General features: G+C 36.9%; 2 protein-coding genes and 1 long non-coding RNA gene across 9 annotated transcripts; 2 read left to right on the top strand and 1 right to left on the bottom strand.

The window, feature by feature from the left end:
• The first annotated feature begins 69451 nt into the window (after positions 1 to 69451).
• s100p (S100 calcium binding protein P) lies at positions 69452 to 120624 on the top strand. Of its 4 annotated transcripts, none has more exons than XM_087273300.1 (7): positions 69452 to 69617; positions 70900 to 70958; positions 103236 to 103355; positions 106936 to 107106; positions 113424 to 113616; positions 117808 to 118088; positions 118175 to 120624. In XM_087273300.1, the coding sequence occupies exons 3-7, from the start codon at positions 103303 to 103305 to the stop codon at positions 118257 to 118259; spliced, it is 783 nt and encodes a 260-aa protein (XP_087129426.1). In that variant the 5' UTR covers positions 69452 to 69617; positions 70900 to 70958; positions 103236 to 103302; the 3' UTR covers positions 118260 to 120624. The 4 variants fall into 4 exon arrangements, with proteins under 4 accessions (XP_087129426.1, XP_087129423.1, XP_087129427.1 ...); XM_087273297.1 differs by having other exon boundaries at positions 106933 to 107106; XM_087273301.1 differs by lacking the exon at positions 70900 to 70958.
• LOC141376539 (uncharacterized) lies at positions 79414 to 131905 on the bottom strand. Of its 2 annotated transcripts, XR_015502360.1 has the most exons (4): positions 130671 to 130928; positions 128168 to 128335; positions 83081 to 83198; positions 79414 to 81410 (listed from the first exon to the last, which is right to left on the bottom strand). It is a non-coding gene; the product is annotated as an uncharacterized LOC141376539 (long non-coding RNA). The 2 variants fall into 2 exon arrangements; XR_015502359.1 differs by lacking the exons at positions 79414 to 81410; positions 83081 to 83198 and adding an exon at positions 121884 to 123829 and having other exon boundaries at positions 130671 to 131905.
• Positions 131087 to 140825, top strand: LOC137496637 (uncharacterized). 3 transcript variants are annotated; one of them, XM_087273247.1, is made up of 9 exons: positions 131087 to 132315; positions 134210 to 134356; positions 135299 to 136221; positions 136324 to 137068; positions 137432 to 137526; positions 137655 to 137705; positions 138730 to 139222; positions 140138 to 140246; positions 140541 to 140825. In XM_087273247.1, exons 1-8 carry the CDS (start codon positions 132096 to 132098, stop codon positions 140242 to 140244), a joined length of 2781 nt encoding a protein of 926 aa, XP_087129373.1. In that variant the 5' UTR covers positions 131087 to 132095; the 3' UTR covers positions 140245 to 140246; positions 140541 to 140825. The 3 variants fall into 3 exon arrangements, with proteins under 3 accessions (XP_087129373.1, XP_087129372.1, XP_087129374.1); XM_087273248.1 differs by having other exon boundaries at positions 131816 to 132315; positions 135299 to 135588; positions 135641 to 137068; XM_087273246.1 differs by having other exon boundaries at positions 135299 to 137068.
• The last annotated feature ends 3354 nt before the right edge of the window (positions 140826 to 144179 follow it).

Genomic DNA, 144179 nt, shown 5'->3' with positions numbered 1-144179 from the left:
GATCATGAAAGTAACACTCAAACTGCAACTCATGTAAACACCTTAGTCATATTATCCTCTTAATTAGATTAAAACAAATAATTTGATTACTGATGTCCATGTAAACGTAGTCAGTGTAAACGGAGCCTTATAAGTAGGGAAATGTCTGATGAAGGTGCAGTATCAACAGATATTAAGCAGACAGTCTACTAATACTTAAACGGACCATCAAAATTAAGTGTTAGCGCAGAAAATATTCTGAGGGCAGTCAAAATCAGAAGAAATAAACAAAATGCTGGCAGTGGCTGGCAACTTAAAAAAAAATGTTAGCAGAGAAAGAGTTAAATCATCAGCTACAGACATCTGTTAATTAACTGATATTTTTATTCAGTTTGTGTGAAGTTGTATTGGATAAATCTGTGTGAGGCTCATAGTGGGGGATGCAAAAATAGAAGACTTGATAACCAAATATCAAATATAGGTCTTATTTACATAGACCAGCAACTTATAGATTTCATAGAAGCAAAAAAAAAAAAAGACTTTTGGCTGCTTTTTTTATACAAGTTAATAAAAGTGAATAGAATTCTAATAGAATTCTAGAGTAGAAACAATTTTTAAGGTTTTTGGGTGGACAACTAAATTGTTTTATGTTCAATCCCCTTAAATTTGCAAAGATGATTACGTTAATTTAATCAATTTGTGTTGGGACAACATGAAGGAATTGTGTGGAACCCATAGACTGTAAAAGATATGGACGTAGTATCCGTGACGTCACCCATAAGTTTCTGAAGAGTGCAAATGAAGCTACAAGTGAGGATGGCCAACCGACGCCATTTTGTTTGCGCGACATCTCTCCAAACGGGGGTAACCAAATAAGGGCAAAGAGGTGGAGTGTGAGTGGAGCTACAGAAGCCTGCTAACATTTTGCTTAGACAGGCTTTTCTTTGGGACAAATGCTTAATACTTCATTACCTTCAACTCGTTTGTGTTCTGACCTCATGTGCTTGGTTGCATATTATGGCAATAAGGTGTTTGATCCTTTAAAAACACTGTTGTAATAGGTTGAGCCACTAAACATTGTTCTTAAATTCTCAAATTACTTCCAAACACCTCATTTATTGGTGCACGTGCATCGTAAAAATCACCAGTGCCCCAGTAAATGCTTTGAGATACGATTTACTTTTATATGCAAGTGTATTTATCAAGAGAGGTACTCCCAGAATAAAGATGTTATGCTCTATGTGCAACCAAACCAACACTAATGAAAGCAATGTAGCTTAATCAAAAAGCAAACTGAGCATGTGCTTAGAAAATAACCCTTACCCGTGTGTCCCACGCACCGCTCCTGCTTGACGCTGACGCACAGCTCTGCTCCTGGTCCAGTTGTGAACATGCACGCCAAAAAAAAAAAAGCCGTGCCGCTCATGTGTTGTGAAACTGGCGTAACAGTCTTTTTTGTAAAGGTGTCGGCATGCAGTGAGTTTTGCAAGTCGACAAAACAAAGTTTAAATAATATGATGGTGATCTTATTTAGACTAAGCATGGCTCCTTCTCTGATATGAAGCAGGAAGGAGGGATGAAGTCAGCAAGGTTAGCCTTAATGAACCTAATTCTCGGCCATGAGTCAGGTCCTGGACAACACACTACAGATAACTCTAAAAAACTTTTTTTTTTTTGTATTCTATTGAATTGCCTATAGAATTTCATTCTAATAAAATTAATATTCATGCTAAAGATTTCTTAAATGATCTTAGCATCACTCCAGTTGTGTCTTTAGAATGTTTTCCAGTTACATTTAAGAATTTAAGATTAACTTCTGTTATTTATTTAGAATAATAATTGCATAATAACACTAGTATTGTTATTTAATTATAATTATATATATATATATATATATATATATATATATATATATATATATATATATATATATATATATATATATATATATATATATATATTTTTTTTTGGAGTGGGTGTTGTGCCTTTATGTCTAGCAATGCCCCTTGTGTTAGTAAATGCAAGACTATTTAGGAAAACCAAATACATTTATGGTATAACAATTTAATTTAACTCGCCTGGGAAATGGAGGCCACGTGAATGGTTTGTGAGCACAATTAAGTGCACATAGCAACCTATATGTCAGATAATTGCAATAAATAATTCCAAAAAGCAAGTGACTGTGTAAAGCCACATAAATCAAGACAAAAATACGATGTATATGCTGAGCTCAGCAGCTTATCAGCCGGAATCAGCTGAGGTGAAGTGACGGCAACCAGCGAGACCTGGCTGTCACTCAAGTGGCCACGCTTTATAATTATGCAGACTTAATATAGCTTAATATAAACAAAACGGATGAGTCATAAAAAAAAATCACCCCACTCACATTTGTCATGAAGGGAAACATTAGCTATATGAAACAAAAATGTTCTTTGTACCACGCTGTAAACATTTTTTCCTGCTGTAAATTTGGCAATTTTAAATCTGCTCTATTATGGAGCCAGGACTAGCAGAATTTTGATGAATTGCAGTTTCAGTTACTTCTGCATTTGCTTCACGAGGGAGAGCAGGAGGTTGCCACTTGGTGGAACCCAGCATTTTTTACAGTGTAGAGTATAATTTTAAATCCTGTGACAAACTAAAAACAATTGTATGGAACTCTAGATCAGTGATTTAATAGATATATAAATAGATAAATTAACTACATAACATATTCTATAACCACTTTTTATAAAGTCTCTTAAATAATTCACTTGTCTGACACAATTCACGTCGTGTTTTTGAACAAACATGAGCATATTTGATTAATTATGATTTAACTGATTGTCAGCCTAAGCAGAAACATGTTAAAAACTCAGATGGACCAAAGGGGAAATTCTTTGTGCCAAAGAACATGCAGACAGGGAACTAATTATTCTGACTATGCATTCAATAGCGATCTGCTTTGAAACCCAAATATGCAAGCTGGAAAATCTGAATAGACATGTTCTGGAAATAGAGCCAAACCTTGTTCTTTCTGCTGACTGAAATACATTCTTGTGTGTCTTTGGTAATAAAGCGTCTGACAAAAAAGAGAGAAAGAAATGTGTAAACAGAGGGCTCGTTGTTCAATCCAGAAACCCCCTCCCCACCCTCCCCCCTTTGGATTGGGTTGTAGAGTTTGTGTTTATGTGAATTTAGTTAGTAATTGTGTGTCTGTAGGTGGGTGGGTACAGTGTTTGTATAATGACAGTTTCAAAGATGGATCCCAAAACAAATATAAGCATGAGAAACTCCGATAATGAATCTTCCCCAAATATGACATGGAAAAAAATCTGTAATGATGGGGATTTACACTGTGCGGGAGAGCTTTGTAGCTGATGTGGCACCATTAATCTCAGAAACAGACAGCTCAAGTATGACAAATACAGGCTCATCTATTGAGCTAAAGCTTTCATTTCCTTGCAAATGTATTATTATGCATGTCTTACAAGTCATATTTTTGTTGAATACATTTTTTCTTGAATACATATTTCTGGAATTTGTCTTTTTGTTAAGAAAAAAGTTAAGAATGTTTTTTTTTATTGTAAAGGGAAGAAAAAGAATGTTCTTTAAAGTGCAGAATGTAGGTTTGACACCCAGTGGTTGAACTAGGTATTGCTCTCCTAGATCAAAACACATTTTCACTCGCCTCATCCTATGATGAGTACACGCAAACCAAGTTGCCAGATTGTGCCTGACTATCAAGCTTAAAGGCTGATTTGAACTGTTTTCAAACTTAAAGCAACGGCACGAAATAATTTCCATTCTAAAAGGAGTTTTTCTCCTAACCAACACCTGAAATTTCTATTCTAGAAATGGCTTCTATTTTGCACAGGTGAACAGCGATTACCTCAGGTACACCTCATGTGCCCTATTCAGTGTTAAATGCTAATAATGTGAGTTTGAATGCCATTTTAATAGATGTTTATCGCCATACTAATGAAAGCAGCAGCAGATAGTTCTTCTCAGATCCTAAAAATAAAATAAACCGTCTGAAATTGAACTTTAGAACTGTGACTCAGTGCAAGCCAACACATATTAGTGATTCAACATCTACATTTAATAATGTTAAAGAGGTTTAATGTGCATTAATTAGATTATGAACCTTACCATTTTGTTGGAGTGCAGTAAGTGCACTATTCTGTGCTTCTAAAAGACTGTATTTAAATTTCTGCTGGGTTTTGTCCGGTGCAAACTGCCCAAATGCTTGTTACGGCAAATCCAGGAAGACTTGTATGTCACGTCATCCATAATAATTATCTCATCAGTTTATAATGACCGAGCATGCTACATATAAACCCATCTAATCAATGGCTGTACTCAGATGACGTTGCAGAGTAGGGGTGTCAAAATTAATGGTTTCTTTGGTGCACCGCGATGCAGACGCGGACAATTCGGTATCGGTTCAGTAATAATCATAACCGGTTATTATGTACTGACGTCATTTATCTATAATGCTCTCTGTCGCGAGGGAGGTGAGCGCGAGTATTTACAACACTCAGCCAACTCAGGGCCGGCTTATGGCATAGGCACCATAGGCAAATTCTAAGGGCGCTGTATATCCAGGAGGGCGCCAGAAATGAGCGCGGTTCAGTTGGTTTTGTTTTCGATATTCTTGACACACATTCAGTTACAGACGGCAATAACTCAAAAACCTCTCACCCTAAAAAGATCTAAAGTGTGTTTCCTACAAAAAGACAAAGCTGGTTATGTTTCACAGCTGTCTTTCTTTTATTTCGCTCCACACTACGAGGACTGCTCCGTTTAAGCCCTCGCATATATGTGTTTAGCCGGGATAGCTCGCGCTGAGAGGAGCTCTCAGCAAGGGGCCATCAGAAAAGTTCTTATTTTTTTTGTTTTTCTGCTCCTCTCTTCGCGAGCTCTCCCTGTTGCGAGGGCTTAAGTGTGTGTGTGTGCGTGTGTATGTGTGTGTGCGTGTGTGTGTTTGTTTCTTTGGTGCTGTCTATGTTTGTGTTTGAATGAGAGACAGTGTGGTGCTGTGTCTCTGTGTGTTTATACAGACAGCTTGTTATAGCCTCTCCTTTAAAATATAACACTGTATTTGGAATGCATCGTCAATGCACAGTGATGCACCGAAATATCGAATTGAACCGAATCGAAGGCATGATAATCGTAACCGAACCGTGAGACCAGTATAGGTTCACACCTCTATTGCAGAGGTTTACCTCCATCCTCTCCACCACCACCAGGTTGGCCTCGTCTCCACTTAGGGGTTGGCTTCGCCCTGCCTTCATCTTCAGGCAGAATTTGCCAGCTCATCCAGAGTTCTGCACCATAGACAGGGATTACACAAAAGAACTTTATAAAAGGACAGTAACAAACTTACAATTTACAATAAATGTTAATGTTTATCTGCCCCCTAAATTGTTTCTAGTATAACTCTAAATCTGAATCATTTTCGGGCTGCTACTGCCCACCGGAGGTCACATTTTCAGTCTTGGGCACATGCTTTGAGATTCTTTTTGACTGAATGAAACAAATACGATGTTTTGCTTGAAGGTAACCCGGGTGCTGTAATATAATTGGATAAAGGGGCAGTGGGTGGGTTAAAAAAAACAAAAAAAAACAAAGACAGTCATTCTGGCATGTAACTCACACTTTCAAAGCAAAATATTTTTCTTCAGCATTGTTTTCAGATGAACAAGAATCTTCACATAACATGTTTCTTAAATATCTGCTTTAGAATAGTCAAAAACATACTTACATAACACTTACATACAGCACCTTTAATTAAAACATTGGAATATGGAATCTTGAAATAATATTTTAAATAATTATAACTCTTTTCTAGATGTTTATTGTATTGGGCTATTTCTAATATTGTAAGCATTACAACGTAGCACAAGCTAAATTTATATTACATTTTACCAGGGATCTGTGAAATTACAGCAGAGCAGTGTTCGATAATGTAAATAATGACCAGTCATGATAATGCATGAGGTTTTGCTGAATTCAAAGGTCAGTAAAAAAAAAAAAAAAAAAAAAAGAGAACAAAAAAAAGAAGGATGGAGTGCAATTGAATGCAAGTGTGCTTCATCTTAAGAGAGGCTCTTCAAAATGCCTTTTAAAGAAAAAATAGTGATAAAGAACATTCCTCTTAAGCCAGTCTTATCAAAATAATGTGTACCTTTATTACTGTTATTGTTATGGTAATCTTAAGGCAGGGCAAAAGACTGCATTTAAAGTGTTTTTCATTGACTTCAGCAAGGTTTTTCTTTCTTTCCTTTGTTTTACAATAACACCTCACATCTCATCGTGTCTGAAACATGTCAGAGATCTGTTTCTTTACAATCATCCTTTCCAAGACTGTATTTTTGTCTGATTGGTTTGATGGCCAAGTCTCATATTGGTCTGCCCTCTTACAGTGTGTATTGGAACAAATGACCATTTCTGAATAGTGGATTTGTTTATAATGCAAAAAAAAAAAAAAAAAAAACAGAGGCTCAACAAAATCGACCAAACTTTTTCAGACCACAGCTACAAATATACTGTAATGTTCAGGGTCAAAGTGATGTTTGTAGGCAGCCAATTAAAAAAATTAGAAATCGATCATGTAGATTCGGTGCACACCTACATAGGTTTGTGCATGACTGGAAATTTGATCTTTCCAACTTTGCAGATTTATTAAATAGAAAAGTGCACTTTGAGAAATAATTTGTAAAATTCTGAAGAATTTTCAAAAATTGCACAATTTTTGTTTTAGTTCCATATCATACCTTAATATTGTCGGTGACCATGCTTAATCCTTCTATGTCTACAGTGTACCTCTTCCAAGCTCAAAATATCTCAAACTGGTTTCTTAAACATGGCATTAAGTTTCTTATACTGATCTCAATCCAGTAGACTGTCGACTTATGGAATGGTATTTATCTTTAATAATGATGTTTTGAATTAATTAGTTTAGAAGTTTCCATGACTCAAAGTGTTTTTACGTCAGTAACGTCGCTTTTGTTTTGGGTCATTTTCATCCTAGGAAACCATGCTGTTTACTCTGATGGCCAAATGCTCAATTTTACTCTGATCAGATCAGAAAAGATTCTTCCAGCTGGCTTCAAAATCTCTAACTACGATTAATTAATTTATTTTATTCCTGTAGCCTAAAGTGTTTTATCTGTCAGCGGCTATTCTTTGCAACTTCACCGTAAAACTGTCACTGGTGCTGGTGGTGAAGCAACCAGGCAACAGATGTTGTATGTCTCTCCAGTGTCTGTTACTGAAGCTTGTGCTGTAGAGTGGTTATTTTTTTCTCATGGACTTCCACTCTTTTTGGCTATGCCAGCAATTGTTTAAATGTGTCAAATTACAATGAGATCTCAGTAGGAGTAAAGTGTGTAAAGTCAAGTCACCTTTATTACAATGCACTTGATCTTGCTTTAGATGAGTGGTCGTCAACCCATTGGTTGTGATCAACTGCAATCAAATCTTTATTACTCTACTGGATCTGTAGATTTAAAAAACAAGTACAAGAAGTACATCATGATTAATGTATCTCTCTTTATTTTTCTTGTTCTAATTGCTGTTTTATGGTCATTATGGACAATATTTGTTAACAGTAATACATGACATCCCCCACTGTGAGACACAAGCCTGCAATGTAACAAGTCAGAATGGTGGATGTTCCAATAAGTCAAACACATTTAAAATTTCCACCGAGAACAAGTAGAGGAATTAGTTTGTACCATTCTGAAAGATAAATGTGTTAACATTGAATAGTGAATGATCAATCAAGGATCAGAATCACCCAGAATGTGCTTTTCAGGTTTTACCACACTGCCTTTTTGGTTTCACTTTTTGTCTGCGCTTTTTCATGTAACCAATGAATCAGCAATGAGCAAAAGATTTTTTTTCCAGCACTCAACATGTTGGGTGCTTTTCCAAGTGTCATTTAGGTGCATATTTTCCTGTTCCTCTCTTTTCTGGCTACACTATTAGTTTTGAAAATCTAATGAGTAATCCACTGTTAGAGCTAAAACATAATTTTGTGTGTAGGCCTTGCATATTGTGTTGTGCTCCACCCTGCTCTCTTTCTCTTTCTCTCTCTCTTTCTCTCTCTTTCTCTCTCCTCATCCCCGGCTCTCAGGTTAATTAGCTCCCAGCTGCTAATCATTGTGAACCTGCTTGAGTCAGAGTGGTTTGGCTATAAATACTGATTTCTGAAGCTAGTGAGCTGAGGAACACTTCTCCCCAGCTTTTAAGTGCAACAGTTAGCGTTTGTGATATTGCTTACTTATTGTTGTGTTGTGTTGTGTTGTGTTGTGTTGTGTTGTGTTGTGTTGTGTTGTGTTGTGTGGTGATATTGTTCACAAGTGTTGGCAGTAGTTGAATTTTTGAAATAGTTGGATTAATCTTTAATGCCAAATTAACTTTATATTGCCTTTATTTCTATTTATTATTTTTGTGTACTTCCAAGTGTGCCTAAAGGGTGAGTGCCTTATTTTATTTTGTTTATGGTTGAGAGATTAAGCTCAGGGAAAGTTGTTGTTGATTTTCATCTTTGATTTTGCATTAGGTAAGCTAGTCCTCTAAACTTTAGTAAGCTGCTTTCTGTTTGTTGTTTGCCAACAGTCAGACAGTTGCAGTTCGTTCAGAACGCTGCGGCCAGGATTCTGACTAGAACCAGGAAATCAGAGCACATCACACCTGTCCACTGGTCTTTACACTGGCTCTCAGTTACATTCAGAATAGAGTTTAAAGTATTATTACTGGTCTATAAATCACTAAATGGCCTAGGACCTCAATACATTACAGATATGCTGACTGAATACAAACCTAATAGATCACTCAGATCTTTAGGATCATATAAACTAGAAATTCCAAGAGTTCAGTCAAAGCAGGGTGAATCAGCTTTCAGCAACTACGCCCCTCGCTTCTGGAATCAGCTTCCAGAAATGATTAGATGTGCTCCAACATTAGGCACGTTCAAATCAAGACTGAAAACACATCTGTTTAACTGTGTCTTTACTGAATGAGCTCAGTGCTGCGTCCGACAAATCCGACTATTGTTTTTCTTTTCTTTTTCATTATCTTATAACCTATTTTAACACATTTTTATCTATTGTTTATTCTTATTTTTATAATTCATATTTTTGTTTTTATTTATTTTATTACACTTGTCTTTTTTTATTCCTGTTTATGTAAAGCACTTTGAATTGCCACTGTGTATGAAATGTGCTATATAAATAAACTTGTCTTGCAATGCCTTGCCTTTTAGGCTATACTCACTCTGATTTGACCTCTAGTTTTTGCAAAAATTCCATATTTTTATTAAATAAATTCTTAAAAATATTTTTTCTAAACTTTGTGTTGACTCTTTACTCTGGGGCTGAGGATTGAAGTGTGTTCTCCATGTTTCTTTTTTTTTTTTTTTTTTTTTTAGTTCTAATTCAATATTATTTACCAAATTTTTTATTTTTTTTTGTTAAACCTTTTCAGCAAAAAAAAAAAAAAAAAGACCTAGACTTTAATAAGGTCGTGTACAAATTACAATACCCTGATTTATCACACAATGCCATATTTACCAACCTCAAACAACAACAAGAAAAAATGCAACTGTGGCAAGGAATCTAAACTCCACCAACTGACAGAGTAAGAAGACAAAACCCTTGGTCAGGCTCAGTTGGGTTATCTTCAAGTTCTCTTTTGGCCAAACAAATGAAGAGGCAGAGCTGCAGTCTAGACAGAAGTGGATGATTTGCAGGCATGCAGACTATAGGGATCTGTGTCGAAGAGTCATCCTTAATAAGGACTAATCCTGTGGGCCTGTCTTTGTGATGTCCTTTCTGACTGTGGTGTGGGGCTGTGTTGGTTTTTTTCTCATTGCAGGTCAATAATTTGGGCTGGATGTTTATGTGGTTCGAGCACAGATACTGTACAAAAGGAGACATTCAAATGGTAGGGAATGAATTTAGCATCAACAAGTATGATTCAATTCTGCTATGTGTCAATCGTTCAGGCTGCTTTTGATATTGTATTAGTGTGTGCGGATAATTTTTAGCACACCTTAGGCTACTTCTCAATAATATAATAGTACAAATTGAGCATTGTTTAACTCCATATCTGTCAAGATCACCAGCGGACTATCACTATGGACTACAAATCTGCCATTGTTGGACTACATTTTCATACATGCACTTTGCTCACACACACACACTTATTTTGACTGATTACACTCGCACCATCGGAGGATTGTCAGAGACTGATTACACACACTATTTAAGCAGCACACACCCTCTTTCCCATTGCCGAGTCTTGTTTACGTAAGTGACATTACAACGTGTTTTCCTTGTCTTGTTTTTCGGTGTTTTGGCCCAAGTCTAGTTTGTCTTTGTCCCTGTTTGCCCCATTCCTTCCGACTTCTCGCTTGTGTTTATGCTATGATTCTGGACTGCCTTTATACATCTATTTGCACCCGTATTGATCATTGTTTGCCTGACACTCTTAATAAACCTGTATGTGGATCCAAACCCAGTTGTCTCTGTCACTCCCTGTGTTACAATATCCTTCCTGAGTATTGTTGGTGACCAGGAATGGCCAAAAGTACATAGAAATGCATTTTAAAATAAAATACCAAGTACCTAAATTTTAAGTGTATATAAATAAAAAAATTAATGTATCAATGTAAAATACTGCATTTTTGTATTTTGAAAATACTATAAAATACTTTTACAAGGGAGCATGACATTTCTTTGCAAATCTTCTATCGATAGGCTTATTGGATCAATCCCTTCATCATTAAACTGGCTTAGTGATGTAAACAATATTTGACAGCAACAGTGTTTCTCTGAGCATGTTTAAGTCAGCTTCTCTGTCAACTCATTCGCTTTTAGTATTTTAGTATAGATTTTGTACAGATTTCAAACTGAAAGTATTGTCTTGAGGATGATCGCTATGATCACTGTAAAAATCATTCAATGCAGATAATGAGTTGGAATGTAGTACTATATCTCTTCATTGTGAAAATTGGCACCATCTCTTAAGTCTTATATTGCAACATTTTTGCAATTAGTATTTTCAAAACTCAATGTGAAATCACGATTTCTGAAAACTTCTAAAATCTCTCTTAATCATTTCTATTTTTTTTTGTAAATTGTACTCTTCAATATACAATATTAAACAAACTGTACCATACATAAATATACAACAAGACATGTACAATACTATTATAGATGTGATTACACTGTTATTAACAATATAGTTACAATGCTATTACATAGTAACTATAATCTACAGACATAGCTACATCCAAAATAGGTTTGTAATTACATATTACATGTGTGCTGTGTATATGTATGTAACTATAACAAACAAATACTGTACATTAAATATTCAAAAACAACTTTACAGGACTGTGAAAGATGTAATTACAATGTTATAACAACATTATTACAATGTTATTACACAGCAATAATAATGTAATGGCAATGTAATTACCTCCAAAAAAAAGTTTGTAATTACATATATACTGCGTGTATTTATATATAAATACACACTGTACATGAATTATACAAAGAAACATTTAAGTTTATAAATATAATCTTGGATGTAACAACAATATATTTAAAGTGCATTTACAATGTAATGGCATATGTAATCACGATTAAAGTATGTAATTGTGTATTACATGTGCACTATGTATATGTATATAACTATAGCACACAAAAACTATACATTAAATATACAAAAACACATTTGCAATACTATAATTAATGTAAGAACAATGTTATAACAATGTAATTACACTGTTATTACATAGGAATTGTAATTTAATTATATTTTAATTACATTGTAATGTAATTGTATTGTAATTATATATGGACTGTGTATATTTAGGTATAAATACACAGTACATGAACTATTTAAAGAAACATTTACGTTTATAAATATTATCTTAGATGTAACAACTATATATTTACAATGTAATTGCATGTAATATGTAATCGAGATTAAAGTTTGTAATTGCGTATTACATGTATACATGTGTATATATATATAATTATAACACACAAATGAAATAAACAAAAACACATTTACATTACTATAGTAGATGTAATCACAATGTTATAACAATGAATAAATAGTACATTGTATGTGCATAGTACAATATTATAGCGATGCAATCGCAATGTTATTACATAGTATTTATAATGCAATGACAATATATTACATCTAAAATAAGTGTAATTACAATGTTATAATAATGTTAATACAATGTTAAAACAATGACAACGTAATTACATCCAAAACAATGTACTTAAATGGATAATAAGGGTAATAATAATGGGTAAATATAGCAATGTATTTACAATATGTTCAAACAATGTATTTTTGTTTTAACATTATAATTGCAATGTGAACACTGTGTAAAAATGTGATTACAACATGGTATGAAAATGTAATAACAATGACAATATAAGTACATCCAAAATAAAAAAGGTTGTAATTACAATGTTATAATAATGTAATTATAATGTTGTAACAATGTAGTTACAATGTCAACAATGTAATTACAACGTGTTATAACAATATAACAACAATGTTACAACAATGACAGTGCAATTACATCCAAAATAAAAAGGTGGTGATTACAATGTTATAACAATGTAATTACATTGTTACAACAATATATACAATGTTGTAACATTGTAACTACAATTTCAACAATGTAATTATATATATATTAAATATATATATATGTGTGTGTGTGTGTGTGTGTGTGTGTGTGTGTGTGTGTGTGTGTGTGTGTGTGTATGTTATAACAATATAATAAATAACAATAACATCCAACAAATTACATCCAAAATAAAAGATGGTAATTACAATGTTAAAACAATGTATTTACAATGTTATAACAATGACAGTGCACTTGCATCCAAAATAAAAGGGGGTAATAACAATGTATTATAACAATGTATTTACAGTCTTTTAACAATGACAACGTAATATAAAATAAAAGGTTATAATTTAAAATGTTAACAATGCAATACTATGTTATAACAATGCAATTACAGTGGTATAATAATATAATTACAGTGTAATAACAACGACAGCATACTTATATCAAAATAAAAGGTTGCAATTGCAATGTTTTAACAATGTAAATACAATGTAAAAACTATGTAAATACAGCGTGTTAAAACAATGTAATACCAATGTAAAAACAATGTTACGTTAACAATGTATTTGCAATGTCAACATTATATTCAAAACGTGTTATAACAATGTAATTACAATGTTTTATCAATGACAACGTAATTACATGAAAAAGGTTGAAATAACAATGTTTTAACTTTGTAATTACAAAGTTAAAACAGTGTAATTTCAACATGTTATAACAATGTAATTACACCTTTATAACAATAACAATGTAATTACGTTAAAAATAAAAGTTGTAATTACAATGTTATAACAATATAAATACAATGTAGAAACAATGTTAATACTGACTGTAATTAAATCCAAAGTAAAAAGTTGTAACAATGCATATGCAACATAAAAAGGTTGTAATTACAATGTTTTATATTAATGTTTAAACAATGTTAGAATGATTACAGTGTAATTACATCCAAATAAAGGTTATAAGCAATGTAATTACAATGTGTTATAACAACATAATAACAATGACAGCATACTTGTATCAAAAAGAAAGGTTGAGGTTACAATGTTTTAACAATGTAATTGCAATGTCATAACAATGTATTTACAATGTGTTATAACAATTTAATTTCAATGTTACAACAATGACAACGTAACTACGAAAAAAAATATAAGATTGAAATTACAATACTTTAACAATGTAATTACAATGTTAAAACAATGTAATTACAATGTGTCATAACACTGGTAGTGTAATTGTATTCAAAAGATTGTAGTTACAATTTATAACAATTTATTTACATTATTATAACAATGTAAATACAATGTAAGAATGTAATTACATTGTGTAAAAACAATGTAGTTACAATGTGATTTAAAATGACAATGTAATTACATCCAAAATAAAAGTTTGTAAGTACAATGTTATAACAATTACATTTATATGTAATTGTGTTGCCATTGTTATAACACTGCTATTAGAATGTTATACGATTTTTTTACATTGTTATAACATTTTAATACATTGTTATCACAACCTTTTGTTTTGAATGTAATTACACTGTCATTGTTATAAAATTGTAATATCACATTGTAATTACATTGTTATGACATTGTAATTACAACCTTTTGTTTTGGATTTAAGTATGTTGTCATTGTTATTACATTGTTATAACGCATTGTACTTACATTGTCATGACATTTTAATTACATTGCTTTAAGATTGTAATTACAAACTTTTATTTTGGATGTCATTTTGTCAAGTTACATTGTTACAATACATTGTAATTGCAATGTTTTTGCACATTTTTATAACATTGTACTCACATTGTAATTACAACGTTTTATTGTGGCGGTATTGTGAAGTTAAACAGCCTACCGAAAGTTTTAGCTAAGGTGGGACTTTTTTATTTCCTTATGACATAATAATTATGCATTTTATGCTGTGTTTAATTATGTATATTAATTATACACAGGAAGAAATTTTTCCGGATTAGGTATTTATTTGCTTTATACATAATAGCTGTATGCTGATCTGTCTTAAAGCATCACTAAATTGTGCAGCCATTTTCCTGCACTCCTCCCAAGATACCTGTCTGCAAGACTACATTTCTAAGTGTCCTTTGTAAGTTTATTCTTTAAATAATTTCTGTGGATACCGAATGAGAGGATGATCACTTGCGCCAAAAGCTGTTGTGATGCGACTGTTTAAAACATGTGCATGCTCCCTTTTTCGTGCGTGAAATTGTAAATGGAAATGCAACTATAGCCACAGTGGCTGGTCAGGTCCTGATGATGATTATTATTTTTTTTATCATCAATATTGTTTTTATAATCATTACAGTGAAATAATTCATTAAATATGATGGGGCGAGGCGATCTTGTGTCGCGGACTCTTTGCAACAGAGGCAAGAACTGTAACACTGCGGCTCATTTGTTTTCTGCAGCAGTGTGGAAGAGCCTCCACTCTTTCTGTAACAAGATACAAGTCGTTCATCTACTAACTTAATCTTACTTATCAAACAAAAGATTGATTCACTAGCTTTTCTTAATTGTATTACAGTAGTAGAATATATATATATATATATATATATATATATATATATATATATATATATGTGTGTAATTATTATTATTATTTTTTTTTTTTGACAATGGTGTTCGATGAATAAATACTGATACAGATTATATAACCCAGCTCTAGCTCTTCTGTAGTTACATTGTGTACTAAGATCAACAGAATATGACAAGTTATTTTCTAGGACAATATCTCTGAGAACTATACTCTCATTCCGGTGTAATATTCAAGGAGCTTTGCTGCTGTACCATGGCTGTAGCAGTGGCAATGTTATTAAACAGTCTGATAATCGCCTTATATTACCAACTTTGGAAGAAACCTAGCTGAAGGACTGTTTTCAAAAAAGTGGTGCGTTCCTTTAAGCATCAGTTCTTCCCCATGCAGTAATTTCGCTTGTAATATATGCAATATGTTAAAATAAATCCAGGTAATTCCTGATTGCTTCTGGCCTTTAGACATCAGAAATCCTGATTAACACTCTGAACAGGTCCTCTGTGCCTGAGAGATGTCCAGACGGTTTTATTTTGAGCCCCAGGCACCAAAAATGATAAGCATCTATGGGAGTCATCGAGGGCTTATGTGCTTTAAAATGGTAGGTGGCTAATGACTATTTTAAGACATTGATGCACAGGGGGCTTTCAGCATCTGCAAGGTGAAGAAAGAACATTACCATATTAAACATGTAAAATATGACTCCTGAGGAGTGCAGCCCGGCTTAACCGTCAGGGAAAATGAAAGGTGCAGTCAGAGGAATGAATAAGAAGTCTGCCCAAACCAGCCAATGCTCCAATTATTTACTACCTCTTAAACTGTTCAGTGCAGTTGCCCTCATTTTTATGGACTAAATGTGTTTTCAGGAAACACATCTTACAGAAACATCTATTTATCATTACTAAAACCTATGAACAGCAATCCATAGATGAGACAGAGACTGAGCATAATATACTCTTAAAAACATATTACAGTTGAAGGCAAAATTATGCAACATAGGCTCATTCTGACAACGTAGCCTCATATACATTTCCGGAGATTGCGAATTATGTAGTCAGAAGTACGTATGGCTGCATTTCCTCTTTAAAATAAATGCTACGAGGCGGTGTGGTGTTCATTTTCACAATAAACAATTGACCGCTTACCTCTGACTGGAGTTTCTTCTGCTTTTGCCAGTTTGTCCATTGGCTCATCATGTACGTGGGTGGATTTGTGATGTGGAGCGGAGTTGATCGCGATGACGGGGTTTGAGTCTGGTAAAGAACGGTTCCAGAAAGTAGGCAAGGCAAAAACAAGAGCCAAAAGAAAAAATAAATAAAGTAAATATCAGGGTGAGGATGTGGTAAAATCTGAAAACGGTGGTAAAAATTAAACTGCCGCAAGGGCTTCTATTTTTCTGGATTGCTTTTCAAAACAATGTCGAATGGGTTTAGGGAAGTGGGTGGGTGGGTCAATCAGTGCTTTTGAAAACACTGTTGGTTGGGTTTAGGGAAGGAGGAAGGTGGGTCAGTCGATCGGTCTGTAGGTCAGCGAGTTAACAGCGCCCTTTGGTAGAGAAGAGCAGACACAAATCACATTCACAACATAATTTTGAGATCTTAATAAGCGTACACAGCGGCCTCTGGTTGATTCGTGATAATAAAAACAGCAACAAAAAAAAAAGTAACTCCTGGGACATAGTTGGCGCTCTCCAGAGTTGTACATAGGGGTTTGTATTCAGAATGAGCCTGGGTTGAAATTATTAGTATAGGAATTTCTGTTTATTTTTTCAAATATTCCCTATGCAGCACATTAATTTTAAATAATAATTCTAAAAACAGATTTCTAATAACCAGTTTCCTTTGCCATGTTATTATAATTATTTTTCAAGCTACTAGTATTCAGCTTAAAGTACAATTTTATGCAATATTTCACAACTTTTTTTATTAAATAAATGCTGATAATTGTAAAATGCTATAAAATGGTGAAAAAAAACATGCCAACTCCAAATAATGATAATGAAAAAGATCGAATTTCTCTAACACGTTTTAGCCTATTAGAATTTTTTAATACTGTAGTTTTTATAATAACAACAACAATAATAATAATAATAATAACAAAAATAATAATCATTATAATAATAATAATAATAGGAGTAATTTTAAATGTTTATAAAGTAATTGTAAATAATGATAATGATCTAATGGAATTACAATATACAATATGGCTGGTCAAACAAACTGTGGTTGTTTTAAATTGTTTTAAAATTATAGTTCACTCAATAATCCACATGCAAACAATATGAACACAGACTTTCATTGTCAGCAATGAAGCCCAAGGGCTTCCGGTGAACTGTCTTTCCATTACAAAATTGTCACATTTAAGATCTGATTTCTTTAAAAATCAGATATCTTCACTGCCTGTTAGATATACGATATGAAGTGGGTCTCAGATCGGAGAACAACCACTGCATTAAATTTACTTTCCCCCCACCATGTCTTTAAAATATGACAGTTTATTTTACCCCTGTATTTTCAATGGAATTTCTGCGCTAGCCTGTTGCTACTGACAGCATAGGTGGTTACAATGGTCTTTCATCTCGTTTTACGCTTGAAAAATTAAATGAATGGCTTAGTCTATTAAACTGAATGTATTGTAATTACATTACAACATCAATGCTGTCAAAGGAACCTTGTGAAATAGAAAATAGTCACGTGACGCTGGCTGTGCATAGAGCCCACTATGTGTATGTAAGTCTTCTAAGTACATCTAGGTAAAAATGCTAAAAATAAATAAATCATTTCTATCCTAAATAATATGGAACATCTCTACCAACTTCAAAAAAGCAAGACAGCAAAAAAAAAAAAAAAAAAAAAAAGCCCTCTGATTTGAAAAGCAACATTGAATAAAGCCATCATAATCTCCCCAGTGTCAAGTTCAAGTATTTTTGTCCCTAAAGAGCTTTCTGTGGACACCACGGGGTTATTCAATATCCTTTCTTTCTCTCTCTCCCAATTATAATCCAGCCCAAGGCTCTGCTAAAACAATCAAGCCAAGGATGAGGCTTTAGCCAAACATTGAGGAGAGCAGCGTTCTCCCTCTGTTCTGTGTTAATAGCGATTCAGTGAAAGCTGAACAGCTCCTCCAACCCGCATTACTGCAGCACACGCTTCATTGAAAGCCACAATGGTTTGGCTGACTGTGGCCTTTTTCCATCCTTGTTAAATCTTTTATAAAAATCAGCCTCCTTGTTTTTGCCAAATATGAAGCCAGACTCCTAATGCAAAGCTTGGACTGAAAGAGATGGACTCTTAGACAGTAATGGGTGCTGAGTGTCATTCCCACAAATATTCATTTAGTTAGTAGGTGTGTGAAAAATAAGGGACAGAGGACTCCACTGGGACCTGTTATTCTGACAGAAACTCTTATTCAAGCTCCAAAAACAACTAGAAAGGGCCAGCAGATGTTATTGCATAGCACATTAGAATGCTCTTCAGGTTTCAAACATTCTTTAGGAACTATATAATGTGACGTTATATAATTGACAATGAGTTCTTTCCTTGAGACATACAGACATATTATTATAACCACCTTCTGTTTAACATTTTAAAACTTTTAATTTAAAGAAACAGTCAGTCTCGTGTGCTGTTTTGTTTTCAATGGAACACAATAGTCAAGATTTTACAGAACAAAGTCTATTTTTAATGAATAACTGCCAAGATTTCAGCCTGATTTCACAGTAAGCCCTATGAAAAGTGTATAAAAACCACTCAACATGTCATAAAGAATCAAATAATTGTCATTGCCAGTGGTGTTTTCTCTGCTGGTGATTACTTCCGGTGTTTTGTCTATTTGTCCTATAGTACTTTGTCAGATTGTCCTATCTCCCATTGAAAAAGTATTTGATAACACAATATGCTAACCAACAGATTTTGCTACAAGTGTAAATTTTAATGTGGATTAGTGTTATATGAAGCTGTAATATCGCCCTAACCTCCCTAATCCAGGGGTTCTCAATCCTGGTTCTGGAAGTCCGATGCTTTAGTTACAACCCTAATCAGACACACCTGGGCTAGCTAATTATCTAGGCTTTCTAGAATCATCCTAACAGGTATGTTGAGGCAAGATGGAAATTAAATCTGCGGGACACCAGACCTAATCCCCAACCCTAACTTTAGAACCATTCAAATACAGTGTTAGTAGCTTGATGTAAGGGCTAGGATAAAATATCGGGACACCGGTAATACTGAACTATAACTCCCAGAACTCATTACTCTCATCAACATCTGCCACAGCTGACAATAATCTGGACACACACACACACACACACACACACGCACGCACACACACACACAGCCGAAACATCTTCACTGTTTACATGGGCTATATACAGTTGAAGTCAGAATGTTTAGCCCCCCTTTGTTTGTTTGTTTGTTTGTTTGTTTGTTTGTTTGTTTGTTTGTTTGTTTGTTTGTTTGTTTGTTTTTTTAATATTTCCTAAATTATGTTTAAGCAAAGAAATTTCCTGAAAATGTCTGATAATATTTTTTTTTCTTCTGGAGAAATTATTTGTTTTATTTCGGCTAAAACAAAAGCAGTTTTAAATTTTTTAAACACTATTCTAGGGTCAGAATTATTAGCCTATATTAATTATTAGCTATGTATATATATATATATATATATATATATATATATATATATATATATATATATATATATATATATATATATATATAGGTAGTCTACAGAACAAACAATCATTATACAATAACTTGCCTAATTACCCTAACCTGCCTAAATAACCTAATTAACCTAGTTGAGCCTTTAAATGTCACTTTAAACACTAACTTAAGTTACTTAATATAATACAGTAGAAAAACTCAGAAAGAAAAAGTAATAATTCAAACTAGACTACCATATACTGATATCAATCATTGTCTCAAATATACTTCATAACCAAACTATCATTACAGGGTCATTTTAATTGCATTATTTGTTGACATGATGCTGATCAAATGCAGATGCTTTCCTTACTTTTGATTTTTCAACTATGACATTTCATATACATGGGGACAAAAAGCGTCACTTCCTCTCCGCTCGCTGCCATATTTGTGTCCAATATGGTCACACTCATAACCACTGCACATTTAAATGAGACTAAATTAAATCAGTAATTTGCTAAAGAATAAACAAATACTGGTTATGATACTTCTGGTGAAACCTCAAAACTCAAACTTCCTTTTCTGTACATTTAATCACACCTCAGGCAACGAACGGACATACAGCCTAAAATGTAAATCTAATTTGTTCACAATCCACTCCAAACAGCATCAAAGCTCTCAATTACAGTGAAAACTATCACTACTACACATCGGGACGTGTTTATAATTCTAAATGTATTTGAAGATGAAGTGTACCTAATCACAGAAAGTGATCTCAATTAACATGACATCCACGATATTTATTTGTGTCACAAACATACATGGCAGATTGCACATGGCGCTTGCGTGTTTCTTATACACAGACCCATGAGGGAGATCTCACTCTTAAACGTCAAATGCATCACTCTTGTGATGTCAAAGGGAACCTATGGATATAAAACCTGCATGTATATATTTACAATATTTTTCTGCTGCTACAATGTATTTTTTTTACCTTTATAGACATAATTATTATGAACTATCATAAGGACTTTAAGCTGAATAGGTACAGTAAATTAAATCTTGACAAGAATAGCATGTCAAGAATAAAAAAGAAAATCACAGTTTGATTGTTTAGGTAATTATCTCTGTAAAACGTACTCCTCAGCAGTTGGATTTTTAATATATGTTTTGAACTTGATTGTGCAACCTGATCCCAGATATTGAAGAGGAAATGAATGCATGCTTTTGTGTCTGAGAATTTCAGATATGAACCACTGCTGGTTTTTGTGGTCAGAACTGTTTGTTAGATGCATGTTTGTTGTATAGACAGACTGACAGACAAACGGACAGACATACAGATAGATAGACACATGATAGATAGATAGATAGATAGACAGACAGACAGACAGACAGACAGACAGACAGACAGACAGACAGACAGACAGACAGACAGACAGACAGACAGACAGACAGATAGATAGATAGATAGATAGATAGATAGATAGATAGATAGATAGACACATGATAGATAGTTAAATAGATAGACAGACAGTCAGACGGTCAGACAGACAGACAGACAGACAGACAGACAGACGATAGATAGATAGATAGATAGATAGATAGATAGATAGATAGATAGATAGATAGATAGATAGATAGATAGATAGATAGATAGATAGATAGATAGATAGATGGATGGATGGATGGATGGATGGATGGATGGATGGATGGATGGATGGATGGATGGATGGATGGATAGATGGATAGATAGATAGACACATGATAGATAGACAGACAGACAGACAGACAGACAGACAGACAGACAGACAGATAGATAGATAGATAGATAGATAGATAGATAGATAGATAGATAGATAGATAGATAGATAGATAGATAGATAGATAGATAGATAGATAGACACATGATAGATAGTTAAATAGACAGACAGACAGACAGACAGATAGATAGATAGATAGATAGATAGATAGATAGACAGACAGACAGACAGACAGACAGACAGACAGACAGACAGACAGACAGACAGACAGACAGATAGATAGATATACAGATAGATAGATAGATAGACAGATAGATAGACAGACAGACAGACAGACAGACAGACAGACAGACAGACAGACAGATAGATAGATAGATAGATAGATAGATAGATAGATAGATAGATAGATAGATAGATAGATAGATAGATAGATAGATAGATAGATAGATAGATAGACGATAGATAGATAGATACTTTTCAGCCTGCAACCCCCAAAATGACAATGCCAGTGACTCGCAACCCCCAGTATCCTCTGAGGTGGTTATAAATACAGAAACCTTGCATGCAGTGGCAAACACACACCAATAGACCCACGTCTATTCTTCGTAAATTTTTTTTAATGTATGTCAGCGCTGTAAATAGGCCAGAAATTTTAACCTGGTATTATAAAATCAATCTGCTGCATCTGACACTATTGCTGTAATTACCCCAGGGGTTGCAATCCAACACAGCAATTTCTCCTGCACACTTATGCACAGATGTGCATAAGTAATCCTTTTATATGTCTGACATGGCTTAAACACAGTGAATAATGTTTGATCAAACAAAAGAATAGTGAAATATGAAAACAATGACCGATCCCTGTGGCTTGCACAGCACCTCAGTTGGAATACAACCATCAGTTAGAATACAATAACTTTTGCATAGATTATAGTAGAGACATTTTTCTTTTTTTCCTATGATTACAGACATGTGCAGAAACCACCAAAATTAATTACAGCACACTAGACCACACAGAACCTAAAAGGTACACTTTCAAATTTGAGTTTATAAAAAAAAAAAACAGAAAGCGCCTCTTTTTTTTTAGGTGTTTATTATAACACAGACAGCATATACAGATATATTTTTTAACACTTTCAATAGTGTTTTTTGAAAATCCAAAGGGTTTTCTTTAAAATTATACTAAATTTTTGCATGTACACCTCTGGATGTGGATTTGGGAAGCTTTTAAATTTGGGCAGGCGAAATCCAGGCGGAAATCCCAAAATAGCAGCAGAGCTTAACTGGTTAATAAAAATAAAGATTTTTGGAAATCACCAGGCGACCCCCCCTTCATTGTCCCGCGACCCCTCGGGGGGTCCCGACCCCCACTTTCAGGACCCCTGGACTAAAACACATCCATAATATTATAAAGAGCATATTTCAAATAAAGGTTTTTCAGAACTTTGTATCCATCAAAAAATCCTGAAAATATGTATCACAACTTCCACAAAAAGTCAGCCTTGGTGCACATCTATTTCCTCGATTAACGCTTTAAAATATATTCAAACCTTTGAAGGATTTTAATATGATTGAATAATACATTCTCTGAAAACCAGGCCTATTATACGAGTTTTTTTTTTCTAGGAACGAGACTCATTTAAAATAAAAGCGTGTGTGTTTGCTAGATAGTTTGGTAGTAAATAAATCGCTGGAAAACTAACAGAAACTGACTCTTCACATCCTGTTACCTCATTAAAACTTAAATTCCTTCTTGCGGTTCAATAACCTTTGGCCAAAAAGGATGTTTCATTGAATTACATCAGCCACACCTCTTGATTTCCAGCCAAACGGGTTATTGATAGTTCTGCAGGGGAGTGAGATGGATGCTTGAGAGGTGCGGAGAGCACAGGGTGAGTCCAGTTCAGTGTTTGAACATCACGCACACACACACGGAGAATCTTAGAAATTGTACTGAGACAACCTACAGAGAGCAGGGAGGAAATTTGTCTCCTGATAAAAGAGTTTTTCAGGAAAGCACTGACACACTTTTTACTCGCACTCACAGTCCACACCTGTCTGCTGGTGGCCATTCGTTTCTCAGCCCTCTCTCAAGTTCGACCCCTGACAGGTTGTAGTCGCTCACCTAATGATTAACCAATCCTAGGATGTCTTTCCAACCTCAGAACCTGCTGACTTGCAATTGAGGTGTTCACAAGATGTCATGACAAGCCCAACACTATTCCACGATAAAGACAAATCACACTAGATTAACCAGCACATGTTTGTAGCAGGCAATAACATACAGTATTTAGGTGGTGAACAAACATTGTGATGTCATACAATCCATTGGGTAATATCATATTTATTTCATGTCATCTCATATACACAGTTATACAACAGTTCTGTCTGGTTCTTGAATCTGATTAGCTGATAGCTGTGCGATATTTTCCAGTGACAACACACAAAGGCCTGTTCACCCTTCACATTTGTGTATTACTTCGCCCATATACAGTCAGCAACGAGCAGAGAGACACTACAGTTGGACAAATATTACTGCTGTTAGACAACAAAAATGTACTTTTGGGTCTTTTTTAGTCGAAAATTTTGCTTGGATTGCAACTATGCAGTTTATTTATAAGAATTGCGACTATTTTAAAATATGTACAATTTCTGAGAGAGCTCGTTGACCGCCATTAGCCTGCCATAGAGTAGACTAAAGACGGTTGATGTTTTCTATCCTCAAGATTGTGACAAAACCGCATAATAAGCCCTTACACTTACTGTAGAAGATTATAACAGTCTGATTTTTAACAGCTGTTGATCAGATCATTATTAAACTGGCAAGCAGACCTGCCAATGCTCCCGTTTTTCCCGTATTTCAGACCAATCTCCTGCAACCACCCTATTTTTTATTTCTTCCAGACAACAACCCCCACCCCCAGTCTCCCGGATTTTCAGAGGCATGTTGGCAGGTATACTGGTAAGTGATATTATAAGTCGATCTCTCTCTTTTGTATGTCGTAGTGCTGTACTTGTATATGTACTTATTACTCCATCAATAGCTAGTGTGTGGTGATTATCCTGTGGCTGCTGCAGCATCATCCCAAGTGGATGCTGCACACTGGTGGTGGTGTGGAGAGAAAAAAAAAAACTTGTGATTGTAAAGCGCTTTGAGTGTATGGTCATATCTGATAAAAATTTGCTATATAAATGCACACATTACATTACATTACATAATTCCGAGCTATACCACTGCTTGTAGAGACCACGTTCATAACTGTTTTAACAACATGCTTTGGCTAATCTGTGTATATATCTGCCTTAAAATTTTACAAAAGGAGTAACTCACATAAGTGGGGTCCTCATCATTACTAATTATTTTAATAACCATGTAATAAGATCTCAGTACAGTCCCACATTACGCTTACATTTAGTACAATACCAAAGAATAGAATTTAGTAACCACATAACAACACTCTAACAACCACAAGGAATTCTGTAAAAGTTGCTTCCAGAAAATCCATCCATGACAATACTAATCCTTAAATGAGCCGTCTGAGATGCACATTAGGTCTCTTGAGTGCTGAAAGATCAACCTTTGAGCGATGACATTTTCCTCTGGGTTCTGTCAGCTTTATTAAGACAGGAATAACTATGTCTTAATATTAGCTTACAATCGACAGTGACATGTTTACTGATCTGAGCACTGCAGTTGCTACAATCACCAAATGATAATGAATATTTATATCTCTGCACCGCATGGCATCAGGATATTGCCTCAATGGCTGCCACCTCCCTCTCGTATTTCATTACATGTGAGAAAATGCTGCAGCTTCAGATAAATGCAAGACATATAATGAGGCAAGAGAGAAGCGGTGGAGATCTAAAATTAGCTAGAGAGAATAATCAAATTATTATTGTACCTCCTATGTTTATAGACTACAATAGATGGAAGAGACATTTTTAAAAGCACAAATCAACTGAAAATGAGAACTAAATATTATGATTTATTAATTACCCTCATTATATTAATTAGCCTCATTTTTGGTAGTCAATTTATCAATCTATCTGCATTAGGGACTCTACCCTACTTTGATGCATTAAAAAGGATCATGAGATGCAAAAACGAACACAAAAGTCATATAGGGTCTCAGTGTGCGTTAATAAGAGCATAATTTTAATTTCTGGATGAAGTATTATGTAAACATGAGGTATCTTTTCTGACTATTATTTAATTTATTTGTTAATTATATTCATGTACAAAAACTATTTTATTAAAACTTTAGATGTTAGCGGAGTGTCCAAAGCACAAGCACAAGGGGAGGAAAATGGGAGAAACAAGGAGAAAAGCAGGAGCTCAGTTGCTTTTGTATATATTGCACACAATATTTACTTACTTTTTATTGATTGATTGATTGATTGATTGATTGATTGATTGATTGATTGATTGATTGATTGATTGATTGATTGATTGATTGATTGATTGGTTGGTTGGTTGGTTGGTTGATGTTTCACTCAAAATGGGGCATTTAAAGAGCCACTTTTATGGGTTTTAAAAAATGACGTTCCTGTCATGGTTTGGGAAGGATGAGGGAGCGAGGACTCAAATGCAACATAAGATGATTTATTATTAAATAAATAAAAACAAAAAGGTCAACAAAAACCACCTTGAGGGGGAAAAACATAACTATAACAAAAAACTTGGTGAAAGGTTTAGTGAGGGGTTAAAAACATTAAAAACAACCTTAAAACATCTACGATAATTGTAGAAAAAAGGAGACTACTTTGTGGATTCTGCGTTACTTTTAAAAACATAACTCCCGCGATTAACAGGGGACCACTGCAATAAATGAACTAAGGTTAAAGGCAAAACTTAAAAGACACAATTTAAAGAATAGACCAAAAACAAAGGTAAAACTTTAGTTCAGGTCACAATTCACGCTATTAACTATTGGCTCATTGCCTGCCTATTATTAAGAAATTAAATGTTCATCAGTAGTTATAAAGTATGATCTAATTCTACATCTCTAATTCTACCCAAAACCTAAACCGTCAACTTTATCAAATGAAATGAGTGTAGTTAACTCAAAATGTACTGGAAGTCAATTCTACTGATTTGTTAAGAGTTTTGAACTCAGTGTTGTTAAATACTCAGTTAATTAATAACCTCAATAATTCAACCTAAATGGAGTAACTTCACAGTACTCATATAGATTTGTTTTTTTTACCTTAAATGCTTTGTAGCAATCGGTTTCCTCAAACAGTTTGAGTTGCCTTAACTTAGGGCCTACTCACACTATGCCATCCGTACCGTGCCCAGGCCCGTTTCCCGGATCGTTTGAGAAGTGTGAGTGCGCTGAATCGCGCTCAAGCACGGTTCACTTGGCCGGCCCTGGCCCGGTTGGAAGAGGTGTGCCTGAGCGCGGTACACTTGGGCTTTGGCGCGGTACGCTTGTGTGTGAGTGCAAAACGCGCCAAAGCCCGAAACCGAAAGCGAGACGTGACTTTTAAGGGGCTGTTTCATATGGATTTATTAATCATTCTTACTGTTCAGTGAACGCAAACTGCCGTAGTTTATTAAAGACGCAAACTCCTCACAGCACGCTAGCTGCGCGCCTTCAGCAGACCTCCTCATTCCTGCAGCATGAGAGCTTAATGATTGTTTATGAGCGCCAAAAGTGGCGGATCTGTTCGGCGAAATATCTGACTGCGTGTCCCCGCATCCCTAAGGACTGTTTGGCGAAATATATATTCAAATTATGAATATATAATATAGTCATAATTATAATTCGACTAGTCAGAATGACAATTAGAGATATCTGCAATTACAATTGTACTAGTACGAAATCAGATTGGAGATATCTGCAAATATATTATGACTAGTCATATTCCTCTATTGACTTCCATTGAAAAATATTTGCAGATATCTCTAACTGAGTTTTGACTCGTCAAAAATCCAATTCAAGATATCTACAACTGTAATTCGACTATTAGTAAATTAATTAGAGATCTTCAAATATATTTGTAAATATCTCTAAATATGATGAATTAAAGATATCTCCAAATGTATTATGACTAGTAAAAACTCAGAGATATCTCTAATTACAATTGTGACTAATCAAAACTCATTTAGAGATATCTGCAAATATTTTTCAATGGCAGTCAAGTCGGTTTCCTCAGATGGTTTGAGTTACCTTAAATTTTTGGGTTTTACACTGTAGTTTATTAAGCTAGTAGTTAATACTGTGAATTGTGACCTAAACTAAAGTGTTACTAAAACAAACAAACAAAGAAACAAACAAAAGAACAGTATTGATTACAACAACATTCATCACACTTTTACATTACTATTACAGATTGCAATCGTATTTTGCAAAGATGTCGCCACTGTCACCTGTGTTTCCCCAATTGCATATTAAAGGCTGATTTATACTTCTGCGCCAAGCACACGCATATACGGTGCAGCCTGCGTGCTGACGCATAGCCCTAAGCTGTGGGCATCGGCATTGCTGACGTGCACCTCTCAAAAAATGTAACTACACGTCGCAATGAGACGTAACACAAGCTCTGTGATTAGTCGGCTTGGTAGCGCTGACGAGTCTGGGTGGGACAGAGAGCCGCGCAAGCCAGATGGAGCGATCGTTTAAAAGTGTGGAGTCCCGTGAAGAGCTCCGGATGGAAAGTTTTGTTTTGTGTTTACCTTATGGTTAAAGTTGTTGCACGTCCGCCGGTTCCTGACTCAAAATGAGTGAGTTTGAGTCACTTGTACATTCAGGAAGCGTTCAGAAAAAAAAAACACCAGCGAAAAACTCGACACAGAGGAATAATAACGCATACTGCCAACTAGCGTTTCGGAAGTGTTATTGCAGACCAACAGAAACAGCTTGCAGAAGTATAAATACACAGCTACGCGCATTGCATGCGCCGTGGGTCACGCCGATCACTTGATACAGAAGTATAAACCAGGCTTAACATTGCATGTGTGTGAAACGAAGCACCTGTAGACCAACATCCAAATGTCACATGTAAAATTTCTATCTGTTCAACCGGGTGACGAGCTGGCACATGCCCAGATATTCATTAGTTACTTTTATCCCGCTATAAAGCCCTCAGGGACAGAGACGGGGGACAGAAGCGTGGAGTGTCTGGGAGTCTGCATGCATGCACGGAGGCAGTTCTGATATAATTGCACATGGCAGATCCAGGGCATTTTCCTGCTATCATAAAAGAGCTCTGAGTGATATTGATCCTGCTGGGTTCTTTTTATTCTGCTCTCTCTCTCTCTCGGTTACTGAGGCGTGCAGAGCACCAGGCACCATGGGAACTGCAGAACGGAAACACGGCTGACTGTCCTTGCTGGTGTTTGGGCTGGTATCATTACAGTTTCGGTCACAGAGACAGGCCATGACTCATGGAATATTTGTCTGTTCTCTGTGTGAAGAGCGCTTGGCTGTTTTGCTGCACAACCTTTAACATAATGGCTTTTAGATAATTAAATATGTCTAGCTGGGGGTAAAAATCCAGAATTATATGTTGTAAATAAAGCAGACATTTCCAGCTGAACTTTTCAGTAGAAAAGTAATGTGCTGCTATTTTATCCACAGTGACTTGTGTGCCAAATGATGACAAAACTAGGGCTGGGAGTAATGAAATATGTAACAATGTTACGTAATAAATAAATAAATGTAAGCAACTATATTTGATTACATTTTAAATCAAAGTACAGTCACAGAAATGTACCTAATTTGTAACAACAGTAAACAATGTTTTTGTTATAAGGTCTGGTTTTGTGGTGGTTGTGCTTTAAAATCAAATTAATATAATCTTAATTCAAGTGATGAAAGATTTTAAAGTTCTAACAGTAAACAGAGCTACTGTAAGGTCACACCAGCTTGGTATAAATGCTTGAAAATTACTTAGTTGAAAATATCCATTAGAAACTTTAAAGCAATGAAAAAGTATTCAGATGTAATCAGTTACTTTACTTTTGTAATACTGCTAGTCCTTCACCACCCAACCCGTTCCGAGCTGGTATCAAACCGGCGACCTATCGCATGGGAGTCGGTTGCTCTAACAAGGAGGCTAAAGACCACGGCCTCTAGAGTTTGTTGCTAGAGCACCTTTAGAGGTCAGAGGAGTGAGGTTTACCTGCACAGTACTCACTAGCTGGCCTCCGTTACACTTTTATAAAGGAATTGAAAAGGTACACTATTTACAACATGTTAAATAGAGTCATGTGTAATCTGTAATCTATTACATTTCCAAAGTAACCTCCCCAAAAGAACAATGAATCACATCCCATGCTTAAAGCCAGGCACAAATTATGGGTCAAGAATTTATCTGAATTTCACCTAAAAACCTACTATGAAAGTAATGAGCTATCACTATAAGAATTATTACTATATCCTAGTATATGCAACCATTTATAATTTTCTGAAAACTTTTTACCACAATGCATGTATCATTGGGAAATAAAAATAATTACTCATTTTAATAAGGCTTAAAATTAGAATTGTGTTTTTTTTTTAAAATTGTTTTTGATTCACTCCCCAGCCCACATCCTCACTGATTTAAGCATTTTATGATTTTTCCAGCCCAGAATAGTCTCGTCTTTGGTGGAAACACATTGAATAGTTTCCAAATAGCTTTTTGCGTTGGTGGAAAAAAGGTATCTGTTTCATCTCAGGTCCACATAAGTCATCAGTCACCACTGCTTAAGTCTGTCTGCTAATTACTATTATGCAATCAGATCATTCCAGCTTCACAAGACCATTATTAACGCTATGAATATCTTAGCAAAACCATTCCCGGGATTTAACATTCATCGCACGTAGACTGCTGAGATTCCTTATAGAGTTTGGCTTGCGTCAAAACTATTGATCCATCTGAGTCAGGACCTGTCCCGAAACGTTTGAGACTTTACTACCCGTCTGACCATCCGTATTTGTCCAATCGAACTGATGGCATTTGGTCGCAGTTCAGCATGAAGAGTTGTTCATCTCTGGGGACGGACAAAGGAGAGCTGTAGTAGGGGAAACCGAATGAGTTATTCTGTGCCTCTCTAACTCTTCCCTCACTTCCTCCAGGGCTACTGTCAATTACGCAGACATTTAATCACCCCTCTGCTCCATGGACGTGTCCTTACATTACACTCGTTGCTGGCTGGCAATGTCAGCTATAAATAACCCACCACAGGGTGCTAAGGGCCATAACAGCACAGCTCACTGCCTCTGCGCTTTTAGAAAGGCCGAGTTGTGCTGGAAATTGAGAACACAAGTGAAACACACTATTGCTGTCGTCGCTTCTGATTCCTGTCAGCCAATCTGAAGAGCAGAAGAGTTGCTTTTGAAATGTTTCTATTAGATGTTGGTGTACAAGATGTAAACAATGACTACATTTACATGGTCATCAGTAGTCGATTTATTTGCCTTAATCTAATTAAGTTAATAATAAGATTAAGGCGTTTACATGAGTTAAATGTTGCTTTCATGATCCCGTTTTACATGTTTTAGCACATAAATAGATTGACGTCATTGCGTCATCGCGCTATCCGCATTTCCTCCGAAGTTTCATGTAATTTCATTATTAATTTGACTACTTTAACTGCAGTTTGGCACTTTCACTTTCATTCAGGCGTGCCCCCCGTGACAAACGAGATATTGGATGCAGCTATGAACTGCTGGAAGAGTTGTTTTAATGGAAGTTCATACCGCATGCTGAATGGAAGGAAAATTCACGAGGCAGGTGTCTTTGGTCTGCACTGACTCGGTAGGTGCAAAGAGTGTCAAACAGCCGCGCGCGTGTGGAATATCCTAAGAGAAGCTCTCTTAGACGGGCGCTCTCGGCGACAAGCAGTGGATGTAGATGGTTCGGCGGCGGGGGGTTAGGGGAGGGGGGGTCTTACATCCCCGCCGATAGATGACTCAGCCCATCGTATTCGACTGTACCCCTGTGAATTCCTGGGTTAATCCACTGAAGGTGTTGCCAAACAGGCCAGCCTGGGATATGGGGGAGTCAAAAAAATTTACTTTGTTGACTTGTAACAAGCCATGGTTGGAACCACCCCATTGCATCTGGGCCATCGCCCGTGCATGGTCCCTAACATGAAGGGTGGAAGCAGCCTGGCCAACTGCTATGTGGGCTCTGGCTCTGAGGGAGGCAGATAACTAACAATCCTTGGACAGGAAATGAAGCTGACTCCAGCATAAAGAGGCACCACGCGGGCCTGCCATGACACTCTCAATCTGGAGAATCGACTCCTACTCTCTGGCTGCACCACCATAAAGGGTGGTGAGGGCGGAGGTGCACGCAGATCAGGCAGAGAAAGGTACCCTCCAAGAATGTGTGAGCCCACTGTGGACATCCAGGAAGAAAGGGATGGGATGCTAGAAGGTCTTGCCTTCTTAGTCCTGCACATACCTATCTAGTAGGTCCGGCTGCAGGGCTGGGGGATAAACCATCTCCAGGCCCGTGGTCAAAGCAGCCCGGGAAAGCATGGTTATCATGTCTGTTTCTAGATCCGCTGCTGTTTCTAGAATGCTTCTCTCACTCGAGGCTTGGATGGAGCGCGTGGAGGAGCAAGAGGTCCACAAGCCTGAGGGCGGCAGATTTACTCCCACTGTAACCCTCAGATCTGCCCGAGTGCCCACAGTGTAGCTCGGGACAACTGGGGTGGGTGGCCCTTCAATTGATCTTCACTCCGCAACAGGCATGCCATCGTAGTAACATGCTGGACCCCCAGACAAGAAACGCAGTGCTCTTGCACATCATCCAGGGACAGGGAATCAATGCATCCAGAAATACAAAGTAGTAGCGACGTCTTGAAAAAGAGGCGCTGCACGACCGTGTTACTCTTTTAGGAAATTCGCAACAATACAAACCGTTCTGAAGGACCGGATCCAAAGACCCCCAGGCAAGGGAGAAACCCAGCTCCACCGTCTGCCGCTGTATGTCACACAGTCTGGACCGGGAGACCGCTCTCGTTCACTCTCTCTGTAGTACAGCTGGAGGAACCCTCATTGACTCTCTTAGAAGCTTCGTGAATGACTCTAAAGCGTAAAAGGATGCTCAACTCTGCATGCGCTGTGTTTATATTGCCAAATTGATTGCAACGAGCATCAGCTGGGCAAGCTGAAGCTGCCAACTCATTGGCATTTCATTGGCCCGTTTACATACTCTTTCAGATGATTGGCTTTCTGAACGAAATCCCCATAGTGATAGTTTTTCCACATAGCATTGAAGTTCGCCTGCCGAAGGTGAACTGTAACACATATATTGTTTGCTATATGGAATGCAAAATCCTTGAATCTTATTATCTCAAAAGCATTTAGAACACAAACAAAACCTTAAACATCCAAGGCGTCGATTTTACAAAAAATAGGATGAAGCACATATTTCCAATCAGCTTGGGTTGGTTAATATGGTCATGTGGTCCGACTGTCATTTTAATATAGACCGAAACCTCTAGGGAATGTTTCTAGCACCTTGCTGAATCTGCAAAGAAATAAGTTAGCTCTGAAGAAACAAAGGCGGTCCGGCCCCTTGGGGCTGATTTCAGCACTAAAATTAGCATTTAGCTTAAAAATAAACAAAAATCACGTGCAATGCACCAAAGCGTCTACTGCAAACATGCTTGTTTTAAAGTCCTGCACGCTAAATGTGATCTATAGCAGCCTGACATCCGCTGTGTTGCCTAAATTAGAACAAATAAATTCTATTTTACCTTCGATATATTTCACAGTAAGCAGTGCACGAGGACACCAGAGACCGCAGAGATTCCGCTGATGTCGGTACAAACACCAGCTGCTCTTCAGAAAAAGAATATCTCTCCAAGATATAGAACTTTATAATACAAAAATGTGTATACTGGAGATGCAATCTAGGTCTAGGGCACAGCACTTTTTATATCTCAACATGTGCAATGGATTCTGGGAACGTGGCCAGATGACTTTCTGCGGCTAACCTAGCAGAATCTTTTATACAAGAGCCAAAATAACAAGCAGCTCTCACAATGCAGCTCCTGTGTTTGGGTGTGTTTGCTCAGAGCGGGGACAATTTCTTCCACTCGGATAAGTAAAAGGGCAGGATAAACCTACTACAAAACATTAAATTGGTGGGTGGAATATGCACAATGTGGTGATCGTAACAACAGTCATGTCTGCCTTTCAGTGTGTGTGTGTGTGTTTTGTGGCTAAACATTTCTGAGGTTTTGGCCATGGCTAAAGGAAGAGGTTGACCACATTTTGTACTGCAAGGTTTCCCCGCCTATCCATTTGACTCCTTTAAAGGAAACATGCATGCTGCCCAAACCACGAAGTGATATATAAGCCATTAGCCAGTGCAGTCCAAAGAAAACATCAGCGTTGTAATTTACAGCTACATTAAATAAGCACCAGCTTCATCTTCGAGATACGTATTGTGTGTTTACACAGCTGACAGATTCAAATGAGATTCACGTGAGACTTTTAAATGAACCCAAGCCAAGTGCCTTTTGTTTTAATCAAATATTATTGCAGTTCACAATACCCGCATAATGCTATATACTATAGTAATTTATAGTAAATACTTTTTGAGACTTCTAAATGAATTCAAGCCAAGTGCTCTTCATTTTAATCAAATGTTATTGCAGTTCAAAATACCCACATAAAAAAAATACTTTAGTAACGTATACTGAATACTGTAGTGTTTTTTAAACCATCCCAGCAGGCACAGGACATCAACAGGACATCAACATGACATCAGATTAACGTTGTACCCTAATGTGAGGGGATGTTGCATATTGTTTGGAAATGAAAATCGCAACCCAGGCTCGTTCCGAAAACTAAGCCCCGCGGACGTTTCTGGAGACCACGATTTAAGTGGCTGGGGGTACGTATGGCCGCATTTCATTTTTTTCAAGCGAACGCTGCGGGGCTCTTCTTCGCGCTCGCCGGCTGACGGCTCACCTCCGTGTGGAGGGCTTTCCCGCCGCAACCAATTTGTCCACTTAGCTTATAGTGTTATGTCGGCAGAGCGGAGGCCCAGAGGAGGAGGAGCCGGCCGCGGTGACGAAGACCGCGTTAGAGTCCGGGGAAGATCGGTTCCAGAAATGAAAACGGAATCCAAAAAATAAAAGCAAACGAGTTCGAATGCGAACAAATGCGGCAAAACTCGAAATGCTGTCAAAATCAGACGAGGGCTTTTGCTTTTTTTTATTTCTGGATGGCTATTGTAAATCATCGTTTGGGACAGACGGTCGCTTGACAGCGGCCTCCGGTGGCTTTTCGCTTGACAACTGCACGGGTGCAAATGGCGCACGCTCCAGATTCACAAAAACTGCACAAATACATTCCTCCCGGGATATATTTCGCGGCCTCCAGAAACGTCTGCGGGGCTACTTTCCACAATGAGCCTGGGTTGGAAAATCGGGTTGACGTCAGAACCCAACGTCAAGCTGACGTCAATGTCCAATGTCCAACCTTAAATCAACTAAATATTAATGTCTAGTGATGTTACACCTTAACGTTGTGTGGACATTACCAATATGACGTCTATCAGACGTTGGATTTTGGTAACCATACCTGACAAATAGATGTCAGAATTTGACGTCAATATAACGTTGGTTTAAGATGTTGGTGCTTTGTTGGATTTTGGTCGTTTTCCAATACAAACTAAAATCAAGCATTTAACATTGTTATTGGACGTCAAAATAACATTGCCCTTATATGCTGGCTAGACAATAAAATTTGGTCACCTGACATCACAACCTAAATCTAACCTAATATTAACGTCTTATGATGTTTTGTGCCTGCTGGCCCTTTGACCTTATTCTTCAATGATGAAGTGTGGCTGTTTTTTGTGATTGTTTAAAAACTTCTGATTCAGTCGCCTATGGGAGAATTGACTAGTAATAATAAAAGGCAGACAATGGTCAAACCGCTTGCCTACAAACAAGTGTGCTTTTGAATACATACAAAGAAGAATAATACTAAGAAAATATCAGTTTACAACATAAAGCAACATAGCAAGTTGTTTTTAACGTCTAAAAATCTATAGAAGTAAATAAGACCAGAAGTATGAACATTTATTATGTACAGTTGAAGTCAGAATTATTAGCCCCCCTGAATTATTAGCCCCCTGTTTACTTATTATACTAATTCTGAAACCAAACCGTTACTTATAAGCAGAATTTAAAATACTCCCTCGCGGGCTGGATGAGTATTTAGCGGGTGCAGGCTGTAGTTTGCCCACCTCTGTTCTAGAAGTACGTGTATTTGAAATGTACAATAAAACGTACACTAAGTATAATGCATTTATGATGTACACCGTGCCCTCTAGTGTATTTGTCATATGAAATGTGCAGTAAAACCTATATGAAGCATTATACACACATTGTTACATTTCAAAAAATGTAGGCTGATGCACATGAAAAATGTACCACATGAAAAAATTACTTTGCTAACATAAGGTACTGTATATCCAGCCTAATCTAATGAGAAAACTTTTTTTACGTATTTTACGTTTTGCCAGTTTAGTGGGTTCAGTTGTACGAAATTGTATGATTTTTCAAGAGTTCACACTTAGCTGATGATTGATAAAAAAGCTAGTTCGTCGTGCTGTCCTGGGAGAGAGCCCTGAGCTTATAAGATCCTCGAGCCCTGGGCTCCTTCCCGTTGCAAGGCGAGAGGGGAGTTTGAGCTCAGGTAGATCTCGATGACTCCCCCTCTTGCTTGTTGTAGCTAAGTGTCAGATATGGATGCTGAAAGGTGTACTCAGAGTTTAGCTAAAGTATTTGGATTGATTGTTTAGAGTGCTTGTTTTTGAACTGTGGGAGGAAACCGGAGGACCCCGGGAAAACCCACGCGACCACGGGGAGAACGAGCAAACGCCACACAGAAATGCCGTCTGGTTTGGAAAGGAATTAAACTAGGGGCATTCTTGCTGTGAGGCAACAGCACTAATCGCTGGCCACCGTGACGCCCATTTGAAAGGAGGGAAAGTAGGGTTGGGTGGGAGGGTTTCTTCAAGACAAAGATATTGAGATGAGAAAAGTCTGGTTATTTATAGTGAGTTAAGGGTCGTCTAATAGGATAATCAGTCATCAGCTAAAGTCGGAACAGCTGTGAACAATTATAAGCACGTGATCCTCTCGAAATTTGTTTATAAATAAACTTCACTAAATAAGAGGCGTGGCACCTAACCCCACCCCTAAACCCAACCGTCATTGGGGAATGAGCAAATAGTACTAAATTTTACAAATTAGATCGTACGAATTCATACGAATTAGCCACTAAATCAAAAATCACGAATTGCCGTGAAATTGTGTTGGTATATCTGTAGTGTTTTTAAACCGCTAAGGCCAGGAATGAATATGTTGTGTAATTATTGTTGCTATGGTAATACATCAACAATAGCAATATAAACAAATTATCCAATACTGTACTGTTTTGGCAACTATTTATATTCTACCACAATACACCACAGTTCACTGTAGGTAAAAATAAAATATACTACAGTATTTATGAGTTTTTTACAGTATGCTGTAGTATTCACAAAAAAAATGTTTTAGTTATATACAGTATAATGCACTTTACAACAGTGTGGTTCAAAAACACTAGTATTTACTAAAAATTACTGTTGTATTTGGGTAGAGGTTTGAATTTTTTGGGATGGTTTAAATACAAATCAGAATGGGATGAATTAACAGCAAAGTGATGGTGCATGGTGGACTTATTTGCTAACTCAGCTTTCATTGGCTGTCGGTGGCATTACACACCCCGTGTGTTGTGCTTTCCTGACAAGTGTTTCTCCATTCATTAATGCTAATGAGGAGCGACATGGAGATTAACATGACAGCCCCAGGGCTTTGGCTGAGAACCAAAGTCTTAACCCCAGAACCAACACCCTTAATCCAGGGGTCCAGAGAGACTCCCCAGCATGTACTGAATCATGGAATCTGTGTTTAATCAAAGTGCTTTTTTAAGAGTGCCTGTACGGCGACCATTTTGGGATCACCCCAAGGCAGCTATTTCCAGTCATGCAAGTACAGCTCTTGTCTGCTTGAATTAGGAAGGTTTGAAATACACACACTCAAAACTGTAACTGTTGTGCTTGTATTATTCAGTCCTCTTTGTTTTGCTGTACCAATATCTAAATGTTATTAAATTAACATATATTAACTTCAGAAGCAAAATGACAAGGTAAGTTGGAAAATTGTGTCAAAAATCAATACAGTTTGATTGTATTGTATTCTTCCTGGAATACAATTAATCAGCTACACTAGTTGATTAACATTTAACAACACTTTTATATCATAAAATAACATTTGTTGATATTAATAATTACATTAAATTTGACTACATCAGGCACTACATTCAACCCACATCACTTTAATTAATTTTTGGGGGGAATCTCCTCATCCACCACCAGTGTGCAGCATCAACCTAAATGACGTGATGACAGCAATATTGGAGTTTAGGAGGCCATGATGGACAGAGGCCAGTGGGCAAATTTGGCCAGGATGCCGGGGTTAAACCCCTACTCTTTTTTTTAAAGAACCTTCTAGGATTTTTAATGACCACAGAGAGTCAGGACCTTGGTTTAACATCTCATCGAAAAAAGGCACTCACAAAGCAGTATAGAGTCCCCATCAATATAATGGGGCATTAGGACCCACACAGACCTCAGATTGAGTTGAAGAGAACTAGTTGGGTCAGTTGGCATTTCTGTGTGGAGTTTGCATGTTCTCTCCATGTTTGTGTGGGTTTTCAGGTGCTCCGGTTCCCCCACAAGTCCAAAAACATGTGGAGGTGAACTGGGTAAGCCAAATTGTCTGTAGTGTATGTGTGTAAATGATAGTGAATGGGGGTTTCCCAGTGATGGGTATCATTAGAAGCTACCGGCCATGCAGTCATGCATTAGTAACTTTGGTAAACATTTAGGCAATGTTAACATTTGTACACAAAACTTTCCCAAAATATTCTCAGTTTTTATCAAATAGTTTATCAAATAGTCAATTTTGCTTAATACTTAACTTTTAGCCTTTGTAATTTAGTGAGATTTATTAATTCAATGAATGAAAATCTGTGTAGTCCAACACTGAGAAAAAAATAATCTAGACCTGAAGATTCCAATGATTATAGTACCCTTATTCCTTAGCTCAGTGGTTGGGCATACCACCATACCCAGCCTGATCTCACGAGAAAACGTAAGTATTTTACGTTTTGGCAATTTAGTGGCTTATTCGTTCAGTTCAGTCGTAAGAAAATGTACGATTTTAAAAAGAAGGCTTCTCACCTAACCCCACCCCTAAACCCAACTGTCATTGGGGGATACGCAAATCGTACTAAAATGTATGAATTAGATCATACGAATTTGTACGAATTAGCCACTAAATGAAAAAGTTACGAATTGCCGTGAGATTGTGTTGCCATACCCCTAGCAAATTCTGACTTAAAGTTACCTTTAGTCAACCAGCAAGTTTTTTTTTCTTTTTCTTTTCTTTACACAAAAGATAATAAGATGATAAAACATTTCTCAGCTTTTATTTAGTTTTAAACAAAAACTTTGTCAGAATTTGCCAGGGGTATGAATAATTCTGAGCTTGACTGTATTTTTTTGACAACTAGAACTACACTGTTCTGATTCAAGGTCATTTCTCTTAGTATTCAGAAAAAAGGGAGCATATGTTCAACAAGAAGTCATGCTACTTATAGAAGCCTAAAGATCTTTATTATCCACACACTTCTCATTTCAAGAAATGTCTGTGTCCTGGAAATGGAAAAACTGGGTTAAGACAAGACAGTGGAATAAGCATGCCAGACCTATATGTGGCGCACTAAACAAACACAGAGCTGCGAGAAACATTATGAAGAAGGCAGTGAGCTTGTAATAAAGTCCTTCCTCTTCATGGTGCAGAGTATAGACACACTGTAAACACAAGACGATGATGGAAAATGCATGTCCTCCATTGTTGTTTACCAGTTGCGATGCAGGGTTCTTCCTTCTTAACCTGGACATGTCATATATTGATGTTGCTGTTTCCAAAATATGTGGTGTTTTTTATATATATGATTATGTGTGATTTTTTTGAGATTCTCAAGCAACACACATGAATGCATACACACAACTGCATGCACACACAGGCGAGCAGAGAAGTGAGTGGGAATGATTGCTTTGGCAGTATGTCATTACGCATGCTTGGCCGACCATATGTTCAGCATGGCTTTGCATGTTAACTCATTGATTATTTCCCTACACTAACACACTCACAGCAAGAAGCCCAGTCTGTGTGAGTAAACCTTCTGCTGCCATGCTTTCAACCTGAATAAGTTAAAGCTCCGAAGCTTAAACAGAAGAAAGGATAAACTGAGTTATTTTTGTGTGAACTATTTTTAAAAAGTCGACTTCTATAATCTGAAATATTCATAGGGAGGATAAAACATATTCAGGGTTTTGCTCCTCAACAATTCTACACTCCCTCCACCATCCCCAACAACTCCTAGCTCAGTTTTGATATTTGTTCAACGAATTAGCCAAGCACATGGAAATCAGCCTCATGTCTCTAATGTTTACATTTACTCATCATCAGTCATAATTGATTATGAACACTTTCAGGTTCTGTTCTGTTACCCCCTTTTTCATGGAGTTTTGCCCAGAACAGAACCATCCCACTTACACTAACTGCATGCTAAATATATCTATATATTTGACAGAAGAGATCATGACTGATTTTTTTTCACATGTATTTATGCACTTCAACTTACATTTATATTTATTTTCTTTGGCTTAGTTCCTTTATTCATCCGGCGGTCGCCACAGTGTTTTATGTAACAGATAGCCTTTGAGAAATTAGATGACTTATGAATTGTGAGAAAATTGAACTACTTTTTTAGCCTTGTATGTACTGTACAAAAGTTGTCCCCAACCACCGGTCCGTGGAACAATTGGTACCAGGCCACATAAGAAATCATAAATTATTTCTGTAGAAAATAGGGATGTAACGGTATTGTAAATACCGTCATACCGCAATATAAATTTTTTCCGATATTACCGTAGTCGCATGACTCGGTAAAACTATAGGTCTTCTGAGAAAATTTGCTCAGGCGAATGAAGCGAACGGGAGGTAGCGAAAACTACAATTCCCATCAGCCCATGCTTGACCATCATCCCTTGCGGTCTGTTGTCGCTACAGATCCAGTAATGTGGAAATGGAGTGTGCTGCTAGAAGCGGGGATGAAAAAGAGCTGGAAAACTCTAAAGCGGGTGTTGTCGCCGCGCGCGTACTGAATAGCGGTGTTGTCGCGCGAGTTCTTATCAGCTGTGTTGTCGCGCGCGTACTGAATAGAGGTGTTGTCGCGCAAGTTCTTATCAGCTGTGTTGTCGCGCGCGTACTGAATAGCGGTGTTGTCGCGCGAGTTCTTATCAGCTGTGTTGTCGCGCGCGTACTGAATAGAGGTGTTGTCGCGCAAGTTCTTATCAGCTGTGTTGTCGCGCGCGTACTGAATAGCGGTGTTGTCAGCACACTGTTCAGATTGATGCAGACATGAGACCTCTATCTCACTCATTGTTTGTCCTCTCAAGTGGGGGAAAGACAATGCACGACGTTACCCACTGCTGTCAACCTGGGCCAAGTCATATCTCTCTTGTCCCAGAAACCTCATTCCCAAATGAGAGGTTTTTTTCTGTTGCAGGGGACATTGTAAATACCCAGAGATACCAGCTTTTACCAGATTATATTTATATGATAATTTTCCTTTAAACCCATCTCTATCTATCTAAGTGAGTGAGTGATTAAATGTTGAATGTGATGAGTTTTCAAAAATACTAAATTGAAACTTTATTTTTTTACATGGTTTAATATTTTTTTGTTATTAAAATTGAAGTTCCTGTTTCAAAGCTTACAGATAGATGGCTAATTTGTATTTCATTGACACTTTTGGCACTTTTTTGGAGTATTTTCATAAGTTTTGTTTTTTCCTGTAAATGATTCAATAAATACCGTACCGTGACATTCATACCGAGGTATTACCGAACTGTGAAATTCTGATACCGTTACATCCCTAGTAGAAAATATTCCCCCCGCGACTTGGTTTCTTCCATTCACCCCCGACATCTCACGTAGAATGGACTATGCCAAAGTCCACCACAGAGCGGGAAGAACGATCGCTAGAATATAGCTCAGTGGTGGTTGTTGATAGTTTAAAGCAGGGGTGCTCAATCCTGTTCCTGGAGATCTACCTTCCTGCAGATTTCAGTTGCTACCCATATCAAACACACCTGCCTGTAATTATCAAGTGGTGTTCAGGTCCTAATTAATTGGTTCAGGTGTGTTTGATATGGGTAGCAACTGAAATCTGCAGGAAGGTAGATCTCCAGGAACAGGATTGAGTTATTTAAAGGGAATTATAGAGTCCAAATCAGCAGAGCATTCAAGGATTGTGCATATAATGTTATGTGTGCGTGCATCGCTAAGTAAGTACCTGAAATCATTGCAATATGTATCTATATGGAGTTTCACATAATCATACTCAATAGGGCTGTAACATGCCAATGCATACATTTAATTCGGCTATACGGTTGTATTATTGTTAATAATAATAATAATAATAATAATAATAATAATAATAATAATAATATTGTTATGTTCGTCAGTTTAAATGTTTGGCACAGATGTTATGTATTTGATTCATATAAACCTTGATTGAAACATAATCAGACCGCGATAGTGCAACTAGCGCATGCGCACTGATTTGTTCATGATTAACCTGGATGCACGAGCGCAGCAGCTGTGCTCACGTGAAGAACCTGTAGATTATGCTTATTTTACCAAAACAAAATATGATCATGCTTTGATTTTTAATAATTTAATTAGGACAGTAAGGTCTGACTTTGCTCAGACAAAAGCCTTGTCACCTAACAGAAATATAGTATAGAATATATGCACAACTAAGTCGTGGTGCAGTGGAAAAATAATTAATATTGTGTGAGACTCTTTTGAGCTTGGAGGACTGCAACCATACATCTCTGCACTGACTCAAGTAACCTATTAATAAAGTCATCTGAAATGGCAAAGAAAGTGTTCTTGCAGGACTCCTAAAGTTCATCAAGATTCTTTGGATTAATCTTCAATGCCTCCTCCTTCATCCTACCCCAGAAAAGCTCAATAATGTTTATGTCTGGTGACTGACCTGGCCAATCCTGGAGCACCTTGACCTTGAAGCACTATACTGCTGAAGAAATCCCCCCTCTCCTGTGATTTGTAATGTAATGGGCAGCACAAATGTCTTGATACCTCAGGCGGCTGATGTTGCAATCCACTCTGCAGATCTCTCGCACACCGCCATGCTGAATGTAACCCCAAACCATGACTTTTCTTTCACCAAACTTGACTGATTTCTGTGAGAATCTTGGATCCTTGCGGGTTCCAATATTCATTGGAAAAATCCACCTTCTGCCACTTTTCCAAATGATCAACTAGAAGTCAAGTTATTATTTGTTGCTATTAAAACTGGGATTGACAACAAGCCTTTTGTAAGGTTGTGTATATAAACGTGTTGTAGAAGCATATAGGGGCTCTTAAAAGATATTCTAGAAAGCTGTGGTTTCCTTGTTTTATTTATTAGTTATAGGTATAACTCATAAACTGCATTAGCTGAATACTGGATACAGCCACCTGAATATTAATCAGTGAAATAATCGATGATTAAAAGAATCGTTCACCAGATTAATAGCTTGTTACAGCACTGGTAGCAGGTCAAAACCATAGGCGTTATTTAACAACAACAGAGGTGCCCGCGATGTGACAGAGGTGGACAACGAGCCGTGGCCCCCTGGAGCAGATATGAATAACACCGCTGCTGTTTGTCTCAGGCATGTTGATTTACTGCTCTCTTTCCCGCACCTCTCTCTCTTTAATTTGTTTAGCCCTGCCACCAGTGTGCGTCATAAAATGGAGCTGCCTCTGAGAACATTATCAGTAATTATAGACTAAATGAGACAGCCAGTAAAAGTGCGCTCTCACTGGAACGCCATGTTCTAGGGCCGCTAACAGAGGAGATCAGCAACAAGAGCCCTCTGTTAGAAGCCCCTACTGTCAGACTCGGTAAGCTGTTTATGTGTGTTTGAATATTCCTCTAAACACCGCAGTTACACATGGGATTTGCGATTGTGTGAGATACAGTAGGTCAGGGAGAATGGTTTGTTAAGCTGTGGGTTTTATGTTATAGTTTGAATGGCTGAGATGCTTCCTATACCACATCCTAACCAGACACGATTTAATAAAGCAGCGATTAAAGGTTTCTCTTCTCATGGTAAACCAGGACTTAATGTGATTTTAATTCGATTTTGCACCTGATTGTAACGATCTCACACATCAACTGCCCTGTCCATTGTTAACTTTCTTTTCCTCTGCGACTCCCCAACACTCTACACTTTCATCCGCGATTTTAGGTTTTGCTGGAATGTGACCAAAATCCATTGTCTGATAGATGTCATACCGGTAACGGCCACACAACGTCAAGGTTTAACATGATTAGACGTTGATATTTGGTTGATTTTAGATTGGTTTTAGGTTGGATGTTGGACATTGACGTCAGCCTGACATTGGGTTCTGATGTCAATCCTGACGTTGGGATATGTTGGGGTACAACATCAATATGAAGTCATGTTGACATCCTGTGATGTCAGAAAGACATGTAATGGGGTTTGTACAACAGTTCTGTCTGGTTCTCGAATCTGATTGGCTGATAGCCGTGATATATTTAAGTAATATCAGCAACCGTACAGCCCCTTTACCCTTTGTGTATTACTCTGCCCACATACAGCCAGCACAGAGCAGACACCACAGTTTGACAAATATTACTGCAGTTAGACAACAAATATACTTTTGAGGCTTTTTTAGTCGAGAATGAAGTTGCTTAGATTGCAACTATGCAGTTTATTTGCAAGAATAGTGCCTATTTTAAAATATTTAGCTCAGCAGCGACGGTTGACGTTTTCTATCCACAAGATGGCGAAAGACCCGCATAATAAACCCTTACGCTTAAAAAAATATAACAGTCTGATTTCTAACTATAGCAGATTAAATCAATATTAAACTGGTAAGCACACCTGCTAACTCTTCAGTTTTTCATGGGAGTATCCCGTATTTCAGACAAGTCTCCTGCAAACATCCCGTTTTAATTTCTTCCTAAAAAAACTCCCGTAATTTCACCCACCCACCTCTTTGGTACAGTCTGTAAACTAAACACCCCTGGGTTGCCAACTTTGATACAGTACCCGATCAAAGCAGCTGCCCAAAACCCGCTGCATCCTGTTTTTAACCTCACCCCCGAACACCCTCTCCCCCAACGGTCTCCCGGATTTTCAGAGACATGTTGGCAGGTATGTTTTTAAGTGATATTATAAGTCAATTTTTCTCTTTTGTATGTTGTAGTGCTGTATTTATACCGATTTGCTTGCATATCAGGAATGTGTGTTGTGTTGGCAGATTGAAATAAGCAAAGTCTGCGTTGTTTATTGTTTTTCCTTATCGCAAACACAACAGCAGTCTGTTAACGTTAGTAAATTCATTGTTATTTTTGGGGTTAATTATTGTCAAATCCCGATTGCAGCAGAGAAGTACTGTAGACTGTAACACTGTAAAAGCGTTATATAAATGTAAGGAATTATTACCATTATTTAACTGAATGTATTTTAATTACATTAGAACATCAATACTGTAAAAGGAACCTTGCGAAATTAAAATAGTCACATTAACCTGAAAACACTAGCTGTGCAAATAGTTGATTGACATCAAACATGGTCCAAAAAGAAACAAAAAAACATCAAAAACAAATTATTTGAAGTCAAAACCTTGCGAATGACATCAGTCACAACTTTCTGTACCAAATTGTATTTTACTGTACTAAATTGTACGGTACCATCAGTGGAAACAAGGCATAAGTTAAGTTGTTTGAAAATTAATCAATTTGTTTTCATGTTTATCATGTATATCTGCAAACATCTTAATTATTCGCTTTAGTTTTATTGATTTATTTTTGATTATTCTGCAAATCAATGATGCAAATGTCAATACCTTTAGCTGAAATTTCACATAATTCAGTCTGAATTTTTTTATGAAATCCTCAAATCATATTTCTGTGCATATTGATGTAGCCTGATGGACAGTGATGTCATATAAAAATTAAAATTAATTAAAATTGAAAGTCATAGATATGGACATAAATATGTAAAAAAGCTTGACACTCTGCAACTGTTCGATATTTAATAATATCTGCGTCTGCTTTGCCAAATTTCCTGCAAAACTTTTTCTATTATGTTGCATAACTTGGTTTACTGTTGCCCTTTTGAGCGAAAAAAAAAAATAAGAAAGAAAGAAAAAAGAAGTAGGGGCTGAATCTGCTGCTAAAACCGCTAAAGAAATCAGATGTCTAGACGGTCTATCCCATTTCAGAGCTCTGCCGTTCTTGGCAGTGTTATAGTGGTCCTCTTGGTCAATTTTCTGATAATTGCAGATTTTGGAAGAATGAATGGCCTGGTCTTGGTAGTGTTTTTCAATTCTGTTACAATGGATTTTGCTCCCCCACAAATTTAAAAACCTTCTTCGGCATTTTGTCTTCTTGACAGAAGCAGAACTGACAAACTACTGTTTTAGCTAGTGAAGTAAACTAGGAATTGGATTAACTGCACAGTAATTATATAGAAATGTGAGTTAATTAGTAGTGGATTGATTAATGCCTGTTGAATTATTTTTTAAAAATTATGCACAAGGTAATAAGTCAACATCAATGATTATTCTTATACTATGGATACCACATGAAGACATTCTTCATGCTTAATACATTTATCAGCTTTTTGTTCATAAACTGCTAATTTCTTGCACACCTCATTCCAAGTTTTCATCGCTAATTCTAAATCCATTTTTATAGCTACAGTAATAACAGAGGCTTGAGACATTATGGTTATTAAAGAGGTTATTATTAAGAGGGAGAATGATGGTCAAATTAAGCATGTGTAAATGACTTGTTAATGACACTGATTAAAACACTAAAAAGGTAACTGTGACATTTTATCTCACAATTTCTATCTAGGTCTGTTCATGACTTGCTAACCAAGGTCCCATTATGCAAAACACCCCCCCAAAATAGTGTATAATTATCATTATGTTTATAAAAAAATAAATAAAAATATAAAAATTAAAAAGTTTACAAATAAAAAAATTGTGTAAATAAAAGTTAACATTTGTTGTAAATGATAGTTGTTGTAATTGTAATAGAAGACAGTGTTATTACACAAATACTGGTTTCTTCACAAGCTAAAACGTTGGTATTATATTGTCCAAATATCAATTTAAAAATTCAATATTTTTTATTTTATTTTATTTTTTTTATTCTTAATTTGTCAAAACATTTTCTTATAAAATGCTTACAAATTTACAAATAAATAAACAAATTTGTAAGCACACAGACAAATAAATAAATAAATTTATTAATTTTCCTTTATTCATCAGGGGTCGCCACAGCGGAATGAACTGCCAACTTATGCAGCATATGTTTTACGCAGCGGAAGCCCTTCCAGCTGCAACCCAGTACTGGGAAACATCCATGCATTCATTCACACACATTAACTACAGACAATTCATTCATTCATTAATTTTCTTTTCAGCTTAGTCCCTTTATTAATTTGGTTCGCCACAGTGGACCCAAACTTATCCAACATATGTTTTTACACAGTAGATGCCGTTTTAACCGCAACCCATCTCTGGGAAACATCCATACACTATGGAAAACTTAGCCTACCCAATTCACCTGTACCACATGTCTTTGGACTGTGGGGGAAACAGAAGCACCAGGAGACAAACTCCATAAAGTAATGCCAACTGACCCAGGGACACGAACCACCGAACTTCTTGCTGCAAGGTGACAGTGCTAACCACTGAGCCACCATGTAGCATTAAATAAATATGAATAAATAAATATAAATAAATATGAATAAATTTCAATATATACAATTGGAAAAATCACATTTGTCTTGTTACTTATAAAAATAAACAGATCATGGTCTATTGACAAAATTATTAAATTTTTGATAATATTAATATAAATAAAATAAAGAAATTTTTTCTCAGGATTTAAGATTCATTTTTAGGGTCTCTGCTTTTTATTCATATAATTTGAAATTGTATCATTATGTCAATATTACTCCCGAAATAAAGTAGCTTCTTTTTTGAAAGAAAAAAAAAACTTTCCTGGTTTTCTTGTAAATGATAATCTTAGTAAACAAAGTATAGTTTAACAATAACCAATTTGGCCCTTACAATTAAAGCATTTCTACGGTGACAGAGAGCTTATCATGCTGCAATTCAAGAAAGCATGCACAATCACATAAAAACGGCAGCAAATTACAAAGAGATTTGAATCCATTTGACAGCAAATCAAATGCTGCTAATCCTCACAACGCTGTCACAATCACCAGCGATCTATGAAGGTTAGATTGCTGGAGAACATTCAAATGGACTACAATCCTGTCTCATATCAACTACAAGTACTGTCATGCAACACACACACCTGCTCCAAGTTTCCATTGATTAGACTCACACAGCTGATGCTGCTCCAAAACTGATTACAAGGATTATAAAAACAGCACAAACACACATTGTTGCTAAGTCTTGTTATCTGTTTCTGTGACATTACAATGTGTTTTCCTTACCTTGTCTTGCTGGTTTTGACCGTCATTTTGTTTAGTTTATTTTATTGTTTATCCCTGTCTGCTGCCTGCCTTCTGACCACTGTAGTGGCAATTTTTCTTTAAGGAGGCTCTCTCAGTGGTAAAGAAGACAAATTCTTACCCAAAGTGTCTTTTAAAGTTTTATTCTTTGCAAAGAAGGTCCCACGATCATACATCAAGAACAGTTTCTGCAGAGAGTGAGACGCAGAAACAGAGTGCGTTCTCTTTTGATCTAGTTTGTAATACCCACAAGGTCATCAGTGGCATACAGGATGAATCCCAGTTACTTTAGAGCTCAAACTTCATTTTTGACCATCTACATTTCATTTCAGCTCAACCTAGTTAAGCCTTTAAAAGTCACTTTAAGCTGTATAGAAGTGTCTTGAAAAAATATCAAGTAAAATATTATTTACTGTCATCATGACAAAGATAAAATAAATTAGTTATTGGATATAGGTTTCTAAATCTATTATGCTTAGAAATGTGCTGAAACACTCTTCCCTCCATTAAACATAAATTGGGGAAAAAAAATAAACAGGGGGCGCTAATAAGTCAGGGGGACTTCAACTGTATATATATATATATATATATATATATATATATATATATATATATATATATATATATATATATATGTATGTTTTGTGACATTTTATTCCCATTTATAACATTTGTCTGTGATTTTGTTTGCAATATCCATTAAATACCTGTCAGCTATTTGCTTCGCCCATAACTGTAATCCTTCATGGTCACACAAGGGAAGCTTAGTCGAATCAGTGTCTGATAAACAAAGAACGAGCGATCAAGAGAGCGAAAGAGAGAGAGTACTGAATGGTACACAAATGGGAGAGAGAGGTTACTAAGCAACCACGAGTTAAAACAAACCGTAACACCACAGAGGGATGGTGTGATTGAATTCCAAGATAATCCACCACAACAGATCTTCACCCAACAGAACACACTGTACGTGGAGAGAAATGCAATGTGATGGTAAAAGCAAATACTCCAAGGTCTTTCAGTCAGATGTTTGGAGCACCGGGGGATTGAGTAAAAGCTGCATCTCATTTCGGCATCCTCGTAGGTGAGGAATTAATAATTCATTTGATGTTTGCACACCTGCAATCTGGAGCTGGTGTGAAATACACCAACCAAAGCAACTAATCTGACCGAAACACATCTAAACACAAATTAGAAAACAGGTCACCTCTGATTAATCTTCATGAGCAGATCTTGATCTATTGCGAACAGTGAGCTTAGATTGATTAGTTATCAAAAAGCCTTTATTAAAAGTGCTGTTTGTAAGTTTTTGACTCTTCTAAAGCATAAAAATACCATGACATGTTTCAAATATTTTAGAAACATGCCAAGTGAACATTCTTATTTATCTGAAAAACAATGATGAAGTCAGATATTCTGCTTTGAAAATGTGCGTTACGTGCCAGAACATCTGACTTTGATTTGGTCATTTAACCCGCCCACTGCCAGTTTAGCCAATTATATTTCAGCACCCCCGGGGTTGCCTTGTTTAAAAACCATATTTCATTTCACTTATTCATTCACCCTGAAGCTGCGGTCACACTGGGCTTTTTTCCCCATAGACTTTCATTCATACGCAGGCAAATGCGTCAGACCGGAAACACAGGGTCTTGTGTTAAGTTTTGCAGGTTGCTGTGGTGCAAAGTTCAAGCTCGGTGAACTCTGACCTGCAAAACCGCTTCATTTGACTATGTGAGACCAATCGAAGATCAAAACATGACATCTCTGGACAAAAATTTAAAACATGGACCAATCCACTTGTTAAGTGGTGACGTTAAAATACTTTTTCCAGGTCCAAGCCGCTATTCATTTGAGTGGAGAAATCATTCGTTTATGATCACGTTTTATTCCTATCACTAGTGATGGGAAGTTCGGATCATTTTACTGACTCAGATCTTTGAGTCTCGTTCATCAAGATGAACGAATCTTTTTTCGAGTCATTTCGTTCATTTGGTTAAATTTTACAAAATATTATTAAAATGTCACGAATTGCTTCCAAACACATCTACAACTAGCCCAAAAGGTTGACTGCACAACAAATATGTCATAACTAGAATACTATAAGAAGGAGAAAAGAATAATTCAATGTTTACCTGCTCTTTTGTCTATGAAGGCATGTTGTCTCTTTGCTCAGCTCACCTCTTCATATCTTTAAATGTCAGGGTTTCATTCACGTTACACTGACAGTCAAATATAATCCTAATCAATGCACAGTCTGAGCCGATAGGAGCCATGATCGTTCGTTGTTTACGTGACAGAATGACTCAAACCCGAGGACTCGAGAGATGAGCGGTTCAATTCTTTTTCCGGCTCTAAACGTGTATGATTGGCCCGTGAGGAACGAGTGACTCAGACCCGATAGAGGACTCGAGAGGTGAGCGGATCAATTCTTTTTCCGGCTCTAAACGCATATGATTGGCTTCTGCCAATGTGATGAAGACTTAAAATTAACGATACTACCTGCACAAATGTGCGCACGCGCGGATGAACGAATCACTCCCTGAGAGGACTCGTAGTTCCCGAGTCATATTGAAGATTCGTTCAAAATGAAAGAATTGTTCATGAATGACCCATCACTACCTATCACACATTAAAGTTAATTTTTATATAAAATCATAGTGTACACAACAATCTCTGGGCTTGCTGCATAACAAATACCAAAAATTTAACAATTTATAAAAAAATGAATCACTTTCTGGCCATCGGATATTAGGCATGGACATATATATTGCGATCGTGATTTTCGAAAGTATTAAATCGCTTTGTAAACTTTTATTATTACCATTTCATGAATCTCCCCATTCAGTTGAATAGAGCGCTTGGACCTGGAAGCCGCTTCGCATGACGTCACACTTAACAAGCGGATCGCTCGCTTTTATAAATGTCGAATATGCTTGTTTAATCCCGCCCCTTTTCGCAGCGCCGCACGACAGAATATCGCATGCTCAAACTCTAATGTGACTGCAGCTTAAGACACAAATCTATTTCAAAATGTGCAGCATACTGTAACAAATTTTGAACCACTGGGAAATTATTTATTATTAATTTGGTTCATTATTCTGTATGTCATAATTCAAGTCAAACTTTTCAATTGACAGTCCTGAAATGAACACAAATCAATAAGAAACTGTTTTGTGTGTGTGTGTCTGTGTGTGTGTGTGTGTATTACAGGAGAAGTAGGTCGCGCCACAGCCGAAAAATTATGCAATGCAGTAAGAATGTGCCTTTAGCTGGAAGGAAGCTGTGAGAGAAATAGTAGCTCTCACATTAATAACAGAAGGAAGGGTAACAACTGATCCGGCAAGCTAATAGATGACAAAGACAAGCTGGGCTGCTCCATTCATACATCACGCAATCGAGCAAATCTGCCCGTGCCATTAAAACGTGATCAGCACAAATCAGAGAATCTGTGCAAATGCGCATGCAGTATTGTGGAGATCAAGGTGAAGTGCTGATATTAAATACAGCGTCGTGTTTTGTAGGCAACTCTGTTTCTTCAGCCAAAATAGCACAATGGCAGTGTGAAGTGGGTCTCTGCTCCATTCCCATGGCAACTGATCACATGGTTTCTTGGAAGAAGAAAAAAAGCATCAGGACTGTGTGTTGTTTTATTATGATTTGAGCGTGCTGTTTTTCTTTCTCTTCCCCACTGTATCGTAGACGCTAAATGTGCAAGTCTGAGAGACCCCCATTTCCACCCACCCGCGGTAATTGAGAATGTCCTGGGCTTTTACTGGAATAGGGGAATAAAGATGTAGTATCGCTGATTAAAGTTATTTACGTGACATGAAAGCTGCATGTAATCATGAATAAGTGGATTGTTGGAGCAGTGCTGACCGTTTTGAAGTAAGGACAACAGATTAGAGTTTAATTGAGAGAGGGACTCTCGAGAGGAGAAAATAAACAGCTCTGTTGACGGCACACCAATTTACATCTAGTTACCCGGTCACTCTCCAACCTTGCGTCTGTGAGAACAAAAGACAGCAGGTTGTTTGGGAGAATTACGTAATATGTGTTCAGTGGCGGATTTAGGCACGGGCAATTGCCCACAGTGGTATCTTTCCAGGGGTGGCACAGGGAGTTACATATACATTGTAGAGAATGAGACTATGCTGTTGGTTATTCACATTTACATTCACATTTACATTGCCATTTACATTGCTTAAAAGCCACTATGAAATCAAGATGACAGCCCTTTTTTAATTAAAATTACTTGAATTTAGTTTGTTTGTTGATTGGTTGGTTAGTTGGTTGGCTGGTTGTTTGATTTGTTGTTTGGTGCATTGTTTGGTTGGTTGGCTGTTGTTTAGTTCATTGGTTGGCTGGCTGGTTGTTTTGCTAGTCACTCGGTAGGTTGGTTGGTTGGCTGGTTGTTAGGTTGGTTGGTTTATTGTTTAGTTGGTTGTTGATTTGTTTATTTGGTTGGTTGGTTGGTTAGTTGTTTGATTGTTTAGTTCATTGGCTGGTTCATTGGCTGGTTGTTTGGCTGATTATTTGGTTGGTTGGCTGACTGGTTGTTAGGTTGGTTGGTTTGTTGTTTGGTTCATTGGCTGGTTGATTGGTTAGTTGTTTGTTTGGTTGGTTCGTTGGTTCATTGTTTGGTTCGTTGGTTGGTTCATTGGCTGGTTCATTGGCTGGTTGGTTGTTTTGTGGTTGGTTGGTTGGTTGGTTGTTTGGTTGGTTGGTTAGTTGGTTAATTATTTAGTTCATTGGTGGGTTCATTAGCTGGTTGTTTGGCTTATTATTATGATATGGGCAATCACCAGGGTGACATCTTTCTTGGGGTGGCACAGGGAGTTACATAGACATTGTGAAGAATGACACTGTATGCTGTTGTTTATTAACACATGCTAATTACATTGCTTAAAAGCCACTGTTAAATCAAGATGACAGCCCTTTTTTAATAAATATTACTTTGAATTTAGTTGTTTGATTCGCTGATTGGCTGGTTGTTTGGTGCATTGATTGTTTGGATTGTTGGTTAGCTGATTTTTCGGCTGGTTGGTGGTTGGTGGGGTGGGTGGTTCATTGTTTGGTTGGTTGTTTGGTTCGTTGTCTGGTTGGTTGGTTGGTTGGTTGGTTGGCTGGTTGGTTGGTTGGTTGGCTGGCTGGTTGTTTGGTTGTTTGGTTGGTTGGCTGGTTGTTTGGTTTGTTGGTTAGCTGGTTGTTTGGTTGGTTGTTTGGTTTGTTGGCTGGATGTTTAGTTTATTGGCTGATTGATTGGTTGGTAGGTTATTGGTTGGTTGGTTGTTTTATTAGTTGCCAGGTTGTTGGTTGTTTGGTTGTTTGGTTGGTTGGTTGGTTGGTTGGTTGGCTGGCTGGTTGGTTGGCTGGTTGGTTGGCTGGTTGGCTGGTTGTTTGGTTGGTTGGCTGGCTGTTTGGTTTGTTGTTTGGTGCGTTGGTTGGTTGGTTGGTTAGTTAGTTGGTTGGTTGGTCGGTTGATTGACTGATTGTTTGGCTAGTTGTTTGGCTGGATGGTGGTTGGTTGGTTAGCTGATTGGTTGGTTGGTGGTTGGTTGGGTGGGTGGTTCATTGTTTGGTCAGTTGTTTGGTTCGTTGGCTGGTTGTTTGTTTGGTTGGTTGGTTGTTTGGTTGGTTGGTTGGTCGGTTGGCTGGTTGTTTGGTTTGTTGTTTGGTAGGTTGGTTGGCTGGTTGTTTGGTTTGTTGTTTGTTGCGTTGTTTGGTGGGTTGATTGGCTGGTTGTTTGTTGCGTTTTTTGGTTGGCTGGAATGCCATTAAGCTGTGCTTTGCTATGACTTCTGGGATATGAACAAAACCGTCAATATTAATGATCAGCCACTTTTTAACGTTTTGTGTCAAGCCAAAAAATAAAAACAAGCTCAAGTGATCTTGTAAGATGACACCATGCTGCTTCAGAGCATTGCAGCATCACTAAATGGAATGTAGCAGTTGTCAAGCTACTCCACTACTTGCTGGAAAAAGTAGCTAACAGTTGGAAAGGCCATATTGTGACACGTAGCTGAACCACTGTCAAGCTACTTCCTAACACTAATATATATACAAAATCATTTGTATTCATTTAGTCATTCCAGAATGTTGAATTACATAGATTTTGTTATAATTCTCTTTTTGAGAATTATATCAGATAAATCTCAGAGACCATAATTGCATTAATGTAATTTTAAAATCAAGACAATGAATCCTATGTCTAAAAAGCAAGTATTTCTTCACTTATTTACCAGCTTACATGTTAACTGTAATTTTGTTGAACTGCAACTGGAAAACATATGGCATTGATGATTCAGATGTGCAGCAAATTGTGTAAAGCATGATAACATCTGCCTGAAACTGAGTGTTTGGCTTCAGTTCTTGCCAGTCTGTTACATGGAAGACCACCAAGAAACCTTTCAGTAAAGGCACATTTATAACTACTGGAACAACAATTAATCACTGTGACTGCTAGACTTTACGGTGTGCATTTTATTTTATTTTTTTCCATAATTGATGAATACTTGGTTTTTATAAAGCCCATACTAACTTCATACTAATTAAAAATGTTACAACAAAAACAATAACAACTGCCTGTCTGTCATTGACTGACAAAACAGACCCCGCCCATAATTCAGACCATTGTTTAAGCAAATAATATTCATAAGTAGAACAGGCCCTGATATTAAAGTCACTATAAAACTGGGTGGCACAGGGAGTTACATAGACATTGCAAAGAATGACACTGTATGCTGTTGTTTATTAACACATGCTATTTACATTGCTTAAAAGCCACTGTCAAATCAAGATGACAGCCCTATTTAATTGATATTACCTAAAATTTTGTTGGTTGGCTGGTTGATTGGTTGGTAGGTTATTGGTTGGTTGGTTGTTTTATTAGTTGCCAGGTTGTTGGTTGTTTGGTTGTTGGTTGGTTGATTGGTTGGTTGGTTCATTGTTAAGTAAATTGGTTGAGTCATTGACTGGTTGTTTGGCTGATTATTTGGTTGGTTGGTTGGTTGGTTGGTTGTTAGGTTGGTTGATTGGCTGGTTGGTTGTTTGGTTGGTTGGTTTTATTGGTTGGTAGGTTTTGGTTGGTTGTTTGTTTTATTGGTTGGTTGGTTGTTGGTTGGTTGATTAGTTGGTTGGTTGGTTGGTTGGTAGGTTATTGGTTGGTTGGTTGTTTTATTAGTTGCCAGGTTGTTGGTTGTTTGGTTGTTGGTTGGTTGGTTGGTTCATTGTTTAGTAAATCGGTTGAGTCATTGACTGGTTGTTTGGCTGATTATTTGGTTGGTTGGTTGGTTGTTAGGTTGGTTGATTGGCTGGTTGGTTGTTTGGTTGGTTGGTTTTATTGGTTGGTAGGTTTTGGTTGGTTGGTTGTTTTATTGGTTGGTTGGTTGTTGGTTGGTTGGTTGGTTGGTTGGTTGGTTGGTTGGTTGGTTCATTGTTTAGTAAATTGGTTGGTTTATTGACTGATTAATTGGTTGGTTGGTTGGTTCATTGTTTGGTTCATTGGCTGTTTGTTTGGTTCATTGGTTCTTTGGTTCATTGTTTGGTTCGCTGGTTGGTTTATTGGCTGGTTGTTTGGTTGGTTGATTATTTGGTGGTTGGTTGGTTGGTTGTTTTATTGGTCACTAGGTAGTTGGTTGTTTGGTTGTTGGTTGGTTCATTGTTTAGTAAATTGGTTGATTTGTTGAATAGTTTTTTGGCTGATTATTTGGTTGGTCATTAGGTTGGTTGGTTGGTTCATTCGTTGTTTGGTTCATTGGCTAGTTGTTTGGTTGGTTGGTTTATTGTTTAGTTCACTGGTTGGTTCATTGGCTAGTTGTTTGGTGGTCGGTTGGTTGTTGCTTGGTTTGTTGTATGGTTGATTGGTTTGTTGGTTGGTTGGTTGGTTGATTGGTTGGTTGGTTGGTTGATTTTTTTATTTAATTGGTTGGTTCATTGGCTGGTTGTTATGTGGTTGGTTGGTTGTTGCTTGGTTTGTTTTATGGTTGATTGGTTTAATGGTTGGTTGATTTTTTTTTTTAGTTAACTGGTTGGTTCATTGGCTGGTTGTTTGGTGATTGGTTGGTTGCTTGGTTTGTTGTATGGTTGATTGGTTTGTTGGTTGGTTGGTTGGTTGGTTGATTTTTTTTTTTTTTTTAGTTAATTGGTTGGTTCATTGGCTGGTTGTCTGGCTGATTATTTGGTTAGTTGTTTGTTTGTTTTTTGTTTGTTGGTTGTTTGATTGTTGGTTGGATGGTTGGTTGTTGTTTGATTGTTTGTTTGTTGGTTGGGTGTTTGGTTAATTAGTTTTTTTCCCATATTGTGACGTACATCCAAATAAAACGGTCTTGAAATGAGAGGAAAAACAAGTGCTTATTGGATCTGATTGATTATTGGAAGATGGGTGTTGCTAATTAAATGGTGGAAGACTGATGGAAGATGGTGGAATAGACAAAAGCAGGGCAAAAATGAGACACACGCTGATAACCCCTTCTGTAAGGCATTCCAGAAGTGAAAAAAAGTAATTCCGAGGAGGAGGTGGGAACGCTATGGGATTATTATTTATTATGTATATGGTATTATTATTATGTATATAATATTATGGAGGCAATATGCGTATAAAGAGCAAATTTCAATTTCACACCGACTCCAAAACAAGAGTCACAGTGTTACAAGATTTTAACCACTATTTGACTTACAGTTTTCCTTATGAGAATACAAACACAAAAATACACAGTAAAACAAATCGAGCCACTTTAGGTCATTGCTTGAGGCTTTTCTCTCCTCCGCTCTCAGTTCTCTTTGAATCAGTGTCATGTAGTCTGACATGTAGCACGGCAGATGCATATACGTCGCAGCATCATATTTATGCCACAGAGTTCCAAACTGCAGTTTTCATTACCGCAGGATACTACACACACACACATACACTGACACACTGTGCCCCAATGGGTTTGCTTTGATAACAGCGAGGGCTTGACTTAGTTGCCATGCCAACAGGACAGAACAAAGACAGTAGCCATAATGACAGAGGCAACAGAAGATATGAGATTCAGAGCTTCATGCATTTATATTCACTGCCGTTACACACATAAAGCCTCATTTTCAGGGTTATATAAAGCAGCGTTTTGGTAAATAGCGGCATTAAATAAATAACATGCATATTCAATCATGCACTGCATATGCTGTCAAAAAGCTAAGATGCTATGTGCATTTATGAAACAGTTTTGTTGTGATTTTTTTTTCTTCAAGAATTAGGTCACCCAATTGCTTTCCTCTCTGATGTTTTATTTTTAGTAGTGCACTGTTTTTTTAGCACACGTCTACCAAGCAGAACAAACAATTTATATATCAATATCCAGAATAGGTTGTTTTCAGCCATGTGGTTCTGGTGACATGCAAAATTTAGATGGAGACATAGAAAAGTCTGTATTTTTGCATTTTATACCATATTTCAAAAGAGATACAGATAGAAAATAATCACATATGTTGGGTCTTACATAATGACAAGGGCAGAGCTTTCTACTCAACTAAAATATATTTGCCTGTCATCGAGGCGGTATATGCTGTATAAGCCAACATGAAAACATGAAAAAGTACCATAGTAAATACTATAGTGTTTGGGAGCATCCTTGCTGGCACAGGACGTCAACATGACATCATACCCCAACGTCATGGGTACGTTGGATTTTGTTTGGAAATCGAAATTGGGTTGACATCAGAATACAACGCCAGGCAATGTCAATGTCCAATGTCCAACCTAAAATCAAACAAATATCAACGTCTAATAATATTACACTTCTACTCGACTTTACCTCTATGACATCTATCAGCCGTAGGATTTTGGTCACCTTCCAACACAACCTAAAATCTACCAAATATCAATGTGATTTGAAAAAATATTTTGATCGTTCAGAAAGATGAGGGAAATAATAATAATAATAATAATAATTCGTTACATTTATATAGCGCTTTTCTGGGCACTCAAAGCGCTTTACACAATGGGGGGGGGTGGGGGGGGGATCTCCTCATCCACCACCAGTGTGCAGCATCCACCTGGATGACGCGACGGCAGCCATTTTGCGCCAGACCGCACACCACACACCAGCTGATTGGTGGAGAGGAGACAGAGTGATGATATGCCAATCATGATATGGGGAGGGTTAGGAGGCCATGATGGACAGAGGCCAGTGGGCAGATTTGGCCAGGATGCCGGGGTTAAACCCCTACTCTTTTTCGAAGGACATCCTGGGATTTTTAACGACCACAGAGAGTCGGGGCCTCGGTTTAACATCTCATCCGAAAGACGGCGCTCACTGAGCAGTATAGAGTCCCCGTCACTATACTGGGGCATTAGGACCCACACAGACCGCAGGTTGGGCGCCCCCTGCTGGCCTCACTAACACCACTTCCAGCAGCAACCTAGCTTTCCCAAGTGGTCTCCCATCCAGGTACTGACCGGGCGCAGCCCTGCTTAGCTTCAGTGGGCGACCATGTGAGAGTTGCAGAGAGCTAGCTGCCGGCTAGTGTTTGTGGTGAGTTATTACTACCTAACAGACTCCAACTGCTCACCATATCTGTTTGTTGTTAAAGCTGATAGTTGGAACAGCGTGATTAAATATCTTAGCCATGCCCCATTCCTAAAATATAAAGTTATCTGACAAATTAACTGAATGAAAAAACAAGAAGTTCATTTCCAGATTTTTTTAAAGATTAAAAGGGCAAACTTTTTTTTTTTCTTAATGACATGTATAGATGAATTGTTCACCGCAAAACTAGCAATGTGAGCTAACAAAATTATATGGTTAGTTTTGATTTCTTGGGGACTTTAAGCATAGTTTTAGTGAACACCAGAACACCCTAGCAACACCCTAGAGACCAAAATTATCCACACACTCCAATCTTGCGTTTGCTAGAACAAAAGACAACTGAGAAACAGCCTGCCTTAACATATTGTCTTACCATCAGCTACTTCAAATGCACCTCATTCGCATTGGGTGTTTGTTGTCTTTCTGTTTTCTTTTTTTTTATGAACTAAATATTTGATTCACATTAGGATGAAATCTCAGCTATTAGCCGCTTTTCTATAGAGCTGGATCATTCTAAAAGCACCCAGGGACAGTTGCAGTGTTATTTCCACGTGAGCCTTGAATGACGCGGTCCTATTAGAAACCATTCTTAGCCCTGTATGGTTAGATGATGGTTGTCTGGCTACTAGCTTCTCCATAGCTCACTTTAGGCAAATGAGCACTATTTATTTATTTATTTATTTATAGTTATTAATAGTACTTCAATGAAGTAATTATCTGAAAAATAAGTCCTAAAAACAAAAAAATATCTGATCCATATGACTATTTACATGACACTTACCTTAGAAAGGCAAATACTGGCGCATTTGTACAACACTCCAATGATTTCTGTTATCAGCACCACAGAAGAAAACGAAACCATTTCCATGATAACTAGACAAGATCAGCAAGGAATGGAATGGTTAAGCAAATATGGATGTTCAGCCTAAAAGCAGCTATTATTATCATGCCTCAAATATGTATGTACTAATCCCTCTTTGGACTGTTTCCACTTTAATTCACTGTATGGCAGCTCTTGTTTTTCCGTTTTTCCTGTTTCCTTTTTTTATAACATGTTAGCACAATCCCATCCTCAACCACAAGTTCCAGCATTACATCCATCCGCCTGTGATCAGTACAGTAGAGCTCTGATTCATTAATGCCACCAAGATCAGGCACGTGGCCGCAGGACGTAATGCAATCTCTCAGGTGTGACAGGATGAGATCATATCCATATCAGCTCATATGGGCTGAGCTCAGATTGCGCTATAAAGCCGTTGCATGTGTCAAATCAGCTGGCTATTTTTAGCCGCTCAATGTGGTTGGTAGTCTGGTGGGATTTGTAGATAGTGGCTTTCTCCCGCTCTAGGGCTGGAAGACTGCAAGCAAGATGAGTAAAGACAGGACTAAACGGATTGATCCTATCTCCCCCTCCCCCACTCCATCTTTTCCTACAACACACTCCCTGTTCCCTTCAGTCTGGAACGATTGATTAATCCCTTCGATTAAAGACCCCCGCGGAGCTCTATTATCTGTAGAGGGTACGATTTCAGCACTTCGTGAGAATTTCGTAGATTGCACCAATTAAACAACACACCCAAGAGATTTATCGCTCGTTCTCTTAAGGGACGCCATGCAGGCAATACAATGCAATTTGTTCTAAGTATAAGTGTAATATAAGTAGAGGTTAGCAGGACTTTCCCCTCCTGGTGTAGACAACTGGACCTGATTGAGTCAGTCATATAGATTGAGACAGACTCCAGCTGAGAAGCCCCCAAATACAGTACTGAATACAATGCATTATAAAATCTACAACTCCAGTTTGTTCTTCAGCACAAAAGAGAAGGAAAATGGCAGATGGTTTAAAGGAATATTAAATATGATTACATTAGTCTGATGTTCGCATACATAATGATTCCATTTGAATGCTGCTATTGTTTTTATCTTTCCAGAGTGTATAACTACAGTGTTTTCAAATGGCCCATTTTTCAAAAGCATTGCTCCCTTTCAGTGTAAGAACTGGCTGTATCAATCTTAAATGTGTAGCTTTTTAAAATTGGTAGGCCAATGCCAGGGGAACATGGAGATAGAGACACAGAGGGAGAAAGAGAATGTAAACATGAACTTCAATAGGTTCCTGTGTGAACAGAGCCACCTAGTGGCTGATAGTATATGTACATGCCATTCTGAGATTTTTTGTTTGTGTTTGTTATCAGAAAATGGCCTTGAGTGTTCTTTTAACGTATTTGAGTATTCTACCAAATACTGATTTCTTAAGTTAAAACATTGTTATTTTGCGGTCTAAAATGAATACAGAGATGAAAACATGGCACCTTTTTTTTTTTAAAGGCAAAAGTGGTCTAAATTAGTTATTTTAAATTTGTAACGTTGACAAAAAAAATGTCATCAGTACTTTATAAAATATAATTATATTTCACTCAAACAAACAATCAAATGTGAATGCAAAATGATTGAAATGAATTGACTCAAACTGCTGCAGTTTCAAACTTGTATGATTTTCTTTATTATAAAAAATAAAATAAGCCATACAGATATAAAATCAAGTTACAAAATATATACTTGTCGTCGATCCCAGTTATTAGAGCAACAAATATTGGTTTGACGTCTTGTTGATCATTTGGAAAAATGGCAAAATGTAGATTTTTTTCCAAGCTCATGGGAGACCCACACAATATTCATTCTTTGTCCACTGCAGCATGACTTTATATTCTATACTGTACACTATTTCTGTTAATGACAAGACTTTAGTCTAAGCAGAGGGTTAGGGGTTAAGATTTAAGTAAATATTAGACCCTTTTCACAATTACGTCACTTCACTTCCCCCTGTCGGCAACGCAGTGTATTTTCAGTTCCGGTTTACTTTTGAATGAATGGGAGACTTCTCTGGAAAATTTGCAAATAAAAATATTAACATTGCACGATCTGATTTAAGGCTATTATTGGTATTGGGGAAGTGTCCAAATGTTTCTCTTTCAATACTTCACTGCTTTCTGAGTTTGAAGATGATTCAAGTTATTAAGAATAGGAATACGTTATTGTTTATCAAGGAAAGCATGTTTGCAACCTTTTCACTTATTATTATTTTTTTCTCTCAATAATTGATTTATTTAACTTAAATGTTGCTCTTAATATACATTTATATTATTTGTTTTATGTAAATGTTCCAGCATGAGCACTGTCCTTTGTTAAATCTTCTTATATTACCTGGTATGTCTATAATTGCAATCAGTTTCATAATTTATTATTTACTGATCTATTATTGTTTTGTTCAGTCTCTCCGTTTGAATGAATTAATTATGTCCTACCACTACTTTTTGGGTGGATTTAATTTGATATAAGTACTACCTTTTAATTAATAATGCTACAAATAAATTCATACTGGATTCAAATGCAGTCTTCTTGATGTTACTTTTGCAATTTTATATTTTTATAATGATTCCGTTTGATTATTAAGAGTCACATACAACATTGTAATTCTGTTTCATTTAATTTTGACATTAAATATACATAAATGTTTTATGTTAATGAATAAAATGCATATATAGAAAAAATGGCAGAGAACTGAGCAGTAGAATGTGAATAATATGAATGTGTTTGTGAATCAGCTGTCCACTGTAAACAACCACAGTAAAACACCCAGTTTCATTTATTTTTTTATTCTTCAGGACACACACACACACACACACACACACACACACACACATACAAAAAAATCTTTTATAAAAAATTCTTTACTGAAATCTTTATTTGACAAATACTATATCTAAAATATAAGTTATATAAATATAAGTCCATACCAACTTATTCTCAAATCAAATCACTTTTATTGCCACACCATCAGCAGCACGTGTGCTATGATGAGTGAAAAGCTTACAAAATACAGTGCAAATACAACGACAGTGCAAATAAAATGACAGTGCAAAATACAGACTGTGCAAAATACAACAGCATACTCCTGAAAAAAAAACAGGACAATGTGAGACTGTCAGCTATATGTACAATGAATAGGTGTCCACATAGTTGTTTCAAGGATGGATTGGTTAAAGTGCAGTGCATGCTACATATTGATGGTGTGCAGTGAGGGGTATGGAAGAGTCTGTGTGGGGTGTGTTCATCAGCCTGATAGTCTGAGGAAAGAAGCTTTCCTTCAGTCGGCTAGTGCGTGACCATATGCTGCAGAACCATCTACCTGAGGGTAGCAAAGAGAAAAGTCTATGGCTTGGGTGGCTGGAGTCGCTGATAATGGTCTTGGCTTTCCTTATGCACCGCCTGGTGTAAATGTCCTGGTGGGAGGGAAGCTCATACCTCCTGCTACGCATCCAGCAGTTTGCACAATCCTATGTAGGCCTTTGCGACTGCTGCTGGTGCTATTTCCATACCAGGTGGTGATACAGCCAGACAGGATACTCTCCACAGTGCAGGTGTAGAACGAGCGGAGGATGTGGGGGCTCATTCCAAACTCCTGAGACACCTGAGGAAAAAGAGGTGTTGTTGTGCCTTCCTAATCTGCAGTAAAGACAGCAACACAAAGCAATAGACTCAGTTTAAAGTCCCATTTTCTTGGTTTAAGCAGATATCTGGATGATCTGTAAGTTTTTTTTTGTTTTATTTTTTTTTTAGATGTCAGATGTCTCACCTTGAATGCAGACAACAGAAAGCAGGCGTACACTATAAAAAATGCAGGGTTCCACACAATTCCTTCATGTTGTCCCAACACAAATCAATTAAGTTAACTTAACACTTTTAACAAATGTATGTGGATTGAACATTAAAAATTAAGTTGTCCCAATGAAATCTCAATTGTGTTGTTTCAGCTCATTTTAAATAAGTAATTTGAACGAGCAAAACATTTTTTTATATATATATACAGCTGACTGAGTGAGTGCTCTATGGGGATTTCTGTGTAGGCAGAAGTAATGATACACTGCGTGGAGTGAAACCGGAAACCGTGTGACGTCATGTAAAAAGGGTCTATTGAAAAATCAAGGCATGATCATATTTTATTTTGGTAAAATAAGCGTAATTTAGAGGCCTTTGCCTTTCATATAAGCCGCTTCTGATCCCAAATGATCAACAAGACGTCAAGTTAATTTTTGTTGTACCTAAAACTTGAATAGGTGACAAGACTTTTGTCAGGTAGAGTAAATACATGTTTATTCCTAGATGATCAATCCTTTTATGAAGCATTTATATCACTGTGTGCATTGACATATCTAAGGTGAATAACCAACAAGACCACTTCAACCACTTCTTTGTACCTGAAGTGATTATAGATTGGACTTGGACTATGTAAGTCAAGAGATATGTCACTCTTAAATATCCTATATTTAAAAATAATTTGTTACATTTTTATTTATTTAATTTAAAACCACGATTCATTGTGATTTATAAAATGACCATAGTCTGTGGCTACTGCTCTATTTACAGAGTAGTTTGAAATATATCTCAAATATTTACATAAAGGGAATTCCTTCACTGTAATCAAACTGATGAATAATTACATGCTGCACTATCATTCATTCATCCAAACAAACACATGACTGTCTTTGGGAATTAGGGCAACAGAAAAACGCATCTTTCCAGACATCAAGGCCACATGTAAGGAATTGATGGAGTCCCTGTGCAGACGTGTGTTTTTGTTATTGTAGTCTATCGTTCAGAAGTGAAGTCTGTGTCTCCCAGAGCTGATCCTCTCGCTCTATCAGAACTGACGGAAGTGTTACACATTTCCTTCAATTCTTTCCTCCTGGGACCAACACAAAGTGCTCCGTCAGAGAACAACACCGCACCGCAAGAGAGACACTTAAAAGAACCCATGAGAAAACAGGGGTAAGGTGATTTTTCCCATTCAGTTTTTTTCCTCTTTCACTGACTGCCTCTCAAATCTTTAGTAACTCACCTTATTTAATTTTATTTATTATCATATAAGTTTGTGGTGCTGTATGGAATGGATTTACAGATAATACATGTGTTTTCTAATTATTATTATTTGTATTGACCACATTTTTCTCAATTTAAACACATGTTATGAGTCAAATACAGCACAAACAGCTAAGGTAAACTGTTTACAGCTGTTTTATAGTTCATCATGCTACTTTTATCTCTTTTAACCAAAATAAGGCAGAATGTTGGCCCGTTGTAACCTTTTGTTTGGCCCACCATGCCATCTGAGAGAAGAGTGAGAATAAAGGAGAGGGTTGGGGCGAAAGCTTTTAACACAGAGATCGTTGTTTCAAATGTGACCTGACCTTTTTTGTTTGTTTTATTACTGAGCTACAAAAAAAGCAAACAGAATTATTTTTATTAAATGAATAAAAAAAAAATGTTTTAATTAAATGTGGTAAATGAGTCAGATTTTTAAAAATGTAAATACTGTCACGCGAAGGACGCAGAAGCAAATCTAGGCAAAAACTAGTGTAATTCTGTTCTAATTCTTGTTTTGTATTTACTTTAATAAGTTCATTATTTATTCATTCATTCTCTTTTCGGCTTAGTCCCTATATTAACCCGGGGTCGCCACAGAGGAATGAACTGCCAACTTATCCAGCATGTTTTTATGCAGCGTATGCCCTTCCAGCTGTAACCCATCTCTGGGAAACAATAAGTTCATTATAAAATGTACAAATATATACTATGTGTTGGTTAATATAAAGCAAGTCATTTTTAAAATATAATTAAATAGATTAAGTATTTGCCCATGGTAACTATATTTACCTTCAGCCCATTGGCATCAAGTTTGGACAGCCCTGCTTTTAAGTGATCTTGAGCTACGCTTGTGTGACAATATGTGCAATTTCAGACTTCAAACACAGGGTGGCGCCATAGCTCAGTAATCCTGAAGTTATTTTCAGGATATATGGGTGAAAACATGATAAATAGTGCATAGTCACACCTTCATGAATAAATATCAGTGTTAATTATTGCTAACAATACAAAATAATTTGTAATATTTACAATAAAAAACAGGAGTGAGTATATATTTCATATCCTCCTGAGACCCAAAGAATTTTTTTTCTGTGATTTTTCTACATCCTATGGGTAAAAATTCTACAATTTAGAGTTTTTATATTTTGTTTTTATTTTTTATTTTACAGCATGTCCACTGTAGTGGACCACAGGACCATTTTAGTTTGAAACGACCGAAACTCACACAACAAAACAGGATATGGCTGTAAAGGGATATTAATCCTATATTAATGTAACAAAAACAAAACCAAAGCCATTTTTCCCCCTTTTGTATTGAAATTCCTGAAACAGTTTAGTCTGAAAGAAAGCCAAACTCAAAAGAAAAAAAAAAAAAAGAAGTGATGTTAATCCAAAACAAGTTTAACATAAAAGCGATTAAAAACTGTCTGATTGTCAGACTCTAAATCAGGGTCTTCCTCAACTACCATATAAAGAATCCTCTCTGCTTCAGCTCTGGCCCTACAACATGCAGTCATTATTTACATTAAGATGGTCCTGGTGTCCTATAGTGGACATCTAAAAAAGGAGGATATTTTGAAACACAAACACGTTAACAGCTTTGAAAACTAAATGTATTGTTCCTGACACTTTAATAAACAAATATATATTTAATAATAATAGTAAAAAAAAAAAAACACATTTAAAAAGCTCAATTGTACATGCCTCTCTCCTTCCCATAAGATGTGCTTTTTTGTATGTCGGCCATTTTGGATGCAGTGTAAGAAGTGGTTTCTAGCATGCCAGTCAATCAAATGACATATCATTAGAAAGCCCAGGATGTCTCCTGGACAGTACAACAGGACTTGACAGAGTTGGTCATAAAATTCAAAGAAAATTTATGAAAACACAATGTCCACCCTGCTGAAAAATCCAGCTTAAACCAGCCTAGGCTGGTTGGCTGGTTTTAGCTGGTCGACCAGGCTGGTTTTAGAGGGGTTTTGGCCACTTCCAGGCTGGTTTCCAGCCATTTCCAGCCTGGTCTTAGCTGGTCAGGCTGGGAGATGACCAGCTAAAACCAGCTTGACCAGCCCAGCCAAGCTGGGAGTCCAGCCAAAACCAGCTATATCCAGCTTAAACCAGGCTGGTCAAGCTGGTTTTAGTTGGATTTGGCTGGTAATTTTCCAGCCTGACCAGCTAAGAGCAGACTGGAAATGGCTGGAAACCAGCCTAGAAGTGGCCAAAACCCCTCTAAAACCAGGCTGGTCAACCAGCTAAAACCAGCCAACTAGCCTAGGCTGGTTTAAGCTGGATTTTTCAGCAGGGCACTACAGGGGACACATGTCATTGGGCGGGGTCTCAGGAGGATCTAGATCAGGGGTGTCAAACTTAATTCCTGGAGGGCCGAAGCCCTGCACAGTTTAATTCCAACCCTGCTCCAACACACTTACCTGTAGGTTTCAAACAAGCCTGAAGGACTCAATTAGTTTGATCAGGAGTGTTTAATTAGGGTTGGAACTAAACTGTGCAGAGCTGCGGCCCTTTTGGAACTGAGTTTGACACCTGTGATCTAGATGAAGTCAGAATTATTAGACCCCTGTATATTTTCCCCCGATTTCTGTTTAACAGAGAGAAAATATTTTCAACACATTTCTAAACATAATAGTTTTAATAACTCATTTCTACAAATTTCTTTTATCTTTGCCATGATGAAAGTAAATAATATTTTACTAGCTATTTTTCAAAACATTAGTATTCAGTTTAAAGTGCATTTAAAGGCTTAACTGGGTTAATTAGCCTTTAGTTTGGGTAATTAGGCAAGTTATTGTATAACAGTATTATGTTCTGTAGACAATCGAAAACAAATATAGCTTAAGGGGGCTAATAGTATTGACCTTAAAAAGATTTTTAAAAATTCAAAAACTGCTTTTATTCTAGCTTAAATAAATCAAATAAGACTTTCCCCAGAGGAAAAATATTATAGGAAATACTGTGAACAATTCCTTGCTTTGTTAAACATAATTTAGGAAATATTTGAAAAAGTATTTTATTATTCATATTCATAATGTTATTGATTATAATATTAATCATATTATTTTGACTTCAACTGTATATATACAAACTATACGTAAAATATATAAACTATAAACAATTAAATAGTTCAATTTCAGTATAATTCCTCTTTAATGAGTCAAATGTATGAATAAAAAAACACCCTAAAACATGGTGTAACATCAAACTGGTTTAATTGAAAACAAATCTTTTAATGATTATCAATGTATTACTACCATGCGTAAACAAAGTCCTGTGTCGTTGCGAAATCAAACTGTTAATTCTTTCAACAAATACATTTTAGAAATGCACATGTACACTGAATTTTCATTATATTCTTCAATACATCTTAAGGTACAACAACACACTGTAATATCAAGGAATCAAAGTCATGGCAACTGATAACATGGTATGCCAGCAATAGACATAATTACAATCTACTTTAAGGGCACCTATGATGGAAATCACCTTTTGTAAGCTGTTTGTAACAGAACTGTGTGTACACACTAAAAAACATTGAGTTATTTATGTAATCCAATGGTTGAGTTAAACATATTTGGAGCTTTGTTGGGTTATTTTTAACCTTTATTAGGTTATTTAATAGTAACTCAACCAGCTGGGTTAAATATTTGATGCTTTGTTGGGTTATTTAGAACCTTTATTTGGTAAGTTATATTATAACTCAACCAGTTGGGTTAGATTTCAATTTCAACAGTCTGCTGATTTAACGGACACAGAACAGCTGTATTCATATGCGTGTGTAATTTTGTTTTTGCGTTTAAAATTTAATCTCCAGCGCAATAATATTGTTTTTTTTAATCAAATTACACCTCCATGTTGTGTTTTTTATATCCGTTTCACCAGCACTTTCAATTATTGATGATACAGATGCGAACTTCATAGCCGATCTATTTTAAATGGATAAAAACGCTTTCTCTACCTCTACAGTCTCTACATCTCTACAGTTTTGTTTTAAGAAATGATACATATATTTAAGATATCCAGCCGTCATTCTCACCTTTAGGACACAGCGGAGACTTTTATTTATTTACACAGCCATAATTATGAAATGAATAGTAGTAATAGTAATACCAGAAGGGAATAAATAACATTTAATCAAAAGAACCCAATGTTGGGAAGGTGCTATATTAACCTATAGTTGGGTTATATGTTATGGTATTTTTAACCCAACTATTTTACCAGAGTAGGTATAGTGTGTCCACAGTCATATTGGGGTGATATGAACACAATAAGTCTCTTTTTTTATTTCCTGATGTTAAAATAGGATCCAAATCTCTCTCATTTTGAGGCCCACCACAACATGACATAGGAGTGTGGCAACAAAAACAGCTACATTGTGTTCAGAGCAGAAAAATCCAAACTTCTGAAAGGTCTAATAAATAATCTAATGTGTGTTTTGAGCTGACACTTTACAAGCACATACTGGAGACACAAAAGACTTATCTTAAATCTTGAAAAAGGGGTAAAATAGAAACCCTTTAAAGACATTTTTATCCTCAAAACGGCTACTAGTTTGTTGGCCATCAGTGAGTGTGTTGATGTTCACACAGACTGGAGTTGACTAATTTTAAGCATGAGAGTCTATTGTGCCTGTCACTCTTGTTGCAGCAGCAGTCATCTGAAACATTTTGAGCACACTGGCTTACACTCAGCGTTAGCACGTCTCTCTCACTAATAGTGCTCTTTGCGAACAGGCTTAACCAATAGCACATCTGCAGAAAAGTTTAAAACGCCGCTGACAAACACAATCGCCTGGTAGGAATGGGATTATTGGCCAGGTAATCCGGTAAAAGAACAAAGACGCCTGAAGGTAGGCACTGTTTATGTCTGTTATAGTATGCATCACAGGAGTTTGAGTTTTGATACTGAGACTTTATCTAGAGTGAGTTGTTTGTTAGACTTTAGACTTTGATTGTCTCTCTGGATTTCGCAGGATATTTTTCCGATTTTATGGCCTAAATTGGCTTATTTTATAGCAGCTTTTGAAATATTTTAAACAATATTAGTGCCATTTCTTGTGATTGTTATGAAAAAAATACACATTCAGAAAAACAACAACATTAGTTTTGGCCTATTTAATGAAAACGCAGAGAGAAACAAAGTTAGTAGCTCTTCTCCCTACTGGATCATACAGTGTGAAATCTGTGAAATTTCATTTAAATTAATTTTATTAGTTTTCAAATATTTTAAAAATATTTTAAAAATATTATTTTTAAAACTGCTAGTGTCTAAAGGGAATGGCGTGTTCACATTATTACCGCAACCGGCACTTCATATTTAGTAACGTCCCGTATCGATGTCGACAAGTTCAAGCAAAAGATCCGAACCCAAAACGATTCATTTATTTGACTCTGAGTCGACTATTTCGTTAAAGAATCAATAGTTTTAAACACGGTGCACTTTCAGATTTAAACCACAGCTGGATGTTTTCATTCACTTAGTGCTGTGTTAGCTCATTTTCATAAATTAATAATAGTGGATCTTTAATAGCCTGTGGTATCAACAATAATAAAAGATAAAGTAGCAATAAACTTTGTACAACTTTATGAAAACTATAACAATCATGTTTATGACAGATTTATGACAAGTTAGCTTCTCTTGGTAATGTCATGTTGTCATGACGAAGATGCCTACAGGTTTTGTTGTCCTGGATATGTCAAGTTGTCATGATTAGGACACTGACAGGTTATGATACTTTTGGTTATGTCAAGTCATTACAAAGACTTCATAAACAATACCACCTTTGCATTTAAAATGGCATAACTAAGCAAATGACACTTAATGTAACAGTTGTCCTAAGCATGCATAAAGTCTCCATGACATGCATATCATGACATGATTATAAAGATGTCACGACAGTCTTATGACAGTCTTATAAACACACTCTTCAAGAAAAGTGTTACCAAAAACTCTTTCTGGCATATTTTGGGTCAGAATAAAATATGTAAGTGCATGGCTATTATCCAGTCCATGGATACAAATATGTCACTTATTTACAAATCTGATGCAAATCTGCACAATTGACAAAATTTGCAGCCTCATCTGAATTTCACAGTATGTTCTTCATTTTGAATGCAATTTTGTGTTCACAGAAACACAAGATCCTGGAGGGACTGATAAATGGATTTGCTGTAGTGCGGCTACAGTTTGTGTAAGAGAACCAATAACTGTGTTTATCAGTAAACATCCACCGAAATTGAACTTCTAGCCTCAAGACACTGAGGCGTTATCCTTTTTTATAAGTCGAGTCTTGTTTGTTGATCAAAAACAGCTGGGATTGCTTGACTATTACAGCAGACCCTTCAAGCAACTCTTCATTTTCATTTGATTTGCATTCCTACATATTATTTTATCGAATCAAACAGATGTCTTGTTTTTCTTTGCTGTTGCTTTGGTATGTTTGGGTACAGATCATCCAGCTGTAGCAGCAGCGCTTTTAACATGACCTCTTGACCTGTATTTGATCAAGGCCCACCGGCTGACCTTCAAAACGAGCCTGCAGTCTCTTTGGTGCCGCTGTTTTCAGCTACTATATCAGATCCCCAGCCAGCAGGCAGCAAAGCCACATCCCATTATCACTTTGCACACATGGGATACAGAGACGCTTACTGAAGGGTGTCATACTGCTCATTCGTGCCGTCAGATTGGCTGTGAATCAGTGTAACTTTAAAGACAACAGATGCACAATTGGTGTAGATTTCAGCTGGGATGATGCACATGACCCTGGTAAACTGTTGAATAATATCAGTTTAGCGACTGCAGTGAAATGATTCAACGATAGATGGAAAGAACAGGAGAGGAAGATTTATTGATTTTACGTCTTCTGTATTATCATGATGTACCATGTTAAAAGCCTGAGACATCAGCAATAATGAAAGATAAAGTATTAATATAGTCTGTACCACTTTATGACAATCATGTTTATGACAGATTTATGACAATTGAGGTTGTCTTGGTAATGTCAAGCTGTCATGACCAAGACACTGACAGGTTATGATACATCTGGTTATGTCAAGTGGACATTAGTTGTCAAGTTGGCATTTGGCCTACATGTTTATGACGGATTTATGACAGTTGAGGTCTTGGTAATGTCAATTTTTCATGACCAAGACACCTTCAGGTTTTGTTCTTTACTTTATTTTACTTTGCTTTACTTTACTTTACTTTACTTCTTTACTTTACTTTATTGTCCACAAATGGAAATGTATCTTTGGCTTCACCACACAACCACATCAACATTCACATTACAGACATCACAGAAAAAAACAGGCAATACAAAACCTTCAATATAATCACATATAGCACATTAAAAACTCAATTTAAAACCCCAGACATACTTAGTACTCAGTATTTAAAATTCTAATGGCAAGGCACAAAGGACATTTGATACACATTTCTCTTTACTTGAGGTTGCCTAAAACGTCTTTTTGATGGCAAGAGCTGAAATGTTATATTTAAGGGATGGAAACAATCTTCAATAATGACATGTGCTTTCTGTTTAATTCTCATTAAATTAATTTCATTTGGCTGTCTTTGTGCTATACGTACAATTGCACTGGCAATTTTTACTACTCGACACAGTTTTTGCTTTTCCTTAATTGGCAACAGTCCATACCATGCAATCATGTTAAAACTCACAACACTTTCAACCAAGTTCTTGTATGTCATCTCCAGAACATCTTGACTCAAACCAAATTGTTGTAACCTCCTAATGAGATATAATCTCTGCATTGCTTTTTTTTAAATGTTTTAAACATCCAGCTGTCTCTATTTCATGATCCTCAAGGACCAGAGATTTCAGTCCTTGATTAATTACTAGTTTATTTCTGCTAAATAGCATCTCCAGTGAACTCTTTTCACACCAATTCTGAAGCAAATGTATATAATAAGGCCAACAAGTGCCATATCATATTGGTAATGTCTAGTCATGACTTATACTGACAGGTTATGATACATCTGGTTATGTCAAGTTGACATTAGTTGACAAGCTGGCACTTGGCCTGCATGTTTATGACAGATTTATGACAGTTGAGGTCTTGGTAATGTCAATTTGTCATGACAAAGACATCTACAAGTTTTGTTTCTTTGGTAGTGTCAAGTTTTCATGACTAAGGTAATGACAGGTTATGATACATCTGGTTATGTCAGGTTGATATTAGTTGACAAGTTGGCATTTGGCCAGCATGTTTATGACAGATTTATGACAGTTAAGGTCTTGGTAATGTCAATTTGTCATGACCAAAACACCTACAGTTTTTGTTTCCTTGGTAATGTCAAGTTGTCATGACTAAGATATTGACAGGTATGATACATCTGGTTATGTCAAGTTGACATTAGTTGAAAAGCTGGCACTTGGCCTGCATGTTTATGACAGATTTATGACAGTTGAGGTCTTGGTAATGTCAATTTGACAAAGACATCTACAAGTTTTGTTTCCTTGGTAATGTCAAGTTGTCATGACTAAGATACTGACAGCTTATGATACATCTGGTTATGTCAAGTTGACATTAGTTGACAAGCTGGCACTTGGCCTGCATGTTTATGACAGATTTATGACAGTTGGGTCTTGGTAATGTCAATTTGTCATGACAAAGACATCTACAAGTTTTGTTTCTTTGGTAGTGTCAAGTTGTCATGACTAAGATAATAAAAGGTTATGATACATCTGGTTATGTCAAGTTGACATTAGTTGACAAGCTGGCACTTGGCCTGCATGTTTATGACAGATTTATGACAGTTGAAGTCTTGGTAATGTCAATTTGTCATGATAAAGACATCTACAGGTTTTGTTTGCTTGGTAATGTCAAGTTGTTATGACTAAGATATTGACAGGTTATGATACATCTGGTTATGTCTAGTGGACATTAGTTGACAAGTTGGCATTTGGCCTGCATGTTTATGACAGATTTATGACAGTTAGGGTCTTGGTAATGTCAATTTGTCATGACAAAGACATCTACAAGTTTTGTTTCTTTGGTAGTGTCAAGTTGTCATGACTAAGATAATGACAGCTTATGATACATCTGGTTATGTCAAGTTGATATTAGTTGACAAGTTGGCATTTGGCCAGCATGTTTATGACAGATTTATGACAGTTGAGGTCTTGGTAATGTCAATTTGTCATGACCAAAACACCTACAGTTTTTGTTTCCTTGGTAATGTCAAGTTGTCATGACTAAGATAATGACAGGTTATGATACATCTGGTTATGTCAAGTTGACATTAGTTGACAAGCTGGCACTTGGCCTGCATGTTTATGACAGATTTATGACAGTTGAGGTCTTGGTAATGTCAATTTGTCATGACAAAGACATCTACAAGTTTTGTTTCTTTGGTAGTGTCAAGTTGTCATGACTAAGATAATGACAGCTTATGATACATCTGGTTATGTCAAGTTGATATTAGTTGACAAGTTGGCATTTGGCCAGCATGTTTATGACAGATTTATGACAGTTGAGGTCTTGGTAATGTCAATTTGTCATGACCAAAACACCTACAGTTTTTGTTTCCTTGGTAATGTCAAGTTGTCATGACTAAGATACTGACAGGTTATGATACATCTGGTTATGTCAAGTGGACATTAGTTGACAAGTTTTCAATTTGCTGCAGGCCAAATACCATACGTAAGCTATAGCTGTGCTGAGTCCTATTACACAGCTCTCTGTTGTAATTCTTGATTTTGATTGGTCAATCAAGGAATTTCAATGTATGCTATTTTTTAAACTGTTAAACTGATCTGTTTAAACACTCGATTCTGCATTAAATTAATTAAATTGCACAAGTAGTTCCAGTCAATTGTGCTCCCAGGTGACCTTCTTGCTGTGAGGCAACAATGCTGAACACTGAGCCACCGTGCCGCCCCATATTTTATATAAGCAAAAGTCAAATAAGAACTTGTATGTAATTGTATGAAGTTCTATATGGCAAGACAGAAACGAATATAGATACAGACAAAACAATAAACAGACAACATGATTGTCAAACAGATGAACAGACAGACTAACAAAACAAAATCAGTGTGCATCTAATACTAAAACATCCCTCATTCCTTAACAGAGCAGGATCGTGTGACAGAAAACACAGTGTGCTGCATCTTTAAGAGGTGCAAACCCCCAATATTGTGACCTTACCGTCCTCACCATAATAAAAAGTCATGCCGTGATCAGCTAAGCAAATTTAAATTAGCAGAGCCTTTTTATTACAGCCAACGCTTTGTCTGGATGGCACAGGCAGCTTTGAAGTGCCAGCTGATGCCGGCCAACAACACAAAGCTCATTCCCACACTTTGCTGCTTTACAGACATTTGAGGATAAAAGTCTATCTGTAAACGTCTGAACAAGGTTAAACAGCTAAAAATAACTCTTCACTTGTTGACAAGGTTATTTCTGACAGTCACGGTGCTGACAAGGAACACAAAAAATGACACTGTTTGAGATAGCACGAGGCTTTCAAACAACACAAGCTCGGCTCATATTGTTCTGCTTGTAGCTGGCGCTGTTATTGAGTTTTAAGCCGTGTAATTTTCCGTACCCCAGTGCATTCGCCAGCTCAAACGGAGACCCATTGATCAATGTAATGCTATAATTATTTTGACCTTGGGCCAAAATGTTGCAACATAAAAGGCTAAGTGTGCACTCAGTCAAAAATTTCCACCTGACCCGGCCGGGAGTTGCCAGTAGCAGTCCTTGAGGTGCTGACACACTACTATTTGCAGATATTTTGGGAAAAGCATGTCTACAGCTTGATAGTTGCAAAAGTTTCCAGATTCTGACAACAACAAAAAGCCCAGTGTGACACTATAGCACTATAAAAAAATATCTGTAAATTAACAATTTTTTGGGCGTCATGGTGGCACAGTGTGTAGCACGACACGACCGCCTCACAGCTGGAAGGTCGCTGGTTTGAGCCTAGGCTAAGTTGGCATTTCTGCGTGGAGTTTGCATGTTATTCCCATGTTCGTGTCGGTTTTCTCCGGCTGCTCCGGTTTTCCCCCACAAGTACAAAGACATGTGATTTTGGTGAATTGGGTAAGCTTAATTGTCCGTGGTGTATGTGTGTGAAAGAGAGTGTATGGATGTTTCCCAGTGATGGGTTGCGGCTGAAAGGGCATTGGGAAGCAGTGGTTTTAATGTGTCAAATTGTAAAAGTAGACTTAAAAAAAAAAAAATTATATATATATATATATATATATATATATATATATATATATATATATATATATATATATATATATATATATATATATCCTACTTAATAATAATAATAATTATTATTATTATTATTATATTATTATTATTATTATTATTAAGGCTTTTTTTCTTAATAAATAGCCTACTGTAAATTAGGCCTACAACTATTAATGATTTATATTTATATTTATATGATTTATATATATGAGATTAGAATACGTGTAAGCTAAGTGATTTTATATGGAATATTTTCAATAGTATTTGTAAATGAAACATTGGTCCTATGTGTTGGTCCTGTATGTGTCTTTACATATATTTCAATAAATATAGGAAACAATTGTTTTTTTACCAAAACTAAGATTTTTTTTAATGCATGTGTGCGTGTAAATCAAGTAAATTTGCACAAACTTTTTTTTTTTCTAAAGTAGTTGCTTCACCTCATTTAGAGTGTCATTATGGACATTTTATGTTAAAACTAACTTGGTTTAAATTATAGATATAGCGACATTATATAATAGCGACAAAGCAAGTACAGTTTTGAGAAAACACTCATCATTACATTGTTCTTTTAACAAACGATGCATCGTACTATGATAGTTGAGTACTATGAGAGTCACAGTATGTTGTTGTTTGGGAACCCCAGTTTGTTATTTGCCTAAATAATGACAATAGGCTAAAGTTTTTAAGTTTAAAACTTTAACAAATTCTTGTTATTTTCTAATGATATATGATGTAATAAATTTGTATTTTCAAAATATTTATTCATAATTCTTTATTCTAAATCTTTAGGAAATTTTTTGGTACGTTAAAAAGTGTAACAATCTGACAAGCTAATCCAGCTAAAAATAGTGCTTAATTTGCCCCTAAAATGCAGTACTAATCTCATAATTACATAGAAAATGAGGCGAATGACTGCAGAAAGGTCCACATTTTGAAAAAAAAAGAACCACCCCTTTCACCAGGCAAGTCTTTTAGTAGATATATGAGAGACTTGCTTTGTTTATCAAATAAGTGGTCTAATTGAATTTGCATTGTAAAAAATTTTTAAGTTAAAAATGTACTATTTTTAATTCATATATTAAGTTTTTAGTTATGATAAATACAAAATGATTTCACATAAGTTTGCAGATTTATTTATTTTTTCCACAAAATTCTGCACAGAAATAGCAAAAAATATAAGCAGATTCTGTCTGGCTCCAACTAATGGTTTATTTTGGAGTTTATTTACGCTTTTGGACTGCATTATGTTACCTCTAATCTCTTCTACAGAAGCTTTTTGATTTTTTTTTTTCTTTATTGACATTTTTAATAGTTTGAAGTGATATATTGCCTGGATCAGTGCTGTAAATTACAGTACAAACACCTGCTAATAAACTGCTAGTATTATTTTATGCTCTTAATTGATTCTATTTCAATTATTTATAATATAATATATTGTTTTAAACCTAATTAAATGTCAATAAAAGTCACTTTGTCAAACTGCATGGTTTAAATTTTTAACACTAAAAGTTCAAGTTCAAGAGATCAAGGTCCTGTAATGCCATTTATTACTGTAAACAAACTGTGAATCATGACATACAGTATGGATCCTGTTAATTAACGGATATTTTTTGCAGTGTGACATACTGTGACTTCCCAGAAATCCTGCGGGGGGTCTTATGAGACAGCAAGTGCACAGGCTTTATTTTTTCATCTTAGGTTACATGATCTGTGTGGATATGGCATCCTATAACTTGCTCAAAGCAGGTGAGCATTCTTTATAACATACGCACTTCTCACCTGCCGTGGTTTGTCCAGACATGAGGAGAATTTATTATTTTCAATAACACACAGATGGCTATACCTTCACCCAGTGTGATGAAGTGACCTTTACTGGGGTTGAAAGGGTTTTGAATGAAGACTGACTGCTAAAATAAACAGGATCGTTACATAACGTGATGCAGTCCGGTGGGCAGATATGAAGCACATTGGTGTTTGTTTTGCTCTTACGTGGGTTGAGAAAAGGATTCAGATTGGGGTTATGAACTTGTTGTTTGTTTGACATGTCAGCTGCAAACCTGTGTTTTTGTTGACACAAGGTTTTACACTAAAACCTAGGCAAACATTCATTCATTCATTCATTCATTTTTTTTTTCAGCTTAGTCCCTTTATTAATCTGGGGTCACCACAGCGGAATTAATCACCAATTTATCCAGCATATGTTTTGCGCTGCGGATGCCCTTCCAGCCACAACCCATCACTGGGAAACCCATACACACTCATTCACACACATACATACACAATAGACAATTTAGCCTACCCAGTTCACCTGTACCGCATGTCTTTGGACTGTGGGGGAAACCGGAGCACCCGGAGGAAACCCACGCGAATGCAGAGAGAACATGCACGTAAACTCCACACAGAGGCGCCAACTGAGCCGAGGCTCGAACCAGCAACCCAGCAACCTTCTTGCTATGGGGCGACAACACTACCTACTGCACCACTGCTTCGCCCCGCAATTATATATATATATATATATATATATATATATATATATATATATATATATATATATATATATATATTATATATACAAAGGGCCATTTTTGCAATATTTTAAATATTTGTTATATTTATATCTGTACAATTCAGATGTCTATATGGAAAATGTCTTTACTTCAGTCCATTTTTCAAATGTCTTCAATAGATTTAGACAATTGCACAGAAAAAGTGACAAGCTCAAAAAAAAGCAGCTCACACATTCTTCTAAATACTGTAGGTTTTACAAAAAGAAAGTCCGTGATTTTGTTTTGGAACAACATAAGTCTACAGCAGAATTGTACATTTTGGGTTGAACTTTCTTTTTCTCTGCTTTATGTTGTCCTTTCATGGCCAATCTAATGGATTGGTCTCGCTAAACCAGATTTTATAATATAAAAACTCTCTGAAGTCCAAAAACGGCCAGAGGACGAGTAGGACATCCACTGCAGAGCCACATTTGATCATAACACTGCGGGTTTGATGGCTTCGTACACAAACGTTCTGCACATAGTGGTGCTGAAACTAATTCAAAAAAATCCGGTGACACCTCAATGTGACGATTCTATTTTGAGCTTTAGCTTGATTGTTCAGAAAAATAGCAACTACTGACTGTAGACAAAGTCTGATATGAGTTCTGACCCGTATCACATCAGACAATCAAATCACACTGAAAACAATAAGTTACCTGAATGCTCTTTTCAGTTTTTTGTTAGTAAAATTTCAAATGCAAATTATAGATTTAAATAAACACAAACAAGCTTTTGCTAATGTCTGTTCAATAATTTACTCATCTGCCACAATATTGTCTTCAGTAGTGTTAATGTGAGGCATTTCTAAACAAATATTACTGATAATAATAACAACAACATTAATAGCAGTAAACAACAACATTATTGCAATAAAACATACATTTATTTAGTTAGAATTTTTACATCATGAAACGATTTGCATAGCAAGAAGTATCATTATAAGGCATACATTATAATATAGTTATAAATAAATAATACTTAACCAACAAAAAATAAAAAATAAAAAATAACTTATTGCAATGAGTAAATATACTTTTTTGTGCTAAAATTACATATAATGAAAATTACATATAATATTGATGATACACTACCTGACAATGTCTTGTCGCCTATCTAAGTTTTAGGAACAACAAATATTAACTTGACTTTTAGTTGATCAGTTGGTATCAGAAGCGGCTAATTTGAAATTGATAAAATGATAATATGATTATTGACATTCTCAATAATGTTTATGTCTGGTGACTGGGCTGGCCTATCCTGGAGCATCTTGACCTTTTTTGATTTCAGGAACTTTAATGTGGATACTGAAGTATTCATTTTTGTACCCCTTCCCCTTCCCCTTGGCTCTTAAAATCGAGTGTGAAGAGGAAGAGCTTCAAAATGTATCCCTAAGAATTGAGACAGCACTATAGCACCTACACATGTCATCATATGTCATCGCAATCTCATGCTTCCTAAGAGATCAGACGATCGTGAAAGGAGAATTTATTTTTTTCAATAACACACAGATAGCTATACCTTCACCCAGTCATTCCAGTTGCTTTATTTTTAGGTATTTATCTAAAATACCTAAAAACAGACAGATCGACTTAGAAATCACTTACCTGTTTAATAATGATATGATTTGGTCAGCTAAATTAGGGCTTATTATATGCATCTCTGTCGCTATTTTGTGGATAAACATCATCAACCGTCTTTGTTCAAAGAAAGGCTAATGGCCGCTCATGCGTTGTCTCTCAGAAATTATAAATATTAAACAATAGCAATATCCTTATAAATAAACTGCATAGTGGGCTGCACGGTGGCACAGTGGGTAGCACAATTCCCTCACAGCAAGAAGGTCGCTGGTTTTAGCCTCGGCTGGGTCAGTTGGCGTTTCTGTGTGGAGTTTGCATGTTCTCCCTGTGTTTGCATGGGTTTCCTCCGGGTGTTCCGAAGTCCGAAGACATGTGCTGTAGGTGAATTGGGTAAGCTAAATTGTTTATAATGTATGTGTGTGAATGAGTGTGTGTGGATGTTTTCCAGTGATGGGTTGCAGCTGGATCCTCTGCGTAAAACATATGATGGGATAAGTTGGCGATTCATTCCGCTGTGGTGACCACTGATTAATAAAGGTAATAAAGCTGAAAAGGAAATGAATGAATAAATAAACTGCATAGTTGCAATCTAAACAACTACTTTCTTGAAAAAAAAATCAAAATCAGCCCAAAATCAGCAACTTTTGTCAAACCGTAGAGTGTCCTCTGCTTGTTGCTTTAAGTAGGCGGAGTAATACACAAGGGTGCATATATTATAATGTACTAAATATTTCTTTCATTCCATAATGGACTTGAATGTGTTAAGGGGGTTTAATCGATTGACCATCCCGGTAAAAATGTTTGAGTATACAACAGCCACATGTGAGCGCAACACGGATCGAGCAATCAACCGTGAAACAAATGTCCTTTCAGTTCTTGGTTTTGTTCAAATTTAGCAGCATGACTTGTTTCCTGCGCTGGTGTCAGGGGCCGCGCTCTTTGATTTATCCCTGTTGTTTAGGTGTCATTACCCTGCGGCTGCGGCTGAGTGAGTGTGATTAACAGTCTGCTGACTGGATCTCTGACCAATGGCAGAGCTGGAAGAAAACAGCAAGTTTTACATTCACCAATTGATGGCTCCTGTCTGCTACACTCCGCTTTCTCACTCCAAACGCTATTGACAAACGAACGGAGTGACACGTCAATCTATCACAGTCAGACAGGCTGCTTTGTTAAATAATCTGCTGGCACAGTCAAGGCCTCGTTTAATGGCTGATGCTGAGCTCCACTGTTGTCATACTTGCAGAAGAAGCCTTTGTGATTTCAGGTACAGTGCCCCCTGAAAATACTGGCAAATATGAACAAAGGAGGTTGTGAGGAAATGTCATTGTTAAAGTTTTATTTAAAGCAAAAATGCAAATCAACCAGTAAAACTATGTGCGCAGGTGTATGTAGGATAAAAGCAGTTTAAAATGAAAAGGAAGGTCACAACAAATGTTGATAGAATACAGTTAAAGGCACTGTGTGTTATTTTCGCAAGCAAACAAAGACGTAGTTTGATGACAACCTGACTGAGTGTGGAATCATGGGCAACACAGGCTCATTTTGAAAACGGGGCCCTATATACGTTTCTGGAGATGGCAAATTATGTAGCCAGATATGGCTGCATTTCATCTTTAAAACAAACGCTACAGGGCAGTATGACGGTGTTCCATTTTGCGCTTACCAGCTAGCGGTTTACCTCCATATGGATGGCTTTCCCGCTGTTACCAGTTTGTCCAGTTAGCTCACCATGTACGTCAGCAGACTTGAGATAAAAAGAGAAGTTGACCACAACGACGGGGTGCAAGTCTTGTGAAGAAATGTTCTAGAAATCAGGTAAGACAAAAACAGAAGCTAAAAAAATAAAATAAACAAGTAAATAACAGGGTGAGAATGTGGTAAAATCTGAAAGCTTGGTAAAAATCAGGCAGGGCTTTTCGTTTTTTGGATTAATATTTAAAACTGCGAATTGGGTTTAGAGAAAGGAGTGGGCAGGTCAATCAGTCCTTATGAAAACACTATTGGTTGGGTTTAGGGAAGAAGGAGGGTGGGTCAGTCGATCAGTGAGTCATTCAGTCAGTCAACAGCGACCTCTGGGTGGATTTACACAAGAAGAGCAGGTGCAAATGGCAATCACTAGTGAAATTTGAGATCTCAAAAGTGTATACAATGACCTCTGGTGGATTCGTGAAAACCAAAACTAAAAAACAGCTTCTGGAACATATTTGGCGATCTCCAGAAATGTATATACAATTTTAGAACAAGCGTGAGTTGATAATGGAAATTGTCATCTACATTACATCCTTAGGATGTATACACTACATCTGGATGACAAAATTTGTTATCATTATAGAATGAATCTCAGAGTAAATCAGAGTAAAGTTAAAAGCTGTCAAAGTAAAACAAAAGCACAGACAAAAGAGAAAAAAGCATGATGCAGCATGAAAGTTGCTGAGATTTTTCCTGCCACAGTTCACCACTATTGGTTCTTTTGGTCATAATCATGTGGGAAAAAAGCAGAGCTGGTAAAACTTACCAGCCTTAAAAATACTAAAACTATCATACTTGAAACTTTTGACATGACTTACAGCAGGCATGTCCAAACTCGGTCTTGGAGGGCCAGTGTCCTGCAAAGTTTAGTTCCAACCCCAATCAGACACACCTGGGCTAGCTAATCAAGCTCCAACTAGGCTTTCTAGAAACATCCTTGCAGGTGTGTTGAGGCAAGTTGGAGCAGAAATCTCCAGGACAACGGCCCTCCAGGACCAAGTTTGAACACCCCTGATTTACAGTAAGTAAACAAAATGTATAACACTGTGAGTAGTGTTGTTTGGATATTTTCAACATAGGATCATTCTGAAAATGTAGCCCTATGTACATTTCTGGAGATTGTGAATTATGTAGCCAGAGCTACACACAGCTGCATTTCGTCTTTAAAACAAATGCTACGGGGCGGGATGACGCTGTTCTGCGTACCTTCGTGTGGACGGCTTTCCTGCTGATACCAGTTTGTCCAGTTAGCTCATACGTCAGTGGACTTGAGATGCAGGAGTTGACAACATAGTTCCAGAAAAATGATCCCAGAAAGCAGAAACTAAAAAATAAAATAAACAAGTAAATAACAAGGTGAAAATGTGGTTTAATCTAAAACGCTGTAAAAATCACGTGAAGGCATTTTTTTTACTGGATTGTGTTTTAAAACTGTTGGTTGGGTTCAGGGAAGTGGGTGGGCAGGTCAATTAGTGCTTTTGAAATCATTTTTGGTTGAGTTTAGGGAAGGAGGAGGGTGGGTCAGTCATTTTACGTGAAACAGCTGGCACGAATGGCACTTGCAAAGGAAATTTGAGAGTACAAAGTGGCCTCTGATGAATTTGCATAAACAGAGATGTAATTGACACTCTCCAGAAATGTATTTAGCAGTATGTTTTCAGAATGAGTCTAGGATAAAAGTGTGATTTGCAGCAAAGGGCTGATAAGCTTTAGAAAATGGAAGGTGGTCAACAGAAAATTGCAAAACATTGTAAATGTCCATTTCTACCACAAGGGCAATAATTAAGTCATTCAAGTAAACTAAATTAGCCTGAGATGGGACATGTTTACCTTACACCAACACACTATTAAGAAGATAAACAAAGTGGGAAAAATATCCAAGAATCAAAATTCTAAGTAATTTAGGTTATTTGATTTTTTTTACATATTTTTTTGGTCTTTGATTCAGAAAGTGTCCAAAACTACAATCTGACACCACATAATTAAAAAAAAAAAGTTATAAATAAAAAAATGGTTTCAAACTTAAGAATCTACATTTTGTTGCAAATGATCAAAAAAGTAAATATTAAAAACTTTTTATCCACAGTCTTCATTGCTCACATTAACTAAGGGTCCCATTATTAGTGGAGGGCACTATCCGCAGCGCCATAGAAAAACAGCTTGAAACACAGACGAAGGATTTATAGTCTTGATGTGGAAAAAGGAAATTAGCTTTGCTGGCCACTCTCTCAGTGCTGAGCAAATATTTGTAAGCCAACCTGAAGCTGCTATGTTTGGAGGTTGCTAAAGTGTGGCGTGATCAACTGTGATGAATTGTATTTGCTAAAGTAAGCAGGGAGATCAGAATAACACTGAATCCTGAACGCAACAATGTACAGTATGAGGAAAGATAGGCCGTGATGCACAACCGTTACTTTCTGATGTACAGAGTTTGTGCGAAAACCATTGATTTGTCTATCAGCGCTTGAGAGGGTGTGAGATGATGTGAGAACAGTGTGCATTAAGGAGCTTGGTATAGTATTTCTTGAGCTGACAGCATAATGACACAGAGGAAAAGAGCTACTGTGGGGAATGAAACATTGGCATTTACAAGAAATGTTAAAGGTTAAAAACCTATAGCAATATCAAGATGGGGGCAGCACGGTAGTTCAGTGGTTAGCACTGTTGCCTCACAGGTCGCTGGTTTAAGGGTGTTTCCATGTGGAGTTTGCATGTTCTCCTGTGTTCTCATGGGTTTTCTCTTGGTGTTCCCCCACAGTCCAAAGACATGCAATAGTTTAATTGAAAAATGTAAATTGGCTGTAGTGTACTTGTGTGAGCAGGAGAGTGTATGAATGTTTCCCAGTACTGGGTTGCAGCTGGAAGGGCATCCGCTGTGTAAGGGTGCTTCACATCTACACTTTTGTTTCGGAAGCTGTCTCATTTACCATGACGCATATGTGAAACCACCAATCGCTCTCGGATCAGCGCCAAATCAATCGCTCCGAGATCGCTTGTATGAGGTGGTCTCGGCTCGATTGAAACGAACTCTGGAGCGGATCGATTGCAGTGAGAAAGCGATCCGATCAGAGCGCGGTTATATCACTGTGTTTTATGTATATATGTAATAGGCATACGGCTATATGAAGAGAGAATTATGAGTAGGGCGGGAAGCTTCGCGAGTCTCCCGATGCCCGCAAACGAATGATAATCTCCCGGTAATCTCGCGTCTCCCTCCCGGTCCTCAAATAGGCTACATCTCGCACCCTTCTCACCTCTCCCCACCACATCTGCACTCACTCTTCAGACACATCACATGCACCTTGTCAAACACCACCAAACCACCGCCTCTCCTGACAGCTGAGCAGGACTCAAAATAAAATAAACCCTGACACAATGTGAGGAGAGTTTACTCGCACGTGACTTGTTTTAGCTCATTTGGTCCGATTATAAACTTTGCAGTGTGAAAGCGAACCGCTCAAAGAGCAAAGAGCAACAATGTCACATTTGTAATCTTTGTTTCGGAACAACTGAATGGATTCACAGGTGTGAAAGCACCCTAAGACAAATACTGGAAAAGTCTGTGGTTAATTCTGTTGTGGCGACCCCTGATAGATAAAGGGACTAAGCGGAAGAAAAATGAATGAATGACTATTAAGATGACTATCGGCATTTTGGGAAATTTTATTTTTGGGTTGGTAATGTTTTTAAAATGCTTAGCATGGCTGCATTTATTTGTTAAAATGAAAACAATTCAATCAATCAACACAGGCTCATTGGAAAAATGTGTCCAAGGATTCATTTCCGAGAACCGACAAATATGTGCCTCAGGGTACAGAATGGTTTCAACTTGTGTGTAACCGCTGACCGATTACCTGCATGTGGACAGCTTTTCAGCATGACTTGGTAGCTCATGGTGTCAGACTTGGGAAGCGAAGGAGACCGTGCTATGAGTCTGAAGAAGGATGGTTCAAGAAGGTGATAGAAAAAGGATAAAATGAGAAAGGTATTATGTACTTTTAATTAAGGGCTGTTTGCAGTACTATGTTTTGGGGGACTATGTTACAATATGTAAATGTAAAAGATGCCAAAGCGATAAAATATGTCTCATGTAAAAAAAAGAAATAAGTACAAGAAAATAATAAGCTTGTGCTTCATCCCACTCCATTATCAACCATGTTGAAATGTATTTTTTATTAAAGATATTTTATCCCTGCTGAAAAATCCATCTTGAACCAGCCTAAGCTGGTTGGCTGGTATTAGCTGTTTGACCAGCCAGGTTTACGAGGGGTTTTGGCCATTTCCAGGCTGGTTTCCAGACATTTCCTGTCACGTTATGCGTGATCAAAACAGGAAAAAAAAAGGTGTGGATCCAAGTGCAGATTTATTTACAGTGCATCAAACATAAAACAAGGTGTCGAGAATGCAAGGTACAAAGTAGCAAATAAACAACAAAACCAGAAACTAAATCAGAGACAAGGCTCAGGAATAACAAACTCAAACAACTAAACTTAACTAGAAAACAGACGAGACAAATAACACACAAACTAGACTAAGGCAAAATACAAGAACAAGATCAGAATAACAACTCGGAATACTAGGACTTACTGGATAAACTGGAACAAGAAAGACAACGACGCGATAACAAACAAGGGTGGAATGATGGAATATATAGTCCAGATAATCAACGGTAACACAGAACAGATGTGATGACAGGTCAGTGTATGTGTTCCGGTGTATGCGCGTGGTATGTATGGAATTGTAGTCTTTCTGGGACGCTGTAGTGCCTTCTGAGTCCTGATGCACTACAGCGCCCTCAGGTGGTCACTGACAGATGTGAGATTTCCAGCCTGATCTTAGCTGGTCAGGCTGGAAAATGACCAGCTAAAACCAACTAAAACCAGCTTGACCAGCCTGGTCAAGCTGGTTTTAGCTGGTCATCTCCCAGCCTGACCAGCTAAGATCAATGAAAATGGCCAAAACCCATCTAAAACCGGGCTGGCCAAACCAGCTAAAATCAGTCAACCAGCCTATGCTGGTTTAAGCTGTTTTTTTTTTTTTTCAGCAGAGATGTATGATATTTCTGTTGTAAAATAAATTAAATCAAATCAAATTGCAGTACAGTGAAATGAGTTTGGCTATTGTTATATGCTGCGGATTATTGATTTATGTTAACAAATCGTCACCTTAGAATTATAAGGTATCTAAAGGATTTTCAGATATTGAGCTACGAATGTTTTTGCATTCCATAGCAAACAGTATGTGTGAACCATTTGTTTTTTAATTAAAAGTCTTAAAATACAAACAACTTATAAAAAAACATCCCATAATGTAAATAAGTTGTCATTTAATAACAATATGTCCAACTCAATTTTGACAAAAAATGTCAGATAGAACTCTATAATTCTAAGATGACGAAATATAGATAATACTAATATTATGACGTTAAGAAATGAATCTATTTTAGTTCATCACAACATAAACACAGAGTATGAGCAATGAAAAATCCAATATTAACAGACACATGTGTAATCTCAGTTGATAATCATGCAGCCATCAGCCAACCACTTCATCAAGCTGATCTGTGTTTAAATCTGCAAATATCTTTAAGCACCTCCTTAATAAAATGCATGTTTTCTTAATTACACTTCTAACACTGTTCATCCAAATTCTGCTCTTCTTGAATCAGGACCCTAAAATAGCATCCAGCTGGTGTCACACTTGAAATACCACGTTCCTGAAGCGAGTAAGGCAGTTACTTGGATGTGTTTACTGGGGTAATAAATGTTATCATCTAGACACCATCTTTTCAACACGCGGCTCCACAAATGACCCGTTTGCCCTGTCGTGACACACAATAACAAAGACCCAGCTTCTGTCTTGTCCGCTCACCCTCGACCACACTTCTCAAGCCATATTTACAACCCCAGTCCGTCAAGCGTTGGATTCCAGTCAGCCCTCCTTCTTCACGCTCATACTTTTGAAGCTAATCGTGGCGACGATGGCTGTAAATTTCACAGCGTAAAATGTGAAGCATGTGTCTATATTGCTGTGGTGATGATGTCAGACTTCAGCTGCCGTAGAGCCTTAAAAGAGTCGCCGACCTTCTAACAGCAAAACACTCCAGGACAAGCTGTATTTACACACACGAGACGCCTCTGCTTCTTGACTTGTGGATATTGTTCAGTTGCTCAGGCATCAAATTTCAACACAGATAAAAGACTAAAAGTGCATTCAAGTTGCAAACATTTGTTTGCTATTAATAGTGAAATGTGCATTAATTTATTCTGGAGTGTTTCATGTTCCATTATACAACATTTTTTGTTAATTACATTTATGTTACATTACTGAGAAGTTAAAAATAATCTTGCTGTTTGAATGTGCAAGACTCGGATTTTGTTTTCTTTTCCTTTTGTGGTTGACAGTGCAAAAATAAATTGTTATAATTTTTAATTTGCTAATTTCAGCTTTAGGGGATCCCAGTAATGTGAAAATGGTCTATCAGTTTAATTTAATTTAATTTAATTTAATTTAATTTAATTTAATTTAATTTAATTTAATTTAATTTAATTTAATTTAATCATTCATTTTCTTTTCGGCTTAGTTCCTTTATTAATCCGGGGTCGCCACAGAGGAATGAACCACCAACTTATCCAGCATATTTTTATGCAGCGGATGCTCTTCCAGCCGCAACCGATCTCTGGAAAACATTCACACACACTCAATCATTTAGACAATTTAGCCTACCCAATTTACCTGTACCGCATGTCTTTGGACTGTGGGGGAAACCGGAGGAAACCCACGCGAACGCAGGGAGAACATGCAAACATGCAAACGCAAACTACTGCGCCACTGCGTCAGCTTAATTTAATTTATTTTAATTCATTCATTTTCTTTCGGCTTAATCAGGGATCACCACAGCGGAATAAACCGCCAACTTATCCAGCATATGTTTTACACAACGGATGCCCATTCAGCTGCAACCCAGTACTGGAAAACACCCATATACTCTCATTCACACACATACACTGAGGACAATTTAACTTTCCCATTCCAGGTGAGGCTCGAACCAGCAACCTTCTTGCTGTGGGCCGACATTGGTTCCCACTGTGCCACCTCGCTGCCTTTTATCTTTAATTTCATTCATTTTATTTTATTTATTTTTTTTTTTTTAAATTTCAGCTGAAATTTTCTCTGTAGTGAATAAAATACATTTGAATTAAATTTAAACGATTAAATCAAACTTACAGTCCAGAACACTTTTGGTGTTTACGTCAAATTAAATTAACAAATATGATTTTGTAAAAAAATAAATAAAAAAAACAGAAAGCAATTAATAAGCAAATGTTTCATGTAAAATGTAAAAATTAAATGGTAAAATATGAGAAATAATATGCTAGTCAGTACAACAAATGTATTTATGCTTAAATTAAATGCATTTAATTAATTGTACGTATGCATAAAACACACCATATCCCTATTAAAACCCAAAACCTTTCTTTTATATTTTGCTTACAGACTCCATTGCAAAAAGACTTTGAAACTATGTACATTGTTATATTTTTTTAATGTGTGATTATGTATACCTCTAAATATCTTATTTTATTTTATTCCTATTTTTCATTTTCTTCTCTATAATTTACTGTGATTATATATTTTCGCATTATTCATTGTAAAAAAGTTTGAAAAGTTCAAATTGACAAAAGTACAAATTATCTAAGTTTTGGCAGATTTTAAATGAATACAATCTTTAAAATTAAATAAAGGTCACTCACAATAATGAAAACTCAAAGTATCAATCTTAAAAGTCATTCTTAACAATGTAACATATACAGTATTATTATTATTTTATATCATAATAACTCTTAACTCTGAAATCAACTCTGAAAACTGGACTGACAGTTTCAATTTACTAGACCTTCTGTTAAGCTGCTTTGACACAATCTACATTGTAAAAAGGCAATAGAAATAAACCTGAATTGACTAATATCAAAATTATTATTAAATAACATTTACTTATATGTTAAATTTTAGCTTACAGATGTCTCAAAGACATCCAAATCATATTCACAGTCTCCAAAACAATCAGCATGAGCATCAACAGTGACAATTTCTGGATCGCTTTATTGGACTTGAAGCTCCGGGATTTTATTTTCTCTAATGATCTATGATGAGCGTCGAACGTACAATTGAAAACAACAACCGTGGCTGTTATCCAGCACAATTATGTGATGTGTCATGCAGGAAGGTCCGATTCTAATTTCCCAGAAAGGCACTCTCCAAATAAAGCTCATTTACCCCTGAACAGTTTTATTGACCCGATATAAAACATCTTTATATCCTTGCTAGTTCTTAATGTAAATGGTGAGGGAATTTCCTCAGGAGCCATTTATATGGGGTAAATTATTCATTCGGTTTTTATAAATAGACTTGGGTGCTTTGGATAGTCACCAAACCTTGTTTTAGCAAAGCAACACTTGTTATCTTGAAGCCTAGGTTTCCTATTGCATGGGTTTTTTGGATTCAGTTCACATATGTACACTTGAAGTCAGAATTATTAGCCCTCCCTTTGAATTTTTTTTTTTATAACTCCCAAATTATGTTTTACAAAGCGATGAAAATTTTCACAGTATGTCTGATAATATTTTTTCTTCTGGAGAAAGTCTTATTTGTTTTATTTCGACTAGAATAAAAGCAGCTATTATTTTTTTAAAACACCATTTTTAAGGACAAATTTATTAGCCCCTTTAAGCAAATGTTTTTCCGATAGTCTACAGAACAAACCACTGTTATACAATGACTTGCCTAATTACCCTTACCTGCCTAGTTAACCTAATTAACCAGGTTAAGTCTTTAAATGTCACTTTAAGCTGTATAAAAGTGTCTTAAAAATATCCAATAAAATATTATTTACTCTCATTATAGCAAAGATAAAATAAATCAGTTATTAGAAATTAGTTATTAAAACTATTACGATTAGAAATGTGCTGAAAAAAATCTTCTTTGTTAAACAGAAATTGGGGTAAAAACTATACAGGGGCTCTAATAATTCAGGGGGGCTAATAATTCTGACTTCAACTGTATGTCACAAATATACACAGTTTGAGAAGACGTATGATGTTTTTCATTATTAAGTTGGCTTCATCAATCACTCATGTCTATATGCGACTTTCTCTCCAGTTTGTCTTCACGCATTTGCATCTGCTGTGCAAAATAAAGCATTTTCCATATGCATGTGTTTGGATAAAGCTTGAATTGTGGCCAGCAGCACACAAACATTCTGATATAAAAACCTCATTAGAGTAATAGACCTGAAAATACTCCATTAAAAGGTAATTATGTTTGCTTGATGACAGGAGTAAATTAGCACAGAAAGAAACAGCTGTCAAGATCTGAAACAATAACTGAATAGGGTTTTTAGCACGGAAATTGATCTGTTCAGCTCTGTAAACGGTCACTGATTAACCAGTGGTGAGTTTTGTGTCATTGGATGACAATCCTTATTACGTTGACACTGACATAATGATCCCAATTCAAACACAGACACATAAAGCAATTCCAAAATTGTCAGCATGTTGTTGTTTTTTTAAACAAGTATTTGCAATTAAAATGAAGCTTTCATCATGATAATAAATTGATTTTGAAGCTATTACATTTACTTTCACTGTTTCATATTATTACAGTTTGTGGTTTGCTAGTCTTGAATTAAATCAAGAAACAAGCATTTAAAGGGACAGTTCCCCACCAAAATGAAATTTCTGTCATTGTTTACTGATATAATGTTATGATGTTCTTTAGGCATTACAGCTCTAAAGAACATTATAAATGATCTTAAATAAAACAAATACATTTATAGAGATGGTTTACAAGTATATAATCTCATTCACCAGGGAAACGGAGGCCACCTGAATGGTTTATGTGCACAATAAAGTGAACACAGCATGCCATATCATCTGATAATTGTTGGAAATAATCCCAAAGGGCAATTGACGGTGTAAAGAAACATTAACCAACACAAAAATGCGATGTATATGCCGAGTTCATCGGCTAATTAACCATAATCAGTAGAGGTGACGAGTCAGCGAGCAGCGAGACCTAGCTGTCACTCAAGTGACCACGCCCTTAATTATGCAGACTTAATAAAACTTAATAAAAATGAAACGGATGAGTTATAAAAAAAATCACCCCACTCACAGTCAGAGGCGAGTCGATGAATTGCAGTTTTAGTTACTTCCAAATTGGCTTCCCGAGGGAGAGCGGGAGGTTGCCGCTTGTTTTAAACAGGTTTGTGTTTCTTTCATCTGTTGAACACAAATAAAGATATAATGAATATAACGAAGATAAAGGCATTAACCCCTTTCTAACATACAGACCTTTCTGGATAATTACCAGCAATTATTTTTGCGGAAAGGTCTGTATGTGTGAGCAGGCCCTTTTTGAAAATACCGGTAAAATCGGTCCGGTTTTTTGCCGGAAAGAGAAGTTGTAACATTACCTGTAATTTGCCAGAATTATACCCTGTTAGAACATAGATGGAAGATTGCCGAAAAGAGCGCGTTCACGTCTGGAATGCGCTGATGTAAGACGTCTGCTTAAGCCAATCAGACCATTTTCATCTGCGCGGTTTATGAAAATAAAAGCCTTTGAATATTTTTCCAGACACAATGTTTCTATGTTCCTTCTGTTGCCAATTGTGTCACAAAAAATATCGATAAGATGCTTATGATAAGCCGTTGTTTGTTTACCTTCTGCTTCCTTCAGTTGTGTGACGCGTCACGCTTGCATGTGAAGCAGCCAATATTATGGATTCTGCTACATTCCTTCTTCCATGGACGAGGCGCCATGACAAAATTCATCCCGCCACGGCTACATTACAGCTGCTCATTCAAAACATTTTATTTTTAATAGCGGGTAATAATCGCCCCAAAACGTATTACAAGATTAGTGAATTATAACAGCGCAAACTTCTCTAAAACCGTAGTGCTGCATATTATTTGTTTACCTCGTTAAGGTTACGTACTGACTGGCTGACTGACAGGTGCGTGATGCATGAGGCCAGCAAACACGACGTCTAGCAGTTTCACTTTACTTTAGGATGCATTAATATCGCTCCGTAGGTCTACTGGAGACATTCATAAATATTTCTAGCAAATCTATTAAATGCTGGACACATACTCATTACATAAACATATAAGTGTTTATTTGAGAGCGCACAAGAAGATCTGCGCACTCTTGAAGCGGCTTATAATTGAGGGGGCGTGCTGAAGTTTTGTGCATGAGCAGAGAAAATCGGCTCACAATCGGATCCGGGTGCTGTAGGCTATTACATAAATGCGATCTCGACTCCTAATACTGCGCTCACGACAATTGCCATTGAAATAACGCCATGATTAGTTGGTAGATCTATTTAAAAAAAGGCCCGCCACCACAGCTGGAAAAAATCCTAGAGGAAACACTGCATATTACGTACATCTTATGCGAAAGTGCTTCTCCATATGTTTACATTGTAATTGTTCACAATACTTATCCATCCACAGAGTTTGTAAAGTAGTTAAATGTTTATAAATAAAAGCGAAGCCGTTTATAGGTAATTTCTTGTTAATGATGTCAGGATTTACAGGTATTTTGGAACAAATGTCTGAAGGGTCTTTTCTGAAAAAATTCTGGAACGTCCGTGCCTGTGTGAAAGGCACTTTTTTGAAATTTACCAGTAAAGTCGTTCCCTAAATTTGACATGATAGTATCATGCAGTTGCTGCAGATTTGTCGCCTGTACATCCATGATGTGCCTCTCCTATTCCACCACATCCTAGATGTGCTTAAATTGAATTGGGCTCTGATGACTGTGGAGGCCATTTGAGTACAGGGAACTCAAGTTCAACAAACCAGTCTGAGATGATTCATGCTTTATGACATGGCGCATTATCCTGCTAGAATTAGTCATCAGAAGATGGGTGCACTGTGTGTCATAAAGGGATGGACATGGTCAGCAATAATACTTAGGTAGGCTGTGGCATTGACATGATGCTCAATTGTTACTAATTCAATTCAATTCAGTTTTATTTGTATAGCGCTTTTACAATGTAGATTGTGTCAAAGCAGCTTCACATAAATGGTCATAGTAACAGGATCAGGGTAGTTTGTAGTGTTTAAGTTCAGTTCAGTTTAGCTCAGTTCAGTGTGGTTTGAAATCATTACTGAGAGTCCAAACACTGAGGAGCAAATTCATCGATGCGTAGCTTTACAGATCCTGAACCATGCAAGCCAGTGGCGACAGCGGAGAGGGAAAAAAAAAATTTCACCAATAGGAGAGTGAAGAAAAAAAACCTTGAGAGAACCAGACTCCGTTCGGCACGACCATTTTAATTTCTCCACTGGCCAAAAGTTTTTTGCAGTCTTGTGCAGAGCCCAAGATGTGCCAAGAAAATATCCCCCACACCATTACACTACCAGCAGCAAACGTTGATACAAGGCAGGATCGATCCATGCTTTTGTTGATGCCAAATTTTGATCCTACCATCCAAATGTGGTAGCAGAAATTGAGACTCATCAAATCTATTCACTTTTGGTGAGCCTGTGTGAATTGTAGCCTCAGCTTCCTGTTCTACACTGATAGGACCATTTTCTGTAAACCCTAGAGATTGTTGTGCATGAAAATCCCAGTAGATCAGCAGTTTCTGAAATACTCATAGCAGCCCATATGACACCAACAACGACGCCACATTCAAAGTCCTTTAAATTCATTTAAACTTTCTTCCACATTCTGATGCTCGGTTTGACCTGCAGCAGATCATCTTGACAATGTTTATAAGCCTAAATACATTGAGTTGTTGCCATCTGATTGGCTGATTTGGACAGGTGTAGCTAATAAAGTGGCGGTGAGTGTAGCGTATACAGTGACACATAAATAGACCATAGTATCCTGCACCCACTAATAGAAAATATTTGTATAAAAAATTCTACTGGTGTTTGTATAATTTTTGGTTTGATTGTAACTCATATGTTTGGGAGCCAAGATTATTCACAAAATATTTTCCAAACAGAGGTTCTGTAACAGAGAATTTTTTCTTCTCTACTAAATTCTGTAATCTCAACAATGAAAGATTCAAGTATCAATCAGAAATTAACATTCCAGAGAGATGCATGATGATCCTTTCACACACACATTTAACTTCATTTACTTTTATACATTGTTACCCATATGAAAAGACACATTATTAGTTTATGTTATTACTGTCTTTTTAATATTAAGAACCAACAGTTGGTGGCATATATCCACTGTATGAGCTCAGTGACTGACACATTGTTTCAGTCAGCTGTGAACATTTCATTTGGCTCATATTTAACCTTATCCGAGATGTTGTCCTTTGGAGTTTACCTCCGTTTTTTGTCATTACAGCCACAATTTCATGCAACATTAGTTGTGTAATTGTGTGTTAAATAACAAGGGTGAACGGAGATCATATTGCTAATGAATGCAACATTGTTAATGAGAGACGTTCAATGGAAAAACACATTTACATGTGGCTAACTTGGACAGCAACACTTAATTTTGTATTGCTAATGAAGATATTACATTCTATAACCTGATTCAAACATTAAAATGACAGATTTGTGTTTTGTGTAAGATGTGTAACGTAACTCAATCTTATTTTCAGCTTGGATGTGAACAAAAAAAAAAACCCTGTTTGTTAAGCTCTGGTTTTGGTTGCCAGGTGGTTTAGAGACACCTGGGCTTCCTCCAGACAGTTGTGATGCGAAAAAGCAACAATTATTTATCATTTTCACATGTCAGGCCTCCAGAAGGCAGCATTAGGATGTAATTTAGCTAAAGGCAGAGAAACAGACCATCCTGAAACAACACATGCCCGTTAGAGATGCGCGGATGGGCTATTATTTCATCCGCAACCGCATGACAAAAGTCATCATCCGTCCGCCATCCATCCGCAGTAACATTTTTGACCAATTTTTAAAACCGCACCCGCTCGCCATCTGCTGATTGGGCTCTTTATTTGAATGGCTTATTCCTTTTTTTATTAAATGAATGTTTCTTTATTGATCATTATAGAATAGAGAATGACTTTAATGTAGACATGCAGTTAATGCAAACGTGCAAGTCATTAATTGACGACGCTTTGATGTGACGCTAAAGATACGAGGACGTGTCTTTTCACTTGATTCGATTCCTCTGTCCTTCAGTCTTTTCCTTGCGTCCTTCCCTCGTACCATTATCCCGGTGGGGTGGAAACACGAGGAAAGAAAGCAAGGAAAGGAAACGAGGATGCACAAATAAGAAATGAGAAGCACCCGAGCTCTCAGAATATCAGCAGTGAACTCCGTCTCCAATCGGCGCACAGGGACAAAAATAAATAAATAGCCTAAATTAAACGCACTGTACTATACAACTTTTTTTATTGTAGCCTAATAGAAAACGCATTGACACATCATTTCAACATGCTGCTATTTAGCCTACTACTAAATGCCTATTTCACTTTATTTTTTAGTAAATAGATAGAATAAGTCATTTACATTATAGCCTAATAATGTTTACATTTGTAGTTGTCCATAGCAACCCCAAAAACGTACCTGCTTGCCTTGCACATCTAATTAATGGGCACAGTTTTTCGACTATTTTTTATTTTTTGCTGTGGATGTTATTGAGCTTGTAGAAATCGGAAGCAACACAGTTCTGCGACACAGATTAACCTTTATTGATATCTCTATCAGACAATACCTATTTTATATGGCAAAAGAAACAACAGGCAGTAAAAAAAATATTAACATAAATGTCTTAATGTAGGCATAGGCTATAGTCGCATGCTTTGGCAAACAGTTGAAAATTTTTTAATAAAAACGTCATATCGTGCCTAAGCCTTGTAGGCTCAGTCACCCCCACAATTAGAAATTAAATTAGAAAAACAGATATGCCATCCCTCTTTGAGCGAACCTGACCAGGCTAAAGTGCATGTATGACAAGTGCCCCAATAACCCATGGACTTAGGATCATCCCCATTCTCCTCAAACTTGAAGCATAACGAAATACTACGCCATTAAATTTGCGACAAAGAAATTCTGGCAAAATAACCTTAGCCTCGGAACGTAAAAGCGAGGCAAACATGTCTAGAATAGAATAGGCTGAACCAATATGAACGTAAAATTATCAGCTGACCGAACTCAAAAGTTTATTGAACATATGTGTAGCCTAAATAACATAGGCTAATTGGTTTAATATGCCTGACCTTAGGTCTAGTTTGATTTTTTCTTGGCACAATGCAGGAATAAAATAGCATCTACAGTGTCAGGATTCAGACGGGAGCGCCTGCATAGCCACTATAATGCGCCCTGCTGCACTGAAGGAGCGCTCGCTCGCAGCACTTGTTGCTGAAATGCATAGAATTCTCTTGGAAAGGTGCTGTAGTCGTGGGAATGCCTGGCCTTATTTCTCCCAAAAGGAAAGTAGATTTTCCTCTGCTGATCCGTCTATACGGAAGTTTGTAGAGGAATACTTCTGTACACTTCATCCAGAATTAATGTATCCGATTCCTCCTCCCATTCTGTGAAGTCAGTCCTAGGCTTTTTCGTTGGTGCGCCAGCTATGCCTATAAAAACAGTACAACCGCCCGCCACCCGCCCGAATTTAATTAAAATATAATTTTTTCGTAACGTCATCCGCCCGATCCGCGGTTTATCCGCGGAGTCCGCGGCTATAACCGCCAACCGCGCATCTCTAATGCCCGTGTTCCTCAACCAAGCAAAGTGGCTTTACGGGATGGCAAAAAAGAAAACTATTATCATCTAGACTTCTTGCAGGTTTGCATATTTAGACAGTGCTAGTATTTGTAATTTTTAGGCAGATATGGCCCTGTGCATCTGATGGAACTGTGGATCTCATTCATGAATAATTGTATAGATTGTAGATCTACCATGATTTAGAATAGACAACCAGACAAATACTTTACCTGGTGTTCTGGCAAAATTTGATTTAGTGCGATTAGTGATGCAAAATATAATGTTGGCCATTTTCATACACATTAAAACCACAAAATACAACTGTAAATATATGCCTGTCTGCTTCTTTTGTCAAGTACGATCATAATGTAACCTATATATTTCATCCAAAGCAAAACTCAGATGCCAACTAGTTACTTTGGTGGCACAAAGAGCACTCCTTCTAGCTTAAAAAAAAACCTCTCTAACACTCCATGTGGAAAAAAAAACTGTCATTAATCAAGTAACCAACTAAAATATTTTTTTGCATGTGTGTGTAACCCACCGATCCTACTGTTGCCAACCCTGTCTGAGCTGGGATCGAACCGGCAATTCTTTGCATGGGAGTCAGGTGCTCTGACAAGGAGGCTAAAGACTATGACGTCTAGCATCGCTAGAGCACCTTTAGAGGTCAGAGGAGTAAGGTTTACCTGCACAGCACTTCGCTAGCTGGCCTTCGTTACACTCAACCCCCTAAACCTCACTTCCATCCCAGATGAGCCCCCAAGTGCAACCCACCAGTCCTACTGCATCCAATCCGATCTGAGCTGGGATCAAACCGGCGATTCTTCGCATGGGAGTCAGTTGCTCTAACAAGGAGGCTAAAAACCATGACATCTAGCGTCACTAGAGCACCTTTAGAGGTCAGAGGAGTGAGGTTTACTTGCGTAGCACTTGATTACACTCACCCCCCTAAACCTCACTACATCCCGGACGAGCCCCCAACTGCACCCAACCCGGTTTGAGCTGGAATTGAACCGCCGATTTTTCGTATGCGAGTTAATTTCACTAGCAAGGAAGCTAAAGACCATGGCCTCTAGTGTCTGTCGTTAGAGCACCTTTCGAGGTCAGAGGAGTGAGGTTTATCTGCATAGCACTTCGCTAGCTGGCCTCTATTACATGTGTATTTCAGAGTACATCATGCTGTGCAGAGTACACCAATTTTTGTGAGCATCAGGAACTCAGTTCAAATATTTTCATGACCCTTCATAATATGGTCAAAACCATTCATTAATTTTTCTTAGGCTTAGTCCCTTATTTATCAGGGGTCACCACAGCGGAATGAACCATCAACTATTCCAGCATATGCTGGAATATGCACACATACATTACATCCAATTTAGTTTTGTCAATTCACTTATACCACACGTCTTTGGACGATGAGGAAAACCGGAGCACACAGAGGAAACCCACAAGAACACAGGGAGAACATGTAAACTACACAGAAATGCAAACTGGCTAGCTGGGACTTGAACCAGCAACCTTCTTGCTGTGAGGCGACAGTGCTAACAACTTAGCCACCGTGTACCCCTGGGCAAAACCAGATCAGATCATATTAAGGCCAATTCCTAGGTTTGGAAATGTAACTGTAAAACCATTTCTAGAATTTTTGTGCATAAGCCACAGAACTTTTACTTAGAACAATGTAACGCATTTTATTAATGCGTTCTACGCCACGCTTTTTGAAAAAGATCTGTAAATTTCACTCTCAAACTCTTCTTCAGCAGCTTTTTTTAAAATGATTTTAATCCCACCAAGCTAATGTGAAGTACCAACAACGGCTCATAAATCACTGCAGTGACAATACGGGTTTGGTAAATCCCATCATGCACAGCCTCATCGGATGAACATTCCAGATGTTTTGGGTGAATGCCAGATGTCTGTGTTTTGTACCACAAAAAGGCGCATGTACAAGACTTTATTTCCCAAACTAAGGTGACAGGTAACAAGCCAATTTTTCCAGTAAATACCAATGTTGATAATTTTATTTTATAATTGTTGTTGTTGTTGTTGTTGTTTTTTTTTTGTTGTTGTACATTTTGAGTGTTTCAGAAAATGATTAACTGATTCCCTGAATGTGACAAACACAAACCGTCCCAAACAAACTAAGCTTTTTAAGCACAAACTGAATGTGGTTCTCCTGGCGCCTTTTTGCCTTGGTATTTTTTGGCAGGTATTTTATTTAGTGCAGTGGGGACAATGGGTTTTCTTGGGTCAGCGCTTCCTGTCTGATATAGCTTCATATCTAGTTCATCGCCCTCTCAGCCGCTGCACTCAACACAGGCAAGAGAGTAAACTTGCACAAACATGATATAAAGCATATTCCCATTGCTAACGTTTACTGCACTCCACTGCTGAGGAGATTTGCTCACCGTTGCTTTGCAGACTTTCATTTTAGATAAAACATTGCTGTTCACCTTTGTGGGTGCAGAATGCTCAGTCGGTTAAGCAGCGTAACAGCATACCAAAATGTACAATTCTGTAGTGGCTGAATATTTACAAACATTTCAATTCCATGTTCCAAACACTAAATTGGTAACACTTTAAAATAAACTATTAGTTGATGTTATTTCATATATTTACTAACATAAACAAACAATGAACAATACATTTATTACAGCAATTGTGCATGTTTGTTCATTTTAGGTACACTGTAAAACCCAATTGTCAACTTTATCAAATGAAATGAGTGTAGTTAACTCAAAATTTACTGAAAGTTAATTCTACTCATTTGAAAAGAGTTTTCAATTCAATTCAGCTTTTTTTGTATAGCGCTTTTACAATGCAGATTGTGTCTAAGCAGCTTCACATAAATGGTAATAGTAACTGGAACAGTGTAGTTCAGTTTTTAGTGTTTAAGTTCATTTCAGTTCAGTTTAGCTCAGTTCAGTGTGATTTAAAATCATTACTGAGAGTTCAAACACTGAAGAGCAAATTCATCGATGCGTAGCTGTACCAATCCTGAACCATTCGAGCCAGTAGCGACAGCGGAGAGGGAAAAAAAACTTCACCTGATAGGAGTAAAAAAAAAAAACCTTGAGAGAACCAGACTCAGTTGGGCACGACCATTTAAATTTCTCCGCTGGCCAAAGGTTTTGAACTCAATGTTGAAGGTAATGAGTTAATTAAATACCTCATTACTTCAACTTAATTGAAGTAAGTTCACAGTACTCATATAGATTCGTTTTTTTAACTCAAACGGTTTGTTGGAATCGGTTTCCCTTAAATGGTTTGAGTTGAACTTATTGAACTAACTTATTGGATTTTACAATACTTAGTTGGTTTGAGTTTTCTTCATTTATTGGGTTTTACTGTGCTCAAATTGCTTCATTTAGTCAAACGGATAAACTTCAAAGTACTCATTAAGATTAATTTTTGAACTTAAATGGTTTGTTGCAATTGGTTTCCTCAAACAGTTTGAGTTACCTTAACTTATTGGGTTTTACAGCGTATTGAAAATACAGTTGTTCCTTGTTGGTTCATGTTTACTCTGCATTAACTACTGTTAACAAGGGTGAACTTGGATTTTAATAATCCATTAGTAAACGTTGAACTATGATTAATAAATGCTGTGCAAGTATTGTTCATACTTGATTCATGTTAGTAAATACATTAACAAACATTAACTAAGAAAAACTTACATTACATTACATCTCCAAGTTTAAAATGTCCAGAGAGTGCTAAAAAGTTATAATCATTACAGACATGTTTGTTTATAAATGGTCATGCTAAGTGAAGCTTATGTATAAACTAATTTCGAGAGGATTACGTGCTTATGATTGCTTGCAGCTGGCCCAGCATTATTCAATTCATGATTCACCAATCAGACGATTCCTAAACCACTATGAATACCCTAAGTTCCATATCACAGCCATCTTCATTTTGAAAAATCCCCCCTTCCACCCCTACTCCTCTTCCTTTTCTAGATGGGTGGCAGGGTGGACCGGTTAGCACTGTTGCCTCACAGCAAGAACGTCACTGGTTCTAGTCTTTACCAAGCCAGCCGATGTTTCCGTGTAGAGTTTACATGTTCTCCCCGGTCTCTGTGGGTTTCCTCGGTTTCCTCTCACTGTCAAAAAACATGAATGAATTTATAATTGATTTTGTATATTAGAAACAAACTAATGATGTTTTTTTTTCAAAATGAAGTGGGGCATTATAGCTGCTTACATAATACTCAGACATTCATTCATTCATTCATTTTCTTGTTGGCTTAGTCCCTTTATTAATCTGGGGTCGCCACAGCAGAATGAACCGTCAACTTATCCAGCAAGGTTTTTCGCAGCGGATGTCCTTCCAGCCGCAACCCATCTCTGGGAAACATCCTCACACACATTCACACACACACTCATACACTACGGACAGTTTAGCCGACCCATTTCACCTGTACCGCATGTCTTTGGACTGTGGGGGAAACCGGAGCACACAGAGGAAACCCACGCGAAGGCAGGGAGAACATGCAAACTCCACACAGAAACGCCAACTGAGCCGAGGTTCGACCCAGCGACCTTCCTGCTGTGAGGCGACAACACTACCTACTGCGCCACTGCCTCGCCTATACTCAGACATATGTGGAAATAATTTTAATGAATACATTTAAAAACATAACTATTGGCTAAAAAGTGGCTAATTCACATGAATTCATATTGACTTCATACTAAAATGTGCCATTAATAAAAAAAAAAAAAGGATGTGGCCCAAACCTCAACACTTTACCTACAGTATCCCTCATTGAAACATGAGCAAATCATACTAAACTGTTCAAAATAATAATAATAAATCCTACTAAATCCAAATGTTAAATGTTGGATCAAATCAAGATAGCATTGCAAACTGATCATTGAAATAAACGGCTTTTCCTGTACAGTAACTCAAGTGCAGTTTTTCGATTCACATTGACGTTTCCAGTCAAACGCTCTATAGTCTCCACAAAAAGCACATGCTGTTGATCTCACACCATTTTACCGACATGCGTCAGCCAGAACTAGACAGCATTTGATGGCATGAGTGAGTGAGCAGTCATTCAGTCGCAAGCGTGTAGTCAAAAACACCTGTGTCACCTTCATTCTCCAGAACTCTCCATCAACACCAATCAGCAGCAGGGTTCAGGAAGAGGAGGAGGAGGCTTTGAATGCCTCTCTCGCTCTCTCTCTCTCTCTCTCTCTCTCTCCGCCAGGACTAAAGAAAAGGATCAATGCTGTGAATGGTCGCTCACTACTCTCATTATTATTTTCCAGCCTGCCACTTGCCAGCCCATGAATAGTCAATAACAAACCAACAGGCAGGAAATGAAGAAGCAGATGCTCAGTTCAGTGCCTTGTGTGAGTTGTATTTACCACGTGAGACGGACTTGCTTCGCAGCTGAGGATTACAGAAACTTTTTTTTCTCTCTTTTTTTGATGGATTCTCTGGATTTACTCTGTTTATCAGCAACAATGGAGTTGTTTGTTTGATTCTGTGATCTGCGATGTAAACTCACTAAAGACTGTGTGCTGTTATAAAGAAAGACATTCATCTTTTTGTACTTTAAATAGTGTGTTGAAGGGTGTGTGTGTGTGTGTGTGTGTGTGTGGAGGGAAGCACATGGTGGACTAAGAGTGTGTTTTTGGCATCAGGTCGCACCACCAGCAGTGTTTTGCAAGTGCTTAAGAGAGAGACGGTCACTGTGGAAGAGCGGGGAGAATGTTTCTGTGGGCTGGAAGCAAAGCAGCTCAAGGATCAGGAAGTGAGAGAAGGTACAGTAAAATGACTGGATGAAATAACTAAATCACCTGGCTGTGACAGATTCATGTTAACCTTCATTGTCTACGGTCTCTTTAAGGAGGTGTTTTATATATACAGTTGAAGTCAGAATTATTAGCCCCTCTTTGAATTTATTATTTTTTCTTCTTTAAAATATTTCTCAAAGGATGTTTAACAGAGCAATGACATTTTTGACAGTATGTCTGATAATAGTTTGTCTTCTGGAGAAAGTTTATTTGTTTTATTTCGGCTAGAATAAAAAAGCAGTTTTAAATTTTTAAAAAGCATTTTAAGGACAAAATTATTAGCCCCTTTAAGCTATATTTATTTTACCATAGCAGAACAAACCATCTTTAAACAGTAACATGAAAAATAAGAAAACAATATATATAAGAAAATATATATCTGAAAAGTATCCATAGCTCTTCACTTTTTCCACATTTTTAATGCTACATTAAAGACCTCCACATTTATTAAAAAATTATTCAATTAATTTATTTTCTCAAAATTCCACACACAATACCCCATAATGTCAATGTGAAAAGAGTTTTTGAAATTGTTGCAAATTTATTACAAATAAAAAACCTGAATTACACGAACATAAGTCTTCACAGCCTTTGCACAATACTTTGTTAATGCACCTTTGGCAGTAATTACAGCCTCAAGTCTTTAAATTATGATGCCACAATCTTGGCACACCTGTCTTTGCGAATGTTTGCACATTCCTCTTTGCAGTACCTCCCTAGCTCTATCAGTTGGATGGGAAGCAATGATGTACAGCCATTTTCAGATCTCTCCAGAGATGTTCAATAGGATTTAGGTCGGGGCTCTGGCTGGGCCACTCAAGGACAGTTGTTGTGAAGCGACTCCATTGATATTTTGGCAGTGTGCTTTGCGTCATTGTTCTACTGGAAGATGAACCGTCGCCCCGATCTGAGGTCAAGAACTCTCTGAAGCAGGTTTTCTTTCAGAATATATATGTACATTGCTGCATTTATCTTTAACTCTCTATCCTGACTAGTCTTCCAGTTCCTGGTGCTGAAAAACATCCCCACAGCATGATGCTGCCACCACCATGCTTCCCTGTAGGGCTTCACTGTTTTTTGTTTTCAAATGTAACTCGTGGCATTCACTCCAAAGAGTTTAATTTTTGTCTCATGAGACAAGAGAATTTTGTTTTCTTTTGGTCTGAGAGTCCTTCAAATGCCTTTTGGCAAATTCCGGGCGGGGAGTGTCTTCCGTCTGCCCACTCTACCAGACAGGCCTTATTGGTGGATTGCTGCACAGATGGTTGTCCTTCTGTAAGGTTCTCCTCTCTCCACAGAAGAACGCTGGAGCTCAGACAGAGTGACCATTGGGTTATTGATAACCTCCCTGACTAAGGCCCTTCACTCAGCTTAGATGGCCGGCCAGCAAAGAGTCTTGTTGGTTCCCAACATCTTCCACTTACAGTACGGATGATGGAGGCCACTGTGCTCATTGGAACTTTCAGAGCAGCAGAAATGTTTCTGTAACCTTCCCCAGCCTTGTGCCCCGAGACAAGGTCTACAGCCAATTCCTTTGTCTTCATGCTTGGTTCGTGCTTTGACATGCACTGTCAACCCTGGGACCTTATATAGACAGGTGTATGCCTTTTCAAATCATGTCCAATCTACTGAATTTACCACAAGTGAACCCAATTGAGCTGCTAAAACATCTCAAGAATGATCATTGTAAACAGAATGAGCTCCATTTAGAGCTCCACAGCAAAGACTGTGAATACTTATGTGCATGTAATTTTTTTAGGTTTTATAATTTTTATAAATTTGCAACAATTTCAAAAAAACTTTTTTCTTATTATCATTATGGGGTATTGTGTGTAGAAGTTTGAGGAAATAAAAGAAATTTATCTATTTTAGAATAAGGCTGTAACATAAAAAATATGGAAAAAGTGAAGCACTATGAACACTTCCCGGATGCACTCTATATAGGTGAAGGCAAATTGTATTTTTTTCTGTTCTGTTTACAAATTCTTTTCTTCACAAAAAAAAAAAAAAAAAAAACATTCTTTTTGTTTGATCGGAATAAAAGCTTTTTTTTTATTATTATTTTAATTAAATTCATTCATGTTTTTTTTTTTTTTTTTTAGAACAAACCTGCATAATTAACCTGATTAAAAGTTAAGCATTTACATTGTACTTTAAACTAAATGTTAGTATTTAACAGTTTCAATGTAAGTACATAACTAGTCAGTCATTAGTTGTCTGTCATTATGGCAAAGTGTTAAGTTATTAAATGAATGATGACTCATAAATGGTTAATATAAAAAAAAATCTATATACTGTATATGCTGTATTTAAAAATGAAAGATAAAATACCAAATATGTTTCAAGTTAAGCAATGCCAAATGTGATAAGTAATGTATATGTGATAAATACACAAAAAAAATTGCAGTACAATTTAAATTGTTATTGCCAGTTTTAGTTGCCAGTAATACTGTAAAGTTTACAGTGCACTGGCCAATTTTACAACATTTTTATACTGTAGATGAATGATGTTCAATCTAAGATTAACCAAAAATTTAAACTTATTAAACAATCTGTTTAAATGCTACTCAAGCAGTACATATTAGTAGATTTTTATTTATACAATTCACCTTATTCTCCGCCGACGAGCGGGTGCTGCCATTTGAATCTTTTTGTCTCGCGACTTCCGGTCACATTCACTTCCATTCATTTTTTGACGTTAAAAACTGCTCGTTACACTGCTTGATGTTGCAATTTGATATTTTCTTATTATATTATTCTACTTGGTCTGTATAGTCATGCAAACATTTGTTTGTAGAGCAAGTAGTTTGACCATTTTCTGCCGTTTATTATTCCTAGTAATTTCTCCCATAGGCGACTGAATCTGAATTTCTAAGACAATCGTGAAAACAAGCGCACTTCCACATTTTAAAATAAGGTCAATATGTCAGTGTAATAACACTATACATGTGTTTATTAGTACATGTCAATTAAAAACAAATAATTAAATAAGATTTTACATTGACATGAATCAATATAAGAGTTTTGATAGAGAATTACACACTAGTTGTAGTAGTTTTAGTCATTATAATTGTTTATCCTTGAGGTATGCATTAGCATAGGTTTCATTGAACAAACTAGATTCTGACGTAAGCTATTCGCAGGAAGTGGGCTGAGATTTTGTAATGCTTTTGACTACACTCACAGTAATTATCAAAAGGTCACTGATAAAGATAGACAGGTTAGACAGCTTGCCTTCATACCCATGCATAATCTTCAAAAGCAATTCGACCTGCTGTTAAAATACGATTAAAGAATCATGAGCTAAATATTTGGAAAGGAACTTATTATGCATATGCAATAGGACAGTAGCAGAGTGTCATTAGTTTGAGTTTATAAACCATTCACCCTTGAACTTAAACCTTTTTTTTTTTTGACAAAAACTGTTGAACCTTTTATAATATACTATTTCATTATATTAGGTCATGGACACACCATGTTTTTATTAATCCATGAGGATTTTTTAAAATTCTTTGTGCATCTTTCGTTCGTTGTGTCCCTCAAGCAGGACGATTTATCAGAAGATTCGAGAGTATGATATTTTGGAGAAGAGGAGGACGGTGACCGCGCTGAAGGCTGGAGAGGACAGAGCCATTCTCTTAGGCCTCAGCATGATCCTATGCTCCGCCATGATGTACTTTGTGTTGGGCATCACAATGGTGCGTTCTTACTCAGACAGGTAAGGATGGCCAATACCCACTCATGTAGAGAAATGCATACACTGAAAGCCAAAGTAAATATGACTCACGATTCAGCCTACAATTTTGTGAACCCACAAAAATGTACTTAAACATACACTACCTGACAAAAGTCATGTCGTTGATCCCAGTTGTGAGAGCAAGATATACTATCTTAAGTTCTAGTGGATCATTTGGAAAAGTGGCAGAAGGTAGAATTTTTTCAATGAATCATCTGATGAACTGCATCTCAATCATCACCAATACTGTAGAAGACCAATTGGAACCTGCAAGGACCCAAGATTCTCACAGAAATCAGTCAAGTAAGGGTAAAGTCATGATTTAAGGTTACATTTAGTATGGCGGCGTGCGAGAGATCTGGATTGCAACATCAACAGCCTGAGGTATCAAGACATTTGCGTTGCCCATTATGTTAAAAACCACAGTGGGGAGCATATTCTTCAGCAGGATAGCGCTCATTCTCATACTTCAGCCTTCACATCAAAGTTCCTGAGAGCAAAGAAGGTAAAGGTTCTCTAGTATTGGCCAGCCCAGTCACCAGATATGAACATTATTGAGCGTTTCTGGGGTAAGATGGAGGAGGCATTAAAGATTAATCCAAAGAATCTGGGTGAACTCTGAGAGTCCTGCAAAAACGTTTTCTTTGCCATTCCATGTGACTGTATTAATAAGTTAAGAGTTAATGCAGAGATGTATGGATGCAGTCCTCCAAGCTCATGGAAGTCATACACAATATTAACTCTTTTTCCACTGCACCATAACTTTATATTCTATACATTATTTCTGTTAAGTGACAAGACTTTTGTCTAAGCAAAGTCAGACCTTACTGTCCTTATTAAATAATTAAAAATATTGATCACATTTTATTTTGGTAAAATAAGTGTAATCTTGAGGCATTTACCTTTTATATAAGCCACTTCTGATACCACATGATCAATTAGAAGTCAAGTTATAATTTGTTGTTCCTAAAACTTGGATAGATGACAAGACTTTTGCCAGATAGTGTACGCTTGACTGCAGCAGTTTCTAGGTTGAATAAATAAAATGGGGCAGTATGACAACAAAATCTTTTCTTTATTTACACAAAAATGATATTTTTAGGGATGTATTACCAACAGAAAGGGTTTATTTTCTTGCAGTGCTTTGCACAACACCAACACAAAATAAATACCATAAAAATAATAATTTTTAATTAAATATGTTTACCTCACCTAATATGGACAACTTTCCTGCCATGGTCAGTTTTCTTAATAGCTCACTTTTTTAAAGTCTTGTACTTGTAATACAAAGCACATGTGTTTGAGTCTGGTGAAGCATAGTTCCATAAGAGATCATGTAAAATCAAGGACAAAGAAGTGGTCCTTTTGAAAAAATAAGGGATTTATGGAAGGGTTTAGGTCAGTTGTTTGCTGGCCTATCTGTAAGACAAGCGCCATCTCATGACGAGCAGAACGTTTAATTGAAAAATACAACAAAATGTATTTTTTTTGTTTTTTTTTATACTAAAGCCCTCGAACAGGAATTGTTTCAGTGAAGGACGTTAGTTTCTGTTTCACACACATACATTCTGATTTTAATTCTGTCTTAATCTGCCAAGTCTTTATGACAGTTTTCAGTAATAGAGTAATTTAGCTATTTTAGGTGTAACAAGTTTTAGTAATTTAAGAAAACAAGAAATCCATTTAGTACAAATCATTCAATATGGTATTTTTAATATAACAATATTCAAGAGTTCACACTTAGCTGATGATTGATTATAAAAGCTTGGCATGCTGTCCTGGGAGAGAGCCCTGAGCTCATGAGATCCTCGAGCCCAGGGCTCCCTCCCGTTGCAAGGCAGGAGGGGAGTTTGAGCTCAGGTAGATCTCGAGAACCCTTCTGCTGTAGTAACCAATGAACAGTAAGTGATTGCTCGTGGAGATAACTACATACTAAAAGCATGTCTATTGTGCTGATTTGGATTAGTCAATTAACTTAATTTGCATGTTTTTGGACGGTGGGAGGAAACCGGGGAACCCGGGGGAAACCCACGTGAGCACGGGGAGAAAGTGCAAACTCCACACAGAAATGTCTGCTGGTTTGGTAAAGCCTGGAACCAGAGACATTGTTGCTGTGAGGCAACAGTGCTACGCACTGGGCCACCGTGTCACCCATCTAGGAAAAAGGAGGAGTAGGGGTGGAAGGGGGGACTCTTCAAAACGTAGATAGCAGTGGAATGAAACCCAGGGTATTTATAGTAGTTTAGGAGTCATCTGATTGGAGCATAGTGAATTGAATAATGCGGATCCAGCCGCTTGCAATCATAAGCACGTGATCCTCTCGAAATTAGTTTATACATAAACTTCACTAAGTAAAAATACTTTTATTAAAGTACAAATAGTTTTCTTCCCATGTTAATATAATAATACTTAAATGTTTTGTGGCAAGTACAAGTATTGCTCACTATTAATAGCAAACAATACTTATACCTGCCATAAAATAAATTACTAAAACTTGTTACACCTAACCGAATTTATTACTGAAAACTGTTCTAAATTAAGTTTGTCAAACTTAAGTCAAAGTAATTTGTTAAAGTTTTCACTTTTTACAGTGTATAACTGGTAGAAAATGTTTGAACATATTGAACATAACATATCAAAGTATATAAATGTGAATGTACCTAATTTCAAACGTGCATTTGATCAAATTTCATAATCTCAGAATTCTTTTCATTACAACATTGAAGAATAAAAACATTCCTTTACTTTCATTTGTCTCAGTTTAAGACACATTAGCATATTTATAAATGTACTATTAAAACTACATAACATACAACAAAAATTTTATATTGCAATTTGCTGAAAAAAAATTTAATCCTGCATTACAAGAGGAAACAAACAGTTAAGACAAGATAACATGTTAAATTAACAACATTTGCCTCTCTATAACAAAGCAGTACCACTTTTTAAAATGTACATCTATTAAAAATATAATAATAGGGAAAAAACAATCTAAAGCTTCTTAAATATGTGATATTTATTCATTGGCATAAACCCCTTGAGATGTACCATCATGACATAACATTAAAAAATAAATAAATAAATAAAATAAAGTAAAAAAAAAAAAAAAAAGAAGGGTGGGGGGAGGGTGAAGTATACATACACGCATACGTATATATATGTAGAAAAACTATATACAGATCAGTAAATCAATCACCAAATAAATAATAACATCCTCAGGACAAACAAGTACAATCCAAAGTAAAATATGATAACAAAGTCTGCTTAAAGACCTTAAATGATGTAATGGATCGAAAGTTTGCAGGTAAATTATTCCAATCTGTTGGACCTTTAAACATAAAAGCTCTTTAGCCCATAGATTTTTTACAACGAGGAACAAAAAAATAAGTCTGAACAGAATGTCTAACTTGATAATTTAAGGAAAAAAATACAAAATATTGTTGTAAATAGTAAATGCTGCATTGCTACAACAATATGTCCGAACAGTCAAGTTTTATTCAGATTTTTCATCATAATTCATACAACTCTCCTTAACAGGTTATGAAAAGTTGTCTCCTAACAATATAAGTCAGTGCAAAAAATACTTATATTGTCCAAGCTGTACTGCACATTTATCCATCCTATCCCCCTTTCACGCTAACACTTAGAATGTTTAACCTTACGCTGAAGCAGAAAATGGCTTTGATAGAGTCCTTTTAAAGGAGCACTGACCCACTAGAGATGCACACAGATAAGCGCTGGCAAACACTGCAGTCAAAGGCAATTAAAGAGGCAGCTGAGCCTTCAGAATAGCCAGAAGATGAACATGAGGGCCTGTTATTCAAAGGAGACAACAGGCCTGGCACAAAGACAGCCGCTAACATGCGATCGACCACAGTCACAACAGAGGGCCAAATCACCAATATGTACCTTCGCACACATGGAGGGTGACCCTGATGCACACATATTAAGCTTAGGTGTGTTATCATTGCAGCTAAAAATAAAAGCATCTTCGATTACAGATCTTGAGGCAATAGTGAGTCTTTAATGGGTTGTGTGGGTTTGCATGTATAAAAGCAAAAATTTTGACTTTTCTGGTTGTTTTAGTAGCCTTTCTGTTTTTTATTATTATTTATTCAATACAATCTCAGCAAGTGGCATATTTTACTCAAAAAAAGATAAATTAAATCAGTATAGTAATAATTTAAACAAACTAATTTAAAAAAAAAAGTTGACATGTTTTTTTTTTTTTTTTCTTGAAAATGGATCCACATATGATGAGAGCTACGGCATAATTCTAGTTTTAATGCCAACACAAGTGTTTAGAGTCACTAAAATTATTTATTATTCTACTTTTAAATATGGGTATTAAAAAAAGTATTGCATTTCTTATTGCATGGTGATTTTAGCTCCCTATCCAGAAGTGTGTTTCCCAAACAACGACTCGTGGCTGAACTATCATGCAATGCATCGTTTAGTTAAAAAAAAAAATAGTAGTGACGTATGCTACCCAAAACCATAGTTTCTCTGACACACATTCATGTTTTTTTTCTTCTTTAGAAAAAAAAAAAAACATAACTTTTTTTTGTGCGAAATATATTGTTTTAAAATCACACACATTAAAAAAAAAAATCTATATTAGCTTTGGTAAAAACATATACATATACATATATGTTTCCTTTACAAATATTATTGAAAATATTCTATAGTCTATTGTGAACCATAAACCACTTACAAAAAGCTAACACATATTCCAATCTCATTTATAATTCACGTTAATGATTTTAATTTAATGAAAATATAAAATATATCATTTTAAGTAGTCTAGTAGTTAACTTTTACATCTTTGACGCATTCAAACCACCGCAGAAATGTTCTAGCATAGGCCCAATACAGTAAATATACATTTCTTAATGAATAGCTTACGCTGTTATAAACCCAAATCATTAACGTAGCCTATATATTTTTGTTTTCACAAGCTTTGAAGACGTATTGTAGATTGCTCTTTCCATAGGTCAGCTATAGCTTTCGTCATGGCTGCGTTCAAAATGACATAAGTGTTTTTAAAGTGCACTACGAAATGTAAAGATCGCAAAAACTGCACTAAAATTTACTTTGAAAAGACTACTTTGACTTTAATGTTTTTTTTTTTTTATCATTCCAAGTTTAATGTTGCACATTCGAAAGGAATAGGGGGGTGACTGGGAATAAAACACAACCAGGAACTCTGCTTGTAACTACAGCTAGAGGTGTTGTTGCAAACTTGCAAGTTTGCGAATGTTTGTTGGAACGATAGATTTGGGGAACATTAAATCAATAACCTATGTTTGTAACAACTAAACTTGCAACCTTAGTAGGCTAATGAACTAGCGGAAATGCACCCTTAATTCGCAATAAAAAAATATATAATAACAATAATAAACTTCTACAAACATTCTAAAACATAATTATTATATACAGTATGTTGCAGATTTAAGTTTAAATTACAGACAGCAATTTACATTTCTAATAAAAACTTGGAAGTCTTCATATGAAGAGTTTTAATGCAAAAACCTCTTAATGCCGTTGAATATTTTCTTCTAAAATTAGCATTTTTTCTGACTCCTGTCTGTAGGCTCTAATTTTCCATTTAAAGTGAGGAATTTTCATTGCTTTTAAAGTAAAATAACTGAACATAAACAAGGAGGGCTGAGACAAATGCTCATATTAGGAAATCATTGCAGATGGCATTTAGAAGTTTTTGAATCTGAACTCTTCAAATGTCGTCTTAATTAAACCCATGCAATAATATTACTTCACGTTGGTTTTTTTTTAGCTTTTAAGCAATGAACTGCCATGAATTGTGCATTAATTATTATTTTAAAAATATTTATCTGTTTCAGAGAAAACTGAACATGATTTTTAGTGCCTGACTGAAATTGGATTAAAACTGCAAAATAACTTGCAAAAGGCAATATAATTGTCACGATCAACAGCGATCTATTACCAGAGATCGCTAGTAAACACACTTACATTCACATGAACTACAAATCCGCCATGTTATGGACTACAACACCCAGTCATAGAACACACACACACACACACGACCGGTTCTAGATCCTTCAGAGCTGCCAGATCCTCAGTCATTATCTAGAACCAGTTGTGTGTGAGTGTGTTGTTTGACTGGGTGTTGTAGTTGTTTCAAATAAGCAGTTTGAACAAGCAGCAAAAGTCATTTTTTGGGTTTTTGAGTGTTGCATATTTCCCTTTAACTCATCCTTTACAATTAATAATTGTAATGTCATTATAAACTGTGTACATCTCTGTTTCTTTTCTCTCAGTGTTTGGACAGAGGAGTCAAACTGCACAGTGTTGAACTCGAGTGTAGTTGCTGAGATTAACTGTAGCTACAGCTGTGGTTCAGAGTGCCGGAAAAGCTCCAGGTATCCCTGTCTTCAAGTGTATGTCAGTTTGGACTCTGGTAAAGTTCAGCGGCTCTCATACAACGAGGAAGCGCATGAGGCCAATCCTGAGGTACACCACACTTAAACAAATGCACTACCTATAGACCTTTTTCATGGCTGCTGAATGGAAGGCGCCATAGCGACCAGCGTCTTCTGGTAGAATGCTAAAAACTTCCGTTTACAGCGTGTACAACTGGCAATTTGCGCTCCGAAAATGACGTTTTTAATGGATAACAGAGTGTTTTTGTGACACACAACTTAGAAATGTGTCTGTTAAAGCCGTTATAATTTGTCACATGTGGTTCAAGCGCGTCAGAAATACGAAAAAAACGTTCTCCTAGTTCACGTGTCGTTGCCGTCAGAAATAGACACACACAGAGAGAGAGAGAGAGAGAGAGAGAGAGAGAGCAAACCAGAGTACTGGCATGGAACTTAACAGGTATAAAAGTCGTGAAATTTACAAAAATGACCAATAAAAGTCTGTTATTGATACTCTGCTGGCTGATTTGCTGTTCATTTTAATCGTGAACCGTTTGTGTTTTATTTCGTGTGTTGTATTCACCACGGTTTGTGTTTTTTTTTTAAATAAAGAGAAAATGTTGACTTTAGCGATGACAAAGCTTCATTTAAACTGCAGAAGATGCCGTCTGACAACGAGGGGAAAATGCCTCACAGCAGCTGTTTTGCATCCTATTAAATCGTATTTCTTTAAATGGTCAGTCCAGGAGATGGTGCTGATGGACAACAGTACTAGTTCAAAGAGGATAAAAGCAGGTAAAATAGACTAAAACTATCGTTTCAAAGCTGTCCAAATGTGACTGTTTACACGCATCAGCTGCCGACCGGAAGTTCTTCGCATTCTCCTTGCGCATACACGCAAAGCATAATGGGTAATTTTGCGTTCCAAGAAAAAGGTCTATAGGGATATGTCGTATCACCAATAAATAATGATGTGTGGGCTTCTGTGACATGATGCTATAAAAAATACAATTGTAATTTCATTACCGTAAAAATCTAGTTTCTGCATGGGGAAGACATTGATTTATTTTTACATTATTATTTTACAAAACAGAGCGAAGCATTGGCGCAGTAGGTAGTGCGGTCGCCTCACAGCAAGAAGGTCGCTGGTTTGAGCCTCTGCTGGGTCTGTTGGCATTTCTGTGTGGTGTTTGCATGTTTTCCCTGCGTTCGCATGGGTTTCCTCTGGGTGCTCAGGTTTCATGCTGTACAGGTGAATTGGGTAGGCTAAATTGTCCGTAGAGTATGAGTGTGAATAAGTGTGTATGGAAGTTTCCCAGAGATGGGTTGCAGCTGGAAGGGCATCAGCTGCGTAAAACATGTGCTGGATAAGTTGGCGGTTCATTCCCCTGTGGCGACCCCGGATTAATAAATGGACTAAGCTAAAAAGAAAATGAATGAATGAATGTTACAAAACAAAAGTCACCTTTATGAGTAACCAAATAAATCAATGTTTATAAATCACACTATCCGAAAAAAAAAGTCAGTTATTTAAGAGAAAATGTACTGTTATTTTTTATGTTTAATAATGCAAGGTTTGTATATGCTCCAAAAAGTAGAGCATTTATAATGTCTTTTTTTTACTAATCAAGGCAAATCAAGATTGCTCACTTTCAAATTTTATTTTATTGACCTTATTCTAAAATGCGAAAGTGCGCCTGTTTTCACGTTTGTTTTAGAACTTCCGATTCAGTCGCCTATGGGAGAAATGACTAGGCATAATAAATGGCAGAAAACGGTCAAACCACTTGCTCTACAAACAAATGTTTGCATTACTATACATACCAAGTAGAATAATATACTAAGAAAATATCCGTTTGCAACATCAAGCAGCGTAACGAGCAGTTTTTAACATCTAAAAATGAATGGAAGTGAATGAGACCGGAAGTCTCGAGCCAAAAAGATTTAAATGGCTGCGCGCGCTCGTCAGCAAAGGATGTGGTGAATTATTATTTGTCAAGAAATCTACTGGTTTAACTTCATTCCCACCTCTCTCCTACAAAACAATTGTGATGATTGGAGCATAATGCATTTTGTTCAATAACAATAATAATTAAGAAAATTTGCATTTAAAACATTATATGTATTGATCTTATTCTAAAATGTGGAAGTGCGCCTGTTTTCGTGATTGTCTTAGAACTTCCGATTCAGTCGCCTATGGGAGAAATGACTAGGAATAATAAACGGCAGAAAACGGTCAAACTACTTGCCCAACAAACAAAAGTTTTCATGACTATACAGACCAAGTAGAAGAATATATTAAGAAAATATCAAATTGCAACATCAAGCAGCGTAATGAGCAGTTTTTTAAGAGTTCACACTTAGCTGATGATTGATTATAAGCAAGTTTGGCATGCTGTCCCGGGAGAGAGCCCTGAGCTCGAAGGTTCTTGAGCCCTGGGCTCCCTCCCGTTTGGAGGAAGAGAGGGGAGCCTCGAGCTCAGGTAGATCTTGACAACTCCCCTTTGATAATAGCTAAAGACTAAAAATTGAAAGCTATTAAAAGACATGTTGCATTATTAGATTACCTGTATTGAAAATTTAGATTTATCGATTAACTTGTTGTGCATGTTTTTGGAATGTGGGAGGAACACGGAGTACCCGGGGAAAACATGCAAACTACACACAGAAACGACCACCGGCCTGTTAAGGATGTTCTTGCTGTGAGGCGACAGTGCTAGTCACTGGGCCACGTGCTGCCCTATGGAGGGAAAGGTAAAGAGGTAGGGGTGGAAGGGGGGATTCTTCAAATCGAAGATAACTGTAGTGAAAAAACCCTGGCTCTTTATAGTGGTTAGGAATGGCCTGATTGGTGGATCATGCATGCTAATGCAGAACCAGCTGTGTTCAATCATAATCATGTGCTCCTCTCGAAATTAGTTTATGAATAAACTTCACTTAACGTCAAAAAATGAATGGAAGTGAATGAGACCGGAAGTCTCAAGCCAAAAAGATTCAAATGGCAGCGCCCGCTCGTCGGCGGAGAAGGTGAATAAACAAGTGTTACGTACTTTGAAATAGTAGAAGCAGATGACTTACCACAAAATACAAGTACGGTGCATTTAAGAATGCCTAAACAACAACTTTTTTCCATATTTTTCTGACAGCAAAATTGTTCCTAAAATTAGATTGTCAGGTTTATTAGGGTTCAGAAGTCCTTATGATCTTCATAAACAAATAAAAAAATAAAATAAATAAATAAAAGAGACTCATACACTACTTTAAACTCATACACTACGGCCAATTTAATAATCTAATTAGTAGTATGTCTTTGGACTGTGGGGGAAACCTGAGCACCTGGAGGACACTCACGCCAACACGGGGAGAACATGCAAACGTCACACAAAGATACCAACTGGCCGAGCCGGGACTCGAACCAGCGACCTTCTTGCTGTGATGCGACAGTGCTAACCACTAAGTCACCTGTGTCATGCTAATCATTTGTAAATGTACTTTTAATTACCATAATTACCAAAAATGACCAATTCTCAAACTGTCCCCAAGATGATATTTCAGTATGCTATTTTTAGGATGACAAATGAGCTCCATGCAGTATAACCAACACAGGCTCATTGTAAATGAATGCTTTAGCTTACATAGTTGTGAAATCGCAAAAACATATCTAAACATATATTTGACGTAGTTTAAACAAAACAGATAAAAGCAATGCAAAATCAAGGTAAAACTGGATGGTCGCAGTGCAATTTTCTTTTTCTAGTGCAAAGTTTGCTATTGAAAACACTATTGGTTGGGCTTAGATCAGTCTTTTGCTTGGTGATCTGTACCACAGGAAATACCTTCTCATAGACATGTACAAAATAGGTGTGTATCTGAAATGTACAACAACATGTATTTCAGTTTTGCAAAACTGTAAACAGCGCCCTCTAGTAGATTGGTCATCTAAAAAAGTGCAATAAAACATACCTGTATTTTACGTTTCGCAAACAAATTAAGCTGAGGCACACATTTTTAATAAGCCTGGGATAAGTATGACACAAAATGACTTTACCAAATACTTCCAAATAAATCCACACTGTAAAAAATCGTATGCAAAAAGTCAAGACAACAAATATGTTCATGTTCCGTTAACTTATTTTAATAAGTTAATCAGGCTTCAACTAAATCTTGTAAGTTATACAAAATTTAACTCATTATTTTTAGTCTGTTTGATTGATGTAAGTACATTTTCTTCAATTTAAGGCAGCAAGCATTATTTACAGTGGATTTATTTCTTCCCCTGCAGTGTTTTTACATCCCAAAGTGCCGAAAGGAGCAGACACTAATGCACACCATAGTGATGAACATCTCGGAGCGGCTCAAGATGCACCAGCAGGTTCTGTGTTACTATGACCCCTCAGAGCAGCAGGACGGCGTACTCCTGACACGTCTCTACGGCCGCGGAGCGATCATCAGCTCGCTCCTTTGGCCCACATGCACCCTTGTCGGGGGAACGCTTATCATCGCAATGGTGAAGCTCACTCAATACCTGTCCTTCCTGTGCGAGCAGATCAGCCGCATTAAAAGGTGAGACTGACGGTGTGCAGATGGATACTTCAAGCCAGAGAGACTGATGCTTGTTAAGAAACATCTAATCGCTCTGTTCCTTGCAGGATGGGGCTTTACTCCTTAAGAGGAGCTTCTCATGCTCAGGTCTGCACCCGGAAGTTTAACGGCGGCATCCAGGATGTGGTTTGATATACGAATTTGGACCTGTCTCCTACTCAACAAAGTGTTTTGGCTGTTATGTTGTCTTCCTCCTGCTTTGTCCATCTGTCCGGGTTGTGCTGACAAGGATGGAGTATTTTTATTTGTATTTTTTTTTGTGAATGAAAACTTCTTGAGGATCAATAGAGCCCCTAGTATTTGGAACTTCATGCTACCAGACTGGGTCAAGTCTGATTTTGAAACTCAAGGGTCAAAATCTGTGGTCATGTTGTGGGGTGTTGATTACACTTTTAGACCACCGGATTGCAGAGAGTCCTTTCCAAGAAGATGCCACTGTGTAGGAATAGGTCTCGACCAGTTGGCTTGAATGTAATCATGGAAATTAATAGTATGCTTTGAACACACTACTTCAAACAGAAGTGACGGCTGTCATTCATGGCTCTTTGACAAACACTTGTGGAGTTCTTCAGAGCCAAAGTCATTTGTTGCTTGTTACAGTGTATCTTTTAAAGGGCACCTATGGTGAAAAATCTACTTTTCAAGCTGATGGGACAGACAGGTGTGTAAGTATAGAGTATAGACCATCATATTGGGGTGATATAAACACACCCTGTCCTTTTTTCAATTTAACAACATAAAACGGTGGATCAATTGGAATGGTTATTAGATCGACCGCAACTTGATGTAGGAGTGCGGTCCCCCTGCACACCAATATTGAATGACAGGCGTGCATCACCTTATCCTCAGTTTGTTGTTTCACTTCCGCCATTTTCAGCGTGTGACTCAAAGCGATGTCACCAATGGAACACCCTTGCTCTATTTTTAGATGTAAGGCTCATTGGGCTCAACACAAGATTAATATTAACCACATGATCACTCTAATCGGAATTATTGTTTTTAACTTTAGGTGGGTTTGCAAACATGTGTACTTTTCATTGCGTCTACCTTAAACTTAAGCCGTTTGCATTTCTCGCTATCACAGAAGCTCCCTGTGATCTTAACTAGGTGTAGCTGGAAAGTGCGAGCGAGCCTCACATGCGTGTCCCTCCATTGGAAATAAAATAACGTCATGCAATGCAGCGCCATGCATTTTAGAATTCTAAACATAGGTTTCTATCCGCAGCGCCCAGCCACGACTCAGGACACATCATATTTCTGCCGAGCCACAGAGCACCATCGGCTAAATGCCGGTCCTCTCACTCATGTTGCCTCTCTCTGTCTTCCTGTCTGTTGCCAAACACAAAGCGGGGGAGCTTTTGGCTCCGCCCCCTTGTTTCGTTGGGCGGGAAGTCGAAACTAATTTTCATGTAAAGTAACATGCCCCTAAAACAACCCCCTGTGTACACGCCCCCAAAATGACACTTTTTTAAACACATTATAATAAAAAAATCTAAATTGTGTTTTGAACTGAACCTAAACTGGCAAACTCAGAAAAACCATATTGGAAATATTAAATCTTTAAAAGGGGTAAACTCTGTGCCCTTTAAAGGAATAGTTCAGAAAAAATGTCAATTCTGTATCATTTACTCGCTGTCATCTCACTGATTATCTTGTGTGGAACACAAAATATATTTTCAAGAATATTTACTAAGGCCATGTCCACATGTACACAGGTATATTTATAAATAGGGTGTTCCCCACTTTTGTATTTTTTTGTAATTTGTCCTTAAAAATGCAAAAACGCACTATGATGCATTTTAAGGGTACAGTAAATCAACAGGAGGTGATAATGACACTTTGATACTGGGTTCACTCCAAACGGGAAATTAAGTATTTGCATGAATAAATTGCATACAAGTCAATGCAAAAACATGAGAAACAGAGGCGGGTTATCATGCCACAGACAAACGACACAAAATATGGGATGCATTTGATGCGATTTTAGGATTTTTGCCTCATCTTCCGCTTTTGGCGTGAACCCAACCATGATGGCCAATCAGAAAGGAAAAACAAACAAACAAAAAAAAAACAGCTCATGTTGACATCATGAGGTGAAACCTCCAGTTGTAGTGTCCACGTGACCACACTGTACCCAGAGTTATGAAAAATTTACATCGAAAGAAAGTTTCGGTTTCAGTAAGTGCAGTTTTGTATGAACAAACAGCGAAACAGACTAGAAAAAAGTGCTGTTTTGAAAATGTATCTGTTGAAATGACCCATGTTCGTGTGGACAGGGCCTTGTATTATACTGAGAAAAAGTAAATAAAAACCCTGAGGAGGGTGTTCATAGTCTCTTGAAAAAATGTATATGTGTCTTAGTCATTAATTGACATAAGAACAGCATTTTGGGGCTTGAAAATGCTAATTAATTGAAGTGTAAGTTTCTTATGATGCTACTGTTTATAGTGTTGATAAAAGATTTATATATACATTAAAGCTGAAATATTTGAAAAGATACCATGTCTCTTTTCTGAGATTTATGATCTCTCTTCATACTAAGCCAATATTTTGAACTCTACTCAGATTGTTGGGTCTGGCCAATTTCAATATTAAAGTACAAAACTGCAACAGAAACACGCAGGTAAATGTGTTGTTTTATGTGTGTTTTTTTGTACTCCTGCACTAACTTGAACAGATAAATGTAAAATCATGTTAAAATACATTGCTATGCAAGCACGCTAATATAATAAGTAAAAAAATTATATATATATATATATATATATATATATATATATATATATATATATATATATATATATATATATATATATAATTATATATGAAGATGAACAAAGAAAAACAAACACAAAACACACTAAAAAATGATTGTTATTCGTGTTTTAATTTATGTATTGATTTATTTATTTGTTCTGTTGTGTTTATTTGTGCCATTGGTTGTAAATTGGGATTGAGAAATGTGAAAATTCATTTATTTTTATATTATATAATATACACATACTTTTCCACTCAACTCAATGAAAACAACAATCATTTTTATTATATTCTTTTTTTCACTAAATAGTCAGTGAAAATATTGTGATTATTGTTAGAATCCACTTGGCTTCCCTGAATGTGATATGGACTGAGACACAATCACAACAAACAGCACCAGATTTACTTCCATTATATATCTTAAGAGTGGTGTCAGGAACACAATTTATGATGAAATTGGTCTTTTTCTCAGAGTGCAAGTTAAAGGGGTTATAATGGCATTGAAAATTGTTTCAAATATCAATATTTTCAAGGCGCTGGATCAAATTCCAGTATTGTAACAGCACAAACCTATAATCTTTGCGTAAACTGCAGAAATATAAATTTGTTAAAACGATGCTGTCATGTGCCGGAGTATTATCAGCTTATAAACGTGCAGAAACCATTAACACAAAATTGGTGGTGGGAAGGACTGTGTTTGTGAGCAGACTTGTAGTGTTTTTTAACAATGTGGAAAAGTCCTGGAATTAACAATGTGGTGTTATTTGTGTTTCTGTGTGAGGGATTACTTTGACAATGTTATTATTAATAGATTGAACCTTTCATAAAGCAATGTAACACAAAAAATCTCACTTTTTATTCATCCTAAGTCTTAGGAACTCTTAGTCTAAGTCTAAGTCTAGCAGATTTGGAAAGATATGGAGATGAGTGAAATGATGACAGGATTCCAAACTATTCCCAATCTTTTTTTTTTTTCATTTTTGTTCTTTTTATCATAGGTTATTGTTTTACAGGTAAAAAAATGAGACCTTGTAAAACACCTTTAAAGCAGACTTCAAATCTTTTAGACAATATATGCACAAAGTGAAAGCTGTTATAAAAGTTAGATATAGTAGTAATGCAGGAAATAGTCTTTTCAGGCAGGAATTTATATGGCTGTTTTTTTATTTTAAATGAAAAAACAATTCTCAGGAAAATGCTGGAAACACAGCCTAAACTAACTATAAACCGTAGGTCTCAAACTCGATTCCTGGAGGGCCGCAGCTCTGAACAATCCCAATCAAACACAGCTGATCCAACAAACCAAAGTGTTCAAGACTACTAGAGACTAAGTACAGTAGGTGTGAGTTGGAGGTGGTTGGAGATAAACTATGTAGAGCTGCGGCCCTCCAGGAACTGAGTTTAAGACCATTGCTTTAGACGAAGAAATAAAACAGCACCTCAGGGACTTTGTTATTCAATCATGTACCTTCAGATTATTTATCATTATTTTTACCACTAACCAGAAATAATGTAATATCTTGTTACATGATCACTTTGTTTCTCAGTACTGGGTTGCAGCTGGAAGGTCATCCGCTGCGTAAAACATATGCAGGAATAGTTGCCGATTCATTCTGCTGTGGTGACCCCTGATAAACTGAGACAAAGGAAAATGAAGGACTGAATGATCCATTTGTGGTGAGCTATAGAATGAACCAGCACATATTTCTCGGTTCTCAGAAATGTCTTCACATTGTTTTACATACGTTGTTCAGCAACGTGGACACCTCCAAATGATGTTGAAAGAGTCACATGGTGTATTTATAAGATATAATTCACCTCAAAAATGTCATTTCTGTCTTCATGTAATGATTTTGCGAACGCAAAATCACATGTGACGTGAACTGACCGTCAGCTGTTACCACAGAGAGGGCAGGCGCGCACGAGCCTCTGAATGAAGTCTACTTTAGTGAACAGACCCTGCATAGACTGTGAATAACAGGTAATAAAGTTGTAAATAACATTCAGTTTGTGGCACAGAGTCATCGTTTGGGAGCCGCGCAGGAAGTAACCCGTTCTTAGCAGTGAAAATTAAACCGAAAGCGGACACAGTGTTGCCAGATGTAGCTGACTGATTCCAGCCCAAACAGTATCCAAAACCCGCCGAAATGCAAAAATACCCGCCCAGTCTTCTGTATTCACGCAAATTATGTCAGTGAAAGATTTTAAGTGGAAAATTACAGATTGTAAGCATATGTCTCTAACACAATTCAACATCAGAATTATCATCAGCATTAATGACCAGGACAAATCTGAAGTCTGTTCAAGTCCACCATTCCAAGTCTATACAAAATATAGCATTTTAACCAACAGTACATCTACAAAAGCATATTGCTGTTTTACCACATGTTTGAGAATAACAATCATAATAGCCCACTCATAAATAACCTTTATTTTATATCTACAGAATCGTGAGAAGATCGTGATCTTTATTTTAGGCAAAAAGAATCGCGATTCTCGTCTCAGTGGTATGGAACGATATGTGGGTAAGTATTTAAAAACAATTTTATAAATGTCTCTTATTCTAATAAGTTGGAATAAACCGAAGTCTCATATTCCTAAAAAAGTTTTGATCACAAAGATTACTTGTTCTTTTTTATTAATTGGTGAATGAAAAATTTATTTAAGTGTTAGCTATGTTTCAACACATATTAAGATTAACTATGACAACAGAAGAAACATTTCCCTCGGACCCTGCTGAAATGCAGTCAAACAGTCTCCTGGTCATCATGTGTGAGTTCATAAGCAATACAGGGAGCAGCAGAGGAACTGATTTGACTGTCCTTGGGAGATGGATTTTGCCTGAATGGCATCTGAATGGCTTCTCGAGAGGAGCACCTATTTAAAGTGCAATCAGGTGACCGGCTGTGATGAATCAGACTCAGGCTGAAATTAATCAGTCCACAGCCCTGCAGAGACACACACAGTTGGTATTAGTGGTTTACAAGGACTTTCCATAGGTGTAAGGTATTTTATAGACTAAAAAAACATTCTTATGGCCCTACCACTACACTCAACCCTCACAGGAAACCTGTTTCAAGTTTTGAACATTAAGCATGTTTTTTTTAAAGCATTTTGAATTACAAAGACACATGGAATGTCCTCGTAAACCACCTCAATATTGTAATACCTAGATCATACCCGTCATTATACAAATGTCTGTCCTTGTAAACCACTAAAACCAGTACTCACACACAAGTCTTCCTGTGTTAGCCAACAACGTCCTCATGAATAGATGATTGCCCGTTACAGCAGGGATTTTTCCTTTTAAATAGAGGTAATTGTTATGGAAGAGATCAAAACTGAACCTATAATGTTATCTTTTTGTTTTCCTTATGCTGTTTTATAAATAAACGAATAATGCGTTGGACCCAGAGGATGAGTGTGTCATTTGTTTTGTCTGATTTGGTTTGCAGTGACACACTATTGGTCCTCGGTCTGGGCTGATGGGATCTGTCTGCTGGAGAGTTTTATTGGTTCTGTGAAATGAGGTATTGCTTATAACTCCAGAGTAATACTAGTCATATTGATAAAATATGGAGCTGGTGTTCACTGTGTCATTGCAGATTGTTTTAAAGCCTCCTGCCAATCCTATACACATTAAATATCAATTGATTAAACATTAGCTGGCATTTTAAATGGGCTTAATGAAGATATAAATAGGTGGTATTTGTACAGAATAATTTGGTCAGTTTCAAGAGTTTTTATCACAGTATGTGTAAAAGCAATTGGTGTTTGCTAGTTTTTGACGTTTTGCGCCACGCTGTTTAAATAGCAAATGCATTTGCGCTCATATGTGCGCCCATAGGCGTTTTGATCTAAAAAGTTGCTCTGGTCCAATAAATGCTGTGTGATGTATACATAGGGTGCTTTCACATCTGTAGTTCGCTTCATTTGGTCCGGACCAAGCGCAATAAATGATACATTGTTGCATCTCCTGCCGTCTTAGGGTCGTTTTCACACCACACTGCTGGCTTTGGTCCGAACCAGCTGAAACGAATCAAAATGCCAACCCAAGCTCATTCTGGAAACGTAGCCCCGCGGACGTTTCTGTAGACCGCGATTTACGTGGCCGGAGGTACGTAAAGGCCGCGTTTGTTTTTTTTCGAGCGAACGCCACGGGGTGGTGTGGCGCCGCTCCGCCCCTCCTCTTCACGCTCACCGGCCGACGGCTCACCTCCGAGTGGAAGGCTTTCCCGACGCAATCAGTTTGTCCGCCTAGCTCACAGCGTTGCGTCGGTGGAGCGGAGGCCCCGGACGAGGAGGAGGAGGAGGAGCCGGCCGCGGTAGACGACGACCAGGATCGAGTCCGGGGAACAGCAGGTTCCGGAAATCAGGTGAGACAAAAAACGGAATCCGAAAAATAAGGGCAAGAACGCGGCGGGATCCGAAAACGCGGTCGAAATCGAAGACGAGGGCTTTTTTTTTTTCCAATCCGGCGGCTTTTCGCGCGAGAACGGCGCGGGCGCGAACGCCGCACGCCCGAGACGCGAAAAAGCGCGCACAGCAGCCTCTCGCGGATCCGCGAAAACAAAAAAACGCTCGAATACGTACCTCCCAGGACGTAAATGGTGGTCCGCAGAAACGTCCGCGGGGCAACGTTTCCACAATGAGCCCGGGGTGCAAAATGCAGTCATCTGACAAAATCCACATCTCTCATTGGCCAGATGTTGTTAAACATATTTCCTAAACTGCTTATTGATTGGTAAACAAAACCTTTAACTCTGGAGGGACGACTGCGCTGGCTGATTGTGTCCCTGCTTAAGACAAACTATACATTTCGAGAATGAAGCGCGGCCGTGGCTGGAAAACAGTGTTTAATGCATCACTCGTCACTTCAGGAGGAGCCGTGAATTAATTTAGCTAAACTGCAACATGGCATGGTCATCTTGCGGAAATATTACCAACGATCCATCAGGTAAAGTTTTGCCCTCTCTCTCTCTCTCTGCTGTCAACAAATATTTTTCCTCCATATCCCATAATGCACAGCGCATCGGCCTACGGCAGCTGAATTAGTCCAAAACCTTTTTGCGGTTGGACCTGTTTTAGTACGGATCATATTCTCACCACAAACGAACCGCTCCAGGGTTCGTTTGAAAGCGTACCGAGACCACCTCTTCAAGCAGGTCTCGGTACGCTTATTTGGTCCGCTTTTGATGCGCACTCGAGTACGATTGCTGCATTCTCACCTGCCCAAACGAACCGTACCAAAAGGGGAAACGAACTCTAGTGCGATTCAATCAAACTAAATAATGTAGGTGTGAAACCACCCATAGTGTAATTTGATGACAAAGCAGCCATTGGAAGCTTTAGAATGAAATTAATATTGACAGCTTGATTACTGGAAAGATCAATAAACAGCTTGTAAACATTAAATGACATTTACTATAGCCTATGTCATTGTCTTAAATCATTGCAACCCTAGCATGCGCGTCTGTTTAAAGCTTCTGTAAAGAACAGACCCACAGGAAGCCAACATTTGACAGACGACACAAACTCAATTGACCCTTCGCTAAGCTATGCTCAAAAACCGCCATCCACCAATCGTGGCTTAGCAACTGTAGCTACGTGCAGGGGCTCTGTCAAGCTTTCGAGCTAGTGCATATGGATTGTGCAAATCTAATACCCGGTCTCCTTAAAGTTTGGACGGGATGGTGAAATTATTTCCCTTTTCAAGACCTAAACCCCAAGAGGAGAAATGCCAGTGTGGATCAAGCTGTGTGAGATGCGCTAAAGGAGCGGAGCAAAGTTCGTTTTGTTTTGATATTCCTGACACATTCGGTGATAGACACATGGCAATAACTCACACACCTCTTACCCTAAACAGATCTAAACTGTTTTTCCTACAAAAACACAAAGCAGGTTATGTTTCACAGCTGTCTTATTCCTTTTTTTTGCTCGATAGTTATTCAAACTATTAGCGAATAGGTCATAATGACTTGAGTTATTGATCCGGAAAATACGAATCTGCGAATCTGTAGCTAACTTTACTGAACTTCATATTTCCCTCTACATCAAGCTATGAATATTTAAAATTACAAATCAACAGAACAAAACTGAGATATGATCACAAACTGAGAACTTGCGATCAATATACTTTACCCGCAGCTGTTTTTCATTAATTTATAAAGGGCACACAAACATACTGACAGTAATAGGTAACTTAGTGTACATTGTTATGGGTCAATGATGCTAATATTCAACACAAATCCATCAGTTTCCCTTTCTGGCTGTTCTTTCTTTGAATGAACTATGTAAAAGCACTGTCATGCGTTTCCTCGCCGGTTAGTAACGTTATATTTCATTGCACAACAATTAATCTATCAGGCTTTTTGGCTAAAAATAGAGAAATTAGTTTCATTTGTTATTATTAGATTATTTTTAAATTTCACCTCTCCTGCTGAGCATGAACTAAGCTGAATGGTCAGTGAATGAGGCGGCTAGGCTAAGCGAGCTTCAATTTTGATTGATTTATTCTCTAATTAGTTGCCTATTATGTGGTGCATAATAGGCAACCAATGTAATGCAGTCTTTTTTGTAATGCAGTCTTTTTTTGTCTGGCTTTCTCGGATATCTCACCTGTTCGCCAAAAACGACATTATATCCCTGGCAATGTCTGAAACCGGTGCACACACATTGAAAAAGCCGTGCCAGGCACGAAGGCTTGACAGGCGTAGCAACAGTAACTAAGGAGGGCGGGGCTTAGCAAAGGGTCCATAAAAGATTTTTATTCTGTACCATCAATTAAATGCTACACTATTTAAGGGCATTCTACTTTAAAACATTGATAAGACCTGTTGTTCAATTTTCGTTCAAATGTATAATGCCATTTAGGGCTTTACAATATTTCAAAATTGCCATATTTTTGTGTTGTATTGTAAATATATTAATACAATTTCTTTAAATGATTCGAATGCCTATTTGGAATTTATAATTTTAGATTGATATGATTTTGTAGGGGAGAACTAAATAACAGTAATTAAGTAATCAAATGTAAAAAAATATTGGAAAGTCCTTGTTGTATAAACATTCATTAAATTTCTTTTAGCTTAGTCCCTTATTTATCAGGGGTCATCACAGCGGAATAAACCGTCAACTGTTCCAGCATATGTTTTACGCAGCGGATGCCCTTCCAGTTGCAATCTATTACTAAGAAACACCCATACACTATCACATTCACACACACATACACTATGGCCAATTTAATTAATTTGTTCTTAGACAAGTAAACAGTTAATTCAACCTACCTGCACCGCACGTCTTTGGACTGTGGTGGAAACCGGAGCACTTGGAGGAAACCTACACCGACACTGGAAGAACATGCAAACTCCACACTTACTGGCCCATTCGAAACTTGAACCAGCGACTTTCTTGCTGTGAGGCAACAATGCTAACCACTGAGTCACTGTGCCACCCTGTTGAACAAATAATTCATTAAAATAATCATTATAAAAGTTAAAACGAAATTTTTTTTAAAATTCTCATTCAATCACAGGCCTTAAAAAACACTTTGCAAAATTATTCATTATAATTTAGACTCGATATTGTATATTCTGCGATAAACTATTGTGAATGATCATATTGCGATATTGATGCTGAAACGATATATTGTGCAGTCCAACCATTATTGTCCCTCGTTGCCGAAGTTAGATAGGACTATGCTTTCAAAAAAGCCTATCCATATACAGTTGAAGTCAGAATTATTAGCCCCCTTTTGATTTTTTTTTTCTTTTTTTAATATTTCCCAAATGATGTTTAACAGAGCAAGGACATTTTTACAGTATGTCTGATAATATTTTAACTTCTGGAGAAAGTCTGATTTGTTTTATTTCAGCTAGTATAATAGCAGTTTTTAATTTTTTAAAAAACAATTTTGGGACAAAATTATTAGCCCCTTTAAGCTAATTTTTTTCGATAGTCTACAGAACAAACCATCATTATACAATAACTTGCCTAAATACCCTAACATGCCCAATTCACCTTATTAACCTAGTTAAGCCTTTAAATGTCACTTTAAGCTGTACAGAAGTGTCTTGAAAAATATCAAGTAAAATATTATTTACTGTCATCATGACAAAGATCAAATAAATCAGTTATTAGAAATAGGTTTCTAAAACTATTATGCTTAGAAATGTGCTGAAACAATCTTCCCTTCATAAAACAGAAATTGGGGAAAAAAATAAACAGGGGTGTTAATAAGTCAGGGGGGCTAATAATTCTGACTTCAACTGTATAATGGTATTTGTTTGCCAGTGTGACACTAAACTATGGAGAGTTTAACTCAACTTTGTCCAAACTCTGTCCTGGAGGGCCGGTGTCCTGCAGATTTTAGCTCCAACTTGCCTCAACACACCTCCAAAGATGCTTCCAGAAAGCCTGGTAAAAGCTTAATTAGCTAGTGCAGGTGTGTCTGATTGGGGTTGGAATTAACTTTGCAGGACACCGGCCCTCCAGGACCGAGTTTGGGCATGCCTGATTTAACTCATTCAAAACACTCCCTCACCTGAACTCACCATGAGAGAGATGAAGAAAATGAAAGCACACAAGCGCTAAGGTATCAAATGCTCAAGACATAATCTTTAAAATGTTGTATTAAAAATGTTATGCTGATTTTTTGTGGAGAAATCGATTAGAGGTAGCCTGCTATTTTTATTTTTAACGGAAAACAGCCTATGCTGGTTATTAAAAAAAGATTGAGCCAGTGTTTTTTTGTTTTATGGCCTAATCTAAATCTGTAATTTAAGTGAAAATATTTAGTGCAGCAAAATTTAGAAAAAATAGACTTGAGATATTTTAAAACCAATTAACTCACCCACTATAACAATACTTACAATTAGGACATTTACTGCCATCTACTGTACAAAATATATATTTATTAAATTATTTGAAAATGAAACTTGATCATGGTTGCTATTGATATCTTATATTATGTACTTTTTTTATTGTCTCACTTTTATCTTTTTTTTTGTAGTGCTTTGGGTTGTAAGAAAATTGTCCCAAATAAAATGTATTAAAATTATTATTTTTACAATAATTTAATAATCACTTAACTCAAAACTCCTTAAGATCACAATGAATTAAGATTTTTACTCATCATAGTACATAATGCTGTTGTTAATGTACAAATGATTTGATTTGAAAATGTTGACAATATCCATTAAAATCTTTTAATTCCTTAAATTGAAGTGTAAGTTGGCATTTGAGCTGTTTTTAAATTAAGAATTTTAATAGCAAACACAAACACTTTCATTGGTTAACCATAAAACATTCTTTGGTTATGCACTCTTCGAACCCAGTTTTTCCACTCTCCATCAACACACTCATAGATGAAGACAGAACTTTTGATGTCTGCACACAGAGCAGTAGGAGACAAATGGTCAAGTTATAGCTCTGCTGCTTTTGACAGTAAAAAATGAAACATTATAATGTGAAACTGTGAAATGTTTCACCATCACAATTAAACTGATGTTTTTTTTTTAATAATTCAATGTCACTTTTTCCACTATCTACATGTCATTCAGCAGAAATAGGTCTGAATATAAGGACTGAATATAAAACACTAAATACAAAACACCTTCAGTTTACATCACGAAATGTTTCTTAGTAAAACCACCATTTAAATCCTCTACAAAACAGTTTAGACAAAGCATTGAACTTAAAATGATAGAAAATGCATATATACACTAATATAAATGAATAAAAAAAACTAAGTAAATAGCTAAACTTTATATTAAATAAAGAAATAATTACCTGTGCACAGAGACTCAAACTGACAGTTGTTATATTTCCACCATTTTAAAAAACATCATTTCGTTAGCACATGGAAAAATGGCGCTCATGGAGAAGAGTAGGCATCAAAACGTTTACAAAGGTATAAAAATAGCACAAACATAAAGCGAAAACCCACTCTGAAATTTAAATGAAACTTTATGTTTAAGTTTCTGTGTGGAGCTACACAGAGATGTCGCGCTAACAGCAGCAAAGCCTGACGTTAGATAGGATACAGCTGCGGACACGAACATTATAGCATCATTTTTGTAAGACTGTATAACAATAATTAATATTTTTACAGTACTGTGAAGGTTGGGTTAAAGGTTGGGGTAGGGGTAGACGTTAATAAAATACTATTTATTGGGTAATTTATTAAATACCATAAATAATACTCTACAACTACTGTTTTTACATTACTGTTATGTTTGCGTTTAAGGTTGGGGTAGGGTTTGACGTTAATTAATACTATAAATGGAAAATTTAATAAATAATAATATAAATAATTCTCATTAACTTCCGGCCGCAGCCGTATCTGGTAGTTGCTAACGTTAGGGCAGATATGGTTGGTTAACGAGAATTATTTTTTTAAATTTCCCATTTGTTGTATTTTATTACCGTCTACTCCTTCCCCAATCTTAAACCCGTACGCGTCACAGTAATTTAAAATATTAATTATTGTTATTCAGTGTTACAAAATGATGCTATATTGATGTGCGTATCCGCAGCTGTATCCTATCTAGACTTTACCCGTGTCTGATGTAGCAGCAGGATTTATTTAGAAAACCCACGAACTGATTAGTATTATTTCATACAATATTTGTTTTTATTTATATTTTTTTAATCGAAGCTAGAAAAACGATATCTCCTACTAGAGTAATTAATTAATAACTTGTCTATAACATAATTTAACATTTGTTTGTCACCCATTTTAAAATGCCTTTATGTTTTTTTCAGTATTGTGCTATAGTATTCAATATCCGTCACAAACCTTCATATTTTTAAACTTGAGCACTAATTTTGTATTTTTGGCAATCAATCCTCTGCGAACTGTAAAGCCCGCCTTTTTGATGTGATTGGCTAGCATTTTGACATTGATGAGCTATCGCTGACTGTAGTGGTTATGTGGTTTAGTGGCAACTTCAGATGTGAACAGTCCTAGTTGAGTAATATTTGAAAATCGCCTTTGTAGTTTTAAGCAAAAAAACTACAAACTCGTAAGCTGTTTGAAGCAAGCTGCAACTGTTCGAAGGATTCCAAAAATGACGTCATCGCTATTCGGCGCTGCCACACCCTTCATTTAATTGATATTCTGAATTGAGTGAAGACGCGTTTGCAGAAACCTCGCGCAAATCTTTGGATTTGCGAATATCTATTGACTAACTTATTTTCTGAGTAAACAGGATTATGAGTGAGAAAACTAATTTTATGTTTGTCCACGCGATGGCAGCAACAACGCCCGTGTGTGTCGAAGGAGAGACTGAAGGGACGAAAACATGGCTGGAGAACATTGGATTCTGCACCAACTTCTGTCCCTGGCTCGACGAGGAGGATTCGACAATGGCTTCAGATGCCGACAAAGCATTTGATAAGCCTTTTACTGTCAGTGACAAGAAAAATACAACCGGTAAGACTGTCAGCAACCACACAAGCTTTCTAGGTTTTTAAAAAATGATAAAACTGGGCAAAGAGAAAGTATTAGGGGATGAAATTAATTTAATATATGACTTACGAAACATAACATATAAAACAAAACATGAGAAGTTGTCAATAATGGGGTTTAGGATAAGAAAAGTGTGAGGTGAATTGCCCTGAATTGAGACTCTGGCCTCAGATATCCCTAACCTTAAAGTTAGTTTGACGTTAGACATTCATTGACGTTAGACATTTGGTTTCAAACCAATTAAACTCTTTGCTCCTGCTATAGTTTGAGTCAAAAATATGTCAGATAGACATAAATATGTGCCCTTTATATTGCACAAAGATTAATTACTCGATTTAAAAAAACAAGTTTTGGTTCTGGTCTTATTGTATAAATTCATCTGATTGAATTTAAATTTTTTTCGAGAAATAAGCTTTGTGCAGCATAAAGGGCTCAAACCATAGCAAAGAAAAAACCATAGCAAAGAGTTTAATCGGTTTGAAATCAAATGTTTAATTTGGCCACAATTTTCTGTTTCTGCATATTGAATGATTTTCAAATCTTATTTTAACAGATATTTTGGGAAAATGCTTTAAATATTTTCTGACATACAACAATACTCTGGGAAAGAATTTTGTTACGTTCGTGGCTGATTTTGCCCCATTAATGATGTCATTTTTTGATAGCAAAGACATGACACCATATAATAATGCAGTTTTGACTGTTGCTTACTTTTATTGTTGGGAAAAGGTCAGAGTTTATTTTTTACTCATCAGTTGCAGTGCAAAAAGGCTTAGTTTCTGCCTTCTGTTCAATTCAATGTTGTTTCTAAAGTGCTTTCACTATGTAGACTGTGTCAAAGCAGCATAACAGCTGAAGTTCTAGTAAACTAAAACTGCTTCAGTCCAGTTTGCAGAGTTTTCCCTCCACCTTGCCTCAACACACCTGCCTGGATGTTTCAAGTATACCTAGTAAGACCTTGATTAGCTTTTTCAGGTGTGTTTGATTAGGGTTGGAGCTAAAATCTGCTGGACACCGGCCCTCCAGGAACAAGTTTGGTGACCACTGATGTAGACTGTGTCAAAGCAGCATAACACAGCTGAAGTTCTAGTAAACTAAAACTGCTTCAGTCCAGTTTGCAGAGTTTTCCCTCTATATGGAATATTGTGTGTGTGTGTGTGTGTGTGTGTGTGTGTGTGTGTGCGTGCGTGCGTGCGTGCGTGCGTGCGTGCGTGCGTGCGTGCGTGCGTGTGTAAGAGACATATGTCTGAAAAAATCAAAATAAGCAAGTTAGCTCTCAGAGGATAGTAAACATAGTGAGTGTATTTATGCACAAACACTATAATCTGCTCTTTTACTCCATAGAGCTCCATATAAAAGCCAGAATCTTATTTGCACAGGGAAAATCTAAAGGGTTAATGCTGTCAACAGATGATGAACAGTAAAAATGACACATTTTATTTCTTCCCAACAAGGGAAAACCACCAACAATCAATCAAAAATGTTATATACTTTATTACTATAAATGTTAGCCTTTTTAAGTAAGATAATATTTTACTTGATAAGATTACAAGAATAATACAAAATCTGTTTCTTTCAAGTAGCAAAGAATTAATGATTGAGATATCACCTCTGCCTTATTTTATTAGCCAGGAAAGACCCTAATATACATCACACTAACTTAATGTATTTCTGTGCGTGTGTGTGTGTGTGTGTGTGGTAATCTTTAGGAATTGACTAAAATAAATAATTTTCCTTTTTATGTCAACGATCATCAGAAAATTAAGTAATGATCATGTTCCATGAAGACATTTTGTAATGAATAAATTACAGTTATTGTTGTTTTTTTATGACTCTTATGGCTAATTTTGTTATTTAGGGTCATATATGGAGATCATCAGCTTTTGCAGTGATTTCTGTCTCTGGCTGGACGATGACTGGACTGTAGCTTCAGATGTCGGTACAGCACCAGATGAGATGCCCGATGACCCTTTTCCCGATAACACCATGGAGGAAAACACAACCGGTGAGATAATTAGCAACCTCTTCACTGTAAAATATGAACATTTTATTTTATTAATCTCTTTAAGTAAAATAAAAAGGTAAAAACAGGGTAAAGACATAAGTATTAGGGAAATTAAATTAAATATATATAAAAAAAGGAACATGACATATTAAACAAAAATGAGAAATGATTAATATTAACACAATGATTACATGTTGTTCTATAAGGTAAATTGGCCTCAAGTGAGACTTTTTTAAAGGTGGCCTATCCAAAACAACAAATTCATATTCAAAATACTATTTCAAAATTCACAGGACATGTTATATTAACATTGAAAAAGAAAAGCTGCAAATAATACATCGAGTAAATTGAGTAGATTTTAATAATATATTTAATTGTGTTCTCAACTCACAAAATCACAGACTCTAAAAGTTATTTTTGTTAAAAGCAAATCTTCCTTGCTGTTCTGTGCTTGTAATAAATGGACAATAAATTACATTTATCCCTCTTTGACCTAAAAAATTGAGCCGATCGGTGACTAAAATAATGTTAACCAAACCATGAGATTTGTGATATGTTACACCATTAATTTCCTATAATAATATTTCTTTTGTGGAAGCCTTTTTTATTTTGTTTGGCTGGAATAAAAGTAGCTTTTTAACAGTTTAAGGTTAATAATATTAGAGAATATATATATATACAAAATGAAGCTTAAACACTTCATTTGATTTCCTTTTTATACCAAAATTCATCAGAAAATTAAGTACTTCAAAATTAAGTTTTTTAATGAATCTTATGTCTAATTTTGTTATTTAGGGTTATACAAACACTACAGCTTGTCCCCACTTTGGGAAAAGTCACCCTATATCTTGTTATTTTTTAATATGTTTTATTTAAATATACTTAATAGCCTAAACAATAACAGATTGTCATGTTTTCTTTTTTGTCTTCTTTTCAATTTAGGAATTCAAATACAAGGCAGCAGCAGGTGGAGCAAAATCCGTGCTTTCTTCAAGAGAGTGTGGAAGGCCATAAAGAAACCTTTCCTCTGCTGCAGACAGATAAGCGTGGAACCACAAACACCACAGGAGAATCCACAAACAACTAATCCAGACCTAGAGACTGATTCAGATACAGAGAATGTAGCTGGACCTTCTTGGATCTGGAACTCTGTTGGTCCAGATTTAGAGCCTGTCCCTGGAGTATCTGGTCTCTGTAACTCTGTTGATCCAGATTCAGAGCCTGTCCCTGGAGTGTCTGGTCTCTGTAACTCTGTTGATCCAGATCTAGAGCCTGTCCCTGGAGTGTCTGGGCTCTGGAACACTGTTAATCCAGATTCAGAGCCTGTCCCTAGAGTGACTGGTCTCTGTAACTCTGTTGATCCAGATCTAGAGCCTGTCCCTGGAGTGTCTGGGCTCTGGAACACTGTTGATCCAGATCCAGAGCCTGTCCCTAGAGTGTCTGGTCTCTGTAACTCTGTTGATCCAGAGCCTGTCTCTAGAGTGTCTGTTCTCCGAAACACTGTTGATCCAGTGCCTGTCTTTGGGGTGGCTGATATACAGAACTCTGTTGATCCAGAGCCTGTTCCTGAAGTGCCTGGTCCTAGGGACACTGTTGATCCAGATCCAGAACCTGTTCCTGAAGTGCCTGGTCCTAGGAACACTGTTGATCCAGATCCAGAGCCTGTCCCTAGAGTGTCGGGTCTTCGAAACACTGTTGATCCAGTGCCTGTCCCTGGGGTGTCTGATTTACAGAACTCTTTTGATCCAGAGCCTGTTCCTAAAGTGCCTGGTCCTCGGAACACTGTTGATCTAGATCCAGAGCCTTTTCCTGAGGTGCCTGGTCCTCGGAACACTGTTGATCCAGATCCAGAGGCTGTTCCTGAAGTGCCTGGTCCTCGGAACACTGTTGATCTAGATCCAGAGCCTGTCCCTGAAGTGCCTGTTCCTTGGAACACTGTTGATCTAGATCCAGAGCCTTTTCCTGAGGTGCCTGGTCCTCGGAACACTGTTGATCCAGATCCAGAGGCTGTTCCTGAAGTGCCTGGTCCTCGGAACACTGTTGATCTAGATCCAGAGCCTGTCCCTGAAGTGCCTGGTCCTCGGAACACTGTTGATCTAGATCCAGAGCTTGTCTCTAAAGTGCCTGGTCCTCAGAACACTGTTGGTCCAGATTCAGAGCCTGTCTCTTGGCTGTCTTGGCTTTGGAACAATGTGCATCCAGTGACACCGTTTGTCCTTGGACTGTTCCGTCTCTGGTACACTTTAAATCCAGATCCAGAGCTGTTTTCCAGAGCACCTGGGGTCAGGAACACTGTTGATTTAGATCCAGAGCCTGCCCCTGGAGTGCATGATCTCCGGAACTCTGTTGATCCAGATCCAGAAAATGTACCTGGAATGTCTAAGCCCTGGAGTACTGTTTATTCTGATCCAGTGCCTGTACCTGAAGTATCCAGGAACCGGAATACTGTTGATCTTGATCCAGATCAAGAGCCTGTACTTGGACTGTCTTGGCTTTGGTATACTTTTGTTCCTGAGCTAGAGTTTGCCCTTGGACGGAATCGTCTCAGAGCCAATTTAAATCCAGATACAGACCCCGTTGCTGGACCATCTGTAGTTCAGAACATGGTAGATCAGGAACCAGAGCCTGTGCCTGGACCATCTAGTCTCCAAGACACGTCCAATGCGAGGTCCTCATCTGCCTTAGGAGCCCCTAATTTTGAGCCAAATACTGGTGAGTGTGCTAACAGGACTCTGAAATCACATACAAAACATAAATGCAGAATCAAATTCATGAAATTTAGTTTATTTAATTTGATGGAAACAGTAATATTATAGATGCTACTGTAACATACTTGTTAATGTAAGGCAGTTGTTCTCAACTTCGGGCCTCTGGCTACCCTGCACTGCACATTTTGTAAGTCTTCCTTACTTAACACACCTGATTCTGATCATCAGCTCATTAACTTATCCTTGTGTGTTAAATAACAAAGACATCCAAAATGTGTGTGTGGGGGCCCAAGGGTCAAAATTGAGAACAACTGATGTAAGGTCAGTATGTCAGTATAAGAGAATAACCTCTTCTTCTTTTTTTCAGGATCTTTGATTGGTCTCTACGGCTTTGGAGAAATGATAGGATCTGGGAGCTTTGGCTCAACATACAAAGCATTCCGTAAATCTGATGGCAAGCAGGTAAAAATCTCTCACTGTTCAATTTGCTTCTTATGTAACCTGTTCACTTGATCCAAACTTGAATATTTATTAAACAAATTACAGATTGAATAATGTGAAATAATAATTATTGTGTTTTCTTTTTTTAGGTTGCCATCAAGAAGATTCCGCAGAGAAGCAATCCACGTTACATCTCTGTTGTAAGTTGGCAAAACTTCACTTATCATTTAATTTTTTAATGGTTTGGACACATTTATGGTTGCATAGTTCAATTTCAAAAGGCAAAAAGCAGCCATATGAATCTGTATGAAAACTTCTCTCATGTTCAAGCTGAAGAAAATTATTTTATGGTGACTTCAGGATGAGCTGTGCTTCATGCTGAATTTTGATTAATGTGAACATTTACTGTATTATGTTGCAGCACTGTAAGAGAAAACAGCTGGAAAGCCTTGTTGATCATATACAAAAGTACTAAAGCAGGGTAAAATACATGTAAAGGATAAGTTTGCCCAAGCATTAAATCATTGTTTACTCACCCTGTGATTCCAATCCTCTGAGACTTTTGTTCCTCATCAGAACACAAAAGATATTTCAGATTTAAGAGCTTTCTCTTCTGCTGTAGACGGCAAGCGTCCTGAGAAGCTCAAATTCAGAAAAGAAGCCAAAACCATTGTCTGAACAGTTCATGTAACTTCAGTGGTTCCACTACAATCATACGAAGCTGCTGAAACACCTTTGTCTGCGCCAAATCTGTAAAAACAAATTAGTTTGCCAATGTTTTCTCTCCTGCATCAGGTCAGGGTACATATTTTCTACAGGCAGTATGATGTTTTGTCAGAGTCATATTACCTGTAGTAAATGCACACCCCAGTCGGATGTAGAAGACTCTGGCAAAGTCAGTTATTTTTACAGTTCTTATTTTAGTGTTCTTGGAGCATCGTATGTTTACAGTTGAACCACTGAAGACACTCCTTGTCTCCTTTTCTGGACTTTGAGCACCTCAGGACCGTTCCCGTGTGTGGAGGATGAGGGAGCTCTCAGATTTAATTTAAAATGCCTTAATTTGTGTTCTGAAAGATGAATGAAGGTTTCAGGGGGTTGAAATGACATGAAAAAAAGTAAATAATAACAGTATTTTAATTTTCGGGTAAACTAATCATTTAAATAGTACCAATTTTTCCTCAGATGTACAACTACTAACCCTTGTTTTCTTTTTCTCTGCAGCCTGGTTGTTCCAGACCTGTGTGTAAAGAAGCAGCGTATATGCTAATGCTGAAACATCCTTCAGCAAGCAAGCATGTGATAGAAATGTATGAGTGGTTTGATCAACCTGGATACATTTCACTCGTCATGGAGTACCCCCAACCTTGCGTATCTCTGCGGGACTATATAATCATGCATGACAAACTGTCAGAAGGGGTTGCACGTTCCCTGCTGCACCAGTTAGTCCAGGCAATGCAGCACTGCATTGACCATGATGTTTCCCACAACGACATGCATGCTGACAACATCCTAGTCAACACAACGAAGGTGGAGCTCAAGCTGATTGACTTCGGTTGTGCTACCAATATCAGAGCAGAAATTTATCAAGCTGTCGTCTTGGCAAACATCCGGACCGTAGGCTACATGCTGTATTTAATGGTGCATGGAAAATATCCAGAGTACAGCATTTCAGGAACGGAGCGTCTCCTTATGATTAGTCCCAGTGTATCCAGTGGTAAGTGAAAAGACAAATGTACATGCCAAAACCTCAACCTGTTGTAGTCTCATGACAAGACAGGAAGAGCTTAGCATTGCTGATCCTAGGAAATGTTTGATTTTAATAAGGAATATAACAACACCATGTATAATAGCTAATGAATGGGCAACTTCAGTCCTGGGGGGCCACTGCCCTACAGAGTTTACCTTTAAATTGAATCCTCAAGTGATCTTGTCATTGACTGTATTCAGAATCACCCCCTATATCAGGGGTGGCCAACCCCGTTCATGGAGATCTACCTTCCTGCAGATTTCAGTTGCAACCCATATCAAACACACCTGCCTGTAATTATCACGTGGTGTTCAGGTCCTAATTAATTGGTTCAGGTGTGTTTGATATGGGTAGCAACTGATATCTGCAGGAAGATGGCTCTCCAGGAACAGTGCTGGCCACCCCTGCCCTATACCCTCATCTACTACTGCTTACGTTAGTCTAGTAAATTAGTGTATTTAAATGAGGGAATGTAAACAAATAAGTCAATTGAAGCAGTTTTGTTTGTGCTTTTCTGGTTGATAAACCCCTCAGATGGATTGGATTCTGCTTGGTCAGACCCAAGTTATTTAACACAACAAGCTGTATGCTAGTAATGAAACACTGTAGTTGTATTTGTCATGTATAGGAATGTTATTTTGACAATTAAATAAATGTATTCATTAATTCATTTAAGGGTAAAGAGCTGCGATTTCAGATATAGCCATTGGTTAACTTGCTTCAGAAGTGTTTGATTAGAGTTTAAGCATAACTCTGCAGGACACAGACCCTCCAGGACTCTCCAGTAGCCTTTTTTATAACAAATTTCAGAAGATATCTTTATAAATGTCAGCTTTAATGTCTTATACAGTCTTGATTAACTATCTCTTTCTCCTTGTACAGACTGCAGGGATCTGATAGAAAAGTGCATGGATAGGAAATTGTCAACGTTGGAGGACGTCTTACAGCACCAGTGGATGAAGAAGCAGGAGATGGAGGAGCAGGGATGAAGGTAAATACAACTGATCCAGTAGGAAACAACATTTCTAATACTGGCACACACAAAGCTGATGATGTCACGTTAGTTTTGGTGCTTTTATTAATCATCTTCAGTTTTGCTAATGTGTAACATATTTAAGTGCACTTAAAACTCAAGTATTAAACATGTTTAGCAATACCATTAATTAAAAAAAAACATATTCAAATATTTGAAGATGTTTTAAAAAAACTGTGACAATGAAAACATTTAAAATGATTAATTTTCTGAAAGTCTGAATTTTTTCTTCTTTTATTTTTCCTCATTTAGGAACTTCACACACAAAGCAGCAAAATCTTCAACAAAAAACGTTCAAAAAATCATCAAAACTCATCTATAAAGAAGCTTTTCCCGATCCAGGACCACCGTCTGTGCTCATAAACACTACAGGATCAGCGTTTCCCCAGGAAACTGCCTCTTTTGAGCTACTCTCCATGGGATCGGCCTTCAGCAGAGACATTACACTGAACTGAATTTCAACAGAGACATTTGTTAAGCTGCTTAGACAACATTTTCATTGTAAAAGTTTTGTAAATAAAGATGAATTGACATGTACATATCAGAAATAAGATTTATTTTTGCACTGTTTATGTATATATTAGAGTATATTATGTGTATGTTTATTTATTTAGGAATAAAGTTTTAACTTTTGCACTTTATGCTGTTTATGACACTACTGGTCAAAAGTTTGGCGGTGGGGGGTGTTAAAGAAAATGATTCTGTAAATATTGATTTATTACTTATTGTATGTAGTTGCAAATGAAATCATTGATCAGTCATTTTTGCTTTTATTACTGTTACCATTAATAGGATCAAGTGACTCTGAAGACTGAAGTAATGATGCTGAAAATTCATCTTTAAAATTACTGGAATAAATGATTAAATTAAATGATCAAATACATTTTAACAGTTATTTTATAGTGGAATAACATTTCACAATTTGTACTGCATTTTTGATGAAACACAGCCTTGGTGAGCAGGAAAAGCTTATTTTAAAACATTTAAACATTTTACTGACCCCAAACTTATGGCCGGTAGTGTATAGAGGTATTTATATGTATTTATTTTTCCATATATTTATGTATAACATTTTATTATTGAAAGCAAAGAACTTGATTGAACAGGGAATCTTGTTTTCTACTGTGCGCATGACAACATAAAATGAAGCGAGATGATGTAAGTAAAAGTACATTTCTTAATAAAAATCTCTTCAATAAAATTACTTTTTGCAAGAAAGTTACTTTTTAGAATTAATTCATATTAACTTTAAAATGGATTTTTACTTTAAAGAGCCCCTATTATAGGTTTTTGTAAATGACCTTCCATGAAGTGTGTAACAGCTCTAAGTGAAGTGAAATATCCAGCTAAGGTTTAAATCTGAAAGTGCGCAGTGTTTAAAATTATTGATTAATTTATAAAAGAGTCGACTCCTAGTACTTTAAATGAATCACCTTGACAACGAGTGAGCTGTTTCTGCGTGACGTGGATACAAAACTTAAGCCCCGCCCAGCTGTTGCGCGCACAAACCCGGGAAAATTGAAACCTGCGGTCCCGTCCACTAGCACAGTAGCAAATAAACAGGCTCGACACACACTGTAGCAGACTGTTGTATGTCTCACGCTGTGCTCAGCTAGATACAGGGGCGTAGATTCCCGTGTCCCCACCAATATCCACAAACTACCGAAATGTCCCCACCAATAGTTTAATTCACTTAAAAACATTGCGCTGTCAGTATAAACCTAGACATGCCGAAAGGGTTAAATCACTGTCTCTCCTCGAGTCGCACCGCCCCCAAACACATATGAACATTGTGATTGGCTGTGCCTTTCCCTGCTGTCATGTGAGTGGCTGCTTTCAGATCATAGTTTCAGATACAAAACAACTGCGCGGGGGGAATTTCCCGATGTGTGAGGTGTGTGACATGCACAAGTGAGGATGGAGGTTGCAAAAAAAGGTGGACATAAAGAGCTTTTTCCAACGAAAAGTGTAAGTCACATAAACTCAAGTTCGCTACTGAATGAGTCCATCATGATAATGCCGTTATGCTAGTGTTTTCACCGCTTTTACGGTCAGTCTAATGTTAAAGCAGACTGATATAGTCTGTAAACAATATTCCCTGAAAACTAACAGCAGAATAATTACCTACATGTAAACTTATATGACCCTGCCAGTTCTCCTAATCTCCTAGTCCACAGGTGTCAAACTCAGTTCCAAAAGGGCCGCAGCTCTGCACAGTTTAGTTCCAACCCTAATTAAACCACCTGATCCAACTAATTGAGTCCTTCAGGCTTGTTTGAAACCTACAGGTAAGTGTGTTGGAGCAGGGTTGGAACTAAACTGTGCTGGGCTTCGGCCCTCCAGGAATCGAGTTTGACACCCCTGTCACATTGGAGTAACATCTCCAATTTTGGTTGAAACAATTTGTCAGAAAAACTACAGCTTGTGCTCCATCTTTTAATAATACTATGAGACATGTTTAATTTGTACGAAAAATGAACGAAAGTCTTTATTAAACTCTCTCTTTATCAGTAAATAAACATTATTTTAACATGACACTTTCAGGCCTGTAGCCAGCTTATTGAAAGGGGTTATTTGATTTCTGAAAACCTGAACCTTTTTGCAGTTATTCCCCTGATTTTCTGTTTAATTGAGGTATAATTATGACATTTTAGTGACATATTAAGAACTAATTTTTGCTGGATAATCTTGTTGGATAGTTATTACAACTACACTTTTTGATGTACCAAAACTATTTCCTACTATTTGGTCATATTGCTTTATTTACACATTTAAACGGTAAGTTTTATTACAGTTTTATAAATATTAAAAATACTTTGAACTAGAAATTAGGACTTTAAATTCTTAGAATAAAGAAATGAAGAGTTCAGATGCCAAAACCTCTAAATGCCATGTAAAATGAGCATTTTTCTCAGCCTTGTATATTTATGTTCAATTTTTTTCACTTTAAAGGCAACGAAAAGAACGTACAGTAATTGTCACTATAAAAGGAAATTCACACACAGTCCACACACAGGAGTTGGAACAAAATACTAATTTTAGAAGAAAATATTAAATGGCATTCAGAGGTTTTTGCATCTAAACTCTTCAAATATGTAAACATACTTATTTTTAAAATACATTTTTTTTATCATAATCTTGTTTGGGAAATCTGTTAAAACTTGATTGAAATTAAAAACTGAAGCCTATAGGCAAATAACAAACTGGCCAGTGCATTCAACTTTCCTCTGTGAAAATTTGTCCATTTGAATAATAAGATAAATTCAAACATAATAACAATAATCCAACTTTTGGTCTTTCAAATCACCTGACCCCCCCTTGGCTACACGCATGACTATTAAATTTAACTTTATAAATTGTAAGAAGAGAAGATTACTTAATAATACATTTTAATAGCAGTTAAATAATAAATAGCAATATAATATAATATATATATATATATATATATATATATATATATATAAACAATATTAATTCTTGGTGGGGGTGACTCGTCCCCAGTCCCCACCAAAGTGAAGCGCAAACCTACGCCCTTGGCTGGATATTATTAGAAGTGTGAAGGAAAGTTAGTGCTATTGTCTCTACCCAAAGATGAAACTCAAGAGTCAGTGGTTAAGGTTTATTTTTGCAAAAATACCTCAGCATTATAGCCCAGCCATGTGCTGTACGAGTGCTTCTGGAATACTCACGCTTACAACAGAGAATTCATCAGTTGTTTGGTAAAGGAAGGATCAGAAAAATGTTGACAAACATCAGTAAATGAACAGTTATGAAAAACAATCTGAGCAAGCAATTTACTCTACTGAGTGAAGCCTGCAGGCACTGCTCTTTTGAGTCACTTTTGAAAAATTGCTAAAAGTTGGAAAATTTCTGTTAAAAATTGCTCAATTT

The sequence above is a fragment of the Danio rerio genome, chromosome 11 (assembly GCF_052040795.2).
Source record: "Danio rerio strain M-AB ecotype USA chromosome 11, GRCz13ab, whole genome shotgun sequence".
Classification (NCBI taxonomy): Eukaryota; Metazoa; Chordata; class Actinopteri; order Cypriniformes; family Danionidae; genus Danio; species Danio rerio.
The sequence above is the reverse complement of the archived record's forward strand: the minus strand, read 5'-3'. Positions and strand labels throughout refer to the sequence as shown.

Bases quoted from the DNA above. Each gene is read 5' to 3' on its own strand.
- s100p (XM_087273299.1), top strand. From the start codon at position 103,303: ATGTTTCTGTGGGCTGGAAGCAAAGCAGCTCAAGGATCAGGAAGTGAG. The intron at 107,107-113,423 runs GTAAGGATGGCC...CTTTTCTCTCAG, and splicing joins GTGCGTTCTTACTCAGACAG to TGTTTGGACAGAGGAGTCAA. The intron at 113,617-117,807 runs GTACACCACACT...CTTCCCCTGCAG, and splicing joins CGCATGAGGCCAATCCTGAG to TGTTTTTACATCCCAAAGTG.
- LOC137496637 (XM_087273246.1), top strand. From the start codon at position 132,096: ATGAGTGAGAAAACTAATTTTATGTTTGTCCACGCGATGGCAGCAACA. The intron at 132,316-134,209 runs GTAAGACTGTCA...TTTGTTATTTAG, and splicing joins TGACAAGAAAAATACAACCG to GGTCATATATGGAGATCATC. The intron at 137,069-137,431 runs GTGAGTGTGCTA...TCTTTTTTTCAG, and splicing joins TAATTTTGAGCCAAATACTG to GATCTTTGATTGGTCTCTAC.